Here is a 144,179-nt window from a genome sequence, read left to right as displayed (position 1 = left end):
GGCTGGGGGAAGGCAGCCAAGATCTGAGGTTCCTTGGCCACCCGAGGAGAGGCGGTACTGAATGAGGGCAGCAGCTTCTAGGTCTGCAGGAATGCATTGGCACAAACACAGAGACACACACGGTCTCTGCTCTCACTTCTGCCAATCCACCCCCTTCCAGCGCTAATGATCGGGTCCAAGGCTGCGCCAACTCGTCTATGAAGAGCCAGCCAACCTCCAGCTACAGCCCAGTCACGTCATTTCCTAACCCCTAAAAGTGTGCTGCAGGTAGACACAAAAGCAGAAGGGCTTAGGGTTAATTCCTCACCGGGAGAGGTGGAGGCTGCCCCGGACTCCTGCAAAGAGGTAATCACAGCCAAAAGATGGGACTGTGCTGCACAGGAGGTGACTCCCCAGGAACGCAGTGAGGGACAGGCTGTGCGACCCATGTCAAGGTCAGCTTGCTTTGACTTCCAGGCCTGTGGAGGCCCACAGAGGCTCCCCAGTAAGACCTCACTCAGGGTCAGAGAATCGGAGCTTGCTTTACCCGGCAGGGCTGCGTAATGGGGCGATTTGGCCCCGGGTGTGGGCACCAGGTGTTTTGAAGGGTCTACACTTGGCTGTACGTTGTGCTTAGATCTTGTAAGGGTGGGGGGTCTTTTGCCTCGCCCCTTAGCATTGTATAAAAAGCCCTTTGGAATAAACCTCGAGGCAACTGGGTATTGAACATAGGGCCCTCCCGAGGCTATCCTGTGTCTCATTCTTGTCATCTCCACCTATATTATTATCTAATATTTCCTCATTCCTCTCTTCTCCCCCCAAGAACCCTTTGACAGATCAGAGCTGGACTCGGACAGACTCCATCCAACACTTTCTCCACCACTGCCTCTGTCCCTAGTCTTCATGTTGTAGCACTCACTGGGCTAACTCCACTTGACCTTCTGTCTTGCAGGTCTCCGTACCTACAAGCTTATTGTCTCTTGCCCATCAGTCCTCAAGTTCACTGCTTTTCACAGCATTACTATAACACCTGGCATAAGCCTGATTTAAAAAAAAAAGAAAAAAAAAAGTGGATGCTATGACCCTGGGAGCCTCAGATAGAATAGAGTTGCCTGGCCCAAGCACACACACCTTGGAAGGATAAGTTCATACCCTGGGGCTCACAGAGGTCCAGCATTTGGGCTCAACAGAGAGCCACTTGAAGAGCAGCTGTGGCTCTGGAATACCCTGGGACATTGGCGATTCCCTCTTTGCTGGCTCTTGCGGCCATTCCTCTGACTCACAAGTGTGAGTCCAAGGATACCGCAAATGGCCTGCAAGGTAAACTCAGCCTGCACCCCAGGAAACCAAACCCCCAATAGTAAACATTGGTGTAGTCGAAGGGAGGGGAAACCACTCTCACCCAAAAAGCACCTCAAACCTGTCATCTCTTCACACCCAGTGCCGCCACCGCCACCGCCACCACCCTGAAGGCAAATGCTCTTGCATTTGGTGCCCCATGTTGTCTTTGCAAAAGGCCCTGTGGCTAGCTACCCTATTCTTTCCACCCGTTCTGAGCTCACTGGTAGCTGTGGTAAGGTATACAATGAAGGCTGGCAGCCCCTCTAAGGCTCCTCTTCTGCATGGGAGGAGGGTTTTTTCAGCTCTATGGGAACAGGCTCAGCCCCCCTCAGAGGGCAACCACAAGTACTAGGAATATAGCATCCCAAAGGATGCGCCTCAACCAATGAGCAGGAGAGTGGAGAAGCAGGCATGCCCTTCCTTCCTCATGATGCTCCACAAAGTGGGATCCTGTTGCTTGTTTTTGTTCTTGGGGGGGGGGAGGACCACCATCTCCCAAATAAATCACACATGGAGGCTTAGTATTACTTATAAATGCTCGGCCTTAGCTTGGCTTGTTGCTAGCCAGCTTTTCTTAAATTTTATTAACCTGTCTACCTTTTGCCCCTCTGCTTTTACCTTTTCTGTAATCTTACTGTCACTCCAACTCCCTGGGTGGCTGGCCCCTGGTATCCTCCTCCTCCCCCTCCTCTTGCTCCTCTCCTTCCTCCCAGACTTCACCTTCTACATATTCTCTCTGCCTGCCGGCCCCACTTGTCCTTTCTCCTGCCTTGCTATTGGCTGTTCAGCTTTTTATTAGCCCATCGGGTGTTTTAGACAGGCACAGTCACACAGTTTCACAGAGTTAAACAAACGCAACATAAACAAAAATAACACGCTTTAGAATAACATTCCACAGCAGGATCCAATTCCAGTTGCCCTCGGTGCGGACTCGCTCAGCTCAGATCTCCACACGTATTGCCTCATCCCTCTCCTTCCCCACACTTTGTCCCCTGTGCATCCCAAATAACAGTGACCTACACCCAAGCCCCTTTGTTCCTGTACCTGGGTGGGGGGCAGATTCAAACTGCACCAGCCCCCTACAGACCCCCCCCCGCTGCTACTCTTGCTGCTCTGAGCCTCTGAAACAGCACAGCCCTGTCCTGGCTGTCTTCCAGCTTCTTTGGTGCCTCGTGAACTTGATCTCCACTTGCCCTTTCAACTAGTTGCTGCCTACCTGGTATTGGAGGTTAGGATATAGCAGCAGACAAGATCTTTGCCCCAGCGGAACACCATCCCTTCCCCCAACACTCCATCACCTCCCCACTCCTAACAATTCACTCCTACTGGCCTCTGAGGTCTCAGCTTTAATATGTCATCCTCAAAAGCGGCCCTACACGCCCTGCCTGTGTCCTCATCTGACTTCTGCCACCCTCTCTCATCACACCTGTCACCATTGTCAAGAAAACAATAGGCAGGTGGACGTTTGAGAAACTCACCTTCATCAACTTCACGGACCATACAAGCCCAGCATGCACCACAATGACCATGTTTTATCAGTCATATGGCGGAGGGGACTGTCAGCTTTGGAGGTGCCCACTGTGTGGTTGCATTAAAAATGTCTCTGGCACTAAAGAGAGTGACTAGTAGGGACACAGCAATGCACAAGGCACAGTGCTGATGTTCTGGTCTTCAACACCCCTCAAAGACCCATGCATGCATCACAGGATTTGTCCCTGGGGTCCTATCAAAAGGTGGAAAACCTCTAAGAGCTGGAGCCTGATGGAGGCCCCTAGGCACTGGAGGGAGGCACTTGAGGGGGACAGTGGGACTCCAACCCCCCTTCTCTTTTGTTTCCTGGTTATATTTTGTCCTGCCATATCATCCTGCTATGGTCCGCCATCACAGACTCAAACTGATAGTGCCAACAGATCATGTCCTGGACCTACCAGACTGTGGGCCTGCTAACTCTCTTCTATTTATTAGTTGATTACCACCACTATTTTGTTATAGTGACCGAAAGCTGACCAACAAGAGCAGAACACCAAAACCAGCATTTCCTCTATTTTGCCATCTACTAGCCAATAGGATGCCAAAGAAAGAAAAGCCCTCGGAAACTTTTTGTCACAAGTGAGAAAAATCAGGACTTACATGGGTCCCTCAGCCTAGTAAAAATCTTAAGATTAGCCACAGGCCCCCAAACTCTGAGCTCATCGCTTGTGGTTTGCTAATCTGAGGCTCATGCCAGCCCCTTGTAGGCTCACAGTGGACTGAATGAATGTGTGTAGCTCCCAAACATTATCTATTAAAGCCCTGTTTCCAATGTGGTGGCGATTCAAAGTAAGGCCTTTGGGAAGTGATTGGATTGGGCTATGAGGGTGAAGCCCTGATGGATGGGAGTATTGCCCCGATATGAGGAAGCTCTGGAGAGCTGTCTAGCTTTCTTCCTGTCATATAGAGCCACTATTGTGGGGGGTGGGCATCGCACCCCCATATTTCCACAAAGTACTCTTGAGTAGGAGCAGCAGGAAATATTAGATAGAAGGATTTAGAGGGGAGAGAAACAGATAGAAAATACAGGATAGCCTCGGGAGAGGGCCTGGATCCTAATCCATCAGGCTCTGACTGTCTCTGCCCTAGGGTTTTTAAAGGAATGCCAAGGGGTGGAGCAAAAAACCTCCCACCAGCACAGCCAAATGCAGACCATCTCAGACACCTGTACACGGGCCCAATCATCCTCTTTATGCAGACCTGCTGGGTAAAGCCTAAATGGGCTCCCACACACAATGAGGACAAGTCTCTGCTGCCCAAGAGCAGGCACTCACCAGAACCTGACCATCCTGGCATGGTGTCCTTGGTGTCCCAGTCTTTAGCACCATAAGCAATTATCATTCATTGTCCAAGTCCCCAGTGCATGGTACTTTCTCCAGCAGCCCAGGCCAATCAAAGCAAGGCTGTGGGTACAGAGCTGCCCTGCCTCTGGCACACACAGTCCTATTTTAGAGGAGAGAGCTCCAGGCTGTGTCTCAGCAACCAGAGACTGCAAGAGGGTTTATCCCTCTTCTGAAACAAGACGCTTGTGGCTGACTTTCTCTACCAAAGGATGTTCTGTCTCCTGCTTTTTACAACCTTTGCTTTGGATTCCAGCAACCATTCTGAGTTAAACACTTACCTTGTTCCAGAATATTCAGTACTCGAAGAAGCAGATTATCCCCAGGATGCATCCCAGATGTGACTTAGAGAGCAAAGGGCTCCCTGATGGAAGTGCACCGGGGTCTGCCTGTTCATTTTAGGTTTTGTTCCAATGAAGAGATCATTCCAAGCTGAATGTGGAGCTATCGGTGTTGACCGGGGCACATCCCAGGCTGTCTTTTTATGGCTGCTTCAGTATATCTAAAGAAAAAGCAAACATGCCGGGTGGGGTGGAGTTCACCTTTACTGAAGGCGTTATTATGTGCCAGGGCCTTCACTCAACAGTGTGCTGTTACTGTGATCATTGTAGGTTATTTGAGGCAGGATTTGCTAAGCAGCCTTGGGTGGCCTAGAACTCTCTCTACAGACCAGGCTGGCCTTGAACTTGTGTCATGCTTATCCCTCTGCTTCCTGAGTAAACAGCTCTAGCATAGGCACCACCAAACTCAGTGTGGTTTCAACACAATAATCCCACGTGGTAGCTACTTTTACCATCAACCCCATTTGCTTATGACGACACTGAGGCTCCGTGAGGTTCTGACCTTCGACCACCCGCCTAGAAAATGAAAGAACTGGACATTAAGTGTCATCTTCTTCCTGGTGGCCTCAACCCACTTCCCACACCCTCCTCCTGTCTGTCTTTCTGCCTTGCCCACACGTGTGTGCACTAGAACACACACACACACCCCTCATCACACCTGACACCATGCCATGGTGATTCAAAGAAGATGGAGGGTTAATAGTGTGCTGTCACCTCCAGAGCACTGTCCTAACGTGGGCCTATGGGAGGTGACACTATACCAAAGGAACAGTTGGGTCTCTACCTTTGAGTGTCTCAGTCAATTATGTGGCAATCCATTGCAATAATAGTCAACAGAAACAAGGTAGCAAATAATAAATGAAAAATGAAAATGCATTCACTTGAACCTGACAGGCAGGCATTCCTTGGTGAAAGAAACAAGAGGTCATGACAGACATGTCACTGTAACTATGAACATGTTTTTACTGTGCCACAATCCAGGAGGGAAATAATAACTGGGGTTTTATTAATAGCTGTGGCCTTTGGAAATTATTATAGCATTTACCTTCCCCCAATTTATGTTGGGCTTTATCAAAATGTGAGTATCCCCATGACAGACTCTCCCCCAACATGGGAACTTCATCCATCATGAACGCAGCCACTGGGCAGAGGTGTGCTAACAGAAACAGAAGACACTTTGCCAAGTCACATGGAACACCCTGAAAGACTGAGATGCTGTCTGTCTTTTCTTCAAGAAGTCTTCCAGCACTTCCTCCACCTGTGTGAAAATCCTCCCCTCATAGGCAAGGCCAGGTAGACGAGCAATGGGCTTGGTCCTCAGAGGGCTGGTGTAAAACTCGTTCATTCATTCATTCATTCATTCATTCATTCGTTCATTCATTCATTCGTTCGTTCGTTCATTCATTCATGCATCGAGTTGCTATTTATTAGCACCTGCTATGGGGTTACAGAACTTAATCAAGTCTTCACAAAGACTACAGTCTCAAAGATGACCATGCCTGTGATAACCAAATCCTTCAGGGAAAAGGGTACCAGATGTTAACCTAGGTCTCCACTGGGTTCACTTGTTCATTTAACAAACACCTAGTGACTCTAATTATGTGCTGAGACAGAGAGTTCACAATCAGGAAACTGAGGCAGGATGGACGTGTGACATGGGAAGGTTCTACAGAGTTGAATCACCATGGGTCCATGTGACATTTGTGTATGTTATATAGCAAGAAAGAAGAGGAGAGAGGTTTTCAGATAACACAACACAGAGATTCAAGCACCATCCCTTTCAATAGGCAATGTCCCTGACAGAAGCAGGGAAAATAAAAGCAGTGAGCCTTCTTCAGTTTATGCAGCCCCCCCCCCCGGGGGTGCCTCTTGGTGTGAACTCACTGACATTCGTTTGTTGCTAAAAAAAATTCTCCTTTTCTTCACACTGCTTCTCTAAAGTCAAGCCAACAGGTCATCTGGTGAGCAGTTGACCATGAATCTACTGTCTCATCCTGACTGGACTGAACTTTGTATGTGCGGTGGGGATCAGGACAGCGGAGAGCGGACCATGGATGGTCACACCAGAACAAGAAATGTAAGATGAAACATACACTGGACTGGCTAGACTGGGTGAGCTAGGGGATCTATATTACACTTTAATCTGAAAGGAGAATATATTTAAGGAAATAATATATTATGTTCAATTGTTAAAATGTGAGTGTATTTTCTATTTTTTAATGTTTTCTTAATAGATTAAAATTTCACACGATGGAGCTGGAGATGCAGCTCAGTTGGAAGAGTGCTTGCCTTGCACACACAAGACCCTGGCTTTGATCCCTAGAACCACATAAACCAGACATGGTGGCACATGTCTGTAATCCCAGCACTCGGGAGGTGAAGGCAGAAAAATCAGAAGTTCAAGGTCATCCTTGGTTACATAGTAAATTCAAGGCCACCTAGGTCTATATAAGACCCTGTCTCAAATATAAATGGTATGAATAATGTTGTTGTTGTTTTTTTAATTCATAGTAGTTGGACATGAATAGTACACACCCATAATCCCAGGACCTGTGAGACAGAAGCAGGTAGATTTTGAATTTGAGACTAGCCTGGGCTATATAGTGAGACTTCCTTTCAAAAAAGCTCATGTGATATCTGTGACAGTTGTATAGCTCTGTCTACTTGTGGAACTCCTGGCAGTGGGAGCAGGGGCTGTCCCTAATGCTTCGGCTGGCTCTTGGGAACCCATTTCTCATACTGGCTCACCTTGCCCAGCATTAATACAAGGGCTTAGTCCTTGACATGCTATGTTTTGTTGATGTCCATGAGAGGCCTGCCCCTTTCTGAACAGAAGCAGAGGAGGAGTAGATGGACTGGGGGGTGGTAAGGGAGGGAGTGGGAGGGAAAGAGGGAGGAGAAACTGTGGTAGGGATGTAAAACAAATAAATAAAGATAATTTTTAAAAGTCCATGTGATTACTCAAAAGGAATGCAGTGAAAACACCCCCTCCCCACCCTCTCCCAAGTCATTCAATTCCCTTGAGACACCAATTCCCACGGGTCCTTGCAAAAGCATTTTATGCATATACAAGCACATACCTATGTCTGTGCAAGCATCATTCAGAGTGCCCTCTATTTTCTCTTAACAACATACCTTAGGGATCATTTCACACTGACGTATGTGTTTCCTCCAAATACAGGATGCCTGTTATATCACTATGGCCGTCCATCATTTATTTAACCAGTCCCCATGGAGGGACACAGGTTGTTTCCCATCTTCAGTTGCAGTGAAGGACCCTAGTCACACATCATTTTGCACAGTGCCAAGATATCCGTAAGACAAATTCCTGGCAGTGGAATTGCTGAGTCAAAGGGCAAAAGCATATTTCAGTTAGAATTCTGTTTGGCCACTCAAAACAGAAAGAGCCAAAGTAACAGTCACTTAAGATAGAGATTTATCACTTCCTCAAATAAAAGAAGTTTGGAAGTAAGCTGTCTGGAGCAGCCACAGGGCCACAGTGCCATGAGCAACCATGATTCTGTCTTCTAATTCTCCACCCAAGGCTTCCACAATTGCAGAGACCTTCTTTTATTAAGTCAGTTGAAAATTATAGCCAGTCATGCTGGCACAGACTTGTTAACCTAGCACGTGGGAGGCTGAAATGGGGATCATGAGTTCAAGGTCAGCTTAGGCTACATAAGACCCTCTCTCAAAAAAAAAAAAGTATAATAGTTTGGAAGGAGGCAGAGGATGACTCACAGTATCTTATAAATTTTAAATAGCTGAAATTATACAGAGATTGGGAAAGATAATGTTACAACCACCAAACTGCCCAAGATACCTTTATGATAGGCTTTCTCTCTCTCTCTCTCTCTCTCTCTCTCTCTCTCTCTCTCTCTCTCTGTATGTGTGTGTGTATTATGTGTGTGCATGTGTGTCTCTGTGTGTGTATGTGTGTGTGCATGTGTGTCTCTGTGTGTGTGTGTGTGTCTGTGTGTGTTTTATTGAGCATTGAACCTAAGACTTCACATATGAAAGGCAAGTACTCTATCATTCAACCTTTTCACTTTGTATTTCAATAATTTGTAGCTTAAAAAAGGCTTTGAACCAGGGATATTCTTGCCTTACCTTCTGGAGCAGCCAAGATTACAAGTCCACACTATCGGGTCTGTCTAGAATTCATTTTTCAATATTGGTGGTGTGTGTATAACACAGGAGACATCATTTGTAGTAAGACTAAAGGTTTGTGTCCCAATCATATAAAAATTTAGATAAACTCTGCGCTTTATGATACTCACTTAAAAATTGTATCTTTTTAAGTATATAAGCTAAATTGTTCAGCATATGCCTGATAGGATAAATATTCTATTTTGAACAGACATCAACAAGTACCCAGTTCTCCAAGTTCTTCTACAGCTGAAAAATGGGAAGACAGTACAGACCAGCTTCTGCCACCAAAAGAATTCTGATGCTGGACATGGGTTCATTCTTATGATCTTTGGCCCTGAAGCTTTGTGTCCTAAAGCCGGGCTGTCAGCACTGGGTGCAGTAGGGTATGATGGCCCACAGAGGCTTCCTAGTGAGACCTTACTCAGGGCCAGAGAATCTGTGCTTGCTTTCCCCAGGAGGGCTGCATAAGGGGCTGATTTGAGCAAGGGTGTGTTAACCAGGTATTTGGAAGAGTCTATCTACACTTGGCAGTACGGTGTGCTTTGATCTTGCAAGGGGAAGTCTTTTGCCTCTCTCCTTGGCATATTACCAAAAGCCCTTTTGAATAAAGCTTTGGATGCTGCTGGGTATTGAGCCAGGGCCCTCAAGAAACTATACGTGTCCCTTTCTTATCATCTCCTTCTATCTTTCTATTTAATATTTCCTCATTCCTCTCTCCTCTACCTAAGAACCCTTTGAAAGGTGGGAGCAGGTCGGAGCTGGACTACAGCAGACCCCCACAGTAGGGATATTCATGCAAGCCCTTCCAACCACAGGATGGCCAGCAAATGACAGGAAACACGCCACTAAATGCCAGCTGGCACACCGCAGATTCACGTCCTCTCAGCTGGATCACCAAAACTTCCTACGGCCATTCTAGTATCGGCTAGCCTAAGGGAAGGCATGATACAGGATATGTCAGAGCGGAAACGGACAGCATTTTAACTGTTAGCCGTTGAACTATCTTACTTTTGAGACAGACAAACAAAGACAGTTACTTTTAAAGCCTGTGATCCCACGATCATATAGGCACTTGGCTTGGCTGTGGCAGGTCCGTTACCCACATGGTAATGCCTCTGGCCAGCAGGGCTCTAAACAAACCCTTCCTCACGCGTGCATGCACCGAAGAAAACGGAAGTGGCCAGAGGCCCTTCCCCTCCCCAGTGGCACTGGCTGAGGCCGCTTTCAACAGATGTGTTTTCCACAGCAGCCATTCCACTCCGTATTCCACAGTCCATCACCCGCCCCAGGGCCACAGGCTACAGCCAACTCCGCAGGCCCAGAAGCATCTTTCTCCTTCTGCTTGTTTGTTTCGCTGGAATTTCAACTTTAATTAGAAACAACTTTAATTTGAAAGAGGGAAAAAAATGACAAAATAAGCACCGGTCTACCTAGTTTCAACAACTATACTTTTTTTTTTTTTTTGCAGTTTTTTTTTCCCCTTATAACTGAGCCGTTTCACAGTAAATTAAAAACATCATGACAACTCATCCCTTCCACATGTACCGCCAAAAAGAAAATTTCTCCTATTAACAACCTCACACCTAACAAAAACTAGCACTAATCTCTAATAAGCATCTAAAGCTCACTTCATATTCAAATTTCTCAGACAGGGCTAAATTTCACTGCTGGCTTTTCTGGGTGCCCAGGTGCAGAGACAGCAGACCATGAGCTTGCTCAGCCTCCAGAACGCAGCCAGTGCCTCATAATCTCTGTGTCACACACACACACACACACACACACACACACACACACACACACTTCCCCATGCTTCTTTCTCTCCTTCCATCTTGTTTATATATGTATTACAGTATTATATTAAATTATAGATTGAAAAGCCCTAATTCAAAAATCTAAAATCTAACATTGAGTTTCTATTTCATACTCAAAAAGTTGAATTTCAGAGCATTTAGAATTTAGAAATTTTCTCATTAGAGACACTCAACCAATAAAGTCTCTGAAAATATTCTAAGATCCGGAACACTCTTAAATTTGAAACATTTCTAGCTCCAAAAGTGTTTGGATAAGATTGTGTGTGTGTGTGTGTGTGTGTGTGTGTGTGTGTGTGTGTGGAGAGAGAGAGAGAGAGAGAGAGAGAGAGAGAGAGAGAGAGAGAGAGAAACAGAGAGAGAGGATAGGAGAAAGAAAGGAGAAATAGGAAGGGAGAAAGGGAAGGAGGGAAGGGGAGGAGAGAGAGAGGGAGAGAAAAGAGAGAGAAGAAACAGAGAGAGATAGAGCGAACCTGTTTATGTAGAAAATCCTGAATAAATATCTGTGTCCATGTCTTTATCAGTATTCCACTGCTGTGAAGAGACACCACGACCAAGGCAACTCTTCTAAAGGAAAGCATTTAATTGGGGCTTGCCTACAGTTTCAGGATTTTAGTCCATTATCATGGCAGGGAACATGGCAGCATGCAGGCAGACATAGTTGCTGGAGAAGCAGCTGAGCGTTCTACATCTGAATCCGCAGGAAGCAGGAAGAGAGAGCTCCACCAGACCTGACTTGGGCTTCTGACACCTCAAAGCCCATCCCCAGTAACACACTTCCTCCAACAAGGCCACACCTCCTAATCCTTTCAAACAGTGCCACTCCCTGCTGAACAAGCACTGAAATCTATGAGCCTATGGGGGGCCATTCTTATTCAAACCACCATGGTCCATTAGAAAAAGTTAGCTGAAAATTATAAAAATCTTCTACACAGGCAGGATCTCCAAGAGATCACATCCTTTAGGAAGAAAGATTTGGTCACCCACCAAATAGAGAAACCCAAATGCTGACTAAAAACTAAGGGGTATACACCAGGAAGTAGTTAGGAATGGCCAACAATGGCACATTTTAAAAATATAGTAGGTATGCATATATTTTCCTGCTTTGCTTTGTATCTCTGTTCTGTTTCTTTTATCTATTATTATTATTATTATTATTATTATTATTATTATTACTAGATAGAAAGGGTGTCAGTGGTACCTAACACTGTAATTTTCTGAATCATATGAGGTGGAGTGAAAGCCCAGTTGGTAAAGTATTTGCCCTGCCAGCACAAAGGCCTACATTCAATCCCTCAAATCCATATATTCAAAAACAAAAACAGTCCGGGTGTAGTAGCGTGTGTTTGCAATGCAAACTCTATCAAGGCAGAGGAAGGTATCTCTGACTAGCCAGCCTAGACTACTTGGCAAGTTCCACCAATGAGAGACCCTGTCTCAAAAAAAACCAGGATTGATCGTATCTGAAGAATGACAGCCAACATTATCCTCTGGTCTCCATGTACACACGCATACACACATCTTCACACATACACAAATACACACACACACATACACACAAAAGGAAATATCAAATGTGATGACAACTAACTAGGAAATCAAACAGCATCAGCCTGAGATGGATATTAGATGGATATTGCATTCTTTTGTACAACCACGATTTCTTCTCAATGGAAGTAAGTTGTTGGTGTTGCTCCTAATAATATTTAAATATGAGCAATAGTGTGTGCCAAGAAGCCAACAGCCTACACTGCATTGGGTCTTGTCTGCCGCCACTCAGTATCTCTTGCTCTCCCCTCCAGTGTCCCACAGGGAGATAAGACAGATCCCCATGGCTAGAAGCTTGGAAACCACATTTCCTAGATTTGTTTTTCCAGTGAATCTGAGTCCAGTTAGCATCAGCCAGTAAGATGCACTCACAAGAGATGTGAGACTAGAGAGGCATTTCTTTCTCCATTCTGGTGGCCACTCACAAGCAGCTCTTGGTCACTGTGACTTTTTGCAGTAACCGTCTGTCACTGGCTTCATGGCTACAAGGCAGAGTATGACTTTGGCTGTGGCTCCCCAGGATCTGGGTGGCAATAACAGCTTCCAAGACCGTTTGATAACAGCCTGTAAGAGGGGACACCAAAAGGGCAGTGCAGTCCTACCTCAGGTTCCTCCAGACCGTCCGACTCATTTACTGTCACACCGTCCTCTAGAGCACATGTCTTTCTGTGGGAAGAATGGCAGATGCCTCCTGTTTCTAACCTCACACTCTCCCGTAGCCTTTGCGCTGACTCCCATTCTCACAGGCAGAGTTGGCTATGGCTCCGAGTGCCCAGCGCCCATTCGGATCCATGAGAAACAGGTATCCTGATATGTTTCAGTCTGCAATTAGTTCACTATGAGTGACAGTGTTTTGTCACATGTCTAGAAACCCCACCCCATCCCACCCCCCCCCGGGGATTTTCAATGAATGAAGCCACTACCTTGCTAGGTCACACAGCTGCAACCACAAGGCTTAGACATAATCCTAGATCCATGCTGGTCACCAAAGGTCTCCACCTCACCAATGCCAACCAGCCAGCTGCGAGCCTTTTGTCAGCAACATTTAACAAAAATCACCCATGCCTCTCCTCAGACACTTCCAGCACGTGACTTCCGGGTCCCGCCTCTCTGTTCCTTGACTCTCTTTCATCAGACTTCCTCAATGTTTTAGCTTTCAGCTGCTGCAGGCCTCAATCCTCAGTCCTCAAGCTTTCCCTATTGACACCCATTCCTGCACGGTGTGGGCCAGTCTCTCAGCCTTCACCTACTCCCACCAAGGGTCCCACACTTCCAGCTTCAACTCAAGCCTGCCCCTCCCCAGGCTTAAATATCATCTCAAACATAGTGTCTAGATTCAAACCCCCAACTACACACACACACACATACACAGGGCATGGGGAGGTGGATTCCCAACTATAAGTAGTGGCCAGTTTTGCAGTAACTACAAAGCAGAGGGCAGAAATGAGAATAATAAGAATTAGTAAGAGAAGAACTGTAGATGAGAAATGCCACCTTGCACATCAAGGCTAACCAATGGGAGTCTAGAGCTGGGAAGGAACTCAGTCAGTAGAACACTTATCTAAGTAAGCATGAAGCTCAAGGTTCCATCCCCAGCATCACATAAATGAGGTCAATGTCTATAATTACAGCATTTTGAAAGTAGAGGAGGGAGCATCAGAAGTTCAAGGCTAACCTGAGCCTCATGAGATTCTATCTCAGTAAAAGGGGGAGGGGAGCCAGTTTCTCAACTGGACAGACAGCCCAGTGGGGATCTAGTAAGGGTGCTGTCAATCAGGCACAGTAAACAGTAGTAAGCAACCTATGAAGCACATCATTCCCTTAAGAGGGCTGATTAAGCCGCACAACACTGGGAGTTAACTGTCGATGCTGTGGCCAACCCACAAAGGAGCACACAGGGTCTAAGAACACTCCCCAGTTGCCTGGCCCAACCAGGTAAGAAGCTTCCAGTGTTGGTTAGAACTATATCAGGATGACACCAAGTCCAGGTTCCGCTCCCCCAGCAGCTCACAGGGCTGAAGAGATGGTGCAGCAGTTAACAGCACCTCTTGCAGAGGACCCAGGTTCAATTCCCACATGGCAGCTCACACCTATCTGCAATTCCAGTTCCAGGGGATCTGACATCCTCACAGACATATAGGCAGGCAAAACACCAAAGCAACAAAAAATAAAAATAAGTTATGTATTAAAGAAGAAACATGGGAAGTGTATGTCCAGGATGAGAGAAGTGGCCTTCCAGGGCACTGAAACACCACCAGAGAACTTTGAAGGAGGGCCAACAGGCCTGACATCCCATGGTGTCTTTGCAACTCAGGAATTTAGCCTGGACACTGCTCACAGGCCCATTCTCTCTTCACTGTGAAGAGGGAGCTCACTCATGTCCTCTCAGGGGCCCTTTCAGCTTGGAAATTCCAGTCTCCAATCACAGCAGTAACTCCACTTGGGAGATGCCAGCATATAACAGACTAATGCACCAGTGCTCCGTGACAGGGGGGGAAGCAAATCATTCTCACTTTTCTCAAAGAATTACCTCTGTGGATGATCAGGGACTTATAGAGACCCAAATGTGACCAAAACTCAGACTCTGTGAGCGTGCACGGCTCATCCTGAATATGCGATTATAACCAGGATTCTTCTTCTTTTAAGTATAATAATTATAACCCCAAGCAAAAATGGAGGCTTCATAATATGGCAGAAGGAAAGCTGGGGTGAAAATTCTTGCACCTCAATAGTGGAGGCCCACTTCCCGAAAGGAAGCATTTAGTGCAAACGCTGGGATCTCTAGATAAGTTGGGACTGGGGCTGCTTCATGCACACAGCTTCCCACACCCTTGTGCTAATGTGCATGTGTATACACATCGACACATGCGCATCTCAGAATTCATTATACAGGAACGGCCAGATATGGGTTTACATGTTAGAGCCTGGCTCTTTAAAACGGGAGATAATGACACTGAAATTATTCTGAGCTTTTCAAAGACCTTGCTGACCAAACTGCCGCCCGAGTCTGAATTACATTACCAGAAAGAACTTAATAGCATGCTATTATCGCTTCTCCACACTGACAGGATCTCTGGGCTGAAAAAGACAAACAAGGACCACATTCCACGTCAACACTGTCACCTCTGCTGAGCAGGGACTGCTGCTAATTCCAGGTAAATACTGCCCCAGCGGGGAAAGCCTGGGGCTGGTAACTCCACTTGGTCCTTGGCAACTGTTGCTACTGCTCTGTAGCCTGTCATCTGAGAGGGGGCTCCAGGGAGGCAGCAGAGAGTCCCATGGGGTGAAGGACAGTGGAGAGAGACTGCATGATGGAAACAAAAATAGAATTTCTCAGTTCAACTGAGATAATGGAGGTGAAATTCCTTGTAAACTGTACAATGTTCTACAAATAAGACTGAAGGGCAGGGGCTAGCAGGAATCGGTCCTGTTAGGTACTCCAGTCCATCATGCACAGCTATCCAGGCTGTGCACTATTCAATTTCTGAGTGTGTCATTAATGAAAGGATGAATGGACAGTGAATAAATGGAATGCCTGGGGGTCAGCTCCAAGGGATACTGGGTAATAATGCTTACAGGGTAGAGCTCAATGGGTGCAATCTCATATTCTGGCCAGTGTGTCCCTTTCATAGGAAGCTGTTGTGAAGCTTTTGTGAAGGTCATGGCCATGCTGTAAGTTCAGCAAGGGTCTGGTCAGGATCTGTGATTAGTCTGGTCCAGCACCAGATGCCTTGGAAATGGTGTAGATGATAAACAGAACATGAGTCTTGAAACTTGCCATTATGAACTCATGGTTTATGGTTTCATGAGGGATAAGTTCATTAAAATATAAAATAAACCCTAATACCAACAAATAGAAAGAAACTGTTACAAAGTTCATACTGTAAGCACAGATTTCTGTCCTACTTCACTTATCTGAGCAAATACACTTGAGGAAATTTTATGACAAATTTCCTCATTAATTTCCTCAAACTGAGGAAATTATGTACAAGATTTAAAACAGATGATTTTAAAAAAACAATGTATTTAAAGTTCATAGCTATGAGCTGGAGAGATGGCACATCAGTCAAGAGCACTTGTTGCTCTTGTAGAGGACCCAGGTTCAATTCCCAGCATCCACATGGCAGCTCACAACCATGCATAGCTCCAGTTCCAAGGAAGCAACCCCCTCTTCAGACCTCCATGGGCACCAGCCATGCATGTGCTACACATACATGCAGGCAGGCAAGCACTCACACACATAAAATAAGTCTGAAAAAAAAATTCTAAATCCTGCCAGTGGCCATGTCAGAGAAACAGCAGGTAGCAATTGAAATTCAAGGTGTCAGCCAGCCAGGAGGAAAACTTTCTGATGAGTGAATCTCATTTAGGCAAGGGCACAGGACTACAGACTCGGTAATGTTTTTTGCTTCTTCTGTGCCTTTACATGTTTGCTGCTACAATCTTTCTCTGGTATCTGGCATGGTGTGAGTGACGTAGGGAGACCCCCATTGCCTGTAATGTAGTGTGTTTATCTCATGAAAACATCCCGATCTACTGGGCTTGTCAAGAAGATGATTCCTCCCTAAGCTGTACTGTCTAACTGATAATAATAATGATAGCTTATACAGAGTTTTGATGAATAAAAATAAGTACAAGGAAATGTTACACAGTTAAGGCCTATGAGTTTTATAGCTAAGTCCTATGAGTTTCACCTAAGAAACTGTTTTAGATCACAGTTCAGGTTAATTATTAAGGAAAACAATTGGGTATCCAGGAGCCAGGCTGGCTTTAATTCTCTTAATGCTGAAAGATGCAGTCACAGGTTTCAGTGTGCACCATTAGCTGAAACAAAGCTTCAAAATAACTTCAGGTTAGACCAGACACCTTGCTAATGGTTTTTAAGATAAATAACCCCAGAAAAACAATCTAAAGTTTACAAGAACACATAACTGAGCTGTTTGATTCATTACACTAGGGTCAAAAATACAAAACAGCCTAATTGTTAATTCTTTGCACCCATTCCTGACCTCAATTTTCTGATATGGGTATGTACCCTGAAGATTTAAAGTTCAACTGACTGACTGTTTTTTATGTTTAAAAGTTTAGGTTTGTGACTCCTTTAAAATTCCTTATAAGATTACCTCTCAAGATAGATAATAAAGTGATTTGATTCTTTATTTGTAACTGCAATTTGCAGCCTGCTAACAAAAGGGTTGGCTGAGAAAATATGCTCCTTGCTTGATCATGATCTATTCATCTGTGACAAGTTACTTAGATACATTGTAAGTGGGTTGTCAGGATGACTCTGCTTCTAATCATGTAAGAGAGATTTTTAAAAAAAACATGTTTTTACCTATAATCATTCACTTAAAAATGGAATGTAACATCTTTGCCTGAAAGAGTTTGTTGAGGTATATAAGCTGTAGAGGAAAGGAAGAGAATGAAGAATAAAAAAGGAAACCATTAAGAGAGCATGTGAGTGTCTTTTTCCCCAATCTGCTCATACAGAAAAGTCTTAGCTTTTACTGCCTACTCTGTAGGTTCCTTTCAAGCCCTGAGCTGCCTGGAGGCTGTCCCCCAGGTGGTGATAAAATCCATAGCCCAGTGTCTGACACATGATAAACGTTCCACAACATTAGTTCTTATACAGGATTCCACTTTAGGGTCTGCAGAGATGTCTCGGCAGTGAAGAACACTAACTGTTCTTACAAAGGACCCAGATTCAGTTCCCAGAGCCAACAGTAAGGAGCTCACAACCACCTAGAACTCCAGTCCTGAGGAATCCAATGCCCTATTCTGGTTTCCACATACATGTGATGCACACTCACTCATACACACACACACACACACCACACACACACACACACACACACACACACACACACACTTCTTTTAAAGAACTTTTTTAAGATCACACTTTATTTTATAAAGGAGAAAGAGGAGTTCTGTTGTCTTATGATGCCAGAGTGCAGCCACAAGTAGGTAGGTTTGAGACACTGCAGGAACAGGAGCTCAATGGATGTCACCTCCATCCCTAACATTCACAAAAGCTTTCATTGTGGGTAAGAAGAGCTGTCAGCAAGCTAAGATATACTTAGGCCCAGAGGACATTCTTTCCCTGATAATGGGGGTGGAGTATTAGAGAGGACTCTGATTGGTCCAAACCAGCTCAATCAACCATTTCTTACCCAATCACTGTGGTTTGAATGATGGGATGCTGTGATGGGCAAAGCCTGAGTTGTATGTCCCACCCTTAAGCAAGGTAGCTTCCCCATACCCTGTGCTGTTTCTATGAACAAAGATAACAGACATTAAAGAACGGAGCTGTGAATTTGGAGGTAGTGAGGAGAACTGGATTTCTTTTGGAAGGAAAAAAAAAAAACTTCTATGCGTTTAATATGCCATCATAGCATGTAGATTCCCTGGGCAACTAAAGATTATCCAGCCTGGCACTGCTGACTAGCATTTCATGCTGGCTGTGATTTGGGGGGGGCCGTTGGTGAGCAGGCACAGTACAAAGCAGGAAAACGCACAGGGATAGAGCGATGCTGTTTAGGAGAAAGTCAGCGTGGAGCCTTGTCTGAGAGGACAGTGGCGAGCAAAGAAAGGAAGGATTGGGGAGCCCCATCCCACTGACAACTGACTTCTGAGGCTCAGAAGTTTCTGGATGCGTGAGGGAGGTCCGGTGACAGTGCTCCTCCAAGTGGCCATTAGAAATACGCACCGGGGCCCAGCCCAACCATCATCAGATAGGCTTCCTCCAGCAGCTGATACAGAGACCCACAGGCAACCGTTAGGTGGAGAGCGAGCCCAAAACTGGAGATCTCCATCAGGTCCCTCCCCTCCGAGCGCAGGGAAGCCCATGGAAGAAGCGGATGAATTGTAGAAGCCAAGAGGGTCAGACACCAGAAGAACATGGCCCACAGATCAATTAAGCAGGGCTTATAGGGACTCACAGAGACTGAAGCAGCAATCATGGAGCCTGAACGGGCCTGCACTAGGTCCTCTGCAAATATGTTATGGTTGTTTGTGGTGGTATTGTGTTTCCCCAAAATATTGTGCACTCTAATAAACTTAGCTGGGTCAGAGAACAGAACGGCCACAATATTAAACATAGAGGTTAGGCAGTGGTAGCACATGCCTGGATCTCTGTAAGTTCAAGGCCACACTGGAAACAGGCAAGCATGGTGACTCACGCCTTTAATCCCAGGAAGTAATGGCAGGAGGCAGAAAGGTACTTAAGGCGTGAGGATGAGGAACTAGAGCTGATTAAGCTTTTAGGCTTTTGAGCAGCACAGTTCAGCTGAGAGGCATCCAGTCTGAGGAAACAGGATCAGCTGAGGAATTGGCAAGGTGAGGTGGCTGTGGCTTGTTCTGGTTCTCTGATCTTCCAGCATTCACCCCAATACCTGGCTCTGGATTTGTTTTTATTAGTAAGACCTTCTAAGATTCGTGCCACCGTTGTTGGCTTGATGTTTTTGTGGGACTCCTAATAGTGGAAGTAGGGTGTCTGTGATGTTCTGCCTGCTCTTGGGAACCTTTTCCTCCCGCTTGGTTGCCTCCCTCAGCCCTGATGTATTTATGCCTGTTTATGCATATGCTCGTCTTATTGTAATGCATTATGCTCTGTTTGGTTGAAATCCCTGGGAAGCCTGCTTTTTTCTGAAGGGAAATGGAGGAGGAGGAGTTCTGGGAGTGAGGGGAGGTATGGAGAACTGGAAGGAGTGGAGGGAGGGGAAACTGTGGTCAGGATGTATGGTATGAGAGAAGAAAAGAACAAAAGAATCAGGTGCCGAGGAAAGAGCCAGGTGAACTCAAGTGCTCCAGGTCAGAACAGCATGGGTAGCTGACCTTGTGACTGCCATTGCCAGAAGGAGATGCCTAGGACATGGTCAGCAATTGCAGGCTCCACAGAGCCTTCCTCCTTATTGTTCCTGCCATTTGCTCATCTTAGAAACATGGTGTCGGGGAGGAGAGCTAGAAATGTGACCTGTAGTTACCAACCAAGCCTTTTTTTTTTTTTTTTTTTTTTTGGTTTTTTGAGACAGGGTTTCTCTGTGTAGTTTTGGTGCCTGTCCTGGATCTCACTCTGTAGCCCAGGCTGGCCTCCAACTCACAGAGATCCCCCTGCCTCTGCCTCCCGAGTGCTGGGATTAAAGATGTGTGCCACTGCCAACCCGTCAGTTACCAAGCCTTTAAGTTAGAGCAGAGGAAAGTGAGCAGGGAAACCAAGGGAGTCAGGGAGGAGAATCGGGAGCTCATGAGACTCGCCGTCATTTTAAACCGCGAGCAGCCGTCAGTCTGGGGCACAGTGCTTTCTCATTGCTATGGAAAACGTAGCAGGCAAGACAGCAGGGAACTGGATGGCACAGAGGCCTATTCCAGCCAACCCTAGAGAAGTACCCAGCTCTGTGCCCCAGTTTCCTCCTTTGCAATGTACAGCAGCTGTACATTGTATGCCATCCTTTTTTTTCCCCTCCAGTACTGGGGACTGAGCCCAGGGCCTCTTACCTACAGGTTTCTGATGGATCTTCGTTGTCAACTTGACTGGTTTTGGAATCACCTAGAATACACACACCTCCAGAGAGGTTTAACTGGAGAGACAGCCCACCCCAAGTTTGGGTAACACCATTCCTGGGGCTGTGGTCCAGACTGACTCAAAAGGTGAAAAAGGAGTATTATCTATATGAGTCATGGTTCTCTAGAGGAACAGAGCTAAGAATGGATCTACATAGACAGAAAGGGGATAAACTAGAGTGGCTTACAGGCTGTGGTCCAGCTAGCCAACGATGGTTGTCTCCCCACGGGAAGCCCAAGAATCCAGAAGTTGTTCAGGGAGCTATCAGTGGGGTTCCCAGCCCCATTCAATACATCTATAGCACACCCAAGGCTCAGGGAATATTGGAGAAGAGGGACAAAAAGATTTTAAGAGCCAGGAAGTCAAGTGTAAGATGGTTTCTTCTAGATATGACAGGGAATCTCAACAATATGGCCGACTAAACAAGAGCTGAACAAGTCAAACAGAAGTTGACATCCCAGCACAGATGGGGAAACCTCAGGGAATCACTCTTAGGTGAAGAGCTACAGGCAGCTAACAACAGCTGAGAGAGGGAGAATTAGTCTTCTCCAGGGATGAAGACTGGTTAATTGGTTATCCAATACCAAGTGGTCAGACCTAAAAACAGATACTATGAGGAACACTAAACAGACCCAGCAGTTTGTATTTATATATTTACAAATATGTAAATATATTATTATATATTTAAATATATTCAAAATATGTATGGTACACCATGTATAGTATAAAATATAAAATTATAAAATATATAAAGAAAAGGGAGTCATGAATTTGAGAGGGTATGGGGGGGACATGGGAAGTGTGGGAGAGAGTGGCAGGGGGTTATGTTATATTTTAATTTTTAAAAAATTAGCCACTAAAAAAATTGAAGTTTTTCTTAAGTTTTAGGTTTTCCTTTGATCCCATTGAATTTATTTCTGTATAGGATGAAAAATAAAAATCTTATTTCTCATCTCCCATATGTGGATATCCAGTTTTCCCAGCACAACTTGTTAAAGAGGTTTTCTTTTCTCTAATACATGTTTTTTGTCAAGAATCAGTGGTTCCAGCTTTATAGATTTAATTCTGGGAATTCTATTCTTTACCATTGGCCTCTGTGTCTGTTTATTGTGTCAGGACTGTGTACTTTTGTTACTATGTCTTTGTAGTATAATTTAAACCCTGGTATTGTGACTTCACCACCATTACCCTTTTTCTCAGGACTGCTTTGGTTATTTGGGGTCCTGGGTAATTCTATATGAATTTTTGGATTATTTTGTGGTTCTGTGAAGAGAGTCATTGGACTTTTGATGGGGACTGCATTGAACTTGTGGATTACTTTTGGTAATATGGCCATTTTCATTGTACTTATTCTGCCAATCCATGAATATATGAGGTCTCTCCATCTTTTGCTGTATTCAAGCTCGTTATTCACAGTCTTACAGTTTTAATTATAAGAGCTCTTTTACCTCCTTGATTGGGTTTATTTCCAGGTTTTGTGTTTGGGTCTACTATGAATGGGATTATTTTCTAGGTTTCTTGCTCATTATTGGTATGTAAAAAAGGTGACTGATTTCTGTGTACTTAGTTTATGGTCTATTACTTTGGAAGAAGCATCACATATTAGATCTAAGAGGTTTTTTGTGAAGACTTGGTGTCTTTGAAGATCATATGATCTACAAATAGATACAATTTGACTTTTCCATTTCCTATTTGTACTCCTTTTATTTCTTTCTCTTACCTTTTTTCTCTGGCATTATATCAAATAGAGTAGAGAAAGCTGAAGTCCATGTCTCATTTAGAGGCATGCTTTCAGTTTATAATACACAGTGTTTTACCCAGAATCCCCCAAAGACCACCAAGAGATGAAATCCGATGCAAAAGCAAAGAGTCTTTTTACTATGAGTTAACTTGGGATCCTCTGTCCATCTGATGCAGCAGAGCAGGAGAGACCCCAAATAGCAATGGAGCAGGGTTTCTAAAGCAAGGGGGACTTGCAGTCTACAGACCACATAGGAACAGACTCAGGATTGATTTATGCAAGTGGCAATCATGTTAGTAACTTTTAATTGGCTAGGGTTAGTTGGGGGTTATAGTTGCCATTTTGGGACAGGCCTGGACAGGTCTCAGGCTTTGTTCTTGAGCTGCCATAGAGGCTGGCTAGCCTAGCATGTACTGACTGTGGGGGCTAACTCTTTCCTTGACTCATATGTGTAGCTCTAAATTAGTAAGGGGTCCCAGACAGTAAACAATTGGCTGAACCTTGAGTGGTCAGAGTATGTGCAGAAAGGGAGCTACTACAAGCTACTACTACCATGTCTTTTGTTCATGGCCCTCCCAGAAATTGCTTGCTCAAGTCTCAGGAAACTGAAATTGAGACCTGATCTCTGAGAGAAAACTGAGAAGTCTGTTATGGCGTCTACCTGGTCCTTTCAACAGCACATTGGTAAATTGCCAGGTGGTGTTTAAAGCTGGTTCTGGAGGTAGGTTTGCTCTCCCCTTCCTACTTTAGGCCCAAGCATGTTTATTCAAGTGTCCTCCAAACCCAGAGGAAGCTATCCCTCCAGCCCTATGACAGGGACAGGAGAGAAGGTGGGGACCAAAAACAGCCCAAGAATAAAAACATGGTGTCCTTGAAAACAGCTGAAAGGTAAACCATTTTCAACAGAAGTTACTATTGTTTTTCCATGGTATAAAAATGCATGCAGTGGGAACCGGATGCCAGAAGTTCATTCATATGGAGAAAACTCTCGGTTGGGCATTTCAGCCAACTGCCTCGACTCAGCTTCCCTAGCTGCCTTCTCCTGGATGTCATAAGCACTAAACTTTGACAATGTTGGCTTTATTGGCCCTCTCTCAATGCAGCTACTTCTGTCATCTGTGTTAGATGTTATGAGTACTAACTTTGATGTTCTGATATCTAATCTGCTACAGCTTGCTACATGATTAGTAAAATCATTCACTCAAAATCAGACAGGAAGCTTTCATGAATCATTCCCCAGACCATATAGAACACAATTCCCCACCCCACCCACATTCAGTACAGTACTGATTATTGGTTTATCTTACATACCATTTGTTAAGGTGTAGATGGGCCTTCTATCCCTAGTTTTTGCTGGGTTTTCACCATGGAGGGATGATGGATTTTTTTCCAAAGGTTTTTTCTATCTATTTAGAAATCATGTGGGTTTTGTCCCTAATTATATCTATATGCTACTTAACATTTATTGATTTACATATTCTAAACCACCTTTACATCCCTGCAATGAAAACAGTTTGAACATGAACTGTAATCTTTTAAATGTGTTGCTAAATTTGGTTTTCCAAATACTTTACTAAAGAATGTTGTGTCTGTATTCGTCAATGAAATTGTTCTATAGTTTCTCTTTTTTGTGGTATACTTATCTGGCTTTGGTATTGAGGAAGTACTGGCTCTGTAGAATGAATCTGGAAGCTCCCCTTCTCTATTTTATGGGATATTCTGAGGAGCATTGGTACTAGCTCTTTAAAGACTTGGTAGAGAGCTGGGTAGTGGTAGCACATGCTTTTAAACCCAGCACTAAGAAGGCAGAGGCAGGTGGATCTCTAAGTTTGGGATCAGCATGGTCTACAGAGAGTTCCAGGACAGCCAGAGCTACACAGAGAAACAATGTCTCAAAAAAAAAAATAGATAAATTCTACCAAGTCTTTATTTATTTTGGGCTTTATCCATTCTAATTCCCAATTAATTAGAATGTAAGTTTTCATATTTTCTAATTATCCTCTGGGTTTCATTGATATCTAGTCTAAGAGAATGGGTCAGTAGTGAGCACTAAAGTAAGTAACTATTACTGTATCTGGACCTAACTGCCCCTTTATATCTAGTGTTTGTTTTATGAGTGTCACCAATGTTTACCATGTATATCATTGTAGAATATTATTTTAAGCTGTGTTACTTTTGTTCATGCTGCATTTATTTAATCTGTGAAGCTGTGTTCCTTTGCCTTTCTAAAACACCTGATGGCCTAATAAAGGACGGGATGGCCCATATTGAGGCAGGAGAGAAAAATAGGTGGGGCTGGCAGGCAAAGAGTGTAAATAGAAGGAGAAATCTGGGAGGAGGAGAAGCAGCCAGAGAAGGAGGAGAACTCCAGGGGTCAGCCACCCAGCCACCCAGCTACACAGCAAGCCATGGAGTAAGAGTAAGATTTACAGAAGTAAGAGAAAAGGAAATGTCCAGAGGCAAAAGGTAGATGGGATAATTTAAAGTTAAGAAAAGCTGGCTAGAAAGTAAGCCAAGCTAAGGCTGGGAATTCATAATTAAGAGTAAACCTCCATGTGTGGTTTATTTGGGAGCTGGATGGCAGGCCCCCAAAAAAGAGCAAAAATAAATAACAGTATATATTTATGATTATTATATCTTCTTGATAGATTTCTTTTATTAATAAGCAATAGCCCTATCCATACCTTATCATTTTGACTTGATGTCTCTTTGTCATATATGAGTATAGCTATTCCTGCTTGCTTGCAGATTCTATTTTCCTGGAATATCATGTTCCATCTGTTCATTTTTGGCTTGTGCCTTTGCCTCACAGGTGAGTTTTCTTTTTTTTTCAAGATAGCAAACCATCTTGTCTTTAAAACACCTGTTCAGTCAATCCACATCTTTTAATTGGAGAGTTGTGCCCATTTACAATTGGTGTTACCATTGAATATCACGCATACTAATTTCTTCCCTCTTTATCTCAGAGGCTTTGCTGGTTTACTGAGTCAGTAACATCTGTTTCTTTCCTAGTTCTCATTTGTTTATCCTAGTGAGATTAACTCTCACTATTTCCAAACACTCATGCTTCTGTCTATCTTCCCCCATTTTCTCTGTGTAGCTTCTTTTAAGTGTCTTCTGCCGGTGGTCATGGCTGTGCCCGAGGAAGAGCAGGTGGTGATTGAAGTTCAGCTGTCAGCCCACCAGAAGAAAAACTGATGGGTATGTCTCCTTCCAGCAAAGCTTATGAGAACACAGACTCCAGAATGTCTTTTGCTCCTGCTATGTCTTTGCATGCTTGCTGTTGCTGTCTTCCTCTGATAGCTGACACTGGTTGAATTGGGTGTGGGGAGATTCCCTACTGCCGGTAAGGTATGCGTTTATCTCATGGAAATGTCCCAGTCTACTGGGCACTTGTATCTGTGGGTTGTCAGGAAGATGCTGTATTATTTTCACACAGTCAGGGCCTATTGAGTTCCACTAAGAAGCTGCTTCTGATCACAGCTCAAACTAATGATAAACTCGGAGCCAGAATAGCTGGAATTCCTTTAATTTTATGGCTGAGCACCACTAACTGATACAAAGCTTCAAAATAACTTTAGATTAGACCAGATTCCTTGCTAGTGGTTTTTAAGATAAACATTCCCAGTCTTTAGTTCACAAGGACACAGAGCTGTGCTGTCTGGCTAGATTGTAAATACAAAAACAGCCTGATTATTGCTAGCTGGCAAATGATTAAGTCCTTACCCCCATTCCTGACCTCAATTTGTGAAAATAAATTCTGACTAGTCAAGGCTACAGAAAATAATTTGACTCTGCAGTGCCAAATGAGGGCTGCAGGTAACCCTCTTGGATAACCAGAGAAATGGAGTGTACTTTCTATGACTTTTGTGTTGCCTGAGAGATGCTGTTAGAGTATTTAAGTGCAGGAGGGAAAGGGAACAAGGAGCAAGGAGAGAGGACACGAGAGAGCAGCATGATGAGAACAACTGGAGAGAATAAAGAAAAGAAACCATCAAGAGAGCGCATGAGGTTTTCCATTGTTCCCTAACCCCTCAGATAGAAAAGTCATAGCTTCGCCACGCTGTGGATTTCCCTTTGAGCCCTGAGTGCTGCCTTAGAGCCTGGACAGTGCCAGACTTCCCCAGCACTGACTTAATGGTTGTGCTTTACATCTGCTTATCATGGAAGGCCAGCATTTCACCCTCAGTTCTTAAAGGATCACCCTGTTGAAAAGTCACTTTGCATGGATGGCATTTGGTTCAGAGCTTCAGCCATGTTAGTCTGTGTTGTCCTAGCTGCTGGGGTTTCCATTGTGAGGTCTGCAGGTATTCTGATAGGGTTATCTCTTATGTAACTCGGCACTTTTCTCTTGCAGCTTCCAAGATGATGCCTTTGGTCTGTACTCTTAGCATTTTATCTATGAGATGGAGAGGAGTGTTTTACTATTTATTTTTTTATGATCACATTTACTTGAGGTTTGAAATGTCTCCTGCATTTAGGCGTCCCTATCCTACCCTGGACTTAAGGGATTTTCTGCTACAGATTTTATTCAATAGATTTTCCTGTGTCTTTAGTTTTATCTCTGTTTCCTTTTGTATATCACAGGTTCAATAGTTTTGTCTTTTAATCACATTTCAGAGATCTTAAATGTGTAAGCATATTTGATTTTTTTCTTTTACTTCTGACTAAGTATTCCTCACAATTGGTCTAGTCTATTAGTAATGGTTCTCTTTCCACTTTAAAATGTTATTTATTCAGCTTGTTATTTCCAATATTTTTTTCAGATCTCTATTTTTGCTGAATTTCTCATCCGTGTTGTTAAACTTCTTGTCCGAGTCTTGAGTTGACTTTTTAAATTCACTTATATTTATTGAGTTATCTTTGAAGTGATTGATATTTTAGGATTAGTTTTGAATTCTTTATTTGGCATTTTATCCATTTCCATACATTTTGATTCAGTTATTTAACATTCATGAACCTTTGCAGAAATTCCAGTGCCTTCATTTTCCATATTTCTATTTCTGTTTTTTTTTTTTTTTTTTTTTTTCTGAGACAGGGTTTTTTGTGTAGCTTTGGCGCCTTTCCTGGAACTCACTCTGTAGCCCAGGCTGGCCTCAAACTCACAGAGATCTGCCTGCCTCTGCCCCCCCTCCCCCCCCCCAGTGCTAGGATTAAAGGTGTGCGCCACCACTGCCCGGCTCATATTTCTATTTCTATGCTGCAATTTGCACATCTGATTGCCCATATTTTTTCTAGTCAATGGTCCAATCTAGGATCCCATACTATGCTTAACTTCCAATGTATGATACATTCTGCCTTTCTTTGATGGTTAAATCTTTCCTGGCTTGAACACTTTAAAGAATATTATCACTACTACTACAAGAATGTGCTCAATTTGAGCCCATGATATTTCCTCATGACTAAATTTATATTGGGCATTTTGGGTAATAATCAGTGTTGTGTCTTTCTATGGACATCCCTATCAAAAGGCACATTGTGTACATGTGTCTCATTACTGGTGACATGGTGATGTTAACCTAAACCACTAGGGTAACACAATGAGTTTCTGTGCTAACATAGCTTTTTTAATTTTTTAAAAAATGTTTTATAAGATACCTTGAAAATATTCGAATATCTACTTTTCCCCTCATGCACTCCCTGATATTAACACTCATTGATGACCCCTGCCTTCAACAACTGCTACTACTAGCCAAATGGTGATTTTTCTTTTTTTAAATGCATAATTTTTACAAATTTATGGAACTACACCTGGATAAAGGCATAGAATATTATGTGTGCTCCAGAAGCTTCCCTTGCACTCCTGCCCAATCAACTGTCCCCTTCTCCTCTTCCCAAGGTACCTGCTGTTTTGACTAATGTCTCCATACACTGGTATTCTTCCATCTTTCTCTCAGTTCACATTGTTTGTAAGATTATCCATGTTGTTATGCACCCACTGTCCATTGCCAAATGGTGATTTCTTTTTTATTTCCATCATTCCTTCTACATCCATGTCCAAGTATAGTAGAATATCATGGACTGGATGGTTAAAGAAGCCATTCACTTCTCACAGTTCTTGTGGCTCAAAAGCCCAAGATCAAGGCACAGACAGATCTTGGGTGTGGTGGGGACTTTCCTGGTATGTAGAACAACAGTTTTCATATTGTATCCTCACGTGGCAGAGTAGAGAAAAGCATCTTTAGTCTCTCTTATACAGGCAGGAATTCCGACATTGGGCTCTACCCTCGTGACTTCATATAATTGTGATCACCTCCCAAAGGCCCCATCTATGAACACCATCCCATGAATGTTAGGTCTCAACATTAAATTTTAAAATAACACAAACCTAGAGTACATAACAATTAAAATTCTATCAGAAGCTTTTCTCATTTATTTGTTCAATCAATTATTTATGACAGCCTGAGATCACCATTCTCCTGCCTCGGCCTTTAAAGAGCTAAGATTATAGACTGAAGTTTCATTGCTTCTAGGCCTCCTTAACATGATTAAGAATTCTATGAGCATAAATGCATATGCATAGATTAACCTACCTATCTACTTAAGTATTAACTGTTAATTACATTGACACCTCTAATCAATTACAGGGTTCATTTTTAATATCCACCTTGCCTCATTTGTAACATCCTTCTCTGACAATGAGAAACCTGACTCTCTTTATCCACAAAGTGTTTACTTAGTCAATCATAATGACCTCAGCATTGCTAATCCAAACTCCCTATGTAGAATTAAGTTACTGAATAGAGCACAATGTTTATGTATGGTTCTTTATCTGTGGCTTTAAGATACATCAGCCAATTGTTTCTAACCCTTCCCCCCTCTGTCCACCACCCTTCAGTGTGGTTGTATTATTTGGTTGTAGAGTAAGATTCATTTGTTGCTGTTTGTATCCCACCTTGACTTCCTCCACATTCTAGCTGGCTTGAATTATTTGGGGCTACATGAAATGTTGACATGATCCCCCAAATCAGGGCTCTACAGCCAGGTCCAAGTTCTGCCAGCTTTTGAATTTTTATTTGTTATGTCTGGTGGGGAGTTTTATTCCCCCATGCTGGACTAAGCCTGTTTCATTCAGTGTGGAGAAGCATCTTACAGATTTCTTCTGCCTCGTGGTGCTTTATTCGGGGAGTCATTTTTATCTGTTGAGGCACGCTGGGTGGAGTTTGCTAATTTTGATAATTAATTAATTAATTTAATTGTGTGAGTTTATTCACTGTCCCCTGTTCATTTTGGGAATCTTGGTACCATTCAACAGATTCCTGGTTCAATGGAGCCTTTTGACTGCCAGTGCATATACCGAAGCGCAGGTGGCAGGCGGGGTTACATGCTCTCTGATTGGGGCTCTCTTTTGTTTGGTGGGATATTGAATAACCCCTTCTTGTTTATTACCTCTTCTACCCCTGCAGCTCTCCCTTCCATTTTCCAACACGATGGCAGCTTCACATAGTCCACATCCTCAGTGTCACCTGAAGATGGATGATACCAAATTTCCAAAATAACTCAAAAGTAAAGCAAAAGGTAGAAATCCCAGTGAGCCTCCTCACACGTGCAGCCTTAGCCCACCGGTGTCATTGGGAATGCCAGCAGGACTGGGAAGGCTGGGGGACACACACACAAAAAAAGGGACAGCTATCCAGAGAGCTCAGGTCTGTCCAAAACAAGCCTGAAAGAGTAAGACCCAAGCAGAACACAGCTTCTAGTGGAGAAAGGGGAGAGAAGGAAGTGGGAGGTGGCAGCTGGCAGCTGAAACTCCCACAAGCCAAAGCCGTCTTGAATACTTCACTGTAGCATCTTAGCAAATAGGAGACTTCATCCATTTGTGTCAGACTAATAGCCTTTCATTATTCTGTGATGCAATTCATCCACCCTCACCATTTTCTTTTCCCATTTGCCTCGTCCCCAGGTCAGCAACCAAACCAGACTTTCCATCACATTCACCTCAGGGAAGAGATGAGATGCAAAAGTCAAGGTAGAATGGTGGGGAGCAGTCATTGGCATTTGGTATCAAAATGCCGGGTGCCTGGGTCTTTCTTAAGAGAATGGGATGTTTACATAATGTAAGCAAAGAGTCAAGAGAAAAAAACGTAAGAATAACATTCCCTTCTACCTACCTCTTCTTCCACCACCTCATTCCAGTTTGAACTGAATGTAAATAGATGATAGAGATAGGTAGATGCTTGACAGGTAATAGGAAGATATGATAGACAGATGATAGATCTGTATAGACTTCTGACTATAGACCAGGCCCTTGGATAACAAATGGTCACACACAGCTCATATGGGTTTGGGATCTCAGAGCCTCACCATGACCAGCATGACTCAGGCATGGTAGGTCCTGGGATTGCTGTGCTCAAAAGTCATGATTTACCTGAAAACACTGAATGGAGAGAAATGAGAACTGCCACCCCCATGCACGGTGTTAGAGGTTTACCATGGCAATTCTCCAGGATAGGTAAAGGGTAACTCCAAGTGATGGAGGATCAGACTTCAGCAGTGGATGCTTTCACAGGTGGAAACATCAAGAGCAAGACCCATCTCCAAGGAAACTCTCTGGATAAACTGTCATCCAAGAAATGAGCTGGCAGAAAAGGTGATGATGAAATCTCCCAGCTCAACAGGTTTGTGTGGAAATCCAAGGGCCTCTCTGGAGGACCTCTACCTCTCTGCGAGGTAGCGGAACCCAGGACGAGGACATTGGAAAGAAATGCTTCTGATAAAAAGGCAGTGATGTTTATGCTGTGGAGCCTGAGCAGGAAGGGAGACACCCATGGAAGGGCCAGAGCTCATGGGGTTCTCAGTCTGTTGAGGAGCCTCGTCAGACTCCATAGTAGTGACAATGCAGTTGACGGATGCTCTTCCTCCTTCCCCAGGCACCAGTCCTCCTCACGTTTTTGAATGCCTGGGAGCTACCTTCTTAGGTTTTGTTGAGAACAGAGGGTAAAGGACACGGAGGAAGGCAGAGGCAAATGGTGAGGCTGGAGTAGAACTTGCAGAATTAAGTGCTCTCCATTGTTTGAGTGAGCTTGTTCCCAGGGAGCCCTCTGACTCCCAACCAGACCATGCTACCACCACCGCTGGTAAAGTGGACAGACCTCCACTGGGTATGCTCTGAAATAGGAATGGTACGGCTTGGACCATGGAGTGTGCCGACAATGCAGTAAGAGCGCAAGTCTGCCTTTTTCATCCCACATTTCATCTTTGTTTTTACCTGGGTCTCCTTCCTTCATGGAGCCAGCTCTTCAAGGGTGCACACAACAACACAAATAAGTATTGTTTTGTCACTCAACAAAAGCCTAACTGCTTCTAGAACACGTACGTCATCTTTCTTACCACATCCAAACTTGCTCAAAACTTCAGTGAGCTACTTAGTACATGTACTACCAGAAGAAATAAGACATTCCCTACCCTCAGATGAGAACACAGGTTAGGGAAGTGATTCCCCAGAGCAATCAGGCAGTAACTGTCCCAACCTGGGAAGCCATGACAGGGCAATCTCCTTGCCAAGCACCATGAGCAAAGCTCAGGAACATGGTTTGAATGTTTGTACCCTCATCTGACCCCCGACCCCCCAAAAAAAATTAATGTTAAAGTCCTAACTCCCAATATGGCTGCCTAAAAAGTGGAGGCTGCTCCACCCTCATGACTGAGATTCATGTCCTTCTAAAGAAGACCTCAGAGCAAGTTTTAATGACACATAGCTGTAATCCCAGCAGTAGGAAGTACTGCCTTCCAGACTAGCATGGGAAAGAAGGAGAGGGATGGAGAAGAGAAAGAGAAAAAGAGCACCTGACTCCTAACATAAGAAAACAAGAAAGCAGAACTCATAGATGAGAATCAGAATCTACCAGCGAATGAGCCCTCACCTGATCTTGGGCTTCTCAGGCCCCAGAACTGCGAGAAATAAGTGTCTAGGTCATTTCAGCCATTCCATTCCTGGTATTTTGTTGTCATATCCCAAACACACCAAGATTCAGCACTTGGTAACTTCACTCTGGAGCTAAAAACCTTACCTACTTCTGACAGGCCAGCGACACCAACACCAGGGGGAAAGCGGTGGATGGAAAAGACTCTCGGGTGAAACAGGGATCCAAATGCATGTTCAGGTTGGGGGAACAAAGGCAGAGGCTGCAGTGTGGTGGTGGGAAGAGATGAGAGGTTAGGAGAAGGAAGACTAGAGAAGAGACCCAGGGCACCTGAGGTAGCAAATGGTCATTGTATATATTAATTTTTGTGGGGGATTTTGTTTTGGTTTGGTAGGCTTGGTTTTTGGATTTTTGAGATGGGCTTTCTCTGTACAGCCCTTGTATTGGAACTTGCTCTGTAGACCAATCTGGCCTCGAACTCAGAGATCCACCTGCCTCTGCCTCCTTAGTGCTAGAATTAAAGGCGTGCGCCACCACTGCCAACAGTTAGTTTTTGTTTTAAATCTTGGGATAGCATCTCACCATTTTACCCAGGATGGATTTGAACTCCAACCTCAAGTGGCCCTCTTGCCTCAATGCCCTGTATAGTTGGGGCTACAGGTACAGCCATCACACCCAGCTTGTGTCTATTAATATTTTAGCTAATTATTTGAGTCAGTGACAGTGAAGACCAGAAAGACCTGGATAATATCATATAATATCTGCTGCCAACACCAGCCTGCCCAATCCCAGAGCGTGGTCCACTTGAGGTTTTTAGTGTACAAACACATTCAGAGGTGACCTCTAAGTCCAGCAGGATCTTCCCAGCTCCCTCCTTCCCCACCAAATCCTTGACTACAGCCAGTTGTCCCTAGATGGCTTTTCTCGACAACCCTACCTCTCCCCACTCTCCCTTCCCATGAGAAATTGACCAATTCCTACTTTATTCCTAACACAAAGTAGGCGCTCAATAATTGTGTGCCAAATAATGAAAGTGTTGTGCTAGCAGGGTTGGATCAATTAGTGATTGTAATTGAAGTTGAATGTAATTAATTATATAATTTGGAGCTGTTCAAGTTTAATTCCATTCAATTGCATCATGAAAACAAGGCATGAGGAAAGACTGGGAATAAAAGGAAAAGAGCCACGTGCAAAGCTTCCATATATAGAGGACACACATTTGAGCTGGGTGCTCAGCTGAGGTCAGGATATTAGAGCAAAAATACCATAGACTGAGTAGAAGAAACAGACGTGTGCGTCTCGTGATTTTGAAGGCTAGGAGGTCCAAGATCAAGGCACTAGCAGAGCTGGGGGAACCTGTTCCCTGACTTACAGTCACTTTCTCCTGTGCCCCTACAAGGCTAAGAGAACTCACCTCTTCCTTTTTCTAAGGACACCAATCCTATCGACAGGCTCTACATTTATGACCTAATCATTATGCCCCCAAGAACTCACATCCAACTGCCATCCTATTGCAGATTTAGATTTCAACATATGTCATTGGGGCCAGGGGCACTCAGTCCATAACACAATAATTTTTAATAGCCATAAAATACTTAACAATTGGGGGAAAAAATCACAGTTACAAAACTAGTAGGTTCTGATCCTGGTTCCCATTTGGAGTCAGAGTCCAAAATATAGTGCTTCTGTCTGGTACCTGGGTTCCATCTTGGCAATGAATGCTACTCTGTTTTGACCTGTTTCCACAGCTGTGTGTTTTCGGTTTTTCATGGTCCCTACATCTCCTCTCCACTCTCCCAAACTGAGAAGGTTTTAGGACTAAAAGAATCCTTAGTGGCTTTTAGCCCTAATAAAACCCAGGACAACCTTTTTACAACAAATGTTCTGTAATGTCCCCTCACCATCCTGAAGTGAAATTTAGAAAAATTATGAACCACCCACTCACATAATTTCAAAAGTCATATTAATACAGGTGAGGTGTACCGGCATTCAAATGTAGGTTCCGTGTAGCCATTAGTCTCCCAAAATGGTGAGCAATGATTCCCAAAGAAACAAACCAGCCCTCCACCCTCGTACTCATTAAATTCCTAGAAAACTCAACAGGTATTAAAGCCATGCAGAGAATGTTTTGCCTGTAAGTTTAAAACAGAGCTAGGTAGAAACAGGACTTTTGCTACAGGAGTGTGCTAAGTGGCATCTGGGAATCACGCTTGTCACAGAAAAATTATTTGTTGAATAATTCCAAACTGACCACAGAAAAACATCTGGCACCTGTGACCTCTGATGTGTCAAGGCCAGTAGCGATCGCAAATAATTGTGGTAGACAAACATGCGCATACACATCTCCAGAAAGCCCCTGAGGGGGTCCCCAGCTCCACTGAGAGCCACTGATGTAATGTGGGCTCCTTGTTTGACAGGTAAGAAACCAAAGGAAGGCTGGGGCACAGATTTTCCCTAAGTTGCCAGTTGATTGATACCCACGAATTTCAACTTCCATCAGTGAGCATCCTCAGCCTCTCAACTGTAGGAAATGGGCTCTTCAGAACTCCTTTGGGCTCCAGGGCCAGTGACTCAGGATGCTGTCTTAGATATAGTACTACTGCTGTGAAAAAAATACCATACCCAAAATCAACCTGGGGTGGAAAGGTTTTATTTCAGCCTACTGTTTCATGTCACAGTCCATCATTGACAGGATTCAGGGCAGAACCTGGAGGCAGCAGCTGAAGCAGAAGCCATGGAGGAAGGCTGCTTCCTAGCTTGCTCCTCAAGGCTTGCTCAGCCTGCTTTGTTATAAACCCCAGGACCACCAGTTCAGAGAGCACAGCACTGTAGTGGGTAGCTGTTCCAGCTTTGACCTGGAAGTACTAACCCCATTGAGGCTTCTGGTAACTGTCACACCTACGAGACAGGGGCCAAGACAGGAGACCTAAGACCTCAGATCCGGATGTTCTGGCTCTCTTGGTTCCTGGACCCTGGACGCTGGGAGGTAGACCCAGCAGAGTTCTCCAGAGAACACCGCTGGACTGCGCTACACCTTTCCCAGACCCTGTAACCTATCCCTTCACTTGTAAGTTACCCCACAAAATAAACCTCCCTTTTAACTACATAGAGTTGCCTTAATACTTCCACCAATCCAGCACCCATAGTGAGATGGGCCCTGTCAAAAAAATGCACTGCAGTCTTACTCACAGGCCAATCTGGTAGGGCTATTTTCTCAACTGAGGTTCCCTCTTCAAAAAATGACTCTAGCTTGTGTCAAGTTCACATACAACTAGACAAGGCAGATGGATCCTCACATCTCAGAAGAGCAAACTCCCTGCAGAAGACACAGCCACACAGCACCGGTAACAATATTCTCCAAAATAGGGAATGTCACTCAGTGCCTTTAAATCAGTCTCTTCCAGTGAGACTGTCTCCTCATCACAGAAAGACAGGAATGTTCTGGCATAGTGGAGAAGTTAATCAGGTCATTGTCCTTTCATTTTTGGGGAGCCCCAAGTCTATCCCCAAGGCTCTGAGTTAGAAAAGCCTCAACTGGGCACAAGTGCCACACTGTGCCATCAATGGCAGGGACCTGGCATTAGGAAGGATTCTGGGCCACATCCCAACATGGTATGGAAGGATACAGTCATCAGCATTGGGAGTCACCATCAGCCATAATGGGTACCATGCCAGTATTTGTCATAACTGTGGTCTACTTTGCGGAACCAAAAGTTCACACATTCTCTCACTGCTAGTTGTCTGTTTCACTCCCTCCATGCCATGGTATAAAACTGGAGGCCATGTCCTTCCTTACACTGTTGCAGCCCAGTCATCTCTTATTGGCTCAGTCCACATAAGTTGAGCACACACATGTGATCCCAGTCACTAGCCACAAGAAGAGTTAGGCAACCATATTACAAGAATCCTCACTTTTGGAGTCTCTAATTCATGACACAATATGAACCACAAAACTCAATGCTGATGCTAATTCCCTCCATTGGAAATTAATGTGCCCTTAGTTAAGGGGGTTTTATGACACTGAGCATAAAAATTGATTATAATTAATGGCCTAGGTATTTATTGCTAGGGCAGCTATATTCTGAGGAAAGTGTCTTTAGGAACAATATTGGTTATCTTTAAAGTTAATGAAAGTAGGTAACCTAGAAAAATATATCCATAAGAACACAAGGTAATCATTCACCAAAGCTGCACATGTAATAAATACTTATTAGAAATATGAAATTAAGTCAAATGATCTTTCATGAATCAGCCATAAAAAAATCTTTAAAATGAAAAAAATATGCAAGACATTAACAGAAAGGTCTAATGACTCTGAAAACAATCAAAAGTATTTGATTTTAGATAAACTGGTCTTTGCAAGAAATCTTAAACAAATAGGTTTGGGGCTATGTGCCTATAGGCAAGTAGGCAATTATGACCTATAGTAACCTACAGGTCAGTGAGCAATTTGTTGGGGAGAGGGATGGAGATAAGGAGGGACAATACAAGAGGTGAAGAGGCCACTGGGGTACCAGATCGGAACCACATGATGGCGGAGAAAAGAGATATTGGAAAATTGGTAGATACAAGAGATAGAAAAACACAGTGTCTATGCGGGGTTCAGGGGTATGATATTCAGGTCAAGAAGGGAAAAGCCTGAACCCTGGCCTTTGGGCAAATGGCTGCTGATGGATCTATTCACTAAAACACTAAGACAGTGAATGTATACTCTTTGATCATAATGAAATTCTAAGACATTCAGGTCCCTCCGAGATAATCCTGAATCTTCCTTGTAGGGCTGCCAAGAGAAACTATGGGCCCCCAAGAAATGTCAAAATTCCTTTCTTGCGCCCAGATTATAAGACCCACTTACCACTGCTCTCTCCAGCAAGAGCCAAGGCCAGCTCGTGTCCAAGGCAGCATCATGTCTGACTAACCTGGCTTCTCCAAACAGGATCCTGACACCGGGGCCAAGGCAAGTGTAGGCAGCCACATGAAAGTGAACTGACTCTGCCGTCTTGGGGTGGAAGGGCCTGGGAGAAAGCCACTAGGAAAATCGTTGTCTGGAGGCAATACAAGTAGGTCGGGGAACGATTGAGGGCTGGATGCCTGGAATAGAGAAGAGGGTCAGAGGGACTGAGATGGGCAGATAAGGGACACAGTGGTCTAGAAGGTTCCCCACAGAAGGCAGGACGTGAGACTTGTCACCAAAATAGGGAGCAAAGTGCTTGAACCTACCTGAAAAGCAGAGTCAGGTCATGGATTTGGGGTGAACCTACTATCTGGGAAAGCCAAGATGGACCTTTTATGAATATATAAACAACGACACAGGCAGACAGGGAGAGAGGTGATGACATTCCAGTGAGTTCTGCTAATGGACTCATCAGATGTAGGGGATGAAGGCTGGCGGGAGGTAATCCACACACAACCCCAGTTCCCACACTCACGCATGGTTCAGGTAGGTCCTGTGACCTAGCCAGCCTTGTACACAGCAGCAGGGGGAGCAGTACCTGTGGGAGTCTGTCTTTATCCTAAACGTTCCCAAGGATGTCTGTATCAAATAATACAGTGATTAAGGAACCAGCGCCTGCCAGCTCTCTGGGGATCACCTGTGTAGACACCCGCAAGCAGAATCAATAGGAAAGATTAAGCCAAATAGCCAGTTCTAACTCCCTTCCCCCGAACCTGGGTTATCAGAAGAAGAGACACAGCCAGCACACAAAGCTGGCATCGAATGTGACAAGGGTCCCAGATGGTGTGTAAAGCACTCGGTCCACAGCCCTGATTTGTACCGCAGCAGCAATGACAGGAAGTGTAGGGCCACGTAACTCTCTGCTCTTGCTCAGCTCTCTGCAGAATCCCCAGCCTGCGGATTCATTTTCTATCCCTGGACAGGGGTTCACTTCTAGACTTCTCTAGGCTCTTCCCTATTACCTTCCAACATAGATCCAGGCCCCCTAAGGAAATGATCAGGATTTCTTCCCTCCAAAAACAAACAACTTAAAAGTAACTCGTATAAAATAATAGAGTGGCAGAATGCAGGTTGGCAGGCTGCAGGTCTATGGGTTCACATACTTGAGAAAAGATCTCCAGGGAAGATCTGGCCTGCAGGAATGGTGAGAGCCAGGATTAGCCACTGGAGCTGGGGCCCAAGGGAAGTGGTCATTCTCCACAGCTCCCAGTGGAGTCCGCTCAGGGGCATCACCGGTACTGGATGCCATCTCTGTGACCAGAGGGCAGTTGTCGGAGTCTGGACACTTGTAAAGGTGGGTGTCTGCGAAAGCAGCGGGGCTCCTGGGTAGACAAGCTGCCAGTGCTGTGTTTGTGACCATGCTTCTCCTTGTCACCTCTGGCAGCTCTATTCACGGTCACTACAACCCTGTCGAGAACACCTGGGGACAGCGGCTGCCATCCCACAGAAGGGAAGCTGTGGCTCAGAGACCTGGGAACGGGAGAACTAAGAAAACCAGCCTAACTTCTGGCTGCCCGGCCCTGGATGGTGATGCTGGCCACCACCAGAGACTCAGAGCCAGGCCATCGGGAGAGAAAGGATGAGAGGTTACTCAAGGCGTGGCTGCCATGATACTTATGAATCAGAACTACTCAGAGAGAACTCACTCAGCCCCTTCAAATCTCCTCAGTGGATGTGGTTTCCCTCTCAATCGCCTCACATTCTGGTCACTCTTCCTTGTTTGGGACGGAGGGAAAGGATTAGAAATAAATCACAACTACTTCTCTATTCCCAGAAAGAAAAACTGCGCTTCTGAAACTAAATCCTATTATGAGAATTTTCTGGAAAGGGTATAGTGTTCCAAGAGGCCTGGCTTCCAAGGACCCAGGGCCTAGGTGAGAAATAACATTCAAGGGGAGGAAGGGGATGAATGTTTAAGGATCTGGTGGTGCTATAGTCACTGGTCATTACAATTAGGGATGGTTAAAGAGTTAATTTATAGCTAATGTAAACATCAAAACCACAATACCATTTTAATTGTGCTTATCACTTTCCTGTTGTCTATGGGTTTTATTTCTTGAAAACTTTTTGATTTGGAAGAAATCAAACCCCGCCAGGTACACAGAGACAAGTGGTTCCTGAATTGTGGCTTCTTTCTCTGGAAGAATCTGGAAGGCATGAGACTAAAGCTGGAGTCCCAACCCCAGCTGGGGAGCCTCAAAGAGCAACATTACATTAGTATCTCTACAGCAGGATGGGATAACAAGGGGGAGCCCCTAATAAAACCCCTCAACAAAGTCTAGTCATGAGAAAACCAACACCAGACAGAGCCATTCTACTAAGTCCCCAACCAGCACACTCCTCCCGAGCGTCACGGTCTCAGAACAGCAGGGTTTGAGAGGCTGGGCTGCTGCGGACTAAATGAGTCTGAGGAGATGAGAATAACGAAGAGCAGTCATTGTCTAGATGGGATCCACAAACAGAGAGAGGACAATCGGCGAGGAACTGGAGAGATCAGCAGTACCTGTACTGTACCGTCACTAACACTGTACTAAAATGAATGTCCATCTTATTAACCAAGGCAGTCTGGTTGTGTGAGATGTTGACTTGAGGGAGTGGGGGATGATGGATTTGCAAATCTGCTGGCAATCTAACATGATTTCAGAGTAACAAGTTAGCCACAAATCTTGGGGAGGGGTTCGGTGTGCATTCAAACCAACTAACTCAGAATCTCGGGCCCGCGAAGCTCTCCAGGGATTCTGCTGTGCAGGAAGCAATAGGAGCCATCGAGGTGGAACTTTTAGAGGTAAGCCTGCATTACCATATCCTGGAAGAATTATTAAAGCGACTGGTGGCCTCGGGCCAGGGTTTGGCTCAGCGAGTCTGGACAGGGATCTAAGAGTCTATATTCCTAACAAGTTCCCAGGTGATGGACTGGTGGCTGTCCTGGGACCACACCCCTCCATCCTTGCAACTCCATAGGGTCCCTGGTTCAGCAAAACTACAATCCCGTGGAGGCTGATTGCCAATGCAGTGTCACCTGGGCTCACAGAGGCAAAATTCAGGACTTAATAGGACCCCAAGTGGCTGGTTTACACAGGAAAATCATGGATGGTGCAGGGAGGGGGAACGGGGAGGAGCTGAAAAGGCAGGGCTGAACACCCACCATTGTGCTGGTCTCAACAGCCTGATCCTTCCCCAGGAGGAGAGATACGAAAAGTCAGAGCTCTGCACCTAAGGAACCAAAGGCGGAGTTGAGAGAACAGCGTCTCACGATCCCCGCAGTCCTGGCCAGTGACAGCAACCTAGCACAGAGGGGAAGCAGGCTGGTGCTGGGCTGCCATGGCATCTCCAGGAGCAGCCAGGCCTGACCAGAAGGCAGTGACCCTGGAAAACAGCAGCGACAGCACAGCCCAGGACTCCCCGTGACTCTGCTCGGGGTTGAGCCCTCCTTCCGTCAGAGAAAGACAGTCTGACCCTGCAGGCTTTGCTTCATGGAGTAGGGCAAAGAAGACGTGTGGGGGCGGGGGTTGGAACAAAAGGAAACAGGAAGGAGAAAAACGTGGGGAGGGGGACGGCAAGGGCTGTTGAACAAGCGGCTCTTTGCGGAACATGGCCTCCTTCAGCTCACAAAGCGGGAACAGCAGCACCAGGTCACCTGGTCTCCTGTTAAATATGGACCCTCCCATGCAGCCAATGGGCCCCGTGTTTCCCACTGCCAGGAAGGCACCCCGCTCTGGTTTTATCCATCCTGCCAGTTCTGAACTTGCAGGTCACGCCCCGGCCCCGGCAGAGTCTCTTGCTCCCGCCACACCTGCCTGATCATTCACCCCGACGGCGCTCTTCCCACAGGTGCCCACACTAAGGACTGCTGCAAACCTCCCATCAGCCCCGCTACCCGGAATTTGCTTGGGGCCCTCTCAGAGCAGCTCCGTCTTTCCAGGGTGTCCCTGTGCAGTGGCAAGAAAGCCCCTCCAGTCTGCAGTGTAGAGGCTGGCCAGCTCTGGTCCTGCCGTGGAAAAGATAACATTGCTGATATTATTAACCTGGCCATCCTCGAAGCACCTCCTGTGAGCCAGTGAGTGCACACGCAGCTTTTCAAAACAGTTCGACCTCCCTAAAAACCACAGTCTGCCAAGACTCCCAATAGCTCCATGCTTACAGTCACTAACCAAAGGCCAGGGCATCTATGTACCAGGTACTTAAGAGGCACTCAGTTCAGGCACACAAGATAACTCAAAGAGCAAGCATAATCCTCATCTACAGTTCTGTGGGAGGTCACTAAGTATCAGCCTCCTAGATTTTCAAACTGCCCTGTACACCCAACTCTGTTTCCACCCCTCCTATCCTGGAAACTGTTTTGGGTGCTAAGCCTACAGGCAACATGCTGATGTTTTAAATCCCAGAGTAAGCCAACCATTACATCCAAAGCAAAAAGCAAGTGACCATTATCTTGAACAGAAAGGACATTTATATTTACTTCAGTGGCTGTAAAAGACACCATAAAATATAAAATGCAGCACATATCCTCATGATTAATAACAGAGCTTGCTAATTATTCTCCTGGGTCCCTGGATACATCCAACTGGTCACCAAGAACAATCAATTCTTTCAGAAAATAAAAGAATGCAAATAGTCTCTGATCACTAGAAAAATCTGCTTGTCATATCATTAACAAAGAGAATAGAAATGAGGCTCAGATTTGGGGTTTTCTGATCAGACAGTTATCCATCTGCAAGCGTGGGTGATCATGGACAAGGGCCTGCCATATGTGGGGTCTCGGAGACCCAGAGACCATGCAGACACAGGAGCAGATGATGGACTCAGGAGAGGTGAATGCTGACAAGGCAATAGATCAGAAACAGAATTTCAACAGGTGACATGGATGTGTCAGAATGGACATAGCCACAAAGACTGTGGTTTCATCAGGAAGACTGATGTCTCCAAAGACCTGGGAGGAACAGGTACGATCCTAGACCTGAAATTCAGGCCATTGACTGAGAACCAGAGGGTAAGTTGGGACCTAACCAGTTGAACAAGGTAAGTGCCCCAGTCATTAGAAACAAGTGGGAGTCTATCTCTGCCCCTAGGTCCAAGCTTTGGGCTTTTTAATACCGCCAATGAAGATCTGGGATGTAGAAGCCAGGAGAAGCCTCCAAGGAGCAGGATGTGGCCCTGTGGCAGGGGAAGTCTTACAGCCTGCCTGGCTCCCAGGGGCAAGGTCCCGGGGCACATGGTGTTCAGGTCCACTGTCAACCATGTAGATTTGCTCCCAACCCAGAAAATAAACTCTAAAACCAAACCTGACTTCATCCTCCTAGGCCTCCCGAGGAACCTATGGGTTTCCCATGGAAGCAGCTACCAGGAGCAACTTAAGTCCAAATGGAGCCATTGAGTCAGGAGGGACAGTCCCTGCAACCTTGAAAGGGTTTATTGAAACACAAAACACACAACACTGGAGGTGTCACCATGACAGCAGGAGCCCACAGCTGTACACTTGACCCTCACGTGCAGCCTTCGCTGAGGTGAGATGCCTTTGGGAGTGATATGGCAAAAACACAGTCTGTTCCATAGCCAGTTCTGAGGACCTACTTATTTCCTCCAAGTTAAACGTGCCCTCTGGCACATGTGGCCAGTCCTTTCTGACAATCCCATAAAAGTAGGGAAGACCAAGCCAACGGCACCTACAGGAGATGGGAAGAAGGTTGCTTTATCCCCTCCCTAGAGAAAGATAACTCACTCCCCGGTACAGTCCAGGGCCCCAAGTCAAGGCTACAGTGGGGGGGGCGGGAGGGGGGGGCTCCAATGGCAGAGTGTGATGGTGCCGTCGACAACCACCCTGGGACCACAGGCCAACCCTCGGCTGACATGGGTGAGTGGGTACTCAGAGCATGAAAGAACAAATGAGGTGTGGAAAGACACCAGGAAGGAGCAGGGGACCACAGTCACACTCAGTGTGGAGCCCGAGTCAGCCAGCCGAGGACAGCGGAGATCCAGCAGGCTAGCCTCGAGCCCTTCACTCGCAGCAGAAGTTCATGAAGGTTGATCTGCCAGAGGCTAAAGGCCTCGCTGAAAGATATCTGGATCCTTCTGAAGCACGAACAGGCATCTCTCTTCCTGTGCCTAGAGGAGGAGGGCGGGAAAGGAGGAGAGAAGAAAAGAAAGAGAGGTGAGAAAACATCAGCTCAGCACCATGGAGAAAAATAAAAGACAGCAGGTGGTCTGGCCAGCTCACCAGCTCCCAGACCCTGGGGACCACTTGGTTACCTGACTACACATCTGCCCAGTCTGGGAACCAGAGGGACTCGAATGTCCCAAAGAAGATATTCAAGGCAGTAAAATCATGAGGCATCAAGGCTCTGATCCCCTCGCCCTGGAGAACATTTCGTGGTTTCTTTTTCCAAAAGTATAGAAAATATATGCCAACCCAGAGTCCCATCTCACCCTGACTCAAGTACAATCAGAGCCTCTGCAAAGGGTCAGGTGACTCTGGGGAGGCGGAGCACTTTACATGTCAATCCAGCTCAGTCTCTCTGAACCAAACACAAGACACAGTGAAAACTGGAATTTATGATAATGACCTCCCGTTAGGTTTTAGGCTGGGAGCTAATCAAGCCACAGAGGTCTTTCTCAAAGCTGCTGTAAAAGAAATGACAAGGTCCCCATCGGGAACCTGTCTGTGAACCTGTCACCCTCTAGTAGATTCCCCAGGTGTCTGGATCCCAGATTAGCAGGCTCCATAATTCTCATTTCCCCAAGGAAGTTTATAAACACAGGTTATCAGATTCCAGGACATCAGAGGGTGCATCCTCCATCACAGGGGTTTACCTCAACTTAATGTGTCCCTATTTCTTCACATCCTCGGGGTCACACATCCTTCCAGGAAATGTAGCATTCCTCCCAACCCTTGCCGTCTGATAATCAGGGACAGCCTAGATAGGCCCCAGCTGTGGACTACTGGTCAACCACATGGTACGAAACCTCCCCTCTTCCTCTGAACTCACCTTAGAGGCCCGCTATGCTGCTATCTACCTGTTTATCTGTCTATGGTGTTAGTAACTCTTCTCGGAGTCTCTTACCCCAAATGGCTGTCTGCCTCCCACACCCCACTGAGCTCCAAAACTGAGGCCTTTCACTTTGTAAGACTTGTCTTCCTCTGCCCTTGGAGAAAAGATCAATCGCATTCTACCCTTCATTGGTCAGAGTATTTTGCTGTAACCCAATCTCATATTTGCTAGTGAATGCATGCTCTATGTGGCCAAATCTGTTAGTTGCCCAGAATGACCCATTCCTTCCCCAGGATGGACAGGCTGGGATGTGACCACAAGATAGGCTTCCTCTCTGGGCTGAGAACATTCTGCCAGACCACAGCCTTTCTGGTGTATTCACCAGAAGCTTGCTCCTCCAGATCCTTCCTGAAGAAGCACAGTTCTCCTTACCATTGGTGTCTCAAGCATGCTAAGGCATTTAGAAAGATCTGTGACCCTGGGAGAGCCTACTAGCCACACCTTCCCAGGACACAGCCATATCTCTAGGATAAAGAGCAATGGTCTCAATGCCAAGTCCCAGTACCAATTAGAGACAGGGTCATGTTGAGGCTACCTGAATGGGTTGAGCTGCTCAAAAAACCAACTTCAAACTCTGAGGGAAAGAATCATCTGGAAAGCTGGACTGGGAGGATGAGATCCCAGACGCTATCATTTGGCGAAGTACACGAGTTCTAGGCCACCCAAAGACACCGTCTCAAGACACCTGCTGACTCACTGAAGCTGGTTTTGCCCCCATGATTCTCTGAAGGGAGATCTAGAGCTTGAGAAGCCAAGACAGGGCCCTAAGGACTGAATCCCCATTCAGCAGAGCCCATGGAACAGCCCCCGGAAGTGGGAGGTGGCCAAGACAAGACAGGAGCATACTCACTCAGCCAGTGCCCTGATGCAACACCGAGACATGTTGAGGAAGGAACTAGCACTGGATCGGGTGCCCAGGGAGGTCTCAATGCTACGGAGTAGATCATTGGTCTTCAGGATGAGCAGCATCTGGCGAGGGACGTGGTTAAGGAGCTGGCTGATCTCAGGCAGGTAGCTGGCCGCGTTACCGCGGATCTCTGAGTCCTAGACGGCAGCAAGAAGGCATGAGAATGGATGGTATGGCACACGAAGGTCACAGTGCCAGGAGTGTGGGTAGCCTGTGACCAAGAGGACACAAAGAAGCTCCGGGTGGGAGCTTCTAGCACAGCTACCTTGGCACCCTGTGGAGCATCTCCCCACCACCAAAAAAAAAAAAAAGAGAGAGAGAGAGAAGCATTGGGGTCCTGTGGCCTGACCATCCAGATGGGAGTTCCTAGGCTGGCTCCCAGGCAAGCCCTGGAAACAGCACTAGGGTTCACTGAGAAAGGGCCAAGGACTCTTGAAGGCTTTATTGGATGCCAATTTCAAGGCCTGGAAGAAGCCCTACCAGCTAACCAAGCCCAGTCCTATATAGTCCATAGATAGAACATCCAGGTCCCACCCCAGCCTTGCACCACATCCTATCTCCTGTCCCCTGTCTCCTGTCCCACAGCCTGGGTCCTGATGGTGGGTGCCTGCCCAACAGCCAGCACACCCTCTCCTCTTTAAAGCGACCCCCACTGTTTATCTGACCCTTTGGGTCACACTCTTCAGAAACCAAGAGCTACTTGCTAGCCCTAGGCTACCGATACCTTGTTCATTCTCAGCCAGTAGTGGTTCTGAGTACTTATCTCCCTCCTAAGTGACTGGCTCATTGCACCTTACTCCACAGAAATGCTTAAAACATCGGACCTGAGCATCCTGCTCAGAGCCTGCCAAGGGCTTCCCTTCCTCCGGAGAGAGCCGAGTCCATACCTCTTCCCATAGCACAAAAGGCCCCGTGTGGTGTTCTCTGTGCCCTGACATCCTCCAGACCACACGAAACGCTTTTACCCTGGGCCTTAGTGTGCGGGGAGTGCATCCTTCAGGCGCTCCCGAGGCTGGTGACTTTCTTTTCCTTCACACCTCGGCTCAAATGTCAACCACTATCCCAGGTCTCTGCGCCAGGCTCCCCAACCCCATCCTCACACCACTTTCCTTGTTTCCGCCAAGGTCCCTGCAACCTGCAATTATCCCATTGCTTGTTTGTTCAGTTGTTGACTGTCTGTCTCTCTCAACCAAAGTGTAAATTACACAAAAGGCCTGTCTGTCTGTTGATCGCGGGATCCTTGCAGCACGCTCAGGGACCAGCTAAAGCAAATGTTTATTGAATGAATGAACTCCAGGAACTGTGAGCAGGCGCTTTACATGCAAAGGACGGTAGCCCCGGAAGCCGAGCTCCTACCATCCCTAGATGCACCTCTGCTAGGGTACTTTTTAAGGCTGGAGAGCCTGGAATAGCAAGTGCTCATCGACACCCGTGTGAAGGAAAACGGAGCCAATAACTGCTGAGAGACAGATTCTTTAAGACCTCGTTTGAGACTCTGGATCCAGCCTTTGCTAGAGGCGCTTGTAACAAGGCAGCTTGCAGGGAAGGACCCCCGAGGCCCAAATGGCTGATGGGAACATCCAAGGTCCTGGGACCAGGCAGGGGAGGTGCCGGAAGTGGTGCCCAGGCTCTCCGGAAGCATGAGTAGGACCACATCTCTACCTACGGACAGAAGAGCCCTCGGTGGAGCCTGAGCCTGCTCACCACTAAGAAATAAGCAAATGAGCTCCCGCGAGCCTGGGCAGGCGCACAGAGGGGGACGGGAATACGGGAGCGGGAGCTCCCAAAAGTCCATGTCTTGTCTAGACAGTCAAAATCCATGAATGAAGGAGTAAAAAGTAAAGAAAAGGGGCCGGTTCACTCGGACAGAGTTGTTTGCGGATGGAGACAAAGCCAGAGAGGACGCGGGCCCAGGGAACGGTGCCCAGTGGGTGGGTGGGAGCCGGGCAAGAGCTGCCGGAGTAAGATGGCCCTGGAAGGTGCTGGAGGAAGCCTGGCATCTCACTAACCTACTGAGGTCTAGGATTTTAAGTCCACTAGCCTTACCTCTACTCCAGGCTAATAAGGTCCCAGGGGACACGCTAGGCTATCCTTCTTCTGCCTTCTTCACCCCAGTTCCATAGTTTCTACTCTCCTCCCTACCCTCTCATCCTATGTGGCTCTGACACAGCCCTCCCTACAGAGACACACAGCCCACCAATCACGAACCTTAGACACCGGGTTGGAAGGGGTCCACGGGCCCTGACCCTTGCATCTGGGACAGGGTCACCTACCTCAGTGGCGGTGGCTGGAGCCTGGCTGATGCCCCTTTTGACCGGAGTCCCAGGACCGGGCTGTCAGCATACAGGCAAACAGTGGGTAAAGCTCCGCGGCCCCCAGACGCTGACTGTACTGCTTCACCCTCTCCATGTTGGTCCAGATCAGGGACTGCCACAGATGGCAGTAATCCAGGCGGAACTCCTCCGTGAGCACCTAGAACCAGGCCAGCGCGGTCAGGAAGCAGCCTCTCTTGGCCCAAGGCCGGAACCCCCGGACTAGTGCTGACCCACTGCACGGGGGGAATGAGAGGGACACCATAGTCCCCCAACACTCAGCCATTCCTAACGCCTACGTTCAAAGCTAACCGAGTTTGAATATCATGAAAGCTGAAATTCCTGGGACGAGAAACGATCTAGATTTCAGGTTTTTTTCTCTCTCTCAGATTTGCATATGCATAATATCTTGGGGCTGGATCACACATCTAAGCATGAAATTCATTTGTTTCATACATGCTTTACATGCGTGGCCCAAAGGTAGTTTTATACAATGTGTTTAACAATTTTGAGCATGAAACGAAGTTACGCGGCATAGAATTTTCCACTTGTGGTATCATAGTGCTCAAGAGCTTCAAGCTGTGGGAGTGCAGATTTTCGGATCACGGATACTCAACTGGTACTGGTAAGCCTCGGTCCTAACTGACAGAGACCGCTAACTGCCCTCCAAAGTCTATAGGTACAGGCTGCTTTCCGGGTCTCCCACAAAGACATGCACAGCCCTCTACCTCAACACTGACTGATGAGGAGCAAAACCTCCACCTCCCTGGAAGCTCTCCCACGCATTCCCTAGCCCTCTCCTCCGCTATCGCCTCCTGTGAGTCCTAGGGACCAGAGCTCTGTGGCCTCCACCCACCACACCCAGGACTAGCGTGTGAGCAAACCAATGAACTTCTGTCATGTCCGGGCCGTCTGTCACTGGGGCTCCATGTGACAACGGCGAGCCTAATTTGACCTGCACCCCATTTTACCAAGCCTTTTAGAGGAGGCTGGGCTCGGGGATGTGGTATCAAGGCCTGAGAAAGGGGCCGAGGTGAATATGGAAATCTCCTCAGGACCGTCTGCCTCATGGAATCAGGTCAAGCCAGGGCCCCAGGTTGATGGTGCACATCCCACTTGGACGGTGCTGGGTGTGGCTCATTCATACTTGCTGTTTGTCCTCATTCCAAGAAGGCAGTCTAGGGTCTCCAGCTCCCAGCTCCCACAGGCTCAACCCCGTTTTCCTCGCTAGGGCTACATATGCAGTCACCTGTCTCCTGAAGTTCCCTGGGAGGACAAGGCCACACTGGCACATTCCTCCTACCTGCTCCTCACAGGAGCTCTAGAAGAGGCCAGAGCAACTTCACTTGGTTGTACCGAGGCTGCGGTTCAGGAAACTCTTGGGCTAGGGCTATACAAAAATGGCAGTTCCTGGGGGAGGGAGCCCTTCTCAGCTACCTGCCCACCCTCCCCTGCAGGAGGGTTTCTGGAGGGCATGGGGTTGGGGGGGCTCCAATCCCACGAAGGAGCAGAGTTTTCTCCTACCTGGTAAAGCCCATGGTCCAAGAGGACAATCTCAGCCTTGCCAGTGTCTGGACGCTTCCGCACTAGCACATTGCCTGGGTGGGGGTCACAGTGCACGAAACCGTTGACGAAGATCATCTCACTGTACAGCTTGCCCAGGTGGCAGGAGATCTGGAAGGGAAGCGACCCCGTGGGAGCTCCGCCCTGCCGGGACTTGCGCCGGGAACTTCTCTCATCACCCAGTCTAGCCACATTCAAGGGATGATGGGAACCATTGGGCCAGAGCAGTTTGAGATAATGCGGTTCTCACGTCTAAGACAGAGGGCTCAGCTCAAATGCGGCCACACACGAGAACCACCTGGAACTCAGACGTGGCGGGACAGCCCCAGCCGCCAGTGTTTTCTGAGTTTCCCAATGTCATTTCCTGCATGTAAGGGGGGAGGACGGCTGCTTCTTCATTTCCTGACGGCTGTCAGTCTTCACCTCCCACCCTGCCCTGCCCACGCCCCCCACCCCATCTCTCTCCACCCTGCTCTCTTATTAGCTCCTATTCACTCTTTCCCAAAGGTGAGACTGGGTTGTGGGAACAATCCCACCCACTCCTTCAAAGAACAGGGCTGGTTCAGGAACAGGTGACAGATACAGTGACCCTCCTCTGGAGATGCCCTGATGCCAGGCCAGTCCCAGACAGACCCAGAGTCCAGGCCCTTGCTCCCCTGTCCCCATCCCCCAGAGCCCAATACTAATCTGATTTATGATGTCTGTACAGAAGAAACGACACTGGAGAGGCCATTTAAATCATCCTGTCATTTCTGCGCGCCCTGCCAAGGCAGCCTTCTTATCTCTACTCCCTTTTTTATTAAAGCTAAAAGCCTCTTCCCAGCTAGGGAGCAGCTGCTGAATGGAAGCAGACCCGGGGGCCCCCAGATGATCTGTCGATGGGTCTCCAGGGGACAAAGATAGGCTCGGCCAGGAGGCGGACGCCGCAGGACACCGACTGTCCTTGGCATCCCTTCCAGCCTCAGGTGAACTTCGTGGTCGTTAACAGATGAACGCAGTGGAGACGAAGGAGCTGGGGTTCACGGAGAGGGGGCCTCAAGATTACCACTAAGTCCTGTGCAACAGGTTCTAGGACCTAAGGTCTTGCCTCCCTCCCTGTTCTCACCTTCCAATACACACACACATGCACGCATGCACGCACGCACGCACACACGCATGCGCGCGCCACATCAGCTTTCTCTCCTTCGATGATCCCAGTGTCTTCCCACCTCGGACCTTTTGTGCCAACCATTCCTGCTGCCACAAAGCCTCCTCCCATCTCCCCATCACCCCTTCCTATCCAGGGCTGGAGGAGTGCTCCCACCACACACTCCTAAAGGATACCTGGCTTTTTCTGTTACAGCACTAGCAATTATTCGTGTGATTATTTGACAAATGACCATCTGGTTCACTATCATAAACTCCCAGGACAGCAGGGACTGGCTCTGTTTTGTTAAATGGCTTTATTGGGGTATAATTGATGTGCTATGGACTGGCTCTATTATGCATGCACTTGCTTGGACCAGCCCCAGACAAGCAAAGTAAGACTCTGCACTCAACCTGAATGAGCTCTCCATGGGCTGCGGGATGCTGTGTGTTCCTACCCAGTGTTTATCTTAATCCTATCCGTCTCCCCCAAGACCCGACCATTTAGAACCAGCACCAAGTTAAAAGATCAAGAATGACCTAATGGTCATGAATGGTGGCAGAGACCTATAGCTTCAGGACTTGGGAGCCTGAGATGGGAGGGCTGCAAGTCCAGGGCTAGCCTGGGCTACAAAAGACTTGAATAAAAGCATAGCCCCTGCATTAGAACACTCGCTGACATCCTTACTAGTAGTGCTCAAAAGGTAGGAACAATTATGACCGCCACTTTGCAGACAAGATACTGTGAGCCTTGAGGTTAAGGCTGCTCACAGCAGAGCCCTATTTGTTCAAAGCAGGTATGACCACCAGCTGCTGAACAATGCCCACCTATATGGTTCACACCTACTTCTATACCTTTCCCTCGAGACCCTGAACCAGCTACTTACACTACCCGTTCCAGTAATAATAATTCTCATGGATAGCTGCGGAAGTGAATGAGCGTGTTACAGGTCTTGGGACCTAGTGACCTCTTGTAGATGTCCCTGTGGTGGTTGTCACTGGTTCTTCCTAACAGGCCTGTAGAGAAGAAGATGGTAAAGACACTATCCTACCACACCGGCACTCTGACTCCGGAAATCTGCCCCGGCCGAAACACACCTTGGGACTCGGTCGTTCTCATTAGGAATAGGACTTTGTCCCAGGTCGAATCTCAGACTCGTGCTCAGATGGCAGGGGTCCCAGGGCCACTGTCTTCTATTTCCTGGGAGATGGACCTCAGCCAAAGCCGGTCCTGGATGAGCCAGCCAGTTCCCCATCCCTGTGCCACCAGGAACCCTTTGTGTTAGGCTCCTTGGAGCTCCTGGGAGCCACGCTTCAAAAGGCCCTATCTGACGAACCAATTCCATTTATTAAGTAATCATTCATTTTTATTTGTCAAGGACGCATATAAAGTCCAATCAGGGCTCCTGATCAGCCCAAGATAAGCAGCGCAGCCAGACTGAGCTGACGGAATTCCAGTCAAAATGTGGAGAAGTGACATTTCATTTAGTCTGGGCAAACCTGTCACAGGGAGATGTATGATCTCCCCTAAGCTTTCTGAAATATTGTTAATCGCTCTGGGCCCCTTATTTCTACAATGAAGGATGGCCCCCAGGGGCATGGGGACTCAGGTTGGGGGTGCTCATATCTCTGAGGGCTGATCTTCCATGGGGCAGGTAGGGGTGCTGCTGACTACTACCATATACATGAGTGGAGCCACCAGAGAGAGCACATGCACACACTCATGCATACGACAGACAGACAGACAGACAGACAGACACACACACACACACACACACACACACACACACCATTTCAAGACCCCTCAGCCAGCTGCCACTTGGAGACCTTCTTACTTGGGAGCTGCTCTGAATGCTCAGTCCAAGCAGATGTCACTAGGAATGACGGGTATAGAAGGCAAAGCACGAGGAACAGTTGGCTGCTGCCAACGGCTCAGCACCGAAGCCATCTTGGTGGTGCTACCGCTTTGGGCACAGGTGGCCCGAGAGATAAGCCGCCCCAGCCCTCGATCTCCATTAGCAGTTATGTGGGACTAACGCCATCTGTTCGACCTCCTCACAGGGCAACCTCACAATTCAAAGTCAAATGCCATTACCTCGAGGAGAAAGCCATTACTCAAAGTTAGACACACAAATGTCATTGCTTTGGGTTTTTCAGCGCTGTGCATCATTTTAGACGTGGAGAAAGTGTAACTGTCGGCATTATAAACACAGCTCACAAACACACAGAGGACGAAGCGTCCAAGGCTTTCAAGTCAACAGTTAGGAAGCAGGTACGATGGTAGACATGCTCTGAAAACAACTGTAAGAAGGCTGGGACTGACTCCGAACATTTAAACAGGAAGAAAGGAGAATTCCTGGGTGAAATGTGAACTACTTACTGTCCTATGGGGTCTTAAGAAAAAAAAAATCAACCTTCAGGATTATCTTTTCTACTGGGCAGAAACTACTTGCGTCTCAACTGGGAAAGAGCTGCAGGACTTCAGGCTGAGCTCATAATTGTAGATAACAAAGAAAAGTACATTTCCCTAGATTAAAAAATCCTCAGGGGAAGGGAGTTGGAACTGGCACAGTGCTGGTTGAACTACACCTAAGGATGACTTGGAAAGCGCATGCCCCTCTTGTGGCTCTGTTTTCTTAGTTTTGGGTGAAGTGTCTTTGCATCTTGTAGGACTGTGCTGACAGCCTCTCTGGGAGTCAGTCTTTCCCCAGGGCTTCCAGCCCTTCCTATCAATACAGGTATTCAGGGTCCTGGGGAAGTCCCAGGCCTCTGCTGGGCTGGTGCATCCCAGAAGCAAGGCCAAGATCCCTGAGCCCCTCTCTTAGTACTTCTATATAGCTTCAGCTACATCGTCTACCGAGGGACAGACCACCACATCCTCAGTACTGCCTCTGCCCTAAGAGGTATGGTATCCACACGATGATGGGCAGGGGCACATTTTTGGAGTAGTCCATGATGGGCCAGGCTCTGCTCCAGATATTTAGCCATTCTTTGCAGGAAACAGCGGAAGGGATTAGGGTTGGGGATAAAAAGACAGGAAGCCTGATCACTTGCTCAGCAGTTAGTGGCGCTGATCCGTCAGGTGACCTGACTCCGGAGAACAGGTGCTCAATGGTCAGTCCACCTGCCTCTCCACTGCAGGGAGAGCTTCCCCAAGGCAGACCTCTGAAGAAAAGGACCTCGGGAAGAAATCCTGGCTGGGTGACTCCCCCAGGACAGTGCTCTTTACTAAAAAGCCACTGAGAAGTCTGAATTGTACTGTGTGAAAAGAATGTGCCACTCAGCGGGTGGTGGCGGCGGCGGCGGCGGCGGCGGCGGCGGCAGCAGCAGCAGCACACGCCTTTAATCCCAGCATTCGGGAGGCAGAGGTAGGCGGATCTCTGTGAGTTCGAGGCCCGCCTGGGCTATAGGGTGAGTTCCAGAAAAGGTGCAAAGCTACACAGAGAAACCCTGTCTCGAGAAAAAACAAAAAAAATAAAAAAAGAATGTGCCACTCATACGTGATCTCACTAATTACAAACGCCTTTATTCTCTAACAGTAGGGAAGACGGGGGAAAAAAACAGGACGCCATAAAAAGGCTGAGTAAAGAATTAATTGAGTAAATAATATTTAAATCAAGGAGTTATTTTGGGACTTTTCTCAAGGCCTGAATTGGCTGAAAGTAGTTTAATTGGTCTATAATTGTGTGAATTAATTCATTCCTACCCCCAAGGAAAAGTCTATGTATGTTCCTGGGTGGGGGTGTCTCCAAAAGCAAGGCCAACGTCTGTGAGAGAAACGGGAGGCTGCTGTTGTGACATCTGTCCCCAGAGCCTGCCAGATCCTCCACAGAGGCCAGCCGGCTGCCTGGGGCATGTCACCATCACCCTCCTCCTGTCACCAGGAACAAACACTGAGATCCAGAAGCTGCAGACCGCTCCAGCTGCCCAGTGCTGCCCAGTGCTGCCCAGGTCAGTGTATTCTTGGCACACAGTGATCTTAGATGAGCAAGTGTGGGATGACAGCCCTGAACACCAGATGCCGTGAACCACTCAGCCTCACGCAGTGGTATCGAGGACAGGCAGGAGCAAAAAAACTGAGGCGTGGCTCTGACAGCGGGGGCACTTGGAAAAAGCCCCCTGTTGGGACTTCCGTCTTAAACGTGCTCCCCCTCCCTACAGGCGGATGCTCTCAGAGGTGGCACTAATTTGGAAGGTGGTGGAGTGTTTAGCAAGTGGGGTCTTGTGTTATTTTAATTGTGCTGAGATGTGATTTTATTTGTATGTTAATAAATAAAGTTTGCCTGGAGATCAGAGGTCACATTGCGAGGTCACATAGCCATAAACAGCAGTCAGGCGGTGGTAGCCCATACCCTTAATCCCATCACATGGCAGGCAGAGTCTCTGTGTGTTCAAGGACACAGTCAAGTGTGGTGACAAGAGCCTTTAATCCCAGTACCAACCATAGAGACCTGGAGGTCTGTATAGACAGGCAATGAACAAGGAAGTCATGTGGCTGGGCTTAGAGCCAATGAGAAGGCAGAACAGGAAAGCAATAAAAACACAAGTCAGACAGGAAGAAGCTCTCTGGGGGAAGCGACGGTGGGAAGATGGTGAGATAAGGTAGTTGTGGCTCTTTGCTAATTCTCTGACCTCTTCGTCTATTACCCCTGTATTTGGCTCTGTGTTTCTTAATTACTGAGACTGTTTAGAATTTCATCTACAGGGTCTGGCTGGTGAAAAGTAGATCATTTCAGGTGATAGCTGGCCCTGGTTCCGCCTGAGACCTCTGCTTTTTGATCTCTGGCTATATGAAGACCCACTGTGTCATGAGCCCTTCCACAGACAAAGACACTCCAACCACCATGCCTTCCCGGCCATGATGGATGCAACCTTTGGAAACCATGAGCCAAAATAAACTCAAACTCTTACTCGAGTTATTCGTCTAACAACAGGAAGCATTTTATCATAAAAAGAAAGCCAATACCGCTTCTTTAATTGGGCCTTACCAGGCTTCACATGAGAGCCAGACGTAAGCACCTGTGAGGTAACAAAGACTTCATCTCTCTATCAGAGGTGCCCGCAAGTGGTCCCAAGTCCAGAAAGTAAAATCCAGGGGTCACTGCCACCAGAACACGTGTGAGGGAGGAACCGCTGCTGGCATCTGGAGTCTCATTCCTAGGGTGACAACTCACCCCACACACAGATTGCATACCCTTCCACCTTGCTTGGGTCAATGTAAAAGACCAGGAAAAGGAGTCTCCCCTCCCTGTATCCCCTGCCCTTTGACACACATTGTCCTGCCAAGAAAACCAGAGAGCTGGGGCTTCACTGTCATCGTGCACTGGGCACATGCAGTAGGCTCAGAGCTCTGCTCCAGCTGTCAAAGGATCCTCTAGGTCACCCACAGTCTCCTGCACGCAGGGGAACCAGGGTTCCTAACAGCAACACCACAGCAGAACAGCTAGCTGACAAGTGACAGTCTAGAGCCAGCACTAGACTCCAAAAACAGTGGCTCCAGAACATTCCTTTGGCCCAACCAATACCTCTGCTGTGAGAAATCAAATCCTCGGGAACTACCCGGGACCGCCTACCATCCACGAGCATCCAGGAGTGATGGGGGTTAGAGAGCAGAAATAGTTTTCTTTCTCATGATTCAGGAACTGGATCTCCAGCATCCTCAGATACCAGCCAGCCAGAGGGCTATGAGGCTGGTACAATACAGAGCAAAACTGGAAAGGTTCCATTCTATCCACACAGGGCAGTGACAGGAAGGAAGGAAATCAAGGCCAAGGTAGAAACTGCAGCCTGGCTTTTCTGATCTATGGCACGGCATGCCAATCAAGTACCTCCAAATCTATGCACTCACAGGCTACAGAGTGGGACAAGAAGGGAACAGAGGCTCTCAAAGACTCTACAGAGGAAGAGATGCCTCCGTGATTAATAATATCCTCAGCAATTATGAATTATAGAAAATGTTTTTACATGGTCCTGTTGCTTATAAAACTCACATGCACGATGGCATCTGTCCCATAGCACGAAGGACTGAGACTCCTATCTCAAGTATAACACTTGAGGGTACTGGAGCAATGGATGGCAGAACCAGACAATGCCAGGTACCCATCCTGTCCAGCACCAGGTCTCTTGGAAGCCCCACACTTGGCTCTGTCCACATTTCTATTCTAGCACACATGGGCAGAATAATAGGCACTCAGTAGCCTGCACATAATAGGTACTCAAAAAAAAACATGCTGAAAGGAGACTCTGACTTCAAAGGAAAGGAAAGGCAACACCCCCATCACAAGAAGAGCAGATGGGGTAACCACAGCAGCCAACGTGAGACAGCAGAGGCATGGCCTAAGGACAGCCAGTGACAGAGCAAAGGCTAAGGAGCCTTGAGCCAGCTACAGGCGCTCTGGGCCTGTGATCTCAGCTCCAAGGAGGCTTAGTCCCTGCCATCTCTGGAAATAGGTGCTGAGGGTCCTGAAATAAAAGATTAGTTAGAAAGTTTCTAAGGTTCCAGCTAAGTCCTAAATCCATCCCCACTCTAACAGAAGTTTACTCCCTGGTGAGTGAGGGAACAATCTCTATAGTCCTCCCCCTCTTCCTCCTCCTGGGGATCCTGAGGAGCAGGGCCGAATCTAAGACCACGTAACTATGACCCTCTTTTCCGAGTAGCTCTCTCCCTAAGGAAGCACCTGGCTGGCATCTCTCCCCAGAGCCCCTGGATCCAGTCAGTCTTCATAAACAGGTGATGTCTGCCCACATCCAGGACGCCTGCATCTGTCCCTGCTGCCCTGTGGTACCAACTCAGTCACCTTTCTCTTGGCTAATTTCATGCCAATTAAGCCAGGCCTCAGCCCCGGCAGGGTCTTCAACCCGCACTCAACTGAAATCCAATTAAACCTTCGATAAAGGCCTTGCAATCGATTGTCCTTCTGTGGCTAGAAGCAGCAGCCCCGTCTGCCTGCAGAAGGCTCCCACACAACCTTTGCTTTTAATGAGATCAATGAGAATCGCTGCCACCGGCTCTTAAAGTTACTGGCAAATATGGTCCCTGGATGTATATGCTGCCAGGCTCAGGGACATAAACAGAGGAACCCAGGCAGGCTCCTCGGTAGGGTCGCCTGTGCTGCAGGTACACATGAGCACTGACAGCTTGAGGGCTTTATCCTGGGGTGAGGTCTTCTGTGGACCCACTTGGAGACTCTGCAACCCTTTCCCACCCCAGATCCTCATGTGCGCCCTGGGGTGGTTCCCAGGAATCTGCATAGCTATACAAACTCCCCTAATGGTTCTGAAACAGAGGGTTCCTGAACCATCCTGAGTCGGTGCTCACTAAGCCACAGAGTCACTAGGCTACAAAAATATCCAAATAGAAAGGATCCTTTGTTAGAGGTCAGCTGCTCCATCACCTCCACTAAGAAAACTGAGGACCAGAGAGGTTGAGTCTGGCTTGTTTCATTCTTGAAAGATCTGGGTGCTCGCTAAGGTTTGTCTGTCTGGATCGTGGCTTTTCCCACATGCACAGGAATGGTGGCGGCAAGAACAAAGGGGCCTGGACTCAGAGGGTCCACCCTGCCCAGAGTCCACCAATCTCCAGCTGGTCCGGTCACAAGCAAGCCACGCCATCAGAGCACATGCGTCTGTGTTTACACTCATCTTGGAAAATCAGAGCCACCTCTGATAAGATGCCATTACAGCCTTAGCTTGCTGGATCCAGAGAAGTGAATGGACGGGGGTGAGCCCCTGGACTGAAAGTCCATCTCTGGAAGAAGGAGATGCCAGTGATAAGACAGGGCAGAGGTGCTGGATCTCCTGACTACCAGGCATAGGCTCTGCTTCCTTGTAGGGGGATTTTAGAGGTGGTCACCCAGCGGGGCCCAGCACCCCACTGTAGCCAGACTCTGTGAACGACCTGGGCGCCACCCCTACACCTACCCTAGGGGCTGAAGGCAAGGGGAACATGCAGGTTTCCGGTGTGCTGCCAATTTCCTGGCACAGTTACTGATGTATCCATCATCCAAGTGGCTGCAAGTTCTACTGTGGACCCACATGGGAGGGAGATGGAGAAGATGGAGGAGAAAGGACCTGGGTTCTAATCCTGGTCGTAATCCCCACTGAGGATTTAGCTGATGATGTCTGGCTCTAGCCTGGACACCCTGAATAACCAGACCCCGCACATGCAGGGGACTGCACTAACAACTTCCTCTTTTCTAGGGGGCCCAGGGGTGACCAGGAAGCAGAAGGTTGGGTACAGACCCTGGTCCACTAGTCAGTTTTCCTGATACCAGGGGAACAGGAGGTAAAGACACAGCTTCATCTTCTCCCGTGCTCTGTGAAACTGACCCAGGTGACTGCCACAGTCCTTTGTTCCACACCTTGAGTCCTGCAGTGGTGGCCCAGTGGAGGGCAGGATGGGAGTTGATAAACAGGCACCAAAGAGACTAAGAGACTGACCCCCTGACTGGGTACCGCGGCTCAGCTGCTCTGAGAAAAGATGGCCGCAGCAACCTCGAGCTCAGAGGCTTGCTTGTCCCTATTGCCTCTATAGACCCAGGACCGGATGGGGAAGCGTAGGGGGACCCTCCCTGAAGGATGGCCGTGGGCCAGGCTCTTAGGGCCTCAGAGCCCCAGGCCTAGCCAGGCAGCCCCAACCACATGCTAGCCCCGCCTCACCTCATTCACGTCTATCTGGTTCTTCTCCATGTAGGCCCTGTCGTTGACCTGCCCTCCCTCCACGAATTCCATCAGGAGCACCCTCTTGGTGGACAGCTCCCAGTAGATCTGGGGGACCTGGAGATAAAGGAAAAGGTGGGTGTCATCAGAGGAGGGGGTTGTGGTCAGGGCCGGCCGCCAGTCAAGTGCCGGGAGCCAGACACTGCCACATACTGCTTTTAGGATGGAGCCACCACCAGAGAGGAAAGCCTGGGTGAGGACTAGGCATACCGCTTCAGCCAGGCAGCCGTTACAGCAGGACTCCCTCACAAGTCCCTCACGGAGGTGGGGGCAGCTTCACGATCCCCCCCCCAGTGCCACAACCCTAAACCCCTTCCCTTCCATTACCACTCACCTCCCACCCCCAACCCCACCCCACCCTACTGCAAGCCAGACCCTATAATAGATACGGTGAGAAGCTGCTATTGTTAAGACTTCAATTGGAAATGTCCACCACAGCTCATCATGCTTTGAAGGAAGGTCCCCAGGGCCTTCAAAGCATGATGAGCCTGTGTTGGACATTTCCAATTGAAGAAATTGGGGGGGGGGGGCACTCTTTTGGGAGGTCTGGGAACTTTTAGGAGGTGGGTCCTGGCTGGTGGAAGAAGGCCTCAGTAGAGGCTGGCCTTTGTTTGGTACAGGAGCTCAGGCCCTGGATCCGGAAGTCCTGTTTTCTGGTCCCCTGTGATGGAAAGAGCCTCCACTACACCCTTCTCAGCCACAAGCTCCACAATGACTTCACCACCATGAAGTGAAACCCTCTGAAGACGGAAGCCGGAACTAATCTTTCCTCCCTTGGGTTGTTTCCATGCGGTACCATGGTCAGTGTTGCACACGTAGCTAACACTAGTGTTAAAAGCTGTTTCCTTCTGCCTCTCCCTCCATCAGACCCTCGCAGGGCCCTAAATCTGCTACGGTGTTAGCACCTGGGAGATGGATACGTTGAGGCAATGGACCAAGAGTAAATCGGCCAGTTTCCTACCAGCCTCCTATGGCAGAAAACGCTGGATCTTAACCCACTGTCTATTACCCATCTTCCTCTTCCCCACACGGGGGAAACTTAAACCCTTTCCCTCCCTGCCCCATAGTAGGTGGTCACGTGACGCTGCTCGTGTCAATCAAATGTAAGTGGCAGTTTATTAGCGGATCCAGGGAAGGGTTATTTTCTCTTCATAAAAGGACGTTTGTGGTATTCTTCTCTTTCTCCCACCCTGAAAGTAAAGGTGATTCTGGAAACAGTAACTGCCACCTTGCACACGTAAGGGGTTTAAAAACTAAAAAACCTCAGAGAATCACAGGTACCAGCCCTGATGTTGTCAAACTACTAAGCATCCTCAGTAAGTACTGAGGTACTTTTTTCTGCTTTATAAAGACAATAAACATTTTGTGACTTATTTTTAATTATGGGGATGGGGACGGGGATGGGAGAGTATATGTGTCCATGAGTGCAAATGCCCAAGGAGACCAGAGGCATCGCATCCCCTGGAGCTGGTGTTACAAGCAGTTGTAAGCCGCTTAATGTGGGTGCTGGGAACCAAACCCGGGTCCTCTGGAAGAACAGTACATGCTCTTAACTGCCAAGCCATTCCTCCAGCCCGAAGAACAACATTAAAAACAAACAACAACTAAGCCAGGCAGTGGTGGTGCACGCCTTTAATCCCAGCACTTGGGAGGCAGAGCCAGGCGGATCGGGAGTTCGAGGCCAGCCTGGTCTACCGAGTGAGTTCCAGGACAGGCTCCAAAGCTACACAGAGAAACCCTGTCTCGAAAAAAAAAAAAAAAAAAAAAAAAAAAAAAAAAAAAAAAAAAAAAACTGTTGGATTGGGCTTTCAGTTATTTGCAAACAAATTATAAACTAATTGACACATTCCTACCCTCTGTGACTCTAAAAACACCTAAAAGCAAAAGAAAACGGGTTGCCTCAGGAACAGCGAGGGGTCAGAGGACACCACGGGCTGCAGGATACCACATAAGCAGGTGACGCAGTCAGGGCCCCCAAAGTCGTGATGCTTTCAGCATGCTATTTCTCCAAAATGTTGGTAAATTATTTCTTCTCAAGGAGAAAAAACCAAGGGTGACTACTTCAAGTGTTCTGGGGACTGAGTCCTCCTCCCTCACCCATCCCCAAGACCCATGTAGACAGCCCTTGAGTCCAGCTACATTCTTCCCCTAGTTCTTCTGAGACAGGTGTAGCCATCGATCATTCGCTTAGCTCCTGGTACCTCCCCCACCTACCCCCACCCCTGTTTCCTTCACTGGTGATGGGCCCTGCAAGGGGCAGAGCTACCCACAAGCGAAGCCCTTATGATGAGCCTAAGCTAGGTTTTCGCCATTTGGAAATCTAGACAGATCAAGAAACCCGCACCTCTTCCGTTGTTTTGAATGTAGGATCTAGACACACTTGTCAACTCCAGACTAGTGCATGGCGGTTGTCACAGTTGTTCCTGGTCTCCTGAGGAAAGGTCCGTTACTTGGGGTTAAGTTCTTCCATTGGTTTGGAGACCTGAGCTCGGCCGTGGTCCCTGGGGCTCTGTAAACATTAGGCTGGAGCTCCAGCAGGACCTCCTGGGCCGTTTGGAGGACAGCCAGGAGAGCACCAAGGTTGGTGTGAGAGCCCAAGGCAGCAGGCAGGCTGTCTGGCTGCCTGGGCAGGCAGGGGCAGAGATGAGCTAGGGCCTCCCTCCCGGACCTTCATTCCCTATGATGTGACTGACCATTCCGGTCTGATAATCACATGTCCTTTTCCTCAGCTATTCAGGGTTGGAAAATAGAGGAGATTATCACAGGGAAATGGCCACAAAACCACAGAACAGCAAACTGCATGACTTAGCCCTCAAGTCCCCAAAGGGCTACGTCTTACCATTGCCTGTCTACTTCCTCCATCCAGGAAGGGGAAACCGAGAGACAAACACAGGCGGGCAGCAATAAAGCAAGCAAGCTCTGGGAGGCATCTCGCCAGGTACTCACTGGCCCCAGCAGGGCCACCATAGGCTATGGGACCCTGGCCTATGGTCTGTGTCCTACAGGACAGCTCCACAGAGGCCCACCTGAGGGTTCCACCTGCTCCCACGTCAAGACCATCCCAACCTCAAGAAGCAGTCCATAAAAAGTGCCAAGACCCTGGGGAGCCTTGACCTCATGGTGGGGCCTGGCCTTGCTCTTCTGCTTTGTCCATGTGCTGTGGCTCGTCCAGACCCTCAGGGTACATTCCTTCTGCAGTCAGAGCCTGGCCGGGCAACAACACAGCTCAGCCTCCTACTTGCTGTATTGACTGTGGACACAGGCACAGTCTCTCTGCATCTAAGTGTGCACCCAGTAAGAGATGTTGCTGGTTACAGAGGGAGCCGCTTCACCTCACTTACCATTAACATGGAGAGACCAGATGCGGAGCGGCTAGTCAAACGCCGGCCGTCCTGTGATGGCTACACAGTGACTCAGGGGGGTCCCGATCCATCTCAGGGCTGAGTCAATGCCATACACTCATGCGAACTTACGTGTCTCTGTGATTCAGAAATTTTTCCAAGAACTACCACAAAGGCAGTTCGACGTGGGGGCTTGAAGCCATGGCTGTGCCCACCCTAACCCTGCCTCTGCCCCTTGCTGGTTCGCTGTGTAACCCTAGGTCAATGGCTTGATCACCGGGGACTTCTGCTTCCCCACTGATGACAGAGGCTTGAAGACGACACCATGGGGCTGTTAAAGATTAAAGAGTAAATACACGTGCAACACTTTCAGGAATGTCTAACACATTAAAAGGTCTGCCGTTACAATACGTGTTGCTCATCTGAGAGTCTAATAAGCTACGACATTTCTCCAAAAGCACACATATCCCTCAGGCTCCCGACCTCATGCAAGAAACACTGGCATGACCCTGCCCGATGCAACCCACCCTGGTCCCCACTCTACCCATAGGCATGCTCCTATCTCTTCCGGTTCCAAACCCATGCTTAGACAGCCTTTCCCTTCCTGCCTGTCCCTAACTCTCCCCCAGGTTCATCACAAGCCTGATTGCCTGGCACGGCCCTAGTCCATGCATTCTCAGACCCATACTGTTCAGTCTGGCTGCCCTTCACCGTCTTCAGACCTCCTCTCTATTTATTCAGTGATGGGCGGAAGCCCAAAGATTTACTGTGAAGGGTCGGGGTTATTAAGCCCCCCCTCCCCTTAAGCACTAGAAAGGTCTCGCACATGAGAGGCAAACTCTTTGCTGAGGCTTAATTACACACAGATGTTGTGATGGGGTGCCAGCGTGCAAGAGCAATCTATCTACAGTTTTAAAAGCTGAGCTGGGTTTGCAGCGCAGAAATTTGCTTCCTGCTTATGATGTGCTTAGGCTAAATTAATTACTCAGGAGCCTTTGCTCCTCCATTGTCTTAGGAATGGTATGTGAGTTCTGGCAGCCGTGGGTCAGATCAGTATGTTAATTATTTATCAATTTGGCGTCCTTGTTTCAAAAATCTGTGTTGTTATTATTATTATTACATGTCTTGGTCTGGCAGTTGCTAGCTGGCTCCAGCCAGGGGATGATTCTGCTGTTTCCATGGAAACACTGGAGGAGATTGCTGGGTTGTCTGGCTCAGCACTCTGGCACCGAGGGGCACGTCTGCCAGGTAAAAGGTGGCAGAAACTCTGAGGTGAGCAGCAGACACAGCTGTGTATGGGCACGGGCTGGAAGAGGCCACCATCAGGATGTCAGCACCGTCACAGCACCAGAACTAAACCAGCACACTAAAACGCTCCCTGAACACTGCTGTCTCCTCTCTACAGTCAGCAATTTTTGGAGTCCCTCTGAGCTCCTTGTCCTGGATAGATTGAGCACTTCCTCATGGGAAGCCACCAAAACGAAGAAACGTGTGTGTGTGTGTGTGTGTGTTGTGTGCAAGACACTTTGTAAGACAGGCAACATGTGGGTCTGCTTACTGTCATTAAGTAGAAAGTTTCCAGAGCAGGGGCCAACCTACGGTGCCTACCACAGCAAGAGATCAAGAAAACAATAAAAACAGGAAAAGGAATACGAAATACGGGACATGCAAGGAGACACACATGTGAGGCCCCGCAGCCTTATGCTTCTTTTTCTGTGTCGTTGACATTTTGGAGCGTTGTGCTCCATGCCTGTTTCTCTCGTGAGTCCTGAGGTCTCTGTTGCAGAGTTTTGCACGCTTCAGTGATGGCTAGGGATGCTGTTGTAACAGAACTGGGTATTACATGAGCAAATGTAATAAGCATCTTTGGGACAGGATCCGAGCACAGTAGTGTTAGCTGTCACCGTCACCATTATCACTCCATGTTCTCTGGAGGCAGAGGCCACAGCACACAGTCCCACGGGGTGCTCAGCTCACTCTATGCAATGAACGGCTCCGTTCACATGACTGACAGGTCAACAGTCATAAGCAGGGTTCATTCTTTTGGAAATTGCCTTCAAGGGCGTTAATATGGGTCCAATTACCAATCACTCATCTTAAGTAAGAAACTTTGGCAAAGAGATGTCCCAACTCACACCTTCTAAGTGGGGACACCCAGGGCAGGACTCATTCCCGACGGCCCTGCCCTCCTACCTTTAGGAAGTCAAAGTGCTTGAGCATGTGGGCCACTTTCTCGGCATTCTTTCCCTCATTTAGGAAGTCCAACTCGAGAGGCAGGTTCTTCTTGGCTTCATCCACCAGCCACATGAATTCGAAATTTGGGAAGAGTTGCTTCACGGCCAGGACGAGCACCTGAAACCCACCAAGCAAATTGTCAGTCAGCCCATGGCGCCCGCCAAGGAAGGTACACTTCCTACCCGCGGCCTGGGTCTTCCCTAGAGGACGCGTAGGAGGGGAACTGTTCTCCTGGCTTCTGTCCCTATAACTGTACCAAGTCCAAGATGGTGAGAAGCTAACCGCATTCAGAAGTAACCCTGGCGACCGTTGGCTAGGTGCTCCCTGGCTGGGTACCCGGCATTGCGCCGAGCACTCGTGTTCCGCTGAATCCACACAATTATGGGAGACGTGTAGGTACATGTCATGTCACTAATCAGGGCTCTGAGAGTTCCTGTGATTTTTCTAAATCTGCCCAGCAGGGAAGCCTGGGGCCAGCTCCAGGTGGGTCTACCAGGCTCCCAAGGCCTTGATCAAGACAGCTTCCATAAACCATGCCATGGCCACTCCCAGATTTGTTCTTACCGGTGTTTTGTCGTTTGTTTGTTTATTTGGAGGACTGGGGACTAAACTTTGGACTCTGCACATGGTAGACAGGCAAGCTCTCAACAGCTGACCCAATCCCTAGCCCAGAGTTGTCCTCCACTAACTTCTAAAGGGTAGAGGGGGTGCTTCTGCCCGAGCTGCGTGGCTGGAACTGAGGCAGTTACCAGACACGCGCCGAGCCTGTCTGACTCACAGTTCTGAAACCAGAAATGCCCCAAGATCTGAAACTTCCTGAATGCTCCCATGACATCACGGAGGGGAACTTCCACGCCTGACCTCGTGACGGGCTGCATTCGAAACGCAAGAGCACTAAAGCTATTGTATAAAATTACCTTCGGGCTACAAGTGTAAAATGTATGGGAGACATAAGTGAATTCTGTCTTTGGACATGGGACCATCCCCAAGATGCCTCATTATATACGTGTAAAATTCCTTAATCCAAACAAGCCTCAAACACTCCCGGTCCCCAGCATTTTTTGATAGGAGATATATTCACCCTGCCTTATTTCCTGTTGTCTTCATGAAATAAGATCTTTCATCGTTAAAAAAAAAAATGGAATAAAGAAACATACAAGCTTGACAAGACAAAGGTTTGTCCGCCTAGATGAAAAACTTAGAATTTTGTCACTTAGGTTCACTGTGGATTCTTGAGTGATGAGATAATGATTAGAAGTTTTATCTAGCATCTGGGTGTGAGTTTGATGATGTGAGAGGCAGAGGACAAGAACTCAATGAGAGGGGGCTGGAGAGATGGCTCAGAAGTGGAGAACACTGGCTGCTCTTCCAGAGGTCCTGAGTTCAATTCCCAGCACCCATATGGTGGCTCACAACCATCTGTAATGAGATCTGGCGCCCTCTTCTGGTGTGCAGCCATACATGGAGGCAGAATGTTGTATCCATAATAAATAAGTAAATCTAAAAAAAAAAAAAAAAAAAGAACCCAGTGAGAGGAGCCAAACACATACCACCCCCGCAGGTGTGGGGACTCGGTGTCAATGTCCCGCTCACTCCTCACCTCCCTTTCCAATCCCCAGAGGGACTCACTGAGCCCCACTGACAGGCTGGTTCTGCACCTCCCTTTGCGCTGGCCTCAGAGTATGCACACTGTACTAGACACATGTGAGAGAAAGATAATTCAAAACCTATGGGGAAAGCCATCACCCAAAAGGCACTGCTGCTTTGTTTTGAAACCTTGTGATCTCGGTGGTGTACCAGGTGCCGTTCTGAGAAGCGTCACATGGGGTTACTCTGCTCAATTTCTAACACAACCCTTTTTAATTACATTGGGACATGGTCTAATTTCTCTCCAGCCTTGTCCAGTCATTCACAGGCTGGACCTATGACCTTACAACAACTGGCTTCATCGGCTGTGCTTCTGTTCGTGTCACGTGTGGGCCAGGGTTGGCGTCGGACCCGGGCACCTGGACGTAAGAGCCTACAGGCACCACATCTCATCGGGTATCCTCAGATGACCCTCAGCTGCCACTGAAGCGGGAATAGAGCAAGCACGTAAAGATCCAAGTGGCTGTCCTAGACCTAAGCCCAGCCTGGGGCACCGGGGCCATGGGAAGCAACTGAATGCCTCTTTCTGGGTCCCAAAAACAACAACAAAACTCAGGGCATTTTGCTCTGGTCTAAATGCCGGGCCTCACCTAGAGGTGCAAGAGAGTCTCGAGGTGAGCTTCCTGACTTGTACAATCAGTACTTGACCTCCTGGGCCAAACCTGGGTATACACAGGGAGGTACCTGTCGCCGACCCAGGTCTACACTGGCGGAAGCTGCTGACCAAGCAGCCATTACTGTTTTCTGTATGTTCATGCTACTCATGAAATTTTTAATTATCCTTAATATCCAAGCATGCAGAAAGGTATTTTAAAGGTTTTTCCATCACTAGTCATTAATATAATTAGTCATTCCTAACGCTATTGGTCACCATTAGGACTCTATGCCATTCATCACAAAGGCAGACATTTTATTAATATTCATTGCTAATAACTAATTAGTACATTAGTTCATAAGCCCAAACCTTCACAGCACTAGAAGAACTGGGTTCCAAGTCATTCTGTGGGTGGCAGGTCCCTCAGTGGTTACACAGGCCCTCTTATCAGAGGAGCACACAAGAATCTTGAGGGCATCCCAAACTGCCAATGGTACCCAGCCCTTTATTTACTATTCTTTCCTATACATAAAGGCTTATAATTTATAATGAGGCATAGTAAGAGAACAAGAAAAGTAAGTAATTATGATAATACACTGTAATAAAAGTTAAACAGATGCAGTCTCAAAATATCTTCTTGTGTGTGGTTGGCTGTGGGTAACCGAGCCACAGACACCTGAAAACCGTGAAAAATCAAACTGGATAAAGGGAGCCTCTGACCTTCAAACTGGGAGGTTTGCAGGCCAGTGAGATGAATCAGTGGGTAAACTCAACTGCACATCCTGATGATTAGAGTTCAATCCCCAAAGTCCACAGTGGAAGGGGAGACCCTGACCCAGGAGTTGTCTTCTGACCTCTACGCAATGTATGCAGGCACCCATATTCACACACAGAGGCACGCACACCATACACTTTTTTTTTTTTTTTTTTTTTTTTTTTTGGTTTTTCGAGACAGGGTTTCTCTGTGTAGCTTTGCGCCTTTCCTGGAACTCACTTGGTAGCCCAGGCTGGCCTCGAACTCACAGAGATCTGCCTGGCTCTGCCTCCGGAGTGCTGGGATTAAAGGCGTGCGCCACCACCGCCCGGCTTACATATTTTTTTTAATGAGAGACCTGTTAGAGAAGTCACCAGTCTCCCAGTTACAGCAGGTCACCATCCCTTATGTGTGGTGGCCAACTTGAAACTCTGCTGTCAATTATGAAACCCAGAAAGCGCACAGTTTTGCCCCTAACGCAAGGGTTCACCAACCTCTCACATTCTCTAGGTGAAGAAGAGGAAGCGGAGGATCACGGGTACGAGGGGCTTGGCTACCGTGTCTCTCACTTTTCCTGGCCCACGCGAGTAAAGAAAGCCCTACTTTACCTTCTGGGTTCAGTGTACATCCATCCAAGAACCCAACCTAAGTAGATTCATTTGGTTTCTTTTTGACAACAGATGCAACTGACTGAAATAAAACAGGTGTTGTCGTCTGTTTGCCTTTTTAAATTTCTTTCCCAAAATGCTCTTTCTCCATAAAATTCTCCAGGAAGCCAGCGTTTCCACAGCAGCCAGAACGTACTCAACACTTGCAGATGCGGACTGGACACTCACATGAATGAAGAAATGAATAAGCAAACAAACACATGAATATTTCAAAGTATTTTGCTTCTCCTCCAGACAATTACATGCACAGTTGCGTGATGGGAATGGACTAGGTTTTCTTTTGGAGATTTGGGTGGGAAAACACCTCTGAGCTCCTGAGAACCATAGAATAGCGAAGACTTCGCTTCCAGATCTGGAGCCTTATCAATCAAGGAAGAGTGAGTAAGAAATGCCTCCTTCAAGGTGAAGTCATCAAAACAGAGCAAGACACCGTGGGCCAGGCCTGGTCATGCCAGCATGGGGGAGGCTGAGGCGGGATTGCTCTGAGTTCAACAACAGCCTGGGCTACAAATTGAGACTCCATATCAAAACAGAAAGAAAGATATAGGTACCGAAATTATTTTCCTGTATAGTAATTGCCTCACAGTAGACAAAAATCAATTGTGAGACATACAAAAATATAATAGAAAAGTAGAAAATTGTAGAAGTTTGAAAACAAGTGACAGTTTTTATTTATTTATCTATCTATTTATTCTTTTGTTTATTTATTTTATTTATTTTTTTAAAACAGAGTCTCTCTATCTAGTCCTGGATGTACGATAGCTCACTATGTAGACCAGGCTGGCCTCAAACTCACAGAAATGCTCCTACCTCTGCCTCCTGAGTGCTAGAATCAAAGTTGTGCACTACCATGCCCGGCTATAGTGACATTTATTTATAATTGTCCCCCCCTCCAAGAAAAAGAAAACACTCATCACTTAGTACCCACAATGTGCCAGCTATATGCTACAAGGAACTTCGCAGACACACTCTCCTTTAATCCTCCTGCCACTTTACAAAATGCTTCCGGGAGCCCTGAGCACCCCTGAAACAGTTTCTAACTGCCCAGCCAGAATCTGGACCCAGGTTTTGCTCCATCCTTTCTAGAGTCCTGCCTCATACAAGACAGTGCGAGCTAACATAAATAGGAGGCTTGGGTAAGGCGCAGGAAAGAGCTGTGCATTCAGCCAAGTGCAGGGGGGTCACTGCTATCAAATGCTATAAGATAAACGCCACTCCATGGAAATCAGTGCACAGAGCAAGGCCCACGCTGGTCTGAGCTGGTAAGGATGGGTGCTGACGAGGACAGACGGTCAGCTCAGGGTTATGTAAACACCTGACGCTGGCTGGGTTTATTTTTTTTTTTCAAGTAAGTTATTAAAGCTCGTGCCTTTTAGAACACAGAAGTCGAGAGTGAACACAATGTCCCATAGGATGGCTTCCATCCCTGCATATTTTTCTGTTTCTTCTCACTAAAATCACTGTTGGAGTCTGTGCCGATACAGGAATTACCTGGCCACCCACTGTTCAATCAGCAGAGTTAGAAAAGAAACAAGATGACAGGCACTGTGAAAATGCTGCTTAAAAAGTTACAGAAAGAACTGTCGCCAGTTGTTTCTTTAAAGGACCCTTGAGAAAGGCCAAGGGACAGCAAGTGATAGATCGGACATTGGTACTCAGGCTGGAAAGCGCTGCCTCAACGCATCAGACCACTTGGGGACCGTGGCACAGGCATGGCACGGCACTGGCTGTGACGTAGATCCTTGGGGGGGGGGTGATAGTGCAAGGGCTGTTCTCCATCAGCTCCCGAAGCTCTACAGACCACGGGGGGGGGGGGGGGGCTGTTGAGGGGAGCGGTGTGACACTATGACACAGGGTGGTGCTGTGAGAACTGGGGATGAAGAACTCACCACCACCATCTCAGAGCCCCCCTCTTCCCCCCCCCCCTCCGCTCTCCCACGTCCCACTCTGCTCCAGCGATGACCACGGCGGTACATATGGCCGCCGGCTGAACTGCCACCACCTTGGGCAGGAAAGAACGGCAGCGCTGGCTGGCAGGTGGAAAGACAGTGCCCGTCCCCTCAGTCCGTCCTGCTGAATCACTGTTCCCATTGCGGGGGCCCAATTAGTCTGGCTCTGAGCAGCCGCACAAATCAATAAAGCGTCACTGGCTGTGCATCTAGAAGCGGGAGTTACCCCGACTGCTCAGAGGGACGGTGTCGGGTGAGAGTGACACAGCTGAAGAGCGTCCCTGGCTGCGCCTCTCCCTCTCCCCCACAAAGTCACCCCGGTGTCACCAGACTCGTCAGGCGCTCTGCTCTGAGTGACTTCCCTTTCTCCAGCGCTCGAGACGCTCCGTCCCAGAGGCGAGACGGTCCCGTCCCCTGGACCCCTGGTTTGCGGAAGCCCCGAATCCTAGGGTGGCACGTCCTCCTGGGGACCGACCCGGGAGCCACCTCCCCCCCACACACACACCTTTCTGGCGGAGATGACACCGGCACATCCTCCTGTCCATCAGGGGGGACGGGCTTCACTGAGAAGGTGAAGCCGGGCAGGTCTGTGCCGTTCAAGGTGATGCATCCCTCTCGCCAGGACAGTTACTGCCAGAACAGCCATGGTATTATTACTTCAAGCATCAGTGAAGAGACTCCCAGGGACCTCTTTTTTTTTTGGAAAAAATATAAGGGAGACAGCAGCCTCCTTTGGCATCTGGATGACACCAGAGCTGTGCAGCTGTTTGGGGACACGTGAGGAGCACTGTTAGGACAAGCCAGGAAGCTGAGGAAGCTAATGGCCGACTAAAGATGAGGAGAACCTTGGTTCTTACAAACCACAGTGAGGTGTCGGGTTAGTCAACCCTGGGGCACATGGTACAGGTGCTTCCACACCTGAGAGAATATGGGTATTCCATCTCCTCGTTTCTCTATGGACACTCTGATTATGGCAGCCAAAAGCATCCTAGCTGGGACAGTCCATAGTCTTCACCTCTTCACTCTCAAAAGTCTTAATCCAGGAAGCTAGCATGCCCTCCATCTCTAAATGAGATGTATGCTCAGATTTATAAGCTTGCCTTCCTAAAAATGCAAACATCCAGAGGCTAAACGGATCAGTCCCTCTCTGTTTAGTAAGAATTGGTTTAATCAAATTGCCCTTCCAATAGTAAGAGGCAAGCCTGAGGGCACCCAACACCTGGAATTGGCGTGGAAGGAAGCCCAGCAGTCTATGCCAAAAAGCCAACCACCTACACTTGCCCACGACCTTCTGGCACCTAAAGTGGTCTTAGTGTCCCCTAGAAATAAGTTATTCTCCTCCTGCCATGAAGGCTTGAGTATCTTCCTAGAGTTGTCAACCCTAAAATAAAGGTATCATTTAGATCTGGACTGGGGAGAAAAAAATCTAATTTAAGCCAGGTGGTGGTGGCACATGCCTTTAATCCCAGCACTCGGGAGGCAGAGGCAGGCGGAGCTCTGTGAGTTCGAGGCCAGCCTGGTCTACGGAAGGAGTTCCAGGAAAGGTGCAAAACTACACAGAGAAACCCTGTCTCGAAAAACCAAATAAAGAAAAAAAAGGAAGGAAGGAAGGAAGGAAGGAAGGAAGGAAGGAAGGAAGGAAGGAAGGAAGGAAGGAAGGAAGGAAGGAAGGAAGGAAGGAACTAATTTCAAATGTCAAACAACGACAGTTTTCTAATTGGAATCTTCTTGGTTTCCCGGTGGGGAAAGGTAACCATGACAGGACCTTCCACCAAGGACCCAGCCTGGTCCTGGTCCTGCAACATCAGGTCCTCCCAACCCCAACCCTCCCAGTCTCTGCCAAGAGGCCACTGTGTGCTCTGCAGAGGATCCACCGGGCCTATGTCCCAACAAAAGCATCCGATGCTTACCTCAGGGAGGAAGATGTCAAAACTTTACCACTGTTCTTATGGCCACTGACTTTACAGCCACCTTTCCTTAGGGAGCCAGTGAGGATCTGAACAGAGCAAAGCGACAGTTCTCCTCCCGGCCCCTGGAGCTGTGACACCTAGGCTGGACAAAGGTAGGCTCTCGCCTGACTCTAGAGCCATCAGAAACCCATGGATCCTCCCTGGCTCCTGTTCTCTCCTGCTTATGACCATGTCTTAAGCTACCAAGAGAGTCTCTAAAACCTTAGGTCTGCAGCATAGGACCAAGGCCACTCGGTAGTCCAGGTCCCTCATCCGCTCCCTCTGAAAGACACGCAGCAGCTATTCCAAACCTTCACCCCCTCAAGCCTCCAGTGCCACCTCCTACCCCCTCATTCTTGGCAGATGGTCTGGCCTCCTACAGCAGAGAAAAAATAGAGGCTATCGGGCTGGTACACACTCTGCTGCCCACCTTCCCTCCCCTCTCCAGGGCCCCACACACTCATCTATGCTCGGCCTCACTGCCTTCTACGTTCCAAGCAAAGACCCGTCAAAGGCCAATGTCTTCTTGTGTTCTTGGTACCCAATCTCGTGAATGTCCTCCTGGACCTGCCTTCTCAATTATGTCTCTCTCCTGAGTCTCCAGTATCCCTTCCCCGTCAGCTAAGGCCTACTCAGGTCTCGGGAGCACTGAACTCTACACTTCGAGCTAACTCTCCCCAGCCTCCCATGTTTGAACACTGGACCAGAGAATTTGATACTATACCCCACTTCCTCGGGTATCAATTCTCCTTCACCCCTCACACCTTTGTAGCTGATCTTCCTAACAATTCTAGGATCCCCCAACCCCAAATACCCTTTTTTTGAGTGCCTTCCTGGTTTAGCCATCCACTTGGCAAAGCTAAGTAATTCTGGGAAACTATTTTCCAAAATGGCTACAACAATACTCCCATTCCAATATGCCTCTGGAACCTCATATAATGATTGCTTTTCTAACCTAGAGCGATTTCTTTTTCCACAACTAGACTCTAGCTGATATACATAGGCAAAGATACCTCATGGTAGTCACGTATACCAGAAAGCTAAGATACACTTACTTCTACCTCCTCCTTGGCCCCTCCCCATGAAGAGCTGGCCACAAAGTCCAGCTGACTCCTCCTCTACCCCCATGATACCGTCCTGCATCCTACTTTATATCTCTCACACCAACACAGCAGCCCTTCTGTTAGTCTCCTGACTCTACAGACTTTGTGCTTTCCCAGCGCATTCTCCTGACTGCCAACACACTTCTATTTCCAGGGCATAGCTGATCATGACAGTCCCTTGATTAGAATTCTTACATGGTCCCATCCACTGAAGACTGAGAAAACCACAGGCTGTCCGTCTCCCAAGTATGTCATTGTTGACCGTGGCTACTGTGCCACACCTGAGCCTGGGATAAGGGTCCTTTCCGTCCCACCTACCTTCCCAGCCTCACTCTCAATCCCCTCCCAACCGTCTGAGCTGGTAGGAATTCTCCAGGCTCCCTCTGCTCCTGCTGCCTTGGGGGCCGGCCCCCCCTCGTGCTGGGCTATCCATGCACTGGCCAGCAGTCTCAGGGGTCCTTCAGGTCTGCAAGAACACTAACCCTGCCGGGAAGCCCCCTCATCAACTCCACGCAGCCTGGCACAGTTCCTTCCTGAGGCTAAGAGCTCCGGTTCCAACCGGATGGCTGATTGTTTACATACCTGTCTCCTATGCTACATGGAGACAGAGCTCACTTACTCACCTGCCCTCAGCACCATCTAATACACAGTGAGAAGAGACCTCAGTTGAGTCTAGACTAAGAAGGGAAGGAAGAGAGACTAGGAAGGAGAGGGACATGTGGGATCAACAGACTGTTGACCGCCATGTAGGAGTACTGGCTTCTTCTCCCCTGGTGGATACATATGTAGAAGATTCCAGGAGCACACAGGCCCTCTTGGAATTTCCCTAGGACCAGTTGCAAGAATGTAAATTTGTTAATTCAAAACAAATGTCATATAAGCAAATGAGTCATCTGCATAAATATTTCTATGCAACCTGCACACCGTTTTTCTGTGCCTTGGCTTATCACATACTTTCCTATGCTACAGTCTAATATAATACATTATGATGCAACTTTGTCTATCCCCGAGGAGACCACCTTTGGTTCCTTTCATTTCTACTGCGTCTCCCTGGAGGCCTCGCTGTGACTCAGGTCCGCATCAGGACCTGAATCAGCTCAGCCCCATCCAGCTGCTCATTGTGTTCCGAGCATTTCCAGGACAGATCAAGAACTGACCAGCCTTCCCAGGGTGTGATTCCAAGTTCTTATGACACAGCCTTGGTCGTGCCTCAGCTCTGTTCTCCCACTCTGCTCCTCGGAGGGCCACAGTCCACCCACCAGCCTGAGTAAGTATCTGGGAGGCTGTCTGGCTCCTGAGGAAAAACAAGACTGAGGAACAGGAAAGAGAAAGGGGCGGGGGGGAGCATCCACCTCCATCAGGAGAATGTCCTTGGAGCTTTGAGCCTGAACCTTCGGGTGCTGGACCTTCACAGCCACTGTCCGACCATCATGCAGCACCGCCTTATGGACCTGGGCCAGGGAGGCTGCCCCCAGAGGGGTGTCATCGAAGCTCAGGAACAAATCAGGGATCTGTCAGGAGAGGAAAGAGAACAGAGTCACTAAGAGGAGGTGGCCTAATTCGGTGAGAGGTTGAGCCAGAGAGAAGACGAGCCAGAGCTGTTCCGTGTCCCACAGCAGATTTACCACCTTATCAGTCGTGTGGGTCCCAGCTGGCCCTTTTGCTATGGTCAGGATTCACACCAGACACATGGATGGGACAGGACGGGAGACACACGTGGAGGACGTGTTTGCACAGGAGCCCTGTAACCCCCATCGAAGGCCGAAGGAAGACCGCGTATCGTCTGCCCATTTAACGACGCACCACTCAGTCTGCTGAACCTTCACACATAGATCATAAAAAGTTAACAGAACTGGGGCCAGAGCAGCATGACAGACCAGATGGAAGATATTCCAGGCCCACCAACCTAGAGAGCTCAGGGACCTTTAAGCTGGAGGCTTCTAATCAGAGCCATCAATTACCTCTACCTGAGCAGCAGCCTCGACGTGGGTTTCGGGGCCACTGCTGGCCTGGCCACGTCCTAGCAGAATCCCAGGACTGCCAGGGGCCTACAGTGAGTCTCTGGGAGTTCCCTTGCCTCCTGCGTGCCTCAGTTTCCCTCTACATGAAGTAGACAGTGCACTCCTACTCTTGGCGTCTCCTGCCTTCTTCCTCCCTTCCTTCTCCTTTAGAACTGCCACACTGGGTCTTTCTGACTAGTCACTGCTGCACGGTCCAGATAGAAAAATCCTACTAGATGGAAAGAGATCCCCCGCCCCACCAGAAACTTTTCTAAAGATTGGCAAAGGCGGTGGTTCAAATCCTCTCCATTTCTTTAAGCTCCCCCACAGCCTCGGGGTTCCAGAATGGCTGGCCAGTTTGGCAGACAAATACACACCAATCTATCTACTGTAATTAATCACATGCCTCTGCTTCCCCACTCCCCATGAGCCCCTATTCAAGGTCAATTCAGTTCTCCTTCCTACCCCTTTCCTGCTTTTATCCCCATTTCCAGCCCCCTTGGCTTGCCCCTTGCTCTCCTCAAACCTGAGGTGCCAAATGCCCCACAGCTATCACCCCGATTCTGTTTGCCAGGATTCCCCTGTTAATCTCACATCATAAATGGTTCCCACCTCCCTGCCACTGTTCCTGTACCTTCTGCTAAGTTTCATTGCGTTTACTGACATTCTGCAGAGGACGAGACCCCTGCAGGCATCAGGAAGGGTCTCAGATGTTGGTCATGAGAGACAGCTCTCCAATGGATGGTTTCTCCCCATCCTGGTATGTAATCTCCTTGTCCCGTGCGCCCCCCACCCCCAGCAACACTTGCCTTTCCTTCCTTTGTGAGTTCTAGGCTTCCCAAGGGCAAGAGTCTCTCTTGTGTTAGCTACTTGCTTATTCTGGGTCTCTCAGCACAAGAACTTTCATCATGGACTTGGTCCTAGTATGAGAGAACACCACAACCACCTTCCCCATGTGCCCGGGGGGGGGGGGGTGCTGCTCTGGCCACGGCTGTACCCTTGCAATTTGTACAGGTTTGGAACTAATCAGAGTCAAACAAGTATCCTGCTGCGTGGCTATATCCGGTGTTCTCTCCACTGGAGAACAGAACCAGCCTTGTTTTCCCCTTGAAACGGCTTGGCCTTCCCAGTCCCACAGGGCTACTAACACAAACACTCCAAAGGACTGCCATCCAAAATGGGGAAAGCATAAACCATGTCTAAACTTTACCTGGGCAGAGCCCACCTGTTACTCCAGGTGAGGCCTCAGCCTGGCCTGTCAGAACCCTCAGCAGCCCCAGCCACCCTGATTGGCTCAGACATGGATGTGTGGCCCAACTGGTCCGATCAGACTCAAACTAGCCCAATCAGACTCAATTTTTCTGTGTCTGTTTAAACAGTGGGAGAATACATACTTTCTATTGAACCTGAGGAGAAAAACACAGCTCTGGGCATGCCAAGGATCACAGAATAGAAACAAAGGGAGCCTAGGCAAGGGGGAATAAATCCTGGTTAGTTTTAGTTCCCGGATCTAGCCATCCCTCATATACCTAGCCTATAATTCCCTTTCTGCTCGCTTGCTTGCTTGCCCAAGTCAGTTTGAGCCAAGTTTTGTGACAGAGACAACGGCGGGGGGGGGGGGGGGGGGGGGGACGACACGGGACTCTAACATCACGTGTTCTCAGGTACCCGATGAGGTGACTGAGGGAGACCCAGGCCCAGGGCCCCCTAGAGACGTGGAAATTGTGGGTTCCAGCCCCTCCTTGCCCCCTTGTAGGAACAAGGACTCAGGAACACTAGGAAGCAGAACTTCTGCTACTGTATAATGAGCTCCACACAGAGATCCCCGTGCAGACTAGTAATGCCTGGAGAACCACCGAGGAGACCATTTCTCAAGGCGGAGCTGTGGACCTGGCCCAGTCTCCCTGCGGCCTCATTCCCTGACCCTCGCCTTTGCCTGGCCCAGGGAACGTCACCTCCTTCTCCGAGGAGGACAACCAGTTTCCGACCTGTGTCATTGTGGGACATTGCAGAGTCACTGCAACCCAAGAGTGACATGGCATCTCTGGGGCTGGGTGACAGGAACAGCTGCCAAGCGCTCCCCACAGGGAAGTGGAGGGAAGGAAAGGGCTGAGGTGAGCAGATCCCAATCTCCAGGCTGACAGGGAGCCAGGCTTGCCATTTCCACCCAGGGACAGGAAGGGCCCGCCCCCACAACCTCCTGCCCCGGTCAGGGGCAGATACCAAGATACCCCAAGATACCACCTAACCCCAGCTGCCAACTCAGCATCTGAACCAGCCCTAGCAGGAAGGGGTTAACCAAACTCTCAGTTTCCCCCAGCAGAAGCAAAGGAGTCATAGAAAGGGTAGGGGGCATCTGTCAGGCGTCACCCCTGTCCCACCCCAAGCCCCAGCGTCCCTACAGCCATCTTTCCTTCTCTAACTAGAAGTCACTCCTCCACCCCCCACCCCCCCACCCGTGCTCACACAAACACATACACACATACACAATAATTGATCGCTAGTGGATGCTCCTAGCTGGCTTATAAAAAAGGTAATTAAAGATTGGTGCTGCAGCCTGTAATTAAATATGAATAAAGTATCTCTAAATGGAACCTTAATTCAAAGTGTTCAGTGAAAGTACTTTATGCTGATAGATAGTAAGGAAAAATAGACCCTGTCCCGAAAGCAGAATTATACCCCCCGTGCAGCTGAAGCAAATGCCGCCCCTCCCCTCCACTCGCCAAGGACCTGCCTCATTCCCGAGCCCCCTCGGCAGAAAAACCATTAACAGAAACAAACTGCAGCATTTTCAGCAATTAGATTCAAGCAGGGCCCTCGGCTGCCTCCAGTCCCTCAGAGAAACTTGTCTCCCTTCTAAGGCTTGCTTCCCTGTTTCTATCTCTCTCTCTCTCTCTCTCTCTCTCTCTCTCTCTCTCTCTCTCTCTCTCTCTCTCTCTGTCGCTCGCTCGCTCGCTCGCTCGCTCGCTGTCTCCGGGTCTGGAGGTAAAATCAATTAAGTAAAACAGCTAGATTTTAAAATGACTAGTTGTGTGCCTTTTAATTACCGTCGGTCTGAGACTCAACTATATTGATATGGTCAAGTAGAAGAGAGAGAAAATTATCAGGGAAAAAGCTGCTCCCTCTGGTTTTGTGCAGAGAGAAACAGAACATGGATGTCAAGGGGGAAGGTCTTTTATAAAGAAAAACATTGACCAGACAAGGAGATAGATTAGCATCCTCCCCGGGGCTCTGGCCATTCAGTCCTCAGTTGTCTGACTCGGGGAGAAGAGGTCTCAGGGTCTGAGGACCAAGTGAAATTGTGCCTGTACAGGCATAAGTCAGACCTGCCGGTTCCCAGAAAGCAGGACTAGTAGGCCTCTTTTCCAGAACACCACGTGGAGTGGCTGAGTACTGGCCAGGAGCCTCATTTGGCCCAAAATAAGATGACAAGAGAGGGGTGCCCTGGAGAAGCTAGGGAGTTCTGCTTCGACTCGGAACTTAGCCAGCCACACCGCTGTCTGAAGGCCTGGCCAGTCTGAGGCCCCCTCATGGCCACTGGGTCAAGGTCACAGGTTAGGGCAGAGTGGAGATAGACTTTCTAATAAGGCCCAACATCAAATATCCCATCCCATGGTCCCCGTACTCATTCACGTTAGATCAATTTTAGCTTCAGAAATGGCATCATCGTAGGCATAATGCATCTCCCAAGGCCCTGGACAGCCCGGCTCCAGGTGAAGATAGGAGCCTGTCTTAAGCAGGCCTAAATGCCAAGGCCAGACAGCTCTCTAAGAGCTGTGAAGATGCCCCGGGCCCCTAACACAGACCAGTGCATCTGGGTGGTCGGTGGGAGGGGGAAGCAGGTTACCATGGCATCAGGCACCAAGAACATCTGGTTCTCTCTTGTGGAGCTGGCCCACCCCAGACCTGGCTGGGCTCCAGCTGCCATCCATCCAAGTCTGCTGGGCAAAGTCTCAGCTTAGGCTAATGGAGGAGCTAGAATGAACCCCAACCTAAGGCAATCAGGATAGCTCCGGCCAGCCGGGACTCAGCAAAACCGCCTTGAACAAAACAACGCCGCCTTCCATCACCTCTATCTCGAAGCCATCCCCCACCTCGGCTTTTCTAAGCCCCACTGACCAGGGACCTGCCCCAGGGAAACCAACCCATCACAGCTGATTCAGTTGGCACAATTCCTGCCCCTCCCTCGAGAACACATCCTGGTTGGCATCTCCCCCCACCCCCACCCCCGCCTCCACCTTCAAGGCCATGCCTTGGCCTTCTAAGGTCACATTTGACCGTGATAGCAAATGAGTGGCAGCAGGGACATTCTCATTCCCCCCTGTGGTGGCTTTAAAATATGGTCTGAGCTTTTCGATATCCCTCCCCTTGAGGAGTCTATTCCCTTCCCTGACCTGTGAGCTGGAATTCAGGATCCACTCCTAAGTTATAGAAGCACTCCTGTCAATCAGCTCTCTATCTCCCTCCCTCCCTGTCCCTCTCTTGGATTTTTTTTTTTTTTTTTTTTGGATTGGGAGAGGAAATAGCTGTCCTACTACAAGTCATTCCTATGGTAAAGAGTCAGGCTCTCGGCACACAGGGAGCCCCTAGACCCAGACCGTCCAGCCCCAGACAGAACCTCAGATGATGGCAGTCTCGTGAGAAACCCTGATCATGAGTATTAGTGTTAAATGCCAGTTTGACTGGATTAAGTCCCACAAGGGAACCCAGCAAAGTGTTCCTCTGGCTGTGTCTGGGAGGGTGTTTCCAGAGGAGGGAGACCTGGGGGTCAGGAGAATAAGAAGATCTCCACTCCGAGTTGGTACCACCCATTTGGCTGAGGGAACAAAAAGGGATGTTCTCCCTTCTGGAGTTGGGACCATGTCTCCTCGGGCTCCATACATTAGGATCATGGGACCCCGGTACTTCCTCCAGAAGCCTCTCCCAAGCCCCACTGCTGGGTTACCAGGCCTTTGGCCACAGATGCAAAGCAGCCAGTGGCTCTCCAGCTTTCTGACTTCAGCTGAAGTCAGAATCCTAGCCAGGGTCTCCATCTTCCAGACAGCCTGTCCCAGGAGTTCTCATCCTCCATGATTGCATGAGCAATCCCCATAATGAATCTTCCCTTGAATGTTTACTTCCATGGAAATCTACCCGATCGGTTCTGTCTCTGTGGAAAACCTTAATAACCTTGACCCAGAACCATGCAGTAAGCTACTCCTGAATTCCTGACACACAGACACACAGAAACTTGTTTGTTTGTTAAGATAGGGTTTTTCTGTGTAGCTTTTGGAGCCTGTCCTGGAACTCACTTTGTAGACCAGGCTGGCCTCGAACTCAGATTCATCTGCTGGGATTAAAGGCGTGCACCACCACTGCCCAGCCAACACACAGAAACTTTAAGAAAAAAAAATGTTTATTGTTTTAAGTCACTGTGTTTGGGGCTAACTTTTTATGCAACCATAGGCAAGCGGTACATCCAGCCATACCCATGCCAGACATCACTAATCCATCCAGCATCTATTGCTGCTGTAGCCCCACGATGCCTTACAGTCTCTCACAACACAGTGCTCCTGGCAGCCCTCTGCCAACACAGCAGGGCCAATACACCATCCCTTCACCTAAGGCAGACCTGTAACGGGACAGAAACCATGTTAGTGTAGGTCACTGAGCCAACAAAAACGTCTGTCTGACCCTGAAGAGACCTCAGAGGGAAGACGATCGCCTCTTTGAAGAACGCACCTGTGCTTTAGTGCCACGGCGGACAACTCACCCGCATTCACCACATCACCTAATCCTGAAGGCCACACCTGGTGAGCTAAGGCACGGAGACCTCCAGGATGGCCACACAGACCCTGGCTGACCAAGAAGGGGACATCGCATCAGTCTCTCCCTCTCCACCTCTGCACTCAGAGTGAGACATCCCCGTCTTCGGCTTCCCACCCATGGCCACAGCCTAAACCTAAGGAAAATCCTAGCCGCAAGAACAGCTTGAGTACACAGGGACCTCCATGATCCGCAGCAGGTTCTCTCTGGGGTCCTGAGGGATGAGCTTGTCGGCTCTACAGAGCCCTTGGCTATTGCTATTACTGAACTAGGAGGAAGTGGGAGGCCAGCCGCAGAATCGGAGGTCAACTTGGCAACATTTCTGCGAGGAGGCGAACCCAGGGCCACTCCTGCAGCGGCTCATGGCCCCATACTCAAGGTATCACCCACCCACTTGGCTCGCCCAAGGACCTCTCCACTCAGATCAAGCATCTTTTCCATTCCTGTTTGGTCTTCTTTCTTTTCTGTTTTCAGTCTATTGATTAGATTTTTTGCTGGTTTGGTTTGGTTTAATTTTGAAGACAAGATCTCAGATAGTCCAGGCTGGTCCCAAACTCACGATATAGCTGAGGCTGATCTTGAACTCCTTGAACCCCCTTTCTCCACCTCTCCAGTGCTGAACTTACAGGTATGTTACCACCGAGCCGTTTATGTGATGCAGAGGACCAAAGCCAGGGGTTCCTGCATGCTAGGTAAGCACTCTATCAGCCGAGCTACATCTCCAAGCCTCTTTCCTCCCGTAGAATGGTGGCAAATACCAAGAACCCAGGGGCGGGAACAATGTGTGGTGGCTGTGAGCATGCCTCTGAGACATGTTCAATGGCTGGTCAAGACAACCAGACCTGAGGGACAGTGCACTCTGGAGACTCCAGTACGAGTGCTGATGAATACCTTAGCTGGAGTTTTCTCCAGTCCTCCCCGGGCCTGCAGCCGCTCAGACCCAAATAAACACAGAGAGGCTTATATTAATTAAAATTGTATGGCCTAGTGGCTCAGGCTTCTTGCTAGCTACATCTTACATCTTAAATTAACCCATTTCTATAAATCTATACCTTGCCATGTGGCTCGTGGCTCGTGGCTTTCCCGTATCTTTACATCTTGCTTCTTATGGTGGCAGCTCGAAGCGTCTCCTGACTCAGCCTTCCTGTTCCCAGAATTCTCCTCTCTGCTTATCCCGCCTATACTATACTTCCTGCCTGGCTACTGGCCAATCAGCATTTTATTTATCAACCAAATCAGAGCAACACACATTCACAGCATACAGAAAGACATCCCCAGCAAATACCAGGTTCAAATCTTAATTCTATGATGTACCAGCTCAAATGGGTCATACACCCTATGCCTACCTTCTTCATCTATAAAACACTGTAAAAACAATTTTGTAGGGCTGACACATGACGTCATACACATAGAGGGTACAGAAAACCCTAGACCCTCAACAACTGCAGACGGAGTAGAGGAAATGCCTGCACTATGGCTCCAGCCAATGAGAGCACAGCAGTATAATGCATAGCATGAGACCGTCAGAGATGCCGGTGAGGTAGAATATTATTTTAAGATGTGTCACATTTGTTTATGCTGTGGAACATTTGTTTAATGATGCGAAGATGTGCTGCGTTCTTTTATGCTGCATTTGTTTAACTCTATGAAGCTGTGTTACTTTGCCTGTCTAGAACACCTGATGGTCTAACAAAGAGCTGAACAGCCAATAGCAAGGCAAGAGAGGAATAAGTGGGGCTGCCAGGCAGAGAAAAAGATGGAGGAGCAAGAAAAGGAGGAGGACACCAGGGGCCAGCCACCTGGCTACACAGCAAGCCACAGAATAAGAAGGAAAGAAAAGATATACAGAAATAGAGAAAGGTAAGAGCCCAGAGGCAAAAGACAGAGGGGATAATTTAAGTTAAGAAAAGCTGGGTAGAAATAAGCCAAGCTAAGGCCAGGCATTTATAAGAAAGAATAATCCTCCGTGTCATGATTTGGGAGCTGGGTGGAGGCCACTGTCCTCATTTACCCAGAGACTACACTGGCCTCCTGACCACCTCCTCCAGTTAGATTCCTATCTCCTGCAGTCTCTACTCCATCATACACACAGCTGGATTGTGTTGCTTCTCTCTGCTGAAATCACCTCCCCGGGTACCTACGGTCCACATCCCTAACAGACCTATCAGGGCTGGGCCTATCTGCTTCTCTTTTTCAACCTCCTCCCTCTGCCCCAGCCAGAAGGCTTCCTTAGAGCCCAGATAACTCCTCCCCAGCCCCATAGGTCTGTGCTCACGTTATTGCCTCCACCTGGAAGGCTCCCCTTCCCTCACGCCTTCCCTCACTGTCACCTACTCAGAGAACCCCCCGAATACATCCTTAGAGCTCATGTGCCCTCCTTGAGAACAGTGCCATGGCTGCACATTCACCTCCTCCTGTATTCCCTCACCCTCCTTGGACTAGAGACTTCTGGATTTTTCACAGCACTGTATCCCATTGTATCTGCCTGACACAGAACTGTGCTCAGTCGGTTAAGTACTTTCTAGAGAATGTCTAAAGCTGAGATGAGGTTCCCTATAACCCGTGATGGGAAAGGAACTTGGGACCTTCCCTCTGACTAAGGTAGCTGAAACACCTCCCAAAGGTGACCACAGTTCCATCCAGGTAGCCAAGAGAGCCTCCTTGGCACTGAGTAACTAGAGAACTGTGGCTGGAGGGACATGAGGGATTTTATGTTAATAATGATTAATAAAAAGCAGATAAACACCCAGTGTGGCTGGCCAGCCTGGGAAGCCATCCCATTAGAGCTGTCATTCATTAGTGGTGGGGGAGGGGCAGTCCAATCAGATCCCCTCAGCTTAAGCAAACCTTCTGTAAATTGTAGGCTGCAGGCACTGACATTTGATAAATTATTCTTCATAATCCACCACTGCCTGTCATAAATCTAATCCTTCAACTTCCCCATCTTAATAACTCCTACAGCCTTGGAGGGGGCCGTGAATATGCCTCTGCCTGTGACAGAGGTCTCTGGGACAAGAGACCAGAGATCCTGGATAAAGAAGATTATGAAACCGTGTCCCGGCCCCCAGCCAGGGTACAACCTGAGCAGCTGGCCCCTGGGGGGATCAGAGCATAGGCAATCAACCACTCTTGAGACTGCTGTGCACCTGGCCAGGCTACCTGCTCTCATTCCACCACAGAGCCGAGATGTGGTTCCAACACACAGGACCACAAGTCTGGAACTTCCTGGCTTCCAGTGCCAGCTGGCACACATGAGGCCTTTCTACTTCCTCGGTTCTGAACCTAGGTATGCCCGAGGGAACATCAGGATAACTTAAGCTTCTCAAGAACGAGATGTTCAAATCAACCACGGGCAACACGGTGTATTTGCATAATGTTTGGTGTCCTCAAAGCACTCTTACCTAATCCTCCTCTCCCTCTAGAAGGGAGCTCTTACCAACCCCATTTTACAGAGGGCAAAATATTCACCAAGAGTCATGATTCTTTTACACATACAACAAAAAAAGTTCCTAGGTGATTAACGTGTGCAGGGCGCTGTGGTTGTCACCGGGGCATAAGTGGCTTCTGAAGCCACTAGCAGAACGCAAAGGGAAGTGGAGGCAGTCAGGACTTTGTCAACTCAGCACAAATGATGCATGCAACGGCTGGTCCTTGTGAGCACTGGGAAGGGAGAGGAGCACAGAGCTAGTGTCCAAGGAACTGAGCGTGGCTAGAGGACTTCTCTAGAAAGTAACTAGAACGCGACCTGACGATGGAGGAGTCGGCTGAATCGCTAACGGGGAGAGAGAAGAGCCTTCCAGGGGAGAGAACTGTGAACTGAGCAATGGCACACGACAGAGCCAAGGTTCTGACGGTGAGCAGCTCCCGATACAGAATCCAGGCCACCTTGGGCTCCCTGGCCCCGCACCACAGAAGTAGTCCTCTTCCGCAGCTCCTCATCACGAGAAAGCAAGCCTGAAACCTAACAGGCTCGGCTTCACGAACCCCACAGGCCTTCTCCAACCACCTTCCGATGTCCCTGGGCTCAAAAACGAGAGAGGGGAGAGAATGGGAAGCATGGCGTCCTGCACGTATGGGCACCGCATCTGCTGTTGGGACAGGCTTCCTGGGCTTTGGGGGATGGCAGCAGGTCTAAGCTATGTTCCCACGCCTCAAAGCCCGGAACGAGGAATTCAGAACACGCATGCAGCAAGAAGTTTTCTGGACTCACTGTCCATGTGAAGATGTTGGGGAGCCCGGGAATGTAAAAGGAAGGGAAACTCGGCTGCGGCAGAGTTACCGAGAGCACAAGGAAAGGAAGCATGCTGCAGCTATGCGGCTGGCAAGATGGCCCTGTGGACACGGTGTGTTCTGAACAAACGAAGTACCTGAGTTTGGATCCCTAGCACCTACGAAAAAGCAGGGCACAACAGCATGTGCCTGTAGTCCCAGTACTGCGGATGTGGAGGCAGCTGGACAGCCGGTCAAATCTAACCAAAACAGCCAGCTGTTCTGTGAGAGATCCTGTCTCCAAAAGAGAGGGTGGGAGCCAGACGTGGTGGCGCATGCCTTTGATCCCAGCACTTGCAAGGCAGAGGCGGATCTCTGTGAGTTCGAGGCCAGCCTGGTCTACAGAGCGAGTTCCAGGACAGCCAAGGCTACACAGAGAAATCCTGTCTTTAAAAGGAGAAAAAAAAAAAGGTGGAGAGCAATTGATGAAGGTACACCTAATATTGACCTTTGGCCTTCACACACAAGCATACATGCACACAAACATGTGCATCACACACACAGAAAAGCACACATGTACACACACACATGCACCACACACACAGAAAAGCACACAAACATGTGCATCACACACACAGAAAAGCACACATGCAAACACACACATGCACCACACACACAGAAAAGCACACATGTACACACACACACATACCACACACAGAAAAGCACATATGCGCACACACACACGCACCACACACACACAGAAAAGCACACATGTACACACACACATGCACCACACACAGAAAAGCACACATGTACACACACATGTACCACACACAGAAAAGCACACATGCAAACACACACATGCACCACACACACAGAAAAGCACACATGTACACACACACACGTACCACACACAGAAAAGCACATATGCGCACACACACACGCACCACACACACACAGAAAAGCACACATGTACACACACACATGCACCACACACAGAAAAGCACACATGTACACACACATGTACCACACACAGAAAAGCACACATGCAAACACACACATGCACCACACACACAGAAAAGCACACATGTACACACACACACACACACACACACACACGTACCACACAGAAAAGCACATATGTGCGCACCCACACATGCACACACACATACAAACTAGCTGTAGGGCGGCTGACCTCCCTGCCAACCTGCCAATGACATGCCCATCTGCACAGCTCCCCTCAGACCAGGCCGAGCTGAGCCACTGTGACAAAGAGAATATGACCTGTGAAAGTCCAAGCATGGACTTTCTGGCCCCAGGGTAAGCAGAAAAATGGTCTATGTTCCCATCCCAAAAGATGTAAAGGGGATCTTACATGGCATAAGGAACTCCATAGAGGTCTGATGAACTTAAAGATCCTGAAGTGAGGCGAGCAGCTAGGACTCAGTGTCACAACGGCTCAGTCAATGAAGGTGCTTGCTACGAAGTTTGATGATTTAATTTTCAATCCCCAGGTCCTACATGTTGAAAGGACCAATTCCCATAAGTTGTCCTCTGACCTCCACACCTGTATACACACGTGTACACACACACACACACACACACACACACAATGTGATTTATTATATATACATACACACACACACAAATGTGATTTATTACACACACACACACACACACACATATGAGGAGGAAGAGGAAATGAGGCTATACCCAGTGGTAGAAGCTCGTCCAACATGAATGAGGCCCTAGTTCAATCCCCAGTACTGAAGAAAAAAGGAAAGAAATAGATGAAAAGGTGGGAGGGGAAGGGAGAAGAGGATGGGAGGGCAAAAGGGTCAAAATTAAAGAGTGGAACAGAGGTGACAGGCTGAGACAGGGATTAGACCAACGTACTCAGCCAGCTTCTAGAAGCTACAGAAGGCCAAGAAAGTTTCTTCTGGGGTCTCCAGAAGGCATGTGCCTCGGGCAATATCTTAATTTTAGGACTCCTACCCTGCAAAACAGGAATACAATAAGCTGGCATTGACTGAAGCCACTAAATGTTTGTCACTGAGCAGTAGGAACCTTTGCAGGCCATTTACGGTGTCTGCTGACCCCTGACACACAATACGAGCACCGAAGTATAAAGCAGCAGGTCTTTTGTCACATTTCTCCCAGACAAAAGTGTGCCAGGAAGCTGGGGACAACACCAGAGCAACATCGGCCAAACATGAATCCCACGATCTGGACTAGGAGGGGACGCCAGAGCTTTGTGACTCCCATAGCAGGTGATGACACGGAGGACCAGCCCACCTCCCCTCCCAGGGCAAAGGGTCTTCCGTTCCCAGCTCTCTCCTCAGGTTGCCCCTTCCCAATCCCTGGGCCAAGGCCAAGTCCGTGGGGCTTCAGCGGCATTCCCCTCCCCCCCTCTTTGCAGGAGCCCTGCTTTCTCTGTGGCTTCTCAGGTAGTCACCAACCTCAGGCCCCGAGAAAGAGCTACCCAGCTCCCAAAACCCTGTCATGGCTGCAGCCCTGACAGGCAGGCTCTCCAGCTGTTGCAATACGCCTCTCCTTCCACACACCTGACCACAGGGCTCAAAGACCCCAAAGCTCTCACAGCACCAGCGTGCTAATGTGTTACGTCAACTTAAATAGAAATCCAGACACCACCTCAGTCTGTTCAGCCTTAGTGTGTGCGCATGGCCATGCGTGTAGATGCGCATGTTCACGTGTGCGCACAGCCCAGCATAATCCAGGGGACAGCCTTGGGTGTCACTCCTCAGGCAATGTCTACCTTTTTTGAGACAGGGTCTCTCAATGGTCTGACACTTGCGAAACAGACTAGACCGGCTGGCCGGGGCGCTCCAGTGATCCTCCTGTCTCTGCCTCCCTAGTCCTGGGATCACACGAGCACCCCACCTAACTCTTTACCTGGGTTCTGGGTGTTAAACTCAGACCTTCATGCTCTCAAGGCGAGCACTACACTGACTGAGCCATCTCCTCGGGTTCTACCTCAACCACTCACTCCCACATGAACCCAGGGCCACTCTGACCCTCACTACCGGTTTCCATTCTGCAGATAGGAAGCAACTGTAAATGCCAGAGCTATAGAAGATGCCTCCTCCGATGGCTGGCTAACGCCCTCTTCTATTGTCCCTGTCGGCACTGGACTCAGTACTGAGGTTCCCACTGTGCATGTCAGAACTCTGAGGGTGGATCCTGGTACCTTCCTCTGCTGCAACGCCTACCTCCCCCGCCCCTGCTGCCGCCATTTAATTCAGTCTCCAAGTATGCCAACCCATCCTCTCCAGCTCCCTAACCTTGGTCCAACCAACATCACCTCTTGCCTGGATGACCATGAAGACACTTGACTGATCTTCCAGATAGTTCCATAGACCAGCCACCACACATTAGACCATGCTGTGCTCCTCACAGGGCCAATGAATGGTTGCCAGTCTCAGATCTCCTTAACACACCCAGCTCACTACTCCCAGCCTCTGCCTACAGTCACCCTCCTTCTTGTCCCTGACCAGATTGTTTATGCCCTGAGGTGTAATACAATTTCCAGTCATACGTCACATCCTTCTGTCCCTTAACTACCCTTGGATCACACTTCCAAACCACTTGCTCTGACAGACCAGCTTCACCTCCTGAACTTATTATCCAGAACACTGTAACACTTAGGCAAGTGTCATTGGAGTTTTATTGGTGAGATTCCCATAACCAAAGCTCACAGAAGCTTCTTCAACTGTATAACTCAGGGCCACACAACAGACATTCCATGGCCAGTTGAGGAGTCAGGGATCACATAAGCAGACAACACATAAGAGACCAGAAACCCCAGCGTCCCAGGCTTGGACACCTGAGCTATGCAGACTTAGAGACGCTGTCTTCCCTACTTTCACTCAAGAGTCACATACCTCCCTGGGGTGACACCTCCAGTGTAGAGGGATTTTTCCTTGGACCTCCAGCTCACAAAAAAATGACATGGAGATTTATTATTAATAATGAAAGCTTAGCCTATAGCTTAGGCTTGTCCCACTAGCTATTATAACTTAAATTAACCTATTTATATTAATCTACATTTTGCCTCAAGGCTTTTTACCTCTCTTCCATCTTGCACCTCCTGTTTCCATCCGTGTCCTCTGGCCTCTCTCATGTGCCTAAATTCATCTCCTCTTCTTCTTTCTCTGCCCAGAAGTCCCGCCTAACCTCTTCTTGCCTAGCTATTGACCATTCAGATCTTTATTAAACTAATCACAATGACACATCTTCACACACTGTAAAGGAATATTCTGCAACACTCCAGCGTGACACCCCATCCTGCCTAAATTGGCAGCCAGCTCAGAACACTCCACCTGTATCCAAAAGCCTTCTTGCTCATTCTCTCTATGCCATGTCCTGTGTTGTGCAATATTATTTTAAGATGTGTTACATTTGTTTATGCTGTGGAACACTTGTTTTAATGATGTAAAGATGTGTTGCATTCTCTTATGTTGCATTTGTTTAATTCTGTGAAGCTGTGTTACTTTGCCTGTTTAAAACACCTGATTGGTCTAATAAAGAGCTGAATGGCCAATAGCAAAGCATAAGAAAGGATAGGAGGGGCTGGCAGGCAGAGAGAATAAATAGAAGAAATCTGAGAGGAGGGAATCAAGGAGCCAGAAAAGAAGGGGCCATCTACCCAGCTACACAGCAAGCCATGGAGTAAGAAGTAAAGAAAGATATACAGAAACAGAGAAAGGTAAAAGCCCAGAGGCAAAAGGTAGAGGGAATAATTTAAGTTAAGAAACGCTGACTAGAAACAAGCCAAGCTAAGGCTGGGCATTCAAAAGCAAGACTAAGCCTCCGTGTGTGATTTATTTGGGAGCTGGATGGCGGGCCCCCAAAAGAGCAAAGAACAAAGAGTAAAAAAGCAACTACAGTCCTGCTTACTCTCTCCTCCAGGAAACTCTAGCTCACCCCTCTCGACAAGCTTCTGTGGGATCCAGGAGCACTGAAGCAGAGGCTCAGGGAACTCTCTCTCGTTCTACACTGACCTTATACCATGGCATGTCACCTCCTTGTCTTGTGCCCTGAAGTATCAGCTCTCAGAGATGTCAGGATGGTTGCAAAGGGACTAGCCAACCCCAGCCAATCGATCATAAAGTCCCCTGCTCTGGCTCTTACCATGACAATGACCATGACCATGACCATGACCATGACCATGACCATGACCATGAAAGCATTTGCAGTCACTGGAGGATACAGGGGTGAAAGCTAGACCCACATTGCCATCAAGCTGGTGACATCAAGAAGTCACTTTACGATTTTTGGTCTTGATTCCTAAATTACAAAAGCAGAGTGTTAGAAGATTGACTGACCTTTCCAATTCCATGATGTTGTAACCCTTTCCTTCCGACTTACAATTCCCAAACTATGTCCAAGGTCCACAGCAGCCAACCTACACACAGCAACATATATGTGCACATGGTCAACAAGCATGTATACCCAAGCCTGGCTCTCTACCTAGATTCAGTCCACACTCCTAATTAAACATATGTGCACGCCACATAAGCTGACACATGAGTGTATGCACCTGTGCAAAGACACATGTATACCCAAGTCTGGTTCTCCATCTAGAGTCAGGCTACCTCCCTGGTGAGATATGTACACACATGAGTGTATATGTGCACTCATACTAATATCCATGAAACGGGCTCTCCACCAGGCATCAGGCTACCTCCCTGATTAGAAATGTAAACACATATACACATACACACACACACAAACATGCAGATACAATGCACATATATACATACAGATATCTGCATGTGTATATACAGACGTGTATACACATTCACACATGCAACACAGAAACATGTGTGCCTGTGCAATATATATGCATACACACACATTTAGACATAGACACACACCTACACATACATGCATATGGCGCATACATTCAAGCATGCACACAAACACACATGCACAAATACATGTACACACATATATGTGAATGCATATGTATGCATATACCTGCACATGCATTCATACACACAGGGGCACGCGCACACACACACACACACACACACACACACACACACACACTCATTCTCTTCCCAAGGGGTACAGGCTCTAAGAAGGGGCTCTTCTTGAAGGGCCTCCCCAGCATATAGCACTGCAGAGGCCCAAGCCAGAAAATGGGCTCATTCCTGAAGCAGCAGGGCCACCTGGCTGATTCATAATCAGCATAAAAAATTGATTAGCCCTTTCCAGATTAAACATTATTGTTTCAGTGTGAACATAAATCAGCTAGACATGCAGAGCACACCTCCGTCTGCTGCCCAAGGGTAACATCGGGTAGAAAGCCGTTGGGATTTACAATGACGGGGGCTCTCTTCCAACCACAGCTTGCCAGCACGGGACAGAGGCTCACACAAGAGCCTGACCGTCTGCCCCTGCACTTCCTGAGGCCTCTACTCAGCTATCAGCTGACTGGCTCTTGAGGTGACAGGTCAAGGGCAGCCTGACATTGCAGGCAAGACAGCAGACTCAGGAGAGAGAGACCAGAGCAAGATCAGCCTCACTTTCTCCTGGGTGAGTGTCACCAGACAGTTTCACCAGACCAGGTGCTGGCTCAGCCCAGCCTCACTGACCTGTCAGTGTGGTCTGGAACCGGGCCCATCTCCTGTTGGGGGCAGCCTAACTAAAGTGGGTGTGTCTCTGGAGTGATGTGTCAACCAAGCTCATCTGCCCAGTCCCTGGCTCATTCACTGCTGCATGATGCTCAGTCATCCAATGTCTCTAAGTCTCACTCTCCACATCTAGGATCACTGGGGTAAGGAGCCCCACACACCCCTTGCCAAGCTGCTCTGGGACTAAATGAGACCACATGCACGAAAACATCCAGTGTCCATTTCAGACAGAGGAAGCACTTCGTAAGGAGTAGGAGTAGCAGCAGCGGCAGCTACCATCCCTCATCTGCCTGCCCACCTTCTTCTTAGGAATCACAGGAAAGCATTACCCTGCCGGGACAGGAACCGCCATGAAAAGCACAGGCCAGAGAATGTTGGCGTTAGGAGCCACGACTCTCCTCGGGCTCACGACGTGACCTCTCTGAACTGTTCACCCCTCAGCAAAAATGGGTTTCCCCTCACATAAGAATGAAGTAACCAGCCCCACCTGCTCCCTGGATCTTGCCTCTTCCCAGTTGCCCCTTTCATATGAGCATCTTGACTATAGTCTCGGGAACTAGCAGCCCCAGGGGCAGCCATGTGTAAGGAGGTTAAGAGGATGGAGCATTAAAAACTCTCCGTTCCCCTTGCCCTGGGTGTGTGGCACCACCTCCCAATTACTCCACAAGACTAAGTCCCCTCTGCTCACCATGGTAGCTAGTTTAAGAGCATAGGGTCCTCAGTGGCCTCCTCTTCCCGCAGCCACATGACCACTTCCCACACGGCAACCCCTGAGCTCCCTACAAGATTCTCTGGAAGGCTTGTCTTGGAGTCCACTTCCAGGAGAGTCCAAACTGAGAAGAACACCCACCGTGCAGCAAGCGCACGGTCCATGCTGGCAGCTATGCTCACCGGCAGACTGGCAGAGCCTAAACCCCACCTCCAGCCATCTCTTCTAGAACCATCACCAACAACAAGGCCACTTCTGGTTCATGAGGAGACAAGAAGACAGTCACCGGCACTGACCTGGCCCCCAGCAGCCTGCAGGACCATTCTCCTTCTTGCTAACGAGCAAGGCAGGCCATGGGCTCTGTTCTGGGAGGAGAGGGGGACACTCCAGGCCCTCCGACAGCTCTGGGGGTTCGAAGACAGCTTTCAGCTCCTTCCAGCGCAATGACCACAACATCTGTCCTCTACCCCTGTCCAGCTGGTGACACTCTGGGATCTAGGGGTTGGTAGGAGGAAGGAACACCAATACTGCCCCACTCCAGACCTTCCCCATATGACACTGCACGGGTCCCTTCTATCAGTCCTTCACTGTTGACACTCCGCCTAAAACATCTTCAGATTAGTTCCAGGCTTTGAATGCACATGTGCCTGATCGAGAACACACACACACACACACACACACACACACACACACACACACACACACAATCTAACTATTGATCAATCTATCTATCTATCTCCTATTTGATTTCACTTATGGATACAACTCCCTACTAATGTCTCAGGGCCTCTGATTCTTTCCCTAGGAAGTACAGATGTGAGGATGTTACCTTAACAGAATCTAGACTCACTTAGGAGACAGATCTGGGCACAGCTGGGGGAGTCTTTAGATTGAGTTAGCCATAGTAAGACGATTCATCCTAACTGGGCAGCACCTTTACAAGGGATGAGGTCTTGAGCAGAATAAAAAGGAGAAAACAAACTAAACACAAACATGGGTTCAACTCCCTGTTCTACCACCCAGATGCACCACACAAGTTTCCTCACTTAGGATATTCGGGGTTGAAGCAGAAGGTTTCTAAATCCTTATGACCCATCAACCAGGGTTCTCATGGGTTGCTTCTGCCTAACACACTCGCTTATGCACAGCCAGGGGGAAAGAAAAGAGCCGTTTGTCAAAGTCCAGGAAGACCCAGGAACTGGGAGGTTCCTGCATGCGCTGTGAGGACTCAGTACATCAGAAGCACAGCTGACAGTTCCTGCCTGGCATTTTGCTCTACGGCAGGCCCTGTGCTTCAGATGGTTGTGTCTGGTTTTTCAATTGACACGTACTAATTGTGCATACTTACGAGGGTACGGAAATGACATCTCGATACACACATACAACAGGTGATGATCAAATCAGAGCAATCAGCATGTCCATCACCTGGCTCGGTCCTCACTTCTGCAGGATGAGAGCACCTGAGATGCTCTCTTCTGTGCGGAAATACACAGTATAATGCTATGAGATGCGGCCACCCTCCTAGAGAACACTACAGTGTTTCCTCCTATCCAACTGTAGCTCCATACCCACCAGCCAACCTCTCCATAGCCCTAGCTCCTCACACCCTTCTCAGCCCCGGTGACTACTCTACTGGCTACTTTTAGGTGGTGAACTTCTTCCGCTTCCACCTATGAAAGAAAACATGGCAGTATTTGCCCTTCAGCGCTTTGCTTATTTCACTTAACGAATGATCTCACAATGCTATGTTGCTGCAAATGACAAAATTTCATTCCTTTTTGTTGCTGGATAATCTCCTCTCGTGTATATGCACCACATTTTCTTTTAAGCACCAGACCTTGGCTATCATGAATACTGCATGGCAATACAGATGTCTCTTTGCATCCTGGTTTCTTTAAAGATGGACCCAGTAATGAGACTACCGAATCATATGGTAGTCTCACCTGAGCTTCTTGAGGAAACCCACACTGTCTCCCACAGTAGATCAGAAAGTGCAGGAGAGGCAGGGAGTGGTGGTACACACCAATGATCCCAGAACTTGGAAAAATTGGGAAATCCAGTCTACACAGCTAGTTCCAGGTAAGCAAGGGCTACACAGCAAGATCCTATCTCAAAAGGTAAACGAAGTGTGGGAGATTCCCTGTTCTCTATATCCTCATCTATTGTGCTATAGCCATTTTAACTGGTGTGAGATATATCATTTTCAGGAGATGGGTCGTAAAGAGGTTGAGGGTTGAGGCAGGGTTTTGCTACGTACACCAGGCTTCACGTGAACTCACTATGTGTCTCAGGCTGGACTCCAACTTACAGGAATCCTCTCATTTCAGCCTTCTGTGGGCACACGCCATCACTGATTAGCAATGTTGAGTGGTTTCCTCAAGTACTTATTAGCCACATATGTGTGTCTTCTTTGGAGATCACCTGCCTATTTCTTCTTGTTATTTGTTTTTGTTGTTTTTGAGACAGGGTCTCATGACGTGGTTCTGGTTGGCCTCGAACTCACTCTGTAGACCAGGCTGGCCTGGAACCCATAGAGATCCTCCTGCCTCTGCCTCCTGAGTGCTGGGATTGAGGGAATACATCATCACACATATTCCTTAATAAGTCTTTTTTTTTTTTTCTATTGAGACTGGGTGTAGGGTTTTTTCATTTTCTCTCTGATAAAGCATGGATTTTATTCCCTTGTTGAACAAATAGCCTGCAGATATTTCCTCCCACTCTGCAGGTTCACTTCAACCTGCTGACTGTTCTCTTTTCGGTGTAGAAGTTTTTTCATTTGACAAGATCCTGGTGATCTAGTTCTGCTCTTGTCTGTGCCTCTGAGGTCTTATCTAGAACTCCATTGCCCAGCCCAAGGTCCTGAAATGAAGCATTTCCAGACTGTCTCTATCTTTCAGTCCTCACCACGGCCCCACTAATGCACAGGGAGGGTCTTTGATCATCCCTATCTACAGACGAGGAAACCCAGGCTAGAAAGATCATACCCAGGATGACACAGCATCTAGAACTCAAGCAAGACTTCAATTCCACGTCAAACAAGACTCTCCATTCACCTAACAAGCCACTGCTAAGCACTTATTTTTTATTTAATATTTTTATTTTATAATTAACTTAATTTCACTTCTGTTGCAAGCCCTAGGCAGTGCCCTGAGGAAACCCCAATATGCCCTGCTGAGATAATAAGCCAGACTGCAGGGCAAAGCACGTCATGTGCTTCAGATCCACAAGAGGGTCCATCCAACCTGCCTGAGGGAGTCAGTGAAGGCTTCAAGAAAACAGAAGCAACCTAATTCTAGAGTTCCATTGAACATTTATTAATACCTACTGTATACCAAGTCCAAGGTGGGACCATGAGAGAGTCAGGACTGGAAAGTGGCCAACTACAGGTACCAAAAAGGGCCTCTGATCCTGACTAGGGTACCGGAGGAAACCAGAGCAGAGTCTCCCAGGAAGCTGCTCCTCAGGAGCCCTCCTGGAATAACAGCTAACCTAGCAGGCAGGTGGTCATGGTGGCGGTCAGACACCAAGGTTCAAGGAATGAGAAGTCCCGTGAGCATGTGGGGGAGATGAGAGCAGAATGAAACAGGACAGGTGTGGGAGGCAGCTCCGCAGTTAAGAGCACTCTCGATTCCCACAGAGAACCCAGGCTCGGTTCCCAGCACCATATGATGGCTCTCAACCATCTGTAACGCAGTCCCAGGGGATCTGATGCCCACCGCTGACCACCACGGGCCCCAGGCACGCATGCAGTGTACATACATGCATGTAGGCAAAAGATTCATACACAAAAAATAAATAAATCTCAAAGTAAAAAGACAAAAGCCCTGGGACAGCCCAGGCAGGACAGGCTGCCAAGCTGAGAGGTTCTGCAACCCCTGCTCTTCCACTGTGGAGCTTTCTTGACGGCCCCAAGCGCCACCTGACCCCAGGTATGTATGACTGACTTAGCAAGAAGCTACAATAAGCTGGGCATAGTGGCACACGCCTCTAATTCCAGCACTCAGGGGCAGAGGCAGGTGGATCTCTGTAAGTTCGAGGCCAGCCTGGCCTACATAATGAGACCCAAAACAGCCAGGACTACATAGTGAGACCCTGTCTCAAAAAAAAAAAAAAAAAAACAGTTACAATGATCAGAAGGAGACCGGGGCAGAGATTCGGCAGGCAGAGAGGAAGGAGCAGGCTGAGGAGGATTGGGCAGGAGTTGGGGGACATCAAAAAAGGACCAGCCAGGCTGCGTGGCCACTGCCTCGCCTCTCCTCCAGTGACTAATGGCAGGCCATCCATTGTGGCTGACATTAATGCTTCCCGCCATCCGTCTCCCACTCATTAAATTACCATTTTATGGCCAAAATCTCTCTCTCTCTCATAATTGATAAAAATCTCCTTTTGATGTTCAGCATTATTGGGGGAAAATGTTTTTTATTCTTCATTATGTTTTTAATATAAATGTATTTTTTTTTATTGAGATCTGCTGGGAAGGCAGGATGAGAACAAGCCAGGAGGGGGGTGGGAGGGTTCTCCCTCCCCTTCTGTTCCGTTCCCAGAACACTCACTTGATGGCCCTCTTAGACACAATCTGGGGGGACGAGCTAGGTTTGCCCGGAAGGACAAACAAAGGTGGCATTCAGGCCAGGAGAAACAGGTCTGAGGTCAGCTGAACCCATCGATGTGATCCTATGGGTGACTGCGGGCCAATGAGGCAAAGCTGACCTCACCAGGCCCTGCCAGAGTCAGAGCACCGGAACGAGGGCTCCTAAGAGCAAGGTCTCCCAGGGGACGCAGACCTGCACGGGAGGAGCTCCGTAAACCCGTGGACATAACAGGAGGACGGGGAGCGGTCAGATGGGCGCATGTGTTCAAACCGTCCACCTCTGCTCACCCACAGGAAGCCCACCCTCAGCAGGGTCTACAAAAAAGGAAATGGGAAAATAGGAAGCCCAAAGCCACAAAACTAATAAACCAACGGAGTTTGGCTCCTGCCCTTAGTTCAATATAAACATCAAGTAGCCTGTGAAAGCAGGGTGGGGGCGGGGGTGTCTTACAGACACACGGCTCCCTTCAAGGGCCACATGGAGAACCGAGGTGGTTTATTATCTATGCACCGTCCTGGCTGGGCCACTGTGCCCAGATACTAGAGCAAATGTTGCTCTAGATGGGTTTTCCCCGTTTTTTGTTTTTCTTTTGTCCAGTGCTGAGATCAAAGCCAGGGCCTTACAAAGCTCTTCCACTGAGTGACCCTGGAAATCCAAAACCCGCCCCTTCGGTTTTGAGACACTGTCTCACTGTGTAGACCAAGCTGGCCTCCAACTCTCAATCCTCCTGTCTCCACCTCCACAGTACTGGGATTACAGACCTTCCCATCCAATTGATTAGGAAAAACAGGTTGCCCTCCATATGTGAGTGGGCCTCACGCAATTAGATGACACCCCTGAAGCAAGAGGGAATTCTGCCAGCAGATGGCCTTCACATTTGAACCTGAACTACAGAGGCGTCGGCTCTTAAAAGAGTCTGGCCGGGCCATTCTGCCAGCTTTGACTTGCTAGCCTCTAGAATGACATGAATCCAAATTTTAAAAGCCAATGTATCTTTTTATATATTTACATACATGCACACACATAAAAATACATAATATTCAGCTCAGCTCAGTTTCTCTGGCTAAGCCAGAGTACCACGGGAATGAAAACGTTCCCGGCCCCTGGCAGAGAGCTGATAGCCTGCAGAGGACAACTGTCCGACTTCTCATCAAGGTTTCCCTGAGCCAGCTGCAGTCCTGTGTGCTCCTGCCCAGGCTATCCTTCTCCTACCTCCCCTTCCTTCCTTCTTTGTTCTGGCTGGTCCCTGCACCCCACAGTGTTGTCTTTCTGGCCACTACCTCCAAGTTGAATAATCAACGGACGTCTTTGGGGCGGCAGTTTCTTAACTCTTCTTCTGAACTTTGGATTCAACCAGAGCAAAACAAGACAACTAAATCATCCCCCCACACACACATGCCGCTGTGGATTCATACAAAACTGGGTGTATCTGCCTGGTATACAGTGGCACCCCAAGATCTCTTCTGAACCTCCACAGAAACTCCGGCCATGTATTCCACCAAGAACACTAAGTACCTGCAGCATACAGCACTCATGAAAACATAATGAACTCATCCCTGGCAACGATGGGAAGCTACAAAATCAAGCCAATTCTATAGCCCTACGCCCCTGGTAGGGGAGTTCAAATGCAAAAGACCGACATAAACATGTTTCAGAGGACATAAACCACACAAGTGATTCCCCCAACAAAGGCGTTTCCAGATTAAACTCTAGCCAATGACCGCATTCTCTTCAGTGTCTCATCAAATTTCAGAGGTGAAAATCCTACCTGGCACAACTGTATTCCAAGACAATAATAAACCTCCACCATGGTTTCTCTTTTGATTGCTCTGTTTTGTTTTCCTTCATTTCAACAAGGTCTCATTTATGTAGTCCAGCCTGGCTCCAAACTCATGACCCTCAGCCTCTGAGTGCTAGAATTACGGATGCCCATACTGTGTTTACATGCGCGGATCGCTTGTTGAAATGCGATGCGTCCTGACTCACCTGGGTTTGTGGGCAGACACGCATGTGCATGTGTGTGTCTGTAATCAAAGGTGGCTGACAATCCTGTTCACTTCCTGAGTCCCACTATCCCCAGACCCACCTCTAAAGGATGACCACATCTCTGCATGACCGAGACAATCAGGCTCAGTCTCCGGATGCCTTCCGATCTCCGCCATCTACAAGTCAGTCCCTGCAGCCAGCCTTCCTCTGCCCAGCTCCCCCCCCCCCCCCCCCCCCCGGCACCCCAAGTCCTTCACTCCCTCAGGTTCACATCTGAAAAGAACATTGCAAGCCCTTCAAAAAGTGGCCTCGGCTCCTAAACACTACCTTCTGGTCAACAAAGTTCAGTCACCTCCTGGCTTTTGTCTCTTCACACTTACACCTTTGCCAAGCCCGGGTCATCCATCCGGGAGTCCCTCCTCCCATCTGTAACATCTCTTGTCCCACCCGTCTTTGAAACACCTGGGTCAGATGCCACGGCTTGCACAAAGTCTCTCTGCTGCAAAACCTTGGACTCTCATGTGACTAGGCATTTATTACCTAGATCAGCCTGTCTCCCGCCATGGGCTCTGGAATGAGGTCAAACCATAATTGGCCACATCAGAGTCTGGAAACTTCCTTTTGCACATATTCCAGCTGTTTCTACAAGCAAGGAAGAAAGAAAAGGAAGAAGGAAGGAAAGGGTGTTGAGTCACCAAATCACAGGCTGTTAGAACTGGTGGGAGGCCGCAGAGGATACCTCACAGGTGAAGAAGACTTAAGGATGGACTCATGCTGTTCAGAGGAGGCCTGCATGAGGCCAAAGGCTGGCGGGGGAGGGGGGGTTGGAGGAGGTGGAATGCATCCCTCATAATCAGGAAGCAAGGAGAGTCAGGAAAGGCCTAACAATTCCCTTCAAGGGTCCCTGTGATGGTCAATCTTAGTGGTCAATGTGATGGTACTCAGAATTATCACAGGAATTAACCTCCGTGTATCTGTAAAGAATTCTCTACGTTGGGTTACCTGAGGTAGGGAGACCCACCTTAAAAGACCCACCTGTGTGGCAGGCTGGGGTCCCATACTGAATAAGGAGACAGAGCTAACCAGCAGCACTCAGTGGCATCTGCTTCCTGGCTGCAGGCACACTGTGCCAGCTTCTCACTCCCGCCACCATGCTTTACCTTCATGATGGACTATGCCCTCCAACCGAGAGCCAAAAAAAAAACATTAACAAAAACAAAAAACAAAAGCAAAACCTCCCTCTTCATGTTGCTTCTTATCAGGCATTTACCACAGCAATGAGAAAAGTATTACAGTTCCCCGGTGGCCTGAGGTCCTCCCGGTGGACCCTTTCTCTACTAGAGGCAGAATGCCACGAGTCCAGGGCCCGAGCCTTTAAACCACAGACCTTTAGAGAACAAGACAGTCAGCAGGCCCGTGACTTGGGCCTGCACCTGCCCCCTTCATGGTGAAGAGATGTCAGTCTGGCCTCCTTGGACCATGCCCAAGAATGAAAAGAGCCTGAATCTCATGCTTCGGGGCTCCACCGCACACCCCTGATTTGTGAGCTCAGGTGCCATCTGCTGGCCAAGGACGGTACTGCATTTGGACCTGTGGCCCTAAGGGTAGTCAGGGGACACAGCTGACTGAGTCCAGGCCAAGGTCACTTCTGAGACAGCAGAAAATGCCCCTCTCTTTAGGGACCAGCTCTTGGGCCTCCTCTTATTACTTTCTGCTGCCCTTGACTTAGCCAAGTGGCCCCCAGAACTCTTCTAAGCTAGTCCCTGTGCAAGGATGAAGCCCTCAGGGTGACCTTTTCTCCACACTGATAGGACCACCTGATGTCACGGGGCTGGGACTCATCTGGAACCAAACGTAATCATGGGGTTCAGAGTCCAGGGATCCTGTTGCCTCCACCTTGTGCACCATCCCTACGGTGCAGATACCCTCTCAGACAAGCCCTAACCCCCTGGGACAGGAAATGGCTTGAGCACACAATTGATTCTCGGGGACTCGGTGGATGGGAAGGGTCCTGAAGACACACGTGAACTAAGCCATCAGGGCCAAACCAGCACCCTCAGCTCCTGCCTATCCCTGCGGTAGTCTGGGAAGCAGGCACACTCACACGCGGTCTTTGAACTTGGGACGACCTTAAAACCCAGCCAAGGACTGGAGAGCTAGAATAATGGGGATGCACAGAATACCCAGCTTCTTCCAACTACATCCTGGAAACTTAGGGGTGGAGCCCGGCTGCCACGGGAGGGCCCACAGCTGGAGGGGGGGCAGGAATTAATGCAACCCCCCGTCAACACTGTCCTTAAAGAGCGTGTTCTTCCCCAGCAGCGTCGTGGGAGGGGCTGGGGGGCGGAAGGCGTGCAGAGTGAGTGATTTCCTCCGCCCTCACACCCCCACACTCACCTACCCGGCCTCCCACACAGCCCCTTTCCCCTCCCCTCCACCCACAGATGAGAAAGTGTGTCACCAGAGAACAAAGGCCACCTCCCCGGGGGGTGGGGGAACTGCCTGGGGACCTGTGGTACCGGAGGTTTCTACATCCCCCCCCAGCAATGATGACAGCCACTCACTCAGAACTGTGACCTGGACCACACACAGCCTCACTCTCTCAGCGGGACCACGGACAAACTGGGACAGTAGCCATACATAGAGCCACTGGGCTTAGGACTACTCAGCGAGAGGAGGCCGGAGAAGACTGAAGACATCTTCCAACCCCAAACCTCCCGCAGCCGCTGGCTGGCCCGCCATGACTGCTGACAGCTCTGACTTGTCGCTGCCCTCTGCCCTGGCCCGGTCTGGAAGGAGCCACTGACCTGCTCTTGCCCCAGCCTTCACCCAGATGCTTCTCCTACCACCCCTCCCTCCCTCACATCCACCCCTGCTGAGCTACTACATGCCAGCAAGGATGCTCAGCACTGCTATTACAGTGAGTTACTTCGGTTTTTAGCTGGGGGGCGGGGGGGGGGGGAGGGAGGTGAATCTCACACTGTTGGAAGCCAGAGGCCCACAGTCCCAGTAAGAAGCCAAGGCAGGCTGGCCAGCACCATGTCAACCCTGTCCCGACTGCCCCGGGTTCATCTATCCAAGCCCCGCTCCTCCTAGCCTCCAGCTTTCTCCCTGACACCAACCCTAAGTCAAACCTGGCTTTCATTCCTTCTACCTCCTTGGAGCAAGGCAGTCTTGGAGGCATCTGTGCCTCACCCGGGCCTCACAGAGTCAGACCGTGAGCCTCTCTGCAGGCCAGGCCATCACGGATATGCAGGAACCACTTTGTCTGGGTGCTGGATACTTATACCAGCTCCACATATCAGTGAAAAAACAACAGGACTGATCTTTATCCAGCCTCTGCCACATAGCCTTGCCTTGCATAACCCAGGAAAGCCCGTTTGCCATTAAACAGACACTGGAAGCGACTGGACACCTCACTACCCTGCTGCTACCGGTCCAGAGAAAATGGGCTGTCACGGTCTTCATCTCTGAAGATAGTCTGGCTTGCAATAGAACGGCCTGATTTCCAACAAGCTACGCGCCACACTTGGAGGGTGCTAAGTTATGTGGGCCCTGATACAGATGGTCCAGGGAGATCAACGAGTTCCCAGGACAGCTGCAGTTCCTATGGGATAACAGCACCTAGCGCTCTGCCCACCATTTGCTGGATGGATAGACAGATGGACAACTGGCCTAGAATCACTTAGCAGATAGAGAATATAGAAAGAAAGAAAAAAAACATTTCAGGCAGAGCAGGGATGAAGACCACAGGCACTGAAGGCCAGGGGTACACAGCGAGAAGGTGAGCGGGACACGGGACATGACAGCCAGCACAGTAATGCCCTCTGTTTGCTGTCCATTATCTTCTATAACCTTCACGCCAACCACAGCGGGCATTACTGTAGTGGGTAGCCATTCCAGCTTGGTTCTGGAAGTTCCAACCCCCATTGAGACTCTGGCAACTGTCACGCCTACGAGGCGGGGCGAGGGGAGGCGCCGGGGGACCCGAGAGCTGGATGGGTCAGCGCTCGCTCTGGGGAGCTGACAGACAGTATTAGGTCAAAGCATCCGAACCATCTCAGGTCACCAGCCAACACTGCTGAATACGGACATCTCCTATTTCGGCTAGTATCTCTTACTGATGGCCACTGAGGCTCCTTCTAGCTCATGGCTCAGCACTGAATGCTGCTGAGACATTTGATTCCACATCAGCGATGGATCCTCGGTACCCAGGGCCAGGCAGCGGGACTCTGAAGGAGCCTTTTGTAGAGGCCTACTTTGGTCGGGTCCCTCCCTGCTCCAGAACAACAAGGTACCTCCTTGCCCAGGTCTTCTCGGATGACCTGCTGGACTTCTTGCATGCTGCTCTGTGGAGCCTGGCTGTGCAACACCTTCAGCGTGCTGGTGTACTCCTCCGGCAGCAAGTAGTCCAGGGCCCCCAGGTGCTGGCCCACCTTGATGAAGGTGCCCCGGTTGGCACAGCAGAGCTCGCAGAGACGTCTGGCAGAGCGGAGGTGCACCTGCAGGACACAGGCAAGCCAGAGAAGTGAGTGCAGCCTGCTCCCTGGACAGTATCCCCTTCTTCTGCCTGTCTGCTCCAACACCTTTGTTTACTCCCCGGTGGCCAGGGCAGGTACACACACACACACACACACACACACACACACACACACACGCATGCACACACTCATGCATATACACATACACACAGACATGCACACGCACATGCAGGCACACACACACACTCGTGCACGTATACATACACACAGACATGCACACGCACATGCAGGCACACACATGAATGTATACATACACACAGACATGCACACGCACATGCAGGCACACACACGCACATACACGCACATGCACACTCACATACACGTGTGCGTGTGTGCACACACACTTCTCTTCTCATCTTTTACTTTCCTAGTCCCCAGAGCAGTCAATTCTAATCTCACACTGAGGCCAGCCTCTGCACACAGCCTGATGCTTCTGGTCTCCTCCCTTTCTAGTGAAGCTTAACTGGTTGGAGCCTCACTCCCCACAAATGAGTATTCACAGCTATTAACCGAGACAAACATCCGGACTCGCTGAAAGGTAGACTGAGCTAATAGTTTTTCCACCTACTCCTCAACCATCTAAGACTTCAGGTTGTCTGCAACTCTACCCCTGACAGGGTGATAACAGTAATAATAGTAAACAATAATAACGACTCATATATATCATATTCTTTAATCCTCAAAATAGTTCAAGGAGGCAGAGCTAATACCTTTAACAATAAGAAAATCAGTTGTCTTATTTAGAAAACAGAAATGAATATCCAAGAACAGGCTATAAAACACTCCAAATCTAAGGCTTTATTCCCACACGTGGAGCAGACAGCTGGGCAGGCTGTCAATGATGAGGCCCTTCATTTACACTCTGTGACTCTCTCCTACTAGAGTTGAGAGGCGTCCCCACGTGCACCCAAGCTGGTCACCTGAGTCACCAGCCCAGCCCAGTTCAGGGTCTTGAAGTTAGGTGGGCCCTACTTTATCAGGCTTCAGATCCTGGAGTTACAGACAGTTTGTGAGCTGCTATATGGGTGCTGGGAACTGAACCCGGGTCCTCTGGAAGAGCAGTCAGTGCTCTTAACCACTGAGCTGCCTCTCCAGTCCTGGAGCTACAGCTTCGAAGGAAAGCTGGGCCTTGCATATAATGTAGGAGACAAGGAGTCCCCATGAGCTATGGGGACCTGTTATCTGCTTCTACCCAAAGCAGCAAAGGAATCTGAACAATGCAAACGGAACTTGCACTCTCAGGTGCTGAGAAGAATAGTGACGGAATTAGTGGTAAAACCATGCTAAGAGTTAGCACGGATGGAAGAAATGCCTTCCTGCATAATCAGCTGCCAGGCGAGCCACAAGCACACTCGTCCTTTAGACAGCCGTTCTCAACCTGTGGGTCGCAATCCCTTTGGGGATCAAATGACCCTTTCACAGGGGCTGCCTAAGACCATCAGAAAACACAGACATTTACATTTCATAAGAGTAGTAAAATTACAGTTATGAAGTAGCAACAATAGTAATTTTATGGTTGGGGTCACCACGACATGAGGAACTGTATTAAAGGGTCGCAGCGTTAGGAAGGTTGAGAACCACTGCTTTCGACAGTAAGAAGAGAGAGCTGGGGGCTGGAGAGAGAGCTCAGCAGTTAAGGACACTGGCTGCTCTTGCAGAGGACTTGGTTCAGTTCCCAGCACCCACACGGCAGCTCACAAACCATCTGTAACTCCAGTTCCAAGGGATCCAGTGCCTTCTCTGACCTCCATGGGTACCTGGCATGCATACGGTGCACATCCATACATTCAGGCAAACACTCAGACACATATAATAAAAAAATTTAAAAAAGGAAAAGAAAAAAAGAAAAAGAACCCTGCTGCCCTGAACACCCCCATCCCAGCTCCAGGCTGTCTTCAGGCCCCCAGAGACCCACCCATTTCTAATCCTGGTGTAGGGCTCTGATGCCCATCACAACCCATTCTAGGGGGAACCTGTGGCCCTACAGCTCCACCCCCTCAGTGGAGTCCTCCAGCCTTGATGCAGACGGGGTCCAAGTGGCTCCAGTGATGTTCTGTTTCCGCTAGCAGTTAACAGTAGGAAATTCATCCTAATATGGACAGTGACCCCAGAGGAGGCAGAGTTGGGAGGCAGGGAGATTCTCGTGAGAAGTGGGAAAACGGGGGAACTAGGGATGCAGTCCATGTGGTAGAATGCCTGGAAGCATCCAAAGGACTTGGTTCAATTCCACCAAGAACCGAAACCAGGACAAAGCTGGCCAGTGCCAGACAGTGGAAGGACATACAGAACTAGGTTGAGTAGTGGACCTAGCTGGTCAAGGGCAAGCGGTAGTTCTGAGATGAGATGATGTGGTCCGAACAAAGTTTAAAACTACTGTAGGCAAACAACTCCGAGTGTGTGAGTGCCCGTGAAGGGCAGTGGCCAACCTCGGGGGTCCTCCTCAATCACGCCCCACTTCAGTTTGGGGGACAGGGTCTGTCCATGAAGCTGGAGTTCATCAGTTCCTCTAGGCTGCCTGGCCAGTGAGCTCCAGGGAGCCACCTGTCTCCCGACACCCCCAAGGCTGTGGTCACAGATGCACGCCACCACACCCAATTTTTAAGTGGGTGACGGGAATCCAAACTCAGGTCCCCATGCTTACACAGCAGGTACTTTACCAATTAGGCCATTTCCCTGCCCCTGAAGGTAAAAATAGATAGATAGATAGATAGATAGATAGATAGATAGATAGATAGATAGATAGATAAAAATAATCTTAGTAAATCAAACCCTGTAAGTGGGACCATCTACACTGCCTCTCAGCTATGGATCCACCTCTTCTTTGATCCCAAAGATAGGTATCAGGTTTGGGCAGCAGGGGGATGCTCTGAGGCCCAGACAGAGGTCAGCATTGCCCTTCATGGTTCCAGTATTTCAGAAACGATGAGCAACCAGCCGAGGCAGGCACTGTTCCCAGGTTAGCAGTGGCCCATACCCTCTACTACCTGTAGGCCCCGTCTGTGAACCAACCAAGGCACTCCCCAGTGTGGTGAGCAGCCAACATGCTGTTCCTACAGACTGGCTTGCTGTCATACCCCTCACAAGTTCTTCTGCCAGCCAGCAGGCTGCCCCTGAGGTGGGAAGAACTCAGCTAAGTCTTCAGGCTCAGCCTTCTTCTCTGCCCCATCGTCTCCAGGAGGAGCTGCTGGGTGTACTTACTGTTCCCGCCATTAGAATCTCATTGGATCTCTTCTAGGAATTAGTCATCTTTCACTACTTAATAATTCTTTACATTCAATTTCCCTGTTCAAATTACTTACGTAATTAGAAGCTGGGTGCTACACAGTGCTAAGCCCTGAAATTAAATTTGTAATGATTAAGATGAAAATTGAGGGGTTTTTCAGATCAAGAGAACTATTGAAGCCATAGTTGTGTGTGTGTGTGTGTGTGTGTGTGTGTGTGTGTGTGTGTGTGTGTCTGCGTGCATGTGCATCCTGAAGGTTGCAGCATGTTTTTGCTGTGTGTGCTTGTATGTTGTGAGGCACCCTGGGTGCATGTGTGCATGTGTGTATTGCTGGCAGACCTGCCCACTGTGTTCTTTAAGCTAGATCCACATCTACATGTCTCTGTTGCTGCAGATCCTTAGAAAGCATTGGCCTCATCCTGTCCAGCCTCTCCAAAAGGAAACAGGGTTCATTGTTCCTCATCACCTGTGACTTGAAACAGTGACAAATGGATATCTCTTGACACAAAGGGATGGTCTCCTTCAAACACTGTCTAATTAACAAGGGTTCACCCAAGCCCAGAGGGGCCAATCAACCCTGGCTTGACTATTACCTGGCACATCCGCTCCTGGGTACAGAGGCTATGTGTGTCTATAGTACAGTCTGTGTACCCCAGGGTAAGCCACCCAGCCACCAAAAATGTAGACTGGTAACAAAGATAGGTCATACACTCAGAAAACCAGGATCCAGGAAACTGAGTCAGTACCTACTGCATATGGCACCCTCATTTCCACTAAGGAAGCCCTGAGGTCCCCTTCATTCAGTTACACACACACACACACACACACACACACACACACACACACACACACTCACTCACAGACAAGGTGCATTGCCATGGGCAGAAAACTTACAATATTCTGTTATGATGCAAAATGCAAATGCTGCCTAACAGTAACACTCAGCCCGCCAGGGTCCCTGTTCTGCTCCGACTCCCGCAGGTCCACTGTCCTTTTGGATGAGAAGCCAGGCTCATTCTGACCGTCCGGATTACAAGCACACATCACCCAGCTCACCTTTTCACATGGGTTCTGTAAATTCAAAGCCTCACACTTGCGAGGCAAGCCGTTTGCCAACTGAGCCATCCCCAGCTCCAGAGCACAGATCTTTGATACGTCCATAAAGATTAAATAACTTCAGAGTTCAGTGACCCTCTCAAAGTCTCACAGCCAGTAAATGAATGGTAAAAAAAAAAATCACGATATGGCCTTCATCCGTCAGACCCCCAGCCCTGTGTCCTCTGCCCCATGCAAGGGATTGAGCATTGGTGGGGGTTTTGGATGTACTAGGCTGGCAGTGGGGATGTACACCATGGTCTTCACATTAAAAAAAAAAAAAAAAAAAAAAAAAAACTACAATATCTATTGAGCAGCGGGCATACATCCATAAAGCCAAAACTGTCAACAGCAGGCAAGAAAGGTAGCTGCCAGTCACTCCATGTGACAGGCACTGAACCGTCACCAGGTTAGGAAATGAGGTGGCCCTGACCATTGGATCCAGTGTATACATTTTAGATGGCTACAAAAGATGTATTCACTCCTAACCAAACAAAGGAGGTCATGTGACTTGCTAGTCAATGTTGCCGACACTGGAGTCAGGAAGACTTGAGCCAAATCCTATTTTGCTACTTACCTATCCTCAAACCTCCACAGAACCTTGGTCTCTTCCTGAGCAGAAAGAGGACAATAATTACGCTCATCACAGTAGTTAAATAAAGTAATGCGTAACATCAAGCCAGCACCAGGCCCAGCATATAGTCAGTGCACAAAACTAGCCGAAAGAGGCAGAGGGGAAACGAATCAATCTCCCAGGGAATGAAATGTCCAAAAATTAATAAAACAGAGTTCCCAAAGAGTGGCTGAGAAACAGTTTTTAAAATGTTCAACATCTTAGCCATCTGGAAGTGACAATTAAAACTACTTTGAGATTTCATTGCACTCCAGTCAGGATGGCTAAGATCCAAAATACAGCCGGGTGGTGGTGGCTCACACCTCTGATCCCAGCACTCGGAAGGCAGACGCAGGCAGATCTCTGTGAGTTCAAGGCCAGCCTGGTCTACAGAGTGAGTTCTAGGACAGCCAGGGCTACAAAGAGAAACCCTGTCTCAAAAAAACAAACAAACAAAAATCCAAAGCACAAATGCTTGCATGAATGTGGGGAAAGCAGGAACCACATTTGCTGCTGATGGGGTGTAAATGCAGGCACTATGGGAATTAGTGTGGATGTTTCTCAAAAAGCTGAAAACAATTCAGACATGATCCAGCTCTGTATCTCTTGGGCATATACACAAAGAGCTCTACGTCCTACCACAGAGGTGCTTGCTCCACGTTCATTGCTGCTCTGTTCACAATATCCAGTAATTGGAAACAACCTAGATGCCCATCAACCGATGAACGGGTAATGAAAACGTGGGATATCTACACAGAGAACTAGTACTCAGCTACTAAGAAAGATGAAATCATAACGTCCATAGGCAAATGAGAGGAACAGGAAACGTCCTGATTGAGGTAACCCAGGCCCAGAAAGGCAGAGGTCACACGTTCTCTCTCATTTGTAGATATTAGCTTTGACTCTTTAGATATTTGTATTTCATTTGGAATACCCACAGAGGCCAGGAAAATACTAACAGACTATGAGAGGAGCTTTCAAGAGATGGGAGATATGGGGCACGAGAGATGGCTCAGAGGTTAAGAGCATTGACTGCTCTTCCAGAGGACCCAGGTTCGATTCCCAGTGCCAGATGGCAGCTAACAACTGTTTGTAACGCCAACACCTGACACCTATAAATAAAAAATCAAAAAATAAAAAAAAAGAGATGGGAGATAAACTACATTGATATAAAGGAGTAAATTATGGCAGGGAAGGTGAGGGCGGGTAGAAGAGGAAACTGGCAGGGAATAAGTAACTCTAGAGACTTCTCAAAAGAGGTCATATGGAAGCCTACTACTGTAGAACCTTCCTAAAATATAGCTATACACATACATAAAAAGAGTCAAAATGGGATCACCCTATGAGGGCAACAGGGCCCCTACTACACCAGAGACTAACAAATAAAAAGCCCAGGGCTAGGAATGGCTTACTTCTCCTGGAGTTGTTGGCTAGAGAGGTCTCCTAGACCCCCTAAACAGTTCAGGCTATTACCAGTGCTATTGTTTACCCTCCAGAACATGACAGCGAGACCCTCTGGCTGAAGATACCACATACGTGAGTCACAGAACATGGAGAAATCAAGTTAGAACTAACCTGGAAGTTTTGTCTCTACTGGCTAGCTTTCGTTGTGCTGGAAGGTGCTAGACATGCTACCAGAGGAGAAAAGTAAAAATCGATCTTACCCAGGTGTGAATCCTGTCATCTGTAGCAGTCTGTCTGGCAAGACATGCCCGCTGGAGCTCAAATGTCATGTGCTCCATGACAACCACTTTGCTGTCAGTCAGAAACCAACCACTTTCTGACTGGACTCAGGGCCCGCTACACAAGATGAAACCCATACTTGGCACCATTATCAGGCCTCACACCATGATAAGACAGCCCACAGACCGGAGGGAAGAATCTACTACTCTTATTCCATTAAATGTAAATAGTATTAACCCGAATCTACTACTCTTATTCCATTAAATATAAATAGTATTAACCCAACTCCTAATAACATCATTACACTCATAGAGTAAGGCATCTCTCAACCCTCATCCGAGAAGCTTCCGTTTGCAATAGATGATGATTGACACAGAGACCCACAACTGGTCAATGTGTAGTGAATAAGAGACGGCAGAATGCCAGCCCTAAGTGGAACAAACGTACCTGGTCCTCCAAAGGCTCAGGGATCTTTGTGGAAGAGGGACCTAAAAGAGTCTAAGAGCCAGAGGTAGTGGATGACCGCAAAGAAACAGTGTCTTCTGGACACAGCCAGGCAAGCACACACAGGAACTCACAGTGGTTGTGACATCATATACAAGTCCTGTGCAAACCTAAGCCAAACCAAATCCCAGCACGAGAGGGTAACTGGACACACAGATCCACCCCTAGCTGAGCTCTGGGCAACTCTTTGCTTTGGGAGAGGAAGGGTCAACAGAAAAATGCCCTTTGATGGATTTTTTTTAAAAGAGAGTTAAATGAGAGGGAAGAAGGGGTGGATCTGGAGCAGTTGGGGGAGGGATGGTGAATGGGATCAAAGTATTATGAAATGCTCAAGGAACTAATTAAATGATGGATAAAAATATTTTTAAATACAAAAGCAAGCAAACGAACAAAAGGCCATGCATAGTGGCACACACCTTTAATCCCAGCACTGGGGGGAGTGGGGGGGGGGAGCGGGTTGGGCAGACAGAGGCAAGCAGATCTCTGTGAGTTCGTGGCCAGGCTGGTCTACATAGAACAGCCAGAGCTTCACAGAGACCCTGTCTCAAAAAAAAAAAAAAAAAAAAAAGCCGGCGGTGGTGGCGCACGCCTTTAATCCCAGCACTTGGGAGGCAGACGCAGGCGGATCTCTGTGAGTTCGAGGCCAGCCTGAGCTACCAAGTGAGTTCCAGGAGAGGCGCAAAGCTACACAGAAAAACCCTGTCTCAAAAAACCCAAAAAAAAAAAAAAAAAAACACACCTTTAGCACCCATCACACACACATATTCAGTCTAATAAACCTGGTCCCTACATACTAATAGGAAGAAAAGCTAATTTCACAAACTGTCATCTAAACTGTGAAGCATCACCCTACAAGAACTTCAAATAGGCTGGGCAGTGGTGGCACACACCTTTAATCCCAGCACTCAGGAGGCAGAACCAGGAGGATCTCTGTGAGTTCAAGGCCAACCTGGTCTACAGAGTGAGATCCAGGACAGGCACCAAAACAACACAGAGAAACCCTGTCTCAGAAAAAAAAAAAACAAAAGAAAGAAAGAAAGAAAAGCAAATAGCACCTGTGGCACATACCTTACAATCCCAGGACTTGGAGGCTGAGGCAGGAGGCTCATGAGCTTGATCCCTATCTAGGCTAACTAGAGAGTTCTAGGTCCTCTCACAAAAGTAAGGAACGGAGCTAGGGAGGAGGGAGAGAGGGAGAGAGAGATGGGGGAGGGAGAAGAAAGAAACACACATAGTATTATTCTAAATATATAGACTTCAGGGTCCCCTCAGATTCTCCCAGTTCCTGCCTCTTCCTTAGACATCTGGTACCCATTTGCTCACTGCACCCCAGTTGTGCCATTACCCAGCACCTGGCTTCACTGATCAGCTGGCTATATGGGTGCAGCGCCTCCTCACCAAGATCCCCAACATCTGCCTCCCATCCCCACTGAACCATCACAGAACAGCTGGCGTGGTCTCCCTGGCCAGGCTCCTTCTTCCTTTTCACTCCCAGCTCCATAACATACCTTATGATTACCTCGTTACCACCTTGCTGTAATGAGTTTTAATCTGCCTCATAATAATTAAAACCATTGTTATTAGATAGTTTGGGTTGGGGGTGGAGGGCAATGAATGACTAAGAAGATAAACTCAGTGCCCATTAATTACTGATTTGAGCCAATGGAGCAAAGGCCCAAGACCATTCTCTCTCCCTGTCTGAACCCCTGGGAGCAGGGGCCCTACCTCCCCAAACTTGGCAGAAAGGTACCAACATCAGACTGAATCCACAGGGGCCCCATCAGAACTGATTAAGCTTTGGGGATGTCAAGAGACAGGGGTACAGATACACAAGTGCCCCACAAAAAAAATGGGAAGGAGTGGGGGACAGTGAAAGGCAAAGTCACAGATTCCAAACAGAGCCAGTTGAGTCTTGAATGTGACTAGGTATATTGTGCGCATGCTTGGCAATGTCATAATGAACTCATTGCCCTGTACGTCAACATTGGCCAAAGATGAAGATGGACACAGAGACAACCGCGACAACGAATAGCAGCATCCCCGTGGGCAAGTTACAGAAGTTCTCTCAACTCGGTTTTCACATCCATAAACGGCATCTACCTCATGGGGTTACTGGAAAGTGAGGTCATATAGATGCGCTGCTCTTAGCCAAAGCAGGTATTTCTGTACCTGTTGTAAGGGAACCTGCGAGGTGTTTTAACCAAGTATGGTGAGATGCAGAAGCACAGACACGATTATCATGAAGGAAATGGTAGAATTTGTAGTCACAAATCCCTAGAAGTCATGGCATGCCACCTAGGCCTACATCGAAAACTACCAGGGAAGGTAGAAAGCATGGGCAAAAAAAAAAAAATCTTTGTTGTGGGTTCTTTTGGAAAGATGGGTGGGGCAGGACAGTTTCAGACCAGCTGGCTTGAGTCATTACTTCAGGCTCTGGAGCACAGAGGCTATACCTAGGTGTCTGGGACCTGGTCCTGGACATTTAGAGTTAAGGAAATGAGGCCTTGAGCATAGAGGCTGAATGGAAGGGATTGGGGAATGAGGATTCTGCATCAGGTGGCTTGCATGTCAGAGTCACCGTGCCAGGAGAGACAGTACCTCTCTCAGGATCGGTCACGTAGAGAAAAAGCCCTTCTAATGCCTACAAGGACCCAGGACTTCAAAGTAGACAACGATAATAGAAAATTAAACAATAGCTAATCCTCTTCTCTAGCTTTACTCCCTCGGCAATCTCATCTAGATCCATACACTGCGGGCACAAAAATCAGCATCACCTACCTTGAGCTCCCCTGCCTTGAGCTGGACAGATCCAGGGGCCTCTCTGACATCACTGAGAGACCCAGGCCTCAGCAGAATTGCAGGCATAGTAGGAAGCCCCCTACTCCTGACCTCCTGACTGCCTCTGACCTTTTGCCTGAGCTAACACCCTGCCCCATAAGGAAGGGCCGATCAGAATCCGTGAACACCTCACCCCATAGGGAAGAGCCTATCAGGAGCCAGGAACACCTCACCCCACATGGAGGGCCAATCAGAAGCAGACAGACAACTCCAGGTGCTAATGTTGCAATTCCCTAGACCCAAGACAGCCAATCAACTCAGTCTAGGTACTCCTAACCAGGACTTGAGCCAATCCCAGGTCTGTAACTGGGCAGTCTTGGAATTCCCCAAGCCCCCCACCCTTGTCTAGCCACTATAAAAACCCTGTGCTGCTCCTGGTCTCTCCTGCTCTGCTGCTGCCTCAGTTGGACCAACTGAGTTAACTCGTATTAAAGACTCTTTGGTTTTGCATCGGATTCGGTCTCTTGGTGACCCTTTGGGGGTCCAGATTTGGGGCACAACAACCACACTAGTGTCCAATCAGTGAGTCAAACATAGCATGTCCTTCCCACCACACCCATGACCATAAAGCATGATCCCACACCCCAGTCTTCCCCACCTTAGAAACTGGCAACTCTAAACTTGGGAGTCTCCTTGGTCATAGACTTTGATGTCCCAAAAAAAGCGGCTTCTCTTGCCTTCATATCTGAAATGTAAAACGGTGGTTTTCAAACCCCTGTGCATCGTGCAATGGAGGTAGAAAGAAGGAAGATGAACCCAATGGTGGCCCCCATTAAAGGCAGAGTCTCTGTGAAAAGGACCCTTGAGTTGAGGAGACAGAGTTCAGTCTAGAAAGAGCTCACAGGAGAGCGAAGTAAAGAGCACTAATAAAGGAAAATTGGCCATCTGCACAGAGCCAGTTCCTGGTATTCAGCTTGAGGCTGATCAGCACACAGGGAAAAACTGCCTGCATCCAGAGAAAGAACAAGTCCAGAGATTAGAGCTAAGTACTAGGTCTGACATGTGGCCTATTCTTACCATCCAGTCTGGAAAGTATCCTAATTCATGGGACACTGTTCATACCCAAGAAGTTCCAGCCTCAGTAGCCAGAGATAGCCTAAATACTGTCTCTTTCCCAACTAACAAATATTAAAGCAAGACCTGAAAAGAAAACTCACTATCCCCAGAAACTCAACAATGCCCCAGAACAAGTTCCAAGAACATTCATTACAAAAACATACAACACCCACAAAGATAAAATACACTATCTAACATCTAATGGAAAATTAACAGATATACAGAGGATCAAGAAAGCATGACACATTATGTGTCATGAGAAGAGGAGCAAATACCAAATCAACTCAGACCTGAAACTGACGCCATAGTTAGCGATGAATAACGTTAAAGCCAAGCCTGGCGATGCAGGCCTGTACTTCCAGCACTCAGAGGCTGAGGCAGAAGGATCCCAAGTTCAAAACCTGTCTAGACTATAAAGCGCGTCTAAGCCAAGGTAGGAGGGTTGTGAGTTGGACAGCCTGAGTGCATAATGCCGCCACACTTCTAAAGAAGAGACAGAAGTCCAAACAGAAACTCTCCGGACCAAAGAGGACATGGTCCCAGCTCCTTCTCCAAGTTGCCCTGGCCATGGTGTTTTATCACGGCAATGGAAAGTAACTAAAACACAGGAACTCACCGTGTAACTCCAGCAGGCATGGAACACGCCATGTAGACCAGGCTGGCCTCAAACACACAGAGATCTACCTGCCTCCTTCTCCCAGGTCCTGGGATTAAAGGCGTGCGCCACTGTATCTACCTGGCTTCCTCTGAACATGGGTTCTGGGGACTGAACTCAGGTCCTCATGCTTGCACGGCATGTGCCATCTCCCCAGCCCAGCACTATTGGTGAAATTATTAAGGCAACCCCATGTAGTTAAAAGGGAGGTTTATTTTGTGGGGGTAACTCACAAGTGAAGGGACAGGTAACAGGGTCTGGGAAAGGTGTAGCGCACGCAGTCCGGCAGTGTTCTCTGGAGAACTCTGCTTGGTCTCCCTCCAGCGTCCAGAGTCCAGGAACCAAGAGAGCTGGCACATCTGGATCTCAGGTCTTCAGGGCTCTCTCTTGGCCCCGCCTTGTAGGTGTGACAGTTACCGAAGCCTCAATGGGGGTTGGAACTTCCAGACCAAAGCTGGAATGGCTACCCACTACACAGCACCTGTATCTTAATTGGGAACAGAGTTTCAGACTGAAGGAATTAGTCTCGTGATGGAATTAAAGCTGCTGACAATGGTTGAGAGAAGTATGAAGCAAAGAAAGGTGTCCCAGCATCCCTGGAATTCCCACAGATGAGTTGTCATGACAGCAAGCACTCAGCAAACGAGGTGCAAATTTAAGAGAATAACGATGTTATTACTGGCGACTTGCGGCTCCTCCTGCCAAAAAAGGAAGCCTGCCTCCACAGATGCCCCAGGAGCTGGGGACCTGCACTCTTCAATCTGGAAAGCTTCCACTTGGGAACCTCATGCCGGGGAAAGCTACAAAGAACCCTTCCCTCCACCTGCCCCTTAATCACACACAGTGAGAAGATGCCTAATTAATTTGTTCTCACAGTTGCTCTGTGGCTGGAAAAGGGAGGGCATTTCTGGACTAGTGATTACAGACAAGAATAACAAATGCTAAGGCCACGAGCAGAATAACACACCAGCCAGTCTGCCTCCCCTCTTGTCTCTCTGTGCTTGTTCAGGACATCAGCCTGGATGTGGGATAACAGTCTCTTTTCGTGTCTATACAGCCTTGTGTTCTCACGGCCGATGGCGGGAAACAAAACCAAACCTGCTGTGGAATTATCCTCTGTACACTGCGAATATGTATTATTCTCACTGGTTAATAAAGAAATGACTGGCCGCGGTAGCCAGGCAGAAAGTATAGGCTGGACAGCCAAACTGGGAATGCTGGGAGGAAGAAGGGCGGGGTCAGTGGAGTCGCCAGGAGACAGAGAGAGAGCAAGACATAGTGGAGGACAGGTAAAGCCATGAGCCACGTGGCAATACATAGATTCATAGAAATGGGTTAAGTTGTAAGAACTAGTTAGTAATAAGCCTGAGCTATCAGCCAAGCATTTTTAATTAATTTATGCCTCTGTGTGGTTATTTGGGAGCAGCTGGCAGGACAGAAACTTCCACCTACACAAACCTCAAAAGATATAGGCAAGAAGGCCTCATGCTTGGAAAGGGCATGAGGCTGGGCAGATTTGGGGGCACATGAAGGGCATTAGGTAGGGAAGCTAGGGAAAACTGACCACAGGGAGCAATTACAGTGTCTGAAATAAACTGAGAGGCATGCTTTTGCAGAAGAATTATCTGAAGGGGAAGAGACTCCCCAAGAGTGGACAGTACCCTCCACTAGCAGCCCAGGTGATCTGAGGAAATGGCAGAGCTGCTTTTGCCTGCCTGCCTTTGCTTCTGGTGAGTATGTCCATCTACTCTGCTGCTGTTACCACCACCGTGGCTGCCATCCTTCCCTAACATTAGAACCAGTTTCTTAGGCCTTCCTAGGAGGACTGAAGATCAGTGGGTCCTGGGAATCTTCCAGGCCTTTGGTGCCAGACTGGAACGGCGGAGGAGGCATCTGTCCTTCTGCACTGAGGAGCTATGGGACTTTCAGCTTTTCCAGTGAACAAACAGCCCCTGCTGGACTACCCAGCCTGTCCACATCAGCCAATCTAATTATTCCACTTTGTACACATTCATGCTCTATGGTCTGGTCCTCTAGAGCAGTGGTTCTCAACCTGTGGGTCGCAACCCCTTCGACAAACCTCTACCTCCAAAAATATTTACATTACGATTCATAACAGTAGCAAACTTACAGTTATGAAGTAGCGATGAAAATAATTTTATGGTTGGGGGTCACCACAGCATGAGGAACTACAGGTTGCAGTATCAGGAAAGCTAAGAACCACTGCTCTTAAAGAATACTAAGACAGGCGACATTAATACTTGTTAATCTCATTATGTACACTAATTATGACACTGTGATTCCTTAGCAAAGTGTCCTGGTTTAGAGACGTAGATTGAAATTACTATTTAAAATTCTCCAGCAGTAAACAAACAAAAGAATTATAACAACATCTTTTAAGTGGAGGTGCCAGGTACAACATTCATTTTATTACTCTGTGCTTTGTAATGACATTTGGAATTTTTCATAGGGAAATTTGTTTTCTTAACAGATCCAACGGCAGTTCACAGCCTGGCAGAAGAAAATAAGGTTGCTAATAACCCCATGATCTTCCTAGTGAGATTCGTCGCCTTGCTCAGGTGCACCCAGGTAATCACCACAGCTCTCAGAAGTGAAAGACAAAGACAGAAGAGAGCCAGGGAGACAGCAGCCGAGGACTGGACCAGATGCTGCTGGCTTTGAGGATGGGGAGAGGGACCACGAAACACAGTCAGGTGTGGTGATACAGCTTTAATCACAGCAGAAGTGGGGGCAGAACGATCTCTACGAGTTCAAGGCCAGCTTGGGCTACATGGTGAGTTCTAGGTCAGCCAAGGCTACATAGCGAGACCCCCGTCTCAAAAAACAAAGGAAGGAAGGAAGGAAGGAAGGAAGAAAAAAAAGGTAGAAATCAGAAAAATCAAAAATCAAAGAGATGAGTCCTCCTTCAGAGCCGCCATAGGGAACACCACCTTCATTTTGTCCCACAGAGAATCATTCCGGGCTTCTGACCTCCAGCGCCCTAAGTCTGTATTGTTTGAAGCCACCGTTCAATAGCAATTTGTTACAGTAACCACAGGAAACTAACACGGTGGCTGTCTTGAAATGCTTTATTTCTGAATCGATGTTTCTAAGTGAAATCTGACGGTGCGGTGGCATCCACACTGGGGGATTTAGCTCACACATACTCCCCATCCTTAGGATGGGTTCTTGGAGGCTATTCCCCATGCTCTGGCACACTGGCTCTACCCAACCCCAACCTCCCTACCTCTACCCTGCATTCCCCAAAGCTCCGCCCGGGGTGGCTTGCATTCTGTCGCAGCCCTGCAGGGAGCCTGGTACAGGCACGAGGAGAATCAGAGCCATATGGCACCTACCCCCAACCATGGCTAGAATGACCAGAGCAACGCCAAAAGGTCACATGATGGGGATCTTCCACCACTTTCAGGTGTAGAGCCTGACGGTGCACTAGCATGGAGGCTGCAAGCTCCTGAGAGTATTATCAGTGCAGCAAGGTAACACAGACATAAGGAAGGAAAGAGACTTGCCTAGCCAAAGCCGCTTTTGCCCTCAGCCCTAGGACCTGCAAAAAGCCAGCTCGAACAGCCTCCCCCTCTTGCCTGCTCTCCAGACACAGCCGAGGTCAGAGAGCTCTCCTTAACCCCGCCCTCAGTTGCTCTTTATCCCGGGACGACATTTTTTGACAACACGAGCTCAAAACATCTTGTTCCTTCCCTCGACAGCGACAGCTCATCTAAGGATACACACTGAGCCTGCCATGCCGAGTGTCCCAACACGGCAGTGAGCAAGGGAGACCGAGTCCCTGGCCTCTTGGAGCAGGTGCTCTCGGGAGTTCCCCAGCTGTTGCTCACCTCTTGTCCCCTCGAGAACGGACCGCTGCATACCCAGCACCCCACAGAGTGGCTGGCATGCCATAGACACTCACTAAGCAGTAGCTGTTCCATTGGTTCTGTGCATATTCATGCTTGGATACTCTGCCCAATGGTGAAGCACAGCATGGAGATGCCCTCTCCTCTCCCCCCACCTCCCCGCATCATCTAGATGGTCAGGATGGACATCGGTCCCCTAAGGAAAGGCCTAGCCATAGGTGGAGATGGGGGAAGAGGCAATACCCCAGTTCCCAAACTACTTTGCCTTAAATGAGCCTCAGACATGGGCCGCTCTTGTCAGTCAACAGTTTATTTGTATATTTAAGCAAAATTATTCTGCTAATCGGACATATGCCTCATGGTTCTACGAGGCAGAATCTATTAAAAAGTCTTGCTGTAACAGGCAAGAGCTTGGAGAGGAGTTTTTATTTGGGGACAGGAAGAGCGCTGAGTGGATTTTAATTGGGGAGAAAATAGCTGCTTGGGGCCACAACAGTGAGACGCAGGAATGAAGAGCAGCCTGTTCAAAGGCTTGCCGCTCTTCACGAGCAGCCAAACCACCTCTGCGGCCGCAGCACCTTCTGCCACACTTCATCAGGAAGACCATGCCATTCCCATAGTCCTATTTTAGAGGTGCGGCCACTAAGGCAAGAAAGAGTACCACATCCGTCCTGCCTACCCAGGTCTGAAGCTGTCCTCACAGCCCCTGAGGTCTGACCTCCTGAACACATTAAGGTGTGAGAACTCATAAACCCAGGATGAACGGACTGCAAGGCTTCAGAAGAAATGGCCAAGAGCTGAAGGCCTGGAGGGCAGGAGGGCAGGAGAATGCCAAGACTTGACAGTCCGTACTCTCTGAGACAACAAGCCAGCCCATGCCTGTGCGGCTGCAGGCTTGAAGAGTCCTGGGTGCTCCCAATCAGGAAGTAGTTGGCACAGGTTTTGGAAGGGCTACGCCATGCAGCTCATTTGAGCTCCTGGGGTGGGCCGAACAGCAGCCTACCTCTCCAACACACACACACACACACACACACAAACACATGCAGACACATCCTAGCCCCTGGAATCTAAAAGTGTAACCTTATTTAGAAAGAGAACTTTTGCCAACATTACTGAGACTTTTCAGATGTGATCGTCTAGATGACCTGGGAGACGAGAGAGACATGTCTAAGCCCATGGCAACCCTCCCCACAGGAAAGAGACGGGGAGATGGAGGCAGAAATTAGAGAGATGCAGCCGCGGGGCTGCTTGGAGCTTCCAAAAAGGCTAAAGATCCTTCCTTAGGGCCCCCAGAACCAGCACAACCCTGTTTGATTTTGGACTTCAGGCCTCTGGAACTATAGGGTATGTTTTGTTGTGTTAAGCTACTCATTTTCAGTAGTTTGTATGACAGTCACAGGGAGGTAACTGATTAGCTGTGGACCCCTAAACAAGTCCCTTGACTAACCTGTGCCAGAGTTTCTTCCTCTGAAAGGGGACTGACTGGGCGAGAAGGAATCAGCTGGAGGAGGGACACAGGACAGATCCATGGGAGGGGGATAAACAAGAACAAAGTATAACGCCATATGTATGAGGATGACGTTGCAAACCCCAGTACTTTGTATTCTAACCTAGGAAATTTATTTTTTAAGTTTCTTTACAATGAGAACAATAGTATCCACATTGCAGGATTGTCTGGGAGTTAGGACAGAATATGGAGTCCTTAGCATCATACCTGTCTTGTAATTGCTGTTCAGGTACCTGTGAATGTTACTCATAGCATCAGAGAACCTGTCTTCATCAGACTGGGATGCATCTAAAATGGGCAGCAGCAGATAGAAGCTGGGTTTCTGCAGTCCCCGCCCTGCTCAGGGCCTTGAATTAGGTACAGAGTCTATGCGTTTCTCTCTGGGGAGCAGGACGATCACCCATCCCCGCCATCCTATGGAGCCAAAAGACCCTTGGGACAAGCGGAAAGCAGCCCCAAGGGTTCAGGCAGTGAGAAGGCGAGGGACTATAGACACGCACATACAGGCACTCGACTAATGCAGGAGCCCCGGCAGTCAGATGCAGCATTCTTATGACCAGAAGGTCTGGGACCTGTTTCACGTTACTACAACCACGGCCTTGCATGCGAAGTAATTGCTGCTTCAGAGCAGCAGAAGTGAAAACCCAACCTACGGGGCTTCTGGGAACCTGAAGCAGTCACAGAGATTAAAAAAGAGAAAGAAAAAAGAGGAGCTAGGAGAAGAACAGAGAGTGTGGCCAGACTCAGCAGGGGAGAGAAGATGGTGGGCGGGCGCCAGCCAGAGTCTGGCCCAGCATCCCCTCCAGATGGTTTAGGCTTGCTTCCCAATGCCAGTGACAGTGTGAAATAGAGTGCCACGGGCAGCTGTACGTAATGCAGGGCACGCTATTAGCACGTACATTAAAGAGGACAGAGGGCCAGCAAGACACCTCGGCAGGTAAAAGCACCTACTGCCAAGACTGACAAGTTCAATCCCCAGGACCCATGTGGCGAAAGGAGAGAACTGACGCCTGCAACACACACACACACACACACACACACACACACACACACACACACGCAGGCTCACATGCACACACACGCACAAGTGCACACATGAACAACACACACATCAATAAGAAAATGTAATTACTTAAATTTTTAAAGTGATGGCTCACTGGTTAAGAGCACGGCTGCTCTTGAAGAGGACCCAGGTTCAACTCTCAGCACCTACATGGTGGGTCACAACCACCCATAACTCCAGTCCCAACGGGTCCTATGCCTACTTCTAACCTCAGTAGGCGCCAAGCACATGCATGACCATACATACATACATGCAGGTAAAATATGCACACATGAAATAAAATGAATAAGTCTAATTTTTTATTTAAAGAAAAGGAGTTCAAAACTATAATTTTATCAATATCAGTTCTTAAATGTTTCACGTTTTAAAAAAAAAAACGAAGTCTGTATGCAGAAATGACAAACCAGGGTGCCATTAATGGCCACCGTCCATAGGCCACTAAGGAGCCTAGACCAAGTAATTAGGTACTGGCATGTCCTTGGGCCTATGGAGAGGCCACCACAGGTGAGCCCAGTCTCCAGGGGAAAGCTGCAGTCCCACCATGCTTCCCCCCAAGGGAAGCCAGTGTCCCCCAAAGTCTCCCAGACTGCAGCAAGGCAGTTGGTCCTGTTGACCAATCCCCGGATCACAAAGGCTTCAGGCTCAGGGCCCCTGTAGAGAACCGCACTGATTTATGGTGCTCAGGAAGACTTGGGGGACACAGAGGCCAGAAAGGAGGTGCCAGCTCAATCAGAGACTGCCTCCCTCACCCCAGGAAACCAGTCCTCGGGTGACCTCACCCCAGCACATGACACATGGAACTTATCACAGACGCTGAGAGAGCCATTCACAGAGATAGCGAGGATTCAATTTTCCTTCTCTATGCAGAATGTTCGCAGGCAAACGCTCATGGTAACCACGGGAAGCAGAAAAGGGAGGTCTCTGGGGCACAGAGCGGGGAAAATCCACAGCAAAGGATCCACACCAAGTGGACAGGCACTGCATATGCAGAGGAACTGTGGAACAATCCACACAGCCCCCTTGCTGCAGATGAGGCTTGCTCCAGGAGGCACCCACCCACCCTAGGCTACTGGGAGCCAGTTGCGGACATGGGTCACACATTGCAGCCCGCAGAGCAGAGCCACAAAGAAGACAGAGCTGTCTTGCATGCCTGCCTTTCCTCCCCTAGCACACAGCAGGAGTGATGATAGGGCAGAGATTGAGTCACCTCCCCTGCATACCTTCTGAGCCGCGTGCAGCACCTGGCATAAAATGGGTTAATCCGAGTCAGCTAGAGGACAGTTGAGTAGAAAAATGGTTTGGGCTGGGTGTGGTGGCGCACGCCTCGAATCCCAGCACTCGGGAGGCAGAGGCAGACGGATCTCTGTGGGTTCGAGGCCAGCCTGGGCTACCAAGTGAGTTCCAGGACAGTCAGAGCTACACAGAGAAACCTTGTCTCGAAAAACCAAAAAAAGGAGGAGGAGGAAGAGGAGGGGGAAGAGGAAGAGGAGGGGGGGAAGAGAAGAAAAAAAAGAAAAGAATGTTTTGGGCAGGATGGTGCTCACGTCTCAGAGAATATTCCTGAAGAACCACACGTTGCTACAGTTCCCCTTTGCAAACCAAGATCCTTAAAATCCCTTCTCTAGGCTGGAGGGAGAACTGTCCTCAGCACAAGCAGCTGTTCAACAGCTGAAGAGTTGATTCTCCTTGCAGAAGCAAAGAGCTGACGTCCTCGGCGGGCCCACTCACCCCTTCACTGGGGAATATAAATGCCAGACGTTTGCTGAATTAACTGCTTGTCTGACGGATCGGGTAGAGAAGGAACTTCTGGGGAAGAAGCTCTGTGGGCCCTCCTTCCTCCTCTGCACCCCTCAGGCCCACCCCAGCAGCAGCCTGGCCCCAGACTCGGGCTCAGAGGCCGAGGGGCAACTCCAGCAGCAGGAGCTGGTGAGAGCCACCACGTGGATCTCTTGACTTCTGCTTTCTACTGCTGGGGTGCTTCGCTCGGGCTGGAAGCAGATAAGGAAACAGAGAGTAAGGTATAGAGAACATGAGATTTTTTTTTGGGGGGGGGGAGCATGGTCTAAATGTTACTATCAAGCCTGGAATGGTGGGGTGAGCCCAAGGAGTCCCATCACCTCGTTGGCCTTCCAATCCCGAACCTTACACCGGAAGCTAGAACTAGCTGATGCTTCTCAAGCTCAGTGGAACAGTTACCTATAAAGCCAATACCACCACAGCTTAGCCCATTACTAAACTCTTCTGGTTCCTGCCCACTGGTCCAAAAGGGGCTACCCTGCTACCTCGGGATTCTAAAAGCCAACATCAGACCTCTCCCCTCAAATGCAGATCTTGGCAATGCCAAATTCAACATCTCACCCTCCAACCTAAAGCAGCCTAGAGCCCAACCGAGGTCAGATATAACCGTTCTCAGAATTCGATGGGCACAAAAGATTCTCATAGCAGACTTGGATCTGCCTTCCATCTCACCTGCATGCTGCTGGGGAACCCTCACAGAGGTGGGGGTGTCTCAGTGGGGCATGAGGCTAACCCCTCTCTTCCCTCTCCTACTTGGGACAGAAGGAGTCACTGATTAGATTGGTGGGGGGCAGCACGTCCAGCTCATTCATACTTCCTCTCTTCTTCTCTTTCCAAATCTGCTTTAACTGCCTAAGAGGCCCCTCTGGGTTCAATTTCCAGCACCCATATGGCAGTTCCCAACAGTCTCTAACTCCAGTTCCAGGGGATCCAACACTCTCACACAGACACACATATGCAGACAAAACACGAATGCACATAAAAAATAATAAAAATTATTATTATAAAAAAGGAAGAAAACAATCTAGGTATGATAGCATGCACATATAACCCAAGCCCTAAGAGAGAAGAGATTGGCAAGCCTCTGAAGCTCACTGGACAGTCTAGCTGAATCGATGAGCCACAAGTTCAGTGATAGACCCCGTCTCAAAAACTAAAGGTGAGCCGGACGGCAGTGAGCATGCCTTTAATCCAGCACTTGGGAGGCAGAGGCAGGCAGATTTCTGAGTTCAAGGCCAGCCTAGTCTACAGAGCCAATTCCAGGACAGCCAGGGCTACACAAGGAAACCCTATCTTGAAATACAGCAACCCCCCAAAAAAAATTAAATAAATAAGTAAAAGTGGAAAGCGATCAAAGAAAGACATCCATTGTCAACCTCTGTTCTCCAAATTCACACACATACATGCACAAGTACACACCACACACACACACAAATAAGTACAGGCATCATATACACACAACAACACAAAACATACAATAAATAAGGAGCCATCAAGGTAAACCTGTGTTTCAAGATCTCATCTACAAAGAAAATAATTCACATGCTTAAATTGCTTAAATTTACCAACTTTCTCCTCTCTGTCCATTCAATGGCTGAGGCCATTGCCACATTCTTACAGAAGGGAAACAGGTGCTTGGCAAGGACTAAGACCAGGTGAGATGGCTCCTGATCCACAGTGGCTCCATTTCAACCCTGTACCATACAAACCTTTCCTTGGCATCATTTCCCTTGAATTATTGATCTTTCTGTGACCTGTCAAAATGCCAATCATGCTTCAAACTTGGACATCCTTCTCCAAGAGTTCCCAGTATTACCAAGACTCATTGGTTTTAACAGGAACTCAAATAACCCAACTCTTGAATACCAACTTCACCCACAAATGGGCTTTCTCTTCACAGTGGCCAGATGGCTGCCAGCAGAAATTAGCCAACAGCCTACATTCTCAGTTAACCCAGCAGAAAAAGAAAGTTGAAGTTTCAAAAGAAATGTTTGGACCTAATGTTCACTGGTCAGAACTAGCTCTAGGGATTATCCCTAAATCAGTATCTGGGACTAGCAGAATTGACTCTACCAACTGCTTATGGAGACCTAAAACTCATACAAGTGTGTGTGTGTGTGTGTGTGTGTGTGTGTGTGTGTGTGTGTGTGTGTGTGTGTGTATAAGAGAGAGGGAGAATACAATACGGTAGATCACCAAAGGAAAATCCAGAAGTTGTTTCCTATGAAAAGAATACCCACTATTGCCCAATGATCCTTCATTCAGAATCAACTCCATCCTGTCCTGTCACCTCCAGCCTTTTGACAGGACATCTATACTAGGAGCGACTTCCTTCTGGATGGTGACCATGTCCAGTCGCACAAACCTCAGTTACAAGCATCTAGGCACCAGGGATCCAGTTCTCCAGAGCCCATCCTTACACCCTCAGCTGCCTAGCAAAGTGCCACATGTTTTCTCTTCTTCCCCTTCACGACGCAGTGCGTGTGAGTCACGAAGCCAGCCTGCCAGTGCCGACCTTGAAAGTCCTTCAAGTCACTGACTGCTGCACTAAGTCCCCTGGCTCTAACACACTCCGGAACCTGGAGATGCCGGCTTGACGAGGGAGCTAATGGTGCTTTTTCCTTGCTCACTCCTTTATCAGTTGTGATGATGAGACCATCCCTGCAGTATTTATCCACGCTCTTCTGTGCCTGCTGGATCCCCTTCCCAGGCACAGCTCCCAGGACCCAGCCTACACTCTGTTAGAGGGTGCATCCAGCCACTGCGTACTGCCCTCTCATCAAAGGCCTAGCTCTACTTCCCTCACCCAGAAGATTCCCAGAGCTGGCAGCTTCTAGGGGGGCTGCAGGATCACTGCCTTCCAGATGACTTACATCCTGGAGAGCAAGTCTCTTCACAGCCTGTCTGCTCCCGGGATTCCCCAAGACACACCTTCCTGGCCTGGAAATCTCTGAAGAATGTCACTCTGGAGGATTCCAAGGGCCACGGCATGGAATAGATGAAGAAAGGACATGGGGGGAAGCAGAGGAGAACTACACCTCAGAAACAAGGGCCTTGAGATATTACAGAGAACCCTTGATACCATCCATTCATTTGTTCAAGCCTTTATTCAGAACCAACGAAGTCCCAGGCGCTTATATCGGCACCACAGACCTGGAGACTCACACCCTATGCCAGGTCTGTCCTCATGAAGCGCACCTTCCAGGAGACCTCTGACTTATCCTCACATTTGCTTTATCTTTCACTGACTCCAATGGTGCTCACCATCTCTAGTTTACAGACAAGGAAAACAGCCACTCCACAGGGCTGGATGACCTTCCCAAAGCAAAGGCACAACCTCAGGATTCTGGATGAAAACCTTAGACTCTTTCTGTGGCCTCTCCAAAGGCAAGGGCATAAGCTGACACTGAGACAGACATTAAACCCATTCTATTCTAGGCATTGTTTTTTAATAATTTATTTAATTTTATGTTGTGGAATATTAACTAGGCAAAGATGTGTCACATTTGTTTATGCTGCGGAATATGACTTTTAACTGTGTAAAGGTATGTTAATTTTGTTTCTGCTGCCTTTGTTTAATTATGAAAAGATGTGTTGCGTTTATTTCACCTTGTCTGCCTAAGGCACGTGATTGGTCTAATAAAGAGCTCAATGGCCAATAGCCAGGCAAAGAGAGGATAGGTGGGGCTGGCAGGGAAAGAATAGATAAGAGCAGAAATCCAGGCTCAAGAGGAATCAAGGAAGAACAAGAGAAGAAGAAGGAGAAGAGGAGAGAATGTGGGACACACCCGGAGCCAGAAGCCAGAGAGCCAACAGCCAGCACACATGAGATGCAGTGAAAGCAGGATACAAAGAAAGAAAGTAAAAAACCCCAAGGCAAAAGGTAGAAAAAGAGAAACAGGTTAATTTAAGCCAAAAGAGCTAGCTAGAAATGAGCTAAGCTAAAGCTGGGCACTCAAAACTAGTAAGTCTCCATGTTATGATTTGGGAGCTAGTTGGTGGCCCAAAAGAAAAAGCCTGGTATAATTTTATTTTATGTGCATTGGTGTAAGCATTACAGATAGCTGTGAGCTGCCATGTGGGTGCTGGATATTGAACCTGGGTCCTCTGGAAGAACAGCCAGTGCTCTTAACCATTGAGCCATCTCTCCAGCCCCCATCCTAGGCATTATTGTTGAAGATTAAATATACAAACCAAGAGCCCCAATCTCCAATGTAAGAGAAGCAAGAGTATGAGAAAAGATGTGTAACTAACTATCATCTATGGCAGGAATAAAGACAGAGTGATTAAATTATAGGAAGATAGCTCTGGGAAGACACACAAGAAATGATGATTGCCTCCAGGCAGGGAAATTGGGTACCTGAGGAACAAGGGTCATTTTGTCTGTTTCAAATATTGTATATTTCGAATTGTGAGTCATCTGAATGCATTTCCCATTAAACAGCACTTTGAGGGAGCAATCAGCCAAATCCTGAATGTGGAAATTCTACAGAATAAATGATCCAGCTCTCCAACAAGTGATAACTAAATAAAAAATAAAATAAAGGAAGAGAGAAGAAATGCAATACATACATACATATATATATATAAAATGTTTGGGTCCAGGTTGGAACAAACTAACTCTAAATAGATAAATCTCAAGGCTGGGGAGATGACTCAGTCGGTAAGAGTGCCAGTCTGAGAACCTGGGTTCAAATTCCCAGATTCCAGGTAAAAAGCCAGGTGTGGTGTCGTGCACCTCTAAGCCCAGCATTGTGAACCTGGTGGAGACAGGAGGATCACATGGGGCTGGTGACCACCAGCTTCACTCCAGGTTCAGTGAGAGACCTGGCCTAAGGAAATCAAGCAGAGAGTGGTAGAGTAAGCACCTAAGGTACACACACACACACACACACACACACTCACACACACACACACTCACACACACTCACACACACACTCACTCACACTCACACACACTCACACACATTCACACACACACTCACACACTCACCCACACACATATACACTCACACACACACACTCACACACACACATACACTCACATACTCACACACACACACACACACACACACACACTCACACACAGAGTTCACACATACTCATAAATTTAAAACAATACTTTAAAAAGACATTTCTGGGAGAAGAGCAATCTGGACCTGAACCAGAAGTTACTGTGAAATTGCTCATCTCGTTACACATGACCACAATATTATGGTTGTGGTTCTTCAAAGGTCTTTCTCTACTAGAGACATGTACTGAAGAATCTATACATAAAACAATATGACACCTGAGGTTTCGTTTAAACTCTTCAGAATGAGTAAATAAACCAGAGAAATGACAAATCAATCATTCCTCAGGCTGGACAGCTCCAGGGGAGGAGTAGGGTCATTATAGTCTGCTCTGCTCTGTTTTACTTCTGTAGACAGTTAAAACGTGCAAAGTAAACAGTCTACATGAAAATGTTTTCATTAACTCTCCCATCCACAAAGGATGCCTGGAAGGAAAACGGCACAGAGGAGAAGTGTCCACGCTGAGCCCAGAAGCAAAACTCAGCATTCTAAGGAGAGTCCGGCCGCAGGAACCACCTGAGCAAAGACACACCCGTCCGTTGTCACCCTCTCTCTGTTTGACCTCATGTGTGATCCCCCATCGCCCTGGTATCTCTAATGCATCTATGTCAACTACATTCTGACCGCGGAGGTGTGTGAGGTCCACAGCTTTACTCCTACTGAAGGCCACTGGCCTTCAGAGGACAGGAAAACAATTCACCTCTCTCTGCCTAACAACACAGCTTGGAAGTTATTATCCCTCCTGAGTTGGCCTACATCCCTGCTGTTCCCAGAAATACACAGTGGCCTCCCCAACCACATGCGGCACCCTTAGTATGTGTCTTAGTTAAGGTTTCTATCTCTGTGAAGAGACAGCATGACCACAGCAACTCTTTTTTTTTTTTTTTTTTTTTTTTTTTGGTTTTTCGAGACAGGGTTTCTCTGTGTAGCTTTGTGCCTTTCCTGGAGCTCACTTGGTAGCCCAGGCTGGCCTCGAACTCACAGAGATCCACCTGCCTCTGCCTCTCGAGTGCTGGGATTAAAGGCGTGCGCCACCACCGCCCGGCTCCACAGCAACTCTTATAAAGGAAAACACTTCATTGAGGTGGCGTCTTACAATTTCAGAGGTTTAGTCCATTATCACCATGGTATGGAGCAAGGCAGCGTGCAGGCAGACATGGTGCTGGAGAGATAGCTGAGTTCTACATCTTGACTCACAGGCAACAGGAAGCAGCAGTCCAAGACACTGAGTGTGGCTTGGCTTGAGCAGATATGAGGCCTCAAAGTCCACCTCCACAGTGACACACTTCCTCCAACAAGACCACACCTACTCCAACAAGGCCACACCTCCAATAGGGCCACTCCCTTTGGGGCCATTTTCTTTCAAACCACCACAGTATGGAAGACCCAGTTCGATCTGGGATGGCAGTCCCACTCACGGATACTAAGACACCTGAGTAGGAAGGAGCAGGTGGTCTTCCATTCCCTTTGTCCCAAACCCCATGGCCAGTGGCCATTACCTCCATGCTCACTCTGTGCCCACTCTTCGGACACACCCCATCCGGGCCCAGCTCTGATGGGTCCCACAGTTTCCTTACCTGGGATCGACGCTGCAAATACTCCTCTGAGCCATATGGGACACTCCTCAGGGAGGTGAGATAATCATAGCTGATGACAGCTGTCTGTGAACCGAGGGAGGAGAAAGCTTAACACTGAGGACACCAAATACCACACCTCTGCCAAAGCCAGGAGACCCACACAGGAGCTGCTGGGTCCAGAAGAGTAACTGGTCCCAGCCTTTGGATGCTCAGCCCCCCTATCTCAGCCTGGATGCTCCTTCCCGGACTTCAGCGGTGAGTACAAATGTCACTCATCCAGAGATGTCCCATCTCAAGTGGCCTTTATACAACAGAAACTGTCCATAATCGATCATAATCAACCACCTCTAAAGTCACTTGCCCATTTGCTTCCTTGTTTGTGAACTGTCTGAATTTAAGGCTGGTCCTTCCTACATATTACTGTTCTCCAGCATCTTTTACACTACACAGATAGACATTCAATAAATACTAACCAAATGAATGCTGTTAAATTTGAGATTCCATTATAGATCCTCTGGCCAAAGCCCTCCAATGAGGGGCCCTTATCCACAGTCAACAAGAAAATCACAGGCTTCCAGCATATCTCCAGCATGGAGAAGACTTAAGCTCAAATTTTCCTTTTCAGAGCTGAGCAGCTAAAGACCTTAGAAACTACATTCTGAGATTTATATTCAAAATGTTTGTTTACAGCCAGGCAGTGGTGGTGCATGCCTTTAATCCCAGCACTCGGAGGGCAGAGGTAGGTAGATGTATGCGTTTGAGGCCAGCCTGGTCTACAGAGTTAGTTCCAAGACAGCCAAGACTACACAAAGAAACCCTGTCTCAAAAAAAAAAATGTTCATTTGTACTTTCCACCAGTACATGTTGAGCACCACCTACTAGCAAGGTTTACTCACTGAATAATAAATAAACCAGGATGATCAGGACCAGAGGCCTCCAGAGAATGGACAGCTCACTGTTGGGTCCGCCCACCCACTACTTCCCAGAGTCAGTGGTGAGCATGGTTCTCCCAGAGCTGGCTGTAAATGTAGTCCCGCCATGTTGGGAAGCTGAGGTGGGTGAAGCCAGCAGCCAAAGCTGCCATTTCAGTCCTAGTCATTCTACAGTTTAAAGCAACAGATTCACAATAAGTCAGGTGCAGATTAAATAAACCTCTAAATGGTTTACAGTGTGTGTAAAAATGTACGTAGGCTTGGGAGAGGAAAAGGAATATAGACAGTTATATAAAGAAATAGAAAGTTTTAAAAAAATAAAGGCTTTAAAGAGACAGTAAAGGTAATATAAAAAATAAGCCACATAAAGATATTCAACACAGGCCGGGCAGTGGTGGCGCACGCCTTTAATCCCAGCACTCGGGAGGCAGAGGCAGGTGGATCTCTGTGAGTTCGAGGCCAGCCTGGACTACCAAGTGAGTTCCAGGAAAAGGCGCAAAGCTACACAGAGAAACCCTGTCTCGAAAAACCAAAAAAAAAAAAAAAAAAAAAAAAAAAGATATTCAACAGGGAGTCTGGATTATATTGTCTTTGGGATTTTTAACTGCAGAGAGACATTTGATTGTAAAAGCTGCTAAGTTAAACATATACATATACATATACATATACATACATACATACATACACATACATATACATATACATATACATATATATATATATATATAAAGATATCTTGATTTCACAAATTATATCTAAGGATTCGTTGCTTTGGAAAAGAGGTACTGCTTTTGTTTCCATGGAAGATGGGAACCTGTGGATTGCTTCCAGGCTAATATGGTTTGACTAGCCAAGACCCCCTGAAAAGTCTCCAATGACACCATGGCCCAGATCATCCAACATCTAAAATCAACTTCAAGGCAACTTGCTCAGAGAATACAGCCTCACAGACTACTCCAGTCAGGACTTGACCATAATCCTAAAATTTTCTTTGTGTCCCCATAAGATTACCAGTACCCTCTATCAGCAGGAAGTAGCCTAGAAAATTACACCCACATTCCCAAAAAAATAGATTATGGATGTTTGTCTTTCTTTAGGTAGCTGGTTACAAATTGTTATTGATCATAATATCTTTCTAAAAGAAGAAAGGGGGATATGATATGGAAATATAGGATATAGATATGATAGGATAAAAAGGTGGATTGTTGAACCTACTTTTAAAGAGCAACTTGTTTAAAATGTTTTACATTGGTATAGATTTTAGTTTACTGATACAAATTTAAAGTTAATTTTGTTATACTGTATATACATATCTACTCTTGTTTAAGGTATTATATTTATATAACTCATTTGAATTATCATGGATAATTAAGAAATACAGATTAATAATTAGTCTTCTATGATAATCAAACTTATAGTCATGTTGAGTTTTCTAGGTGTATACATAGATATAATTCAATTAGGTAGTTAATCTTCAAACACTTCAAAGATCTACAGAAGATGGCATTTAAAATGTTTTAAAAACTTAGACTTTCTGGACAGTGAGATATGTCTGCTCCTGGCAGCACTGATTTACTTCAAAGAGGAAGATGGGTGTCGAAGACACTCCATATGGAGTTTATCTTCTTCTTGGCAAAAATAGCCATTTGGACAAGAAACTGTTCTTGCCTGGGCTGCTTGACAAAATGTTGTATAAACCAGACATGCAGAACCCATAGAAAGGTGACCACTGAAATTTGCAAGGCAAGATGGTTCTTCAGGTTCCTGCTTTGCAGAAGAAACTACCAGACATTCTACAGGACACAGAGAAAAAAAAATGACTGAGAGACTAGATCTATGGGCTGAAGATGGATGGCCCAACATTACAGAGGAACTTTGGGTAACTGTCTAGGCAGGCAGCTGTCTCTGTCATTCTAGATTTTTGGAAGTTGCTTACAATGCTCTTCCTGTTTACTTAAATAATAATGTATCCTTCTGAGGTCTTTGATGTTTCTGAAGACTACATAGTTAAAATTATAATATTCCTTGGTTATGATAAGAGATAAGGTAGATATGAAACCTTAGACTCACAAATATAGAATAGATAGGATATCTTCTTTAATTTTGCAAAATACAAGCAGACTAGATATTATAACTGTAATTCTTGCTTGATAACTGTTTTATTATGTATAATTTTACTATGTTAAAACTTTTTTTTAGTTAAACAAAAAAGGGGAAATGCTGTGGGATTATGCTTTTGTACACTAGTTTAATAAAATGCTGATTGGCCAGTAGCCAGGCAGGAAGTATAGGCAGGATAAGCAGACAAGGAGAATTCTGGGAAGAGGAAGGCTGAGTTAGGAGATGCCAGCCTGCTATCCAAGGAGTACTGGGGATGTCTTTCTGTATACTGTGAATGTGTTGCTCTGACTGATTGATAAATAAAACGCTGATTGGCCAGTAGCCAGGCAGGAAGTATAGTATAGGCAGGATAAGCAGAGAGGAGAATTCTGGGAAGTGGAAGGCTGAGTCAGGAGATGCTGCCAGCCGCTGCTGCCATGAGAAGCAAGATGTAAGGATACCAGTAAGCCATGAGCCATGTGGCAAGGTATAGATTTACAGAAATGGGTTAATTTAAGATATAAGAATTAGAGAGCAAGAAGCCTGCCACAGCCATACAGTCTATAAGTAATATAAGTCTCTGTGTGTTTACTTGGGTCTGAGCAGCTGCAGGACCCGGGTGGACACAGGAAAACTTCAACTACAAGGGAGCAGCATGTAATGGCACTGTACAGGTAAAGCCCTAGAACACGTGGTGACATATAGATGAACAGAAATGGGCTGAGTTTAAGTGTAAGAGCTAGTCAGTAGTAAGCCTAAGCTAATGGCCAAGCAGTTTTAATTCATATAAGCCTCTGATTGTTTACTCATCAGGTCTGAGCAACTGCAGACCAGGAGGGACACAGGAAAACTTCCAGCTACACAGAGCTGGCATGCCTGTATGTCCATATATGTCAGCACGCCCACCTGCCGCACCTATGAACACCTACAAGAGATGCTGTAACTCCTCTGCCACCCCCAAAGGAGGAAAACCTACCGTAGCAACAGCTCGGCCCACCCTAACGGCGCCAAAGTCATTAGGGTCCAAGTAGTTGTTCCCGTAGAGGTAGACACCAGAGGCAGCAAGAGCCACACTGGTCCAGGAAGCAAGCTTGAGAGCCTTTCTGGCCATGTCCCAGACCCTGTGCAAGAAAGGAAGATCAAGAAAGGTTAGCAATTAAGGAGTTCATAGAGCAGCCATCCAGAATCAAATGCCAGCCCTGTCGCTCACAGATTGTATGACCTTATGTCATATTCTTAATCTCATGGGACCTCGGTTTCTTCATTTGTAAAACAAGGTAACTCCTACCTCTAAATTAAGATGAGAGGAAATAATCACATAAAGTACTCAGTGTATTGTACCTGGTACAAATCAACTCCCAGCATCCTTCCTCGATGTCCTAGCTACAGTGGAGGATCTGAACAACTGACCGTTCTTGCCTATGTGGAGCTTACATTCTAGGGTGGGGCAGAGAAGAAGCAAAAAGATACACAGCACACTATCAGAGCTGCCAGGAAGTGGCAGGAATCAGAGTCGAGGAGCAAAGGATCCAGATGAGATAAAGCTCTTTAGACAGGAAGAGCAGGAAAGGCATGGCCACTGCTGGCACTTGTAACCACTACTACAACAGAGTACAGTCACGCTCACCATCAGCCCTGATGCACGGGCCAGAAGAGAGGCCTGTGCCTATATTTATGAAGCATGCATCTCTCATTTGGCAGGCTCCTGCCAAAATGGTAGCTAGGCAGAAGCAGCCAGTAGTCCCTCCATTTCTAGTGGACAGTCAAAATGGTTACTACAGTCAGATAGTTTAGAATGTGCTCCTGGCCGGGCGGTGGTACCAAAGCTACACAAAGAAACCCTGTCTTGAAAAATACCAAAAAAAAAGACAAAAAAGAATGTGCTCCTGGAGGATGATGATGTTACTCTGTCCTAGAAGGCCTACTGGGTATTGAACTTATACCACTAGGCAGAAAGACCCTACCCCTCTTTACTCATACCTCCTCAATTCACCAGTGGCTACATAGCCATTCTTCGGGGTCTCTTCGTCCAGTGACCTACCTCCTCAACAATCCTGAGTACTCTGCATCCAACCAAAGCCCTTGACCCAGCAGCAGGAGCCAAGGGACAGGCACCAGACAGAAAGGAACATCACCAAGCCTCCCATCAGAGCAAAGACTTGAGAGACACAGCAGCAATGCACAGGTCATCACCTCCTAAGTTTCTGCTCTGGCCCCATTCTGTCACCTGGTTTCCTCTCTGCCCAGAAGCTTCTGCTACAAACGGCCTTGTCTCCAATTTCTCTGTCGTCTATTTTGACTCATGTTTCATAAATATAGGCGCAGGCCTCTCTTTAAATATACACAAAGCACATCTTTTTCCAGTCTTTTACTTTCATCTTGGACTTTACACCATTTCTTTAAAGAGCATACAGTTGGCTTCCTAGGCTTGCATTCAACACAGCTTGTGCATCTATCTGCACTGAAATACAGCACCTTCTTCCAACCCTTCCTACTTTACCTACCTGTTCTGCTTCTCGCCTCTCTTTTTTTTCAAGATTTATTTTATTTTATTGATGTGTATACGTAGAGATCTGTACGTGTTCAGGTGCCCAGGGAAGACAGAAGAGGGTGTCAGGGTCCCTGGAGCCAGAGTGGCAGGCAGTTAGAAGCTACTAGACATAGGTGCCGGGAATCATGTTTGGTCCTCTGAAAGAGCAGCAAGCACTCCAAACTGCCAAGCCATCTCTCCAGCCCACTTTCTCTCCTTTCTTGACTTTTCATGGACTCCATGAGACTTTTCACGGCCATCTCGGTGGGGAGCATGGCAGCAGGCAGGCAGGCATGGTGCTAGAGCAGTAGCTGAGAGCTCACCTCCACATCTGCAGACAGGAGGCACACCCAATGACATACTTTCTCCAACAGGGCCACGCCTCCTAATTCTTTCTAAACAATCTACCAACTGGGAACCCAACATTCAAACTGATGAGCCTACATGGGAGTGGGAGGTACTGTCTTTTGAAACACCACAACAGCCTTGTTTTCCTAGCCCGGGATGTGTGAAGTATGGTCTGAGGGACACCTGAACAAAACTAGCCTTGGTGCCGCTTCAGAAGCAGGAGGCTGGATCCCACCCTAGGGCCCCCCTGAACCGCCAACTCTGAGGTGAGACTGTGAATAAGTCAGCGGGTGATTTTACTCAAAAGCTCAAATCAGCCAACACTCTTCTTTACCTACATCCCAAACGGATGCTGAAGCAACACAATATCACAGGCATTCACTCCACTTCATTATTCATTTGCTTACTGATAAACGCTGCTAGCGGGGGAGTCAGACAGAGGCTAGATTGTTGGGGATAAAAGAAGAGCTTAATTGTTAACATCCATCACCAACTCTCATGGATGCCTATCGGGTCAAACGTAAAATTTATGACCATTATTATGATTTTAATAAGAAAAAAAAAAACCCCTACGGGCACAGCTGCTGGCAGTATTTTGGGAGGTTCTAAAAAGTAAGGAGATGGGGCCTAGTCGGAAAAAGGAAGGCTTTGAAGGTTAGACTGGTCCCTGGCCCTCTCCTCACTCTCTGCTTCCTGTCCGCCAAGAAGAGAGCAGCCTCTGCCACATGATCCTACCGCCATGATGCTCTGCCCAAGAGCATGGGAGGCCAAACGACCCTGATACAAAACTATGAGCAAATTCCTTCTCCTTTTTTTTAAAAATTTTATTTATTTATTTATTTTATGTGCACTGGTGTTTTGCCTGCATGTGTGTCTGTGTGAGGGTGTTGGATTCTGGAGTTACAGACAGTTGTGAGCTGCCACATGGGTGCTGGGAATTGAACCCAGGACCTCTGGAAGAGCAGTCAGTAGTGCTCTTAACCACTGAGCCATCTCTCCATCTCTCTAGACCCTCTCCTTTTTTTTTTAATGTCAGGCAACATAATGAGAAAAAGAATTATTATGATATAGTCTGTGGCGGTTTGAAATATGAATGACCCCATAGGCTCATATATTTGAATGTGTGGTCATTAGGGAATAGCACTACTTGAGTGAGATTTAGGAAGCGTGACCCTGTTGGAGGAAGTGGGGGTAAAGGAGCTTTGGGTTTCAAATACTCAAGCCAGGCCCAGTCTCTCTCTTCCTGCTGCCTGCCAATCTGGACTCTCAGCTACCTCTCCAGCACCATGTCTACCTGCACACTGTCATGAAGATAATGGACTAAACCCTTGAAACTGTAAGCCAGCCCTAATTAAATGTTTTCCTTTATAAGAGTTGCCATGGCCATGGTGTTTGTTCACAGCAATAGAAACCCTAACTAAGACACAGCCATCCCTCTAAGACAGTGGTTCTCAACCTCCTAATGCTGTGACCCTTTAATACAGTTCTTCATGTTGTGGTGACCCCAACCATAAAATTATTTTCATTGCTACTTCATAACTTTAATTTTGCTACTGTTGTGAATTATAATGTAAATATCTGTATTTTCCAATGGTCTTGGGCAACCCCTATTTAAAAAAGGTCGTGACTCACAGTTTGAGAATCACTGCTCTAAGACCTCAAGACCAAATTAGAGATAAACACAGTAAGTCAGCTATTAGAGCAATTCTCTTCCCACAGTAGATTTTTTTGGTTGGTTGGTTGATTGGTTGGTTAGCTGACTGACTGACCAGTTTGAAATTAAGACTATGTAGCCCTGGCTAGCCTGGATCTCACCATGTAGACAAGGTTAGCCTCAAACTCACCACCACTCTCTGTGGTGATATATTGTGGACCCTAATAAAATTTGCCTGAAGATCAGAGAACAGAACAAGCCACTAGATTAAACATAGAGGTCAGGCAGTGGTGGCACACACCTTTACCCAGTACTTGGGAGTCACATGCCTTTAATCCCAGCACTCAGGAGGCAAAGATCCATCTAGATCTCTGTGAGTTCAAAGACACCCTAGATTACATGAGATTAATTCAGTCTAGAAGAGAAACAGAGCCAGGCAGTGGTGGCACACACCTTTAGGTCCAATACTTGGGAGTCACACGCCTTTAATCCCAGCACTAGGAAGGAAGTAATATGGCTGGGCAGAGAAAGGTATATAAAGCATGAGGAGACAGGAACTAGAGCTTTTTCAGCTAGAGCCTTTTCAGCTGAACCCCTTTTGGCTGAGGACTTAGAGACATTCAGTCAGAGGATTCGTGGAGTTGGCGAAGTGAGACGTGACAATGGCTTGTCCCTCTGTCCCTCTAATCTTCCAGCATTTACCCTAATATCTGGCTTAGGGTTTTTGGTTTTTTGTTGTTTTTTGTTTTGTTTTGTTTTGTTTTGTTTTGTTTTGTTTTGTTTTGTTTTGAGACAGGGTTTCTCTGTGTAGCTTTGGTACCTCTCCTGGATCTTGCTCTGTAGACCAGGCTGACCTTGAACTCACAAAGATCCTCCTAGCTCTGCCTCCTGAGTGCTGGGATCAAAGGCGTGCATCACTACTGCCTGGCAGGGATTTTTTTATTATAAGACCATTTAGCAATTCATGTTACAACCCTCAGCTTCCCTGAGTTAACGCGTATGTAGAAATTTAAGTCCAACTATTCACCTCTGTGCACTCAGCTACCCAACTCACTCACAAAGAGCCAAGGTCTTAACAGATCTGCCTTCACTCAGATTTCTCAAAGGATCTCTGGCCCGTCCACCTTGCCCTGCACTCACTCTATTCCAACTTGCTAGTTTTCCAACATGCCACATACTGCACTCCAAGAGTTCCACCTTGCTGTTCCCTGTGCCTAGAACAGAGGCCAGCAAGCTCTCCTACAAAAGGCCATACAGTAACTACTTTTAGCTTTGGGGGCTACCCCACCTCTGAGGCAACTATTCAACTCTTCACTCTAGTGCAAAGCAACAGGCCAGGCCAAATGTGGTCGCCAGGACGTAACATGCCAGACTTCAGTCTAGCACGCTGTAAGTGCTCCCAAAACATTTACTAACTGAATTAATCAATGAATGGATCAACTCTATTCCCCATGAGGCCTGTGCAGAACCAGTAACACGGGTCTCTAGATGAATATACCGCGACCTCCAGCTCAATCGTCATTCTCTTCCTGTTCCCCCCCCCATACTACCTCCCAAACGTTGCTCCTCTGACCCCACCCTCCTGTTGTACCGTCCTCCACAGCAGCCCCTCACGGACTGCAGTCTCCTCTACCCTTGAGACTACCTCTGAGTATCAAAGGAACAGAGAGGCCATCCCATTTTCTAACAAATGTCCTCGGTAATAAAAGTGGTAGGAATTGAAATACATAAAATAGATGAAATAAGAGCCAAAGTGTGCCTAAATAAATTAGAGTTGGAGTTTTCCATAAGGTGTCAGAGAGTCTTCAACATAAAAATGAGCTGCTTCCCTCGGGGTATTTTAAAAGGCCTGTCGCTCGTGAAGTGTGTCTGTCAATGAAAAACACCTTTCATTACTAAGGCCCCTGCTAATGAATCACCTGCCCTGTTCTGTTTGCTTGCCTTGACTTTCCCCTGCTTACCTCTCATAAGGCCACACACCTTGCAGGAGGTCTGAGACTACCCAGAGCCTAACACATAATCAGTAGATAATATTAGAGCAAAAATTAACCTTTGCAGAGTCTTCAACACACATGTGGGATCGGGAGGTGCACACTTTTAATCCCACCACACAGTACATTCACCTTGTTAATATTTCACTCGGCTCAGTGAGACGAGGCAAGCAATCTTCTCAGGTGTAAGTAAGGACACGAAGGCACGGAGTGAGCGTTCGGCCCCAGGGGGCTCAGCCAGGAAGGTGGTAAAGAAATGATATGAACAGGCCTCCCCACTGCCAATGTTCAGGTGGTCCTTTTTTCTTTTTAGATTTATTTTAGCGTGTGTCTGTGTGTGTGTGTGTATGTGTTTGTGTCTGTGTGTGTGTATGTGTGTGTGTGTTTCTCTGTGCCTCTATGTATGTCTGTGTACGTGTGTGTGTTTGTGTGTTTCTCTGTGTGTGTCTGTGTGTGTGTGTGTGTGTGTGTGTGTGTACCTGTGTGTGTGTGTTCAGGTGTCCATGGAGGTCAAAAGGGTTATATTGGATGCCCTGGAGCTGCAGTTAAACATTTGTGAGCCACCCAATGTGGGTTCTAGGAACCAAACTCAAGACCCCGGATAAGCAACACATCTGAGCTCATATCCATAAGCCATCTCTCCAGCCCTATCTTTCTCTCTTTCTTTAATGACATATCTCTTTGATAGGGATACTCGGACCTCAAGACATCAAGTCCTTACTACTGGCTTGAAGTAAATACAGCTGCTGCAGACAGAAACCATAGTTTCTGACCTGCAACCAAGCCCCAAAGTGCTAAGCCTGTGGAAGGCAGTGTTTGCAGCTCTGGAAATCAATAGCATGACATCAAAGATCAAACACTATTCCTCGCTAGAAATAACACATTAGAGCGTGAAGCACTGACGTGGCTGTTTAACTGTCATATCAATGGGAAGAATGAACTCTTTGCCCCTAGGCCAGAGGAGACACCCCAGTTCATCATGACAACATACATCAGAAAGCTGGACAAGCGGAAGCTGAGGGTCAAACAAAAATGTCCACCTCAAGGACAGAACGAAATATGAAATCCAGCACTTTCTGTAAATGGTCTTTCCACCTACCATATACTGGCTGCCCCCTTCCCAGGCCGCATCCTAAGAATACAGACCTGAAACTGCACCCCCACTCATCCCCACTCAGTGAACTGGAAAGCACCGTTAAGGGAAGCCACTTAGGGAGCAAACTCAGTTTTCCCCAAAAGTGACCCTAGCTACCTCCCATTTCCCACAGAGATTGGGCATATAATCACTTTTTTTCTTTTTTTCGAGAATGTTCTCCAAACCAGAAAAGACCCAAAAAATACTCTTGGAGAGAACAAGCAAGATGAGTCAATATCCAGGGACAGTTAACCGAAGGAGGCTCACAGTCTTCCCCATCCTACAAACAGTAGTAAAGTTCAATGCAAGATTGAGTTTTACCTATATGTCTTAGTGTTAATGGCTAAAAGTTGCTCAGATCAATACTAATTAAATGAAGGAATACATGACCAATGCCAAGGTTCATCAGCAGATAAGAAAAATAAATCTCACCCAGGCACAGAAGAGAAACTGTCTTCCATTCAGCTCATCTTAGGAAAGGGGGACTAACAACATAAGACCAAGAGCAAAGAGCCAGCAGCAGATAAGAGGAGAGAGCGAACCTCCCCAAAGTGCTTAAATTAATAGCTCATGTTTCTTGCACAACTCAGATTCTCAGCCGCGTATCTTGGGAGTTTCACTCTACACACAAGGAAGTGGAAGAAACCACCCAAGGGTTAAGAGCCAATGGAGCAAAAGCTTGCATCCAGGTGTGTCTGCTCCGCCACCAAAGCAACAGGTGGATATGAACAAATAATTGGCTGGGTCCTGGGGTGGCCAGTGGTTCTCTGCCGTGGACATTGAAAATTGGTGACCCAGTGTGCTGTCCTATTGGGGCTGAACAAGACAAGGATGGATGACAAAACTAAGCACTCTTTTCATTCCCCAGTACCTTCTCTGACAAAAGTGGGGCGGGGAAGTAGAGTATATTTGGAAAGAAAGAAAACACAAATTCTCTCAGCAGAGGTAAAAATCTCACACCATACGGCCTATTGAATACCAACCAAGCAAATAACACAGTAAAATAAATTATGATGTAACCCAGGGGGAAAAAATGACCCAAGTGATGAAACTACATGAATATAGGTAGTAACATAATTGGGGGGGAGGGGGTAGCGTGCAATGTGTAAAGCAATTCCCAGGGATGGTACAACTACAGGGGGGAAAAAAAGAAAGAAAGAAAAAAAACATAACCAAGTATGAAGAATTTATGGGTTTGTTTTTCTTATAAAACAGTAGCATTCAAATCATGGTCCCCAGGACAGCAACATCGCATCTCCAGGATTCATGTTGGACATGCCGATTCCAGACTTCAAATACCATACTAGAATCAGAAGTTGGGAGGGGAGTGGGCAGAATTCTGTATAGTAACAAGCCCTCCACACAATTCTGCTGCACACCGTACAGCCTGAGAACTACAGTGACAAGGAGACGCTAAAAGAAAAACTTGAGGCAGGGACAAAAGTCTAAGTCCCGTCAACTCCGCAGTTATTTCTTGAGCGCCTACTGACCGCTAAGCTTCCCGCTTGGTGGCAAGTAAATGCCACTGAACTCTGGGGACAGCTGTACTAGGTGTCTTTTAACAGGCTTCTCTCCACAAATCAGCTGGAAGCACCGCGCAGCTGCAAAGAAGTCTTCGGGATCAGAAGTAAGACTGGCGCCTGTTGCAAGCTTAGGTGACCCGATCTCTGGGGAGCCCCCTGAACTTCACCACTCCACGCTCACCGCCCCAGCTACCTCTGCGTGGGAGCCCCCAGGGCCACCAAGGTGTGAATGCTTCTGGCGGGGCCACTCGCAACCCCTCTCCACCTCCGCCTACTCCGGTGCACGCAAGGTTAGGCCACCAAAGTGACCAGTCCACGCTAACGACCGCTAGGGCACGGAGCTACCGAGTCGCAGAGGACGGGGAGGCGGGGCACTGCGAGTCACCTAAGCCACGTGGTCGCGCCTGCTAGGGTGACAAGGTCACACGCCCGAGTTTCCTCCCAGTTTCGCCAGGGCTGCAAAGCCTGAGCTCAGAAGGCGAGGAGCACGTCTGCACCCGCTCCCCCGCGCTCCACGTGCCGCGCGATCTGGCGACCGGGTCTGCCCGGGGTTCCGTGCGCGGGTGCTACTCACCCCGCGGGAAGGGAAGCAGGACGGCCGCAGCCCGGATCCCGAACTCCAGGAAACCGTGCCTCCGCCACCCCGGCGCTTACTGAAAGCCGGTGCCGCGCGGGCTGCCGGGACTTGTAGTTCTCCTCCGTTCCTTAGTCCTGAGACTCTCCATCCTGAGCCTGAGCCGAGTCTCTGCCGCTTCTCTGCCTGAGATACCGATACGGAATCTTAGAATGTCTTTCAGGAGGCAGGTTATGGATTCGTACTTAGTGGGAGGATGCAATTATAGATCTATAAATTTTAAGCAGGCGTTAGAATGAGGCGTCAAAGAAGAAATTTACTGATAGTTGTTAAATAGTAAGAATACACAGATGGATCTGAGTTAATCTGTGATCCTGATGTACTGACCTCTAATGACCAGATGTTGACTGATAAGATGTACTTTGGAAACATTACGAGGCACCCATTCTATAAACATCAGAAGCTGTTTCCGTTGTGGGAAGACAAAGATAAGAATGGGGGGGGGGTGTTTCATCTGTCAATTCAATGTAATTCTAATCGAATTTACAACAGGATTTTTACCTGGCCCTTCACAAACTGATCTAAAGATTATATGGAAAGACACAGGATAAAGCATAATCAAAACATTACTGAAGAAGAACATGCTTCAAGGACTTGGACCTCCATATTCCAAGTGTACAATTAGGCTATGAAAATTAAGACCATGCAACATTGACACAAGCATCAGTATTGAATCTCCTAAAGAGCCCAGAAGCCTCCAGACCTCTGTGGAAGCTAGATTCTGATAGGCAGGCATTCCAGATCACTGAGGGAAGATGAAGGGTTTCAGGACATGAGCTGAACACTAGTTATGTGCTGGACCCTTTAACTAGTTCTACATGCAGAAACTAACTGCAGTCAAGAGTCCAATGAGAAAATCAAGGTAGTTTTAAAGGAAAACATCCTTATGAGCTCAAGATAGGGCTTAAGTGTCATATGCACAAATTGTAAAGGGAGCCTTGATAAATGTGAACTGTATTAAATTTAAGAACTTAGCTTCATTGAAAGACATCAAAAAGAAAAAGCCACATAGTTGGGTGTGGTGGTGCACTGGATGGGCAGAGGCAGATGGGTCTCTGTGAGGTCAAGGCTAGCCTGGTCTACAAAGCAAGTTCCAGGACTACATAAAGAGACCCTGTCTCAAAAAAGATGGGGGGGATTGGGAGGATACTTTAAGAAAAGGGGAAAGAGCCACATAAACTCTGGGAGGAAGTGACTGGAGCTGGAGAGA

At 47.9% G+C, this 144,179-nt stretch overlaps 1 protein-coding gene across 1 annotated transcript; it reads right to left on the bottom strand.

The window, feature by feature from the left end:
- Positions 1-41,589: 41,589 nt before the first annotated feature.
- LOC114686836 (aarF domain-containing protein kinase 1-like) lies at positions 41,590-142,983 on the bottom strand. The gene is given in 12 exon segments (XM_028861513.2): positions 41,590-43,259; positions 45,054-45,247; positions 47,384-47,425; positions 47,427-47,582; positions 48,947-49,096; positions 58,769-58,885; positions 64,363-64,521; positions 74,422-74,580; positions 103,328-103,531; positions 130,123-130,206; positions 134,131-134,275; positions 142,910-142,983. Coding segments are annotated over 11 exon segments (1,572 nt in total). The 5' UTR covers positions 134,266-134,275; positions 142,910-142,983; the 3' UTR covers positions 41,590-43,087.
- Between the last annotated feature and the right edge of the window lie 1,196 nt (positions 142,984-144,179).

The sequence above is a fragment of the Peromyscus leucopus genome, chromosome 14, assembly GCF_004664715.2.
Source record: "Peromyscus leucopus breed LL Stock chromosome 14, UCI_PerLeu_2.1, whole genome shotgun sequence".
Taxonomy (NCBI): domain Eukaryota; kingdom Metazoa; phylum Chordata; class Mammalia; order Rodentia; family Cricetidae; genus Peromyscus; species Peromyscus leucopus.
Note: the sequence above shows the minus strand (reverse complement) of the source record. Positions and strands in the feature narration are given on the sequence as shown.